The sequence below is a fragment of the Camelus dromedarius genome, chromosome 14 (genome assembly GCF_036321535.1).
Source record: "Camelus dromedarius isolate mCamDro1 chromosome 14, mCamDro1.pat, whole genome shotgun sequence".
NCBI lineage: Eukaryota > Metazoa > Chordata > Mammalia > Artiodactyla > Camelidae > Camelus > Camelus dromedarius.
In genome coordinates this window covers 53,836,368-53,970,971 of record NC_087449.1, presented here as the reverse complement: position 1 = coordinate 53,970,971, position 134,604 = coordinate 53,836,368, and the positions used below count along the sequence as shown (strand labels likewise).

Genomic DNA, 134,604 nt, shown 5'->3' with positions numbered 1-134,604 from the left:
AAAAATACATGTAATTGAGGTCCCAGACGTAAGAGGGAATGAGGTGGAAGCAATATTTGATGAAATAAATGGCTGAGAATTTTCCAAAACTGCTGACGGACATCAACCCACAGATTCATAAAACTCAGCAAACTTATTATGGAATAAAACCCAAACCAAACCAAAATGAAGAGAAAAAACATCACACCTAAGAACATCATGGTCAAATGGCTGAAAACCAAAGACAGAAAATCCTAAAGACAGCCAGAGAGAGATATCACATAACCTTTGAAGGAACAATGACTGACGTTCCAGCAGAAACTTTGGAAGCCAGAATCTTTAAAGTGCTGAAAAAGTTAACGAAGCTAAAAGGAGTAGACAAATACACCATCGTAAGGAGATTTTTAACATACCTTTCTCACTAACTGACAGAACAAGAAAAAGACTGCACATGCGCACACACACACACAGAGTAAGAAATAATTAACTAATCAGACTTAATTAACATTGGAACACTATATCCAACAACTGGAGAATGCACATTGCTTTCAAGTGTACACGGAGCTTTTAGCAAATAGTCCATATGCTGGCCCATGAGGCAAGCCTCAACAAATTTCAAAGGAATTAAATCATACAAAGTATGTTCTCTGACTGCAGTGGCATTGAACTAGAAATCAACGGTTGAGAGACAGTAAGAAAATCCCAGAATAAGGAACCAGTTACAGCAAGTGCAACAAGCCTACACCCTATGCTAAATGTAAACATTTTAATTTAACAAATACATTCAGTAGACCAGGAACTATTCTAAGCACTTTACAGATATTAATTCACTCTTCCTAACAATCCTGTGAGATCGAGACCATGATTCTCATTTATGGATGAGGAAATTGAGGCACAGGAAGGTTAAGAAACTTGCTCAAGGTCACACAGCTAGTAAGTAACAGAGCCCAGATTAGCGCCCAAGGAATGTAGCAATACGCAGAAATGCGGCTGCTTTTCTCATCAGGGTGGACTTGGCTCCCTGACCTGGGACAGCCAAGGTAGCTGGGTTGCCAGTTAAGCAGAGCTCAGCTGGAGGAAATCTATTTTTGTGTTTCTTTTCTGAGTCAGGGCTGTTGCAAGGAGCCAAAGGTAAAGGATCCAGGCCCAGACAATCCCCGCGTACCCCAGGGGACTTACCACCCCAGGGGTGTTACCACCTTCTGCGGAGGAGGCAGTGGCGGCGCTCTTGTCCCTGAAGCCCCGGCTGGCTTTCCTTGACCCCGATGGCCGCCGTTTAAAAATGACCGGCAGGGGGCGCAGGCTCCTCTCTTTTCGGCTCCGCGGCTGCAAACAGGGCCGTGCCAGCTGCAGGACCTCGTCCGTTTGGGGAGCCGGCAGCTCGGTTCAGCCGCGTGGAGGGCTTCCTTCCTCTTTATCAGATCTGTCAGGGCTGCTGCACTGTGAAGGCATCTCCGGCCTCTTGCCTCCTTCCTGTGTGGAACGGACGCTCCCCGCGCAGCCGCTCATCTACACCTCGGCGCCTCCCGCCCGCAGAGGCCGGGCCGGGTCCCGCTCGCAGCCTTCTTTGGGGGGTGGGACCCAGCTTTGAGGTCAAGTCGCCGGGGGCTTTGGCTTCCACCGGCCCCAGCGCCGCGCACGCCTGGTTCTCGCAGCCCTGTTGCACTTCTGCACGCGGTTAGTTCTCGCCGGCCGGCGAGGCGGCTAGAAGAAGCGCCTCGGAAGCAAAACTAACAGGTCTCGTGGCAGTTGGGACGAGGCGGGGGGGGGGGGGGGGGCGGGGAGAAGCTGCTGCGGTTGGTCCCAGGCTCCTGCCCCCTTCGCCTCTGCGACTGCCGTCCGTCCGCTGCCACCACGCCAGGTGCGGCGACGCGGCTGTCCCAGCTCCCGCAGGTGCACCACCACGCGGCGCCGCCGCCCAGCAAGAGCCGACGCCGTGAGCGAACTGAATGGTGACATTGTCTCTAAGAGGAGGGTCCCTGTGCCCCTGGAGGGACGAGTGGCCTCAAGCGAGGGAAGCTGCCTTTGGGGGGAAAAAAAAGGACAGCCAGTGACACATTTATGATGCCATTTCTTATTTTATAAGAAATCAATATACTTCAGTTTCTTCTAGTGTTCCCTCTTTCTCTAATTTCCTCAGGCACATAAGAATAAATGATTTTCACTGAATCCTATGTTCCAGTTACTGTACTGAGTTTATATACATATAGGTATAAATAAATTTAAATATATAAATGTTTTAAATATAAAACAAATAAATATAAATACGTCTATTTTAAATACATGCTTCAAGTCTTTTAATCTTGTCAACAATCTGTTGCGGCAGGGATGATTGTTAACCCCATCTTAAAGATAAGGAACTTTAAGCATAGAGAGGTTTCAATACTTTGTCCAAGCTCACATAGCCAGGAACCGACCGTCTGGCTCCAGAGCTTCACCCTCAGAGCACTGGGTTCTGGGCTGTCACCGCTCTGTATTGGGAGGGGCTCAAGCTGTGGACTCAGGAAGGCTGATTTCTCGGCCCAGCAGTGGAGCAGCCCGGAGCTCCCCAAGTGGACTTTTCTAGGGGAAGTTCAGGGGGTTCCTAGCTGCACTGGGCCCAGCTCCAGCCTCCAAAGCACACAGGCCAGCAAGGACAATGTGAGCAGAGCTTAAGGCTCTAATGCTATGGACCAAGTGCACCGACGCTTCATTTCTGTGTAAAAGGGAGGGTCTTGTTTGGTGAGAGGGGACTCTGGGAAGCCAGGAAGAGCGGAAGTGGCCTCTCCACCTCCTTGACTAGAGATAGACGTGCAACTCCCTGCTGTCTGCAGAGGTCACTGTAAGCCAGCAAAACCATCCTGCTGATGGATGACCAGGAGGTTTCCCAACCAAGGAAGGAGCAGAAGACAAGCCCAGGGCCCTCTCCAGTTCCTTCCTTCACTGGAAACACTGTCATTTCGACGATGTCATCTCATTCTCTGAAATAGTTTACTGTGAAGGAATTGTTCCTAATCTCTTCAGAGCCTCCAAGAATCCCATGGTCCTTGTCAGAAAAGGTTGCCTAATTTAATTTAATTATTTTTAAAATCGAAGGTAACGACAAAAAATGTAGATGAAGTGAAGTCGGCCCAACTCACTGGGCAACATTATTGATTTGATTATCAATGGAGATTTCTTTTTTTAAAGAAAAATCCTTCAGTGTTCTCAAGTTACCTTTCACCTTGGTATTCTAAACCAACTCTCATGATCAGATGCTTTGTAGAAATCATAGTGAGAGCAAACTAGAAATACTCCAGCACCTTTGGCTCATCCGTGAATAAACTAAGGGTGAGTGACTTGCCCAAGTCCCCACAGGTAGTTACTTGCAGGATGGAGACTCCTAGGACAGTGCTCTCAGGACTAGACAGGATTTGGCATAAACACGTGACGGCTTCCAGGTAGGGACAGTGTTGCCACTAGAACCCCATCTCAATTCCCTTGTCCTTGGCTTTCAGGGAGTTCCCTGACTTCATAAGGCATGGGCTTAACAAATAATTCTTGGCATCCAAAATCTTTATCTCATGTTAAAACACACTTAACTGTACAAGATGCTCTGTTCATTAAGAAATAACACTATGGTGCTCCTCCTGGTTGCAAGACACTGGCTGGATGTGAATAAATGGAGACATGTGATTTCTGCCTTCTGGGAACTTCCAGGATCACAAGGGAGAAAGACATAAACACAAATAACCAGGCAATAAAAGCAGAAGGTGAGAAATGATTCACCGGAGACTTAAAAGCACTATTCATTCATTCACTCACGAATATTTATTGAGCCTACCTTGTGCCAGATTCACAAAGGAAACAATCACTTTTCACTAGGACAATTGACAGTGTATCAAGGGGAATAATTTTTCTTGCAGATTTTTAACTCTTTAAGTGATTATCAAAGTAATTCTTCACATTGCAGAAACTTTGGAAAGTACAGAAACGGGTAAAGAAGCACATATACAAATTTCCCCCAAATTCACCACCCAGAGGCAATCCATGTGCGGTGTGTTTTCCAGCCTATTAACTAGAAATTTTTTTTTCTTTAAGAAGTTGAGAGCTTGCTTCCCATTCTCAAGTCTATTACATCACAAACATTTTCCCACGTCATCTGGAACTCTTGACTGTTGTAAGGCTCTTTACCCAATGCTTTCAGTCACATGGATGCCCAGTAATTGACTCATTTGCTCCCGACTGTAGGGCATTTAGGTTCTTTCCAGCTTTTCATTATTACACGTTCACACTGCAGCAAACATCTCTGTACGTACATCTTTGGCCCTATTTCAACTTTTAGGTTTTGGAGGAAATAATCAGAAATGTGAGTCAAAAGTACAAACAGCTTAAGAAGATTGATAAATAACACCAAATTATGTGCTGGAAAGTTTCTAAAGAAATGGTGAAAAAAAATGTGATCAAAAATAGGAACATTTTTCAGGCTTTCGATAAACATCACCCAGTGCCTTGCCAGAAATATCTCACAAATTTACACATACCCAGCACCTGTGCACAAATGCCTGCCCGCTGTGCTTCAGCCTGGCTGGAGCAGTGTCTTTGATAACTTAATGCATCTTATTGCTATTTGCACTTCTTTGGCCTTTAGAGAGAAGGGGCATTCTCCCCCCCAACCCAGTTATTCACTGGTCACTTATATTTGCTTTTTATTATGTCCTTTGCGCCTTGTATCCATGGGCATCTTGTGTGTGTATGTGCGTGTGTGTGTGTATGTGTGTGAGTGTGGGGGGTTTATTGATTTGTGTGGGTTCTTTATAAAGTAAGGGTTCTAACCATCTGCCTGTGGTATTTGCTGCAAACATTTCCCCCCAGCTATCTGTCTTTTAATTTTGCTTGAATTTTTTTAAACACACCAAATTTTTTTGTTTTTATGTTGCGTGGATCTGTCAAGCATTTCCTTTGCGGTTTCTTCCACGACTTCGAAGCTTAGGATGTAAAGATCAGTTGGTGAAGGGAATTCCCAGGTGAAGGATACAGTAAGGCCTTGGCCAGGAGGCCAGAGGTGACACAGTCTTGGGTGAGTGGGTTGGATTTGTCACTTGGGGCCAGATCGGGGATGCCTTTCAATGCTGTTCTTGGGCTTGCAGGTGAGGGACCCACTGACTGCTTTTGAGCTGGGAGATGGCATATAGGAAGAGCTTGCCCAGCAGAACCCATGTCTTCAGGACGACACCTGAATATTGGAATGTGTGACTTCTACTGGGAATAATGTGGAACCTATTCTGGAAAGCGATGATGAGAAATCCAAAGTTTTTAGTCCAGTGAAACTTGAGAATTCTCTCCCCTGTCTTCTGAGTCTGCAGCTGTTTTGGTGTTAGAGGGTGATACTTCTGCTCTGATTCTGTTACTATCAACGCTGGGAAGGCTCCTTCAGGCCCGCAAATTTCCTCACTTCACAGCAAATTGATACTTGTCGCCGACACCTCCTCCCTGCTGGGCATGGCTTCCCTCCAAGCCTGGCCCAGACCGCGAATCTTGAAAGCAAACCTCCACTTTTCTGCCTTAATGAAAACGGCAGTTTCAATAACCAATTCTGCTGGAGAAACCGCACTTGAACAATTTGTAAAATCTCTGGGAAGGACTTATTCTGGGTGGCCAGATTTTTGGTGACTAAAAGCTGACTCCTTAGAGGACTGTATTTTAGTTTCTGGTTAGACACTTTGTGAACATGTATTATACCTCTCAGCCCTTTATTTGTTCTCTTTGACAAGACAGTATAATACATTCCTAAATGAAATACTTAAAGATTTGTAAGTTACCCAGAATCCCTGCCTCCCAACACAAACATTTCATTTTTTCCCATCCTGTCTTCCATGTGTGCCTGCATTTTACAGGGCTGCAAATCATTGTACAGGCTCTCCTGAGGGTCTGCCCTTGGTGCAGACCAGAGCCTGATCGTAGGTCTCTGGATTTCAAAGACTGCCTATAAAATGATCATTTTAAGACATTTTGTATTGAAATACCAGCATGCATACAAACTAGGGCACAAATCGTAAAGGTACAGCTTGATGAATTTTTGCAAACAAAACATACCCATGATCTAAACTATACAAGAAACAGAATGTTATTAGCACCTCGAGGCCCCCTCCGGACTGGTCCCAGTCACCAACCTCCCCCTCCCAAAGGAACCACTATGTTCGTAGACGGACTTGAGTGCTCTGGACCTTCATATCAACAGATGCACAGAGAATGTCCTCTTTCGTATCTGTTTCCCTGTATTTAACATCATGTTTGTGAAATTCACCTGTATTGTGTGTGTAGCAGGAGTTCATTCACTTTTTACTTTCATTGCTGCGCGGTTTCCATCACGTGGGGCATTGGTTGTCTGTTGCTTGGGCACAACTTACTCCAAAACCTAGTGACTTAAAACGACATTTATTAGCTCTCATAGTTTCTATGGGTTAAGACTATCAGGGGCAGCTTAGCTGGGCAGTTCTGGCTCAGGGTCTGTCATGAGGTTGCCCTTGAAACTTCCAGTAGGGCTACAGTCATCTGAAGGCTGGACTGGGGCTTGAGAATGTCTGTTCCCAAGATGGCGCACTTGCATGGCTGTTGGCGGGAGGCTTCAGTGCCTCTCCAAAGCTTGCTTTTCTATATGACATTGTGGCTGGCCTCCCCCAGAATGAATAATCAAGAGACCAAGGCAGAAGCTGCAACATCTTTTAGGATTTCTCCTTGGAAGCCACATGTGGTCACTTCCACACGATCTTATTGGTCACCAAGTCAGCTCTATTCAGCATTGAGAGAGGACTTCACCAGGGTGTGACTACCAAGAGGTGAGGATCGTGGAGGGCCCTTGGAGGCTGGCTACCACATATGGATAAACCATCTATCTATTGAAAAGATCACTTCTTATCTCATCTCCGATTACTGTTGGATTATAAGTTATTTGCTACTGTAGTTAATGCTGACAGGAACATCTTTCTGCACATAGCTATCTGGTTTTCTGCTCAAGTAGTTCTTAGAAACTTGCATCCCTGGGAATGGAATTCCTGAGTCCAAAGATCTCAACCTGTTCGTGACTTTTGCTCCACTGGCCCCTATTACTTCCAAAAGGATTGTGCAGATTTTCGGTGCTGCTGCAGCCACATGGTGGACAGAGTCCACTGCAGCTGCGTCCACATTAGGCACTAACACCACCAGACAAGACATGGTACACGGAACATGAAATGACAGTCGGTCTTCAAGAAAATGGCAAACAAGAGACACCAGCTGCTGTTCCAGGCTACAGTCTAGCAAGGCCTGGCAGGGCATCTGTATCATGAGGAACTGGTGACTCTCCTCTAAGAAGCCCCGAATAGTAGGTATAAAGCATGCTTTAAAATCAAACCGGCTTTGAAATTGCATTTTCTGTCAATGGGGAGGCAACATGGTGAGTGGAAAGAACACATTGCTTTCACTCTCAGTGTCCCTGTCTGTAAAACGGGGCTCCTGGCACCAAACTCCCAGGGAGGTTGTGAGGATTAAAGGGATAACGGATGTGGTATTCCCAGCACCATGCTTGCCACACAGAGGGCACCCAGCAAATGCTGGTCCTCTCCCTCTCTCCCTGTCCTGTTTCCTCTCCTTGGTTTAACAAGGCTCACAGGTTTTACCCCCATTGGCTGAAATACTTCCTGTGATATGTCCTTGGTTTCTCCTGGAGGAAAAAAAAAAGTATAGTATTTCTTTTTCTAATTATAACAGTGATGTGCATTCACCGAATAAAAATTTGGAAACTGTGGGAAAGTACAAAGAAGGAAATTAAAAATTACCCGCAATTTCACGCCCCAGACCTGTCACTGCTAACATCTGGGTGTGTCTCCTTGGGGTGTTGGGCCACTTCTTCTCAGAATTCTAAGGTGTGGCTCTGGGCCAGTGTGACACCTCTGTCCAGGCCCCAGAGTTGCTGCGGATAGGGGTGAGCACTGGAGCCAACCAGTCCTAGCAGGGACAGGTCTTCCGGGCGGCCCCACTTTTGCTGCACGTGGGAAGCAGATAGGATTTCCAGACTCGTCCTTGCAGCCTGCAGGCAGCAAGACCAGGAACCCCTCGGGGGACAGGACTGTCTGCATTCTTCCCTTTCCCCACTGCAAGGAAAGCCCTGAACAAACTCACCCAGACTTGGGCATTTCCTGTCTCAGGGCCTCAGTTCCCTCATCTGTCAAATGGTCAGCTGGGCCTTAATCTGCAGCTCTAACACTGTGTGGACCAGAGGTGTCTTTGTAGCTTGTACACGTATGGACATCTTTATTTCTCTGGTGCCCTCATCTTCTCCTTCTTAGGAAAGGATGAGCCTCCCCTCAGACTCAGGTCGCTTTAGGACCTGGGCCATCTCGGCTGCTCTGGGGGGAGGGGGTCCTCCTCTTGGGAGGAGTCCCTCTGAGAGCTCTGTGGTGATTAAATGCAACGATGTGTGTACAGGCCTCTGAGGTGATATAAGAGAGTTCTATGGTACCACTGGTGGAAAGGGATGGCCCAGGTTCAAACCCCAGCTCTGCCACGAACTGGCTGTGTGCCTTTGGGAAAGTTACTGAACTGCTCTGTGCCGCACTCACCTCCAAATTGGGAAAGAGGAAGATAATAATGTGTGGATTAAACTGTATGTGGATTAAATGTGTTAATGCATGTAGCCTTTAGAACATTCTCGGCCCATAGTGAGTGCCACGTGAGGACTGGTGGTGTTACACTGTCCAGAAGGTAGTTAGTGCCCTGAGATGTGTGCTATTAGAACTGGAAGCAGTTTCCAAGAACGCGAATGTGATTGACGTGGAAGGTGAGTTTCTTCTTCACCTCCTCTCACACTCCAGAAGGAACCACTATGAACAGCTCAGTGGGCCACCTTCTAGATCTTCCTCTAGAAATAGATGAGGCGGGGAGGGGGACACGAGCGGCTCATTGTTGCTCCCCTGGGAAGGCCGAGTCAGGGATGGTGAGGGTCTGCCTTTCCCAGGGCACTGGGTTCTGAATGGCTCTACCATGTCACCCTGGGAGGACCACCCTCACAGCTCTGAGGGAGGCAGGGGCCTGCCCCAGCTGGTCCCTCCGGGAGGTGAAGACGCTGGTGCACACTGGGGAGAGGACCATGGGAACTCAGACGACCCTGGAGCCCCTTTCTCTCTGTTCCCTTTTAAAAAATTATTATTATTAAATATTTTTATTATGAAAAATTTCAAACATACAGAAACGATACAAGACTAGTCCAATGTGTATCAGTATATGTACCGTTAGATGCAATGGCTGGTGACCCTTGGCCGTGCTGGCTTTACCTACCTGTATTATCTCTGTCTCTCTATCTGTATCCCTTTATTTTGGCTGGAACATTGCAAAGTAAGTTGTTAACTTCATAGCATAGCCCTCCTAAATAATTCAACATTTGTCTCTTAAGAATATAGACATTCTCCTACATAACCCCAAATCTAAGAAAATTAACAAGCATTTCCTAAGATCATCTAATAATAAATTGATTTTCAAATTTCCCAAGTTGTCTTCCATATCTAGTTTTACAAACCAGGCCTCAGTGGATCACCGTTCTCTACTCTTCCTACCCCGGCCAGCACAGCAACCCCCACCAATGACAGTGGTGATGGCAGGTGGAGACACCAGAGTTCCCACAGCCTGCATCAGCTGTGGAGGTGGAGGCAGGGGGTGGGACTGGGACAGGCATTTTCCCGTCAGGGAACGACTGGGAGCCAGACACTGGCCACCATCTTCTCAGGGTGGCCGAGCTGGGGCTGGATGGTAGGCCTTGGCAAACACTGACCCTGGTCCTCTGACAGGCAGTGGCCAGGCCTCCGCAAAGCCCATTAGCACCCCTGTGGTGCTTTTGGGCAGATTAGAAAACGTGCCTCGGTGGGCACAGTTCACATGCCAGTGCGCCAGGCTTAGTGGAGTCACGTTGGATTCCAAGCCCCCATTCCAGTGACAGCACTTTGGGCAGTGCGCAGAGTAAGCAACCTCACGTGGCAGCCCTGACTGGGAGGGGCCTTTTGGTCAGCAAGGCGGGGCAGAGAGAGATTCCAGCTTGAAAGCAAGCAAGGTAGTGGTTAACAGCCAACTCCCTGCCACACAGCAACAGCAATGACAACAGTGGTGTTTAATGAGCGCTACTCTGTACTGAGCCCTGTACAGAATTCTCTCGTGTTTTCTTCGTGACCAAGTGGGAGAGCAGCCAGTATTATCCTCACTTGAGAGAACACAGGTTCAGAGGGTTTCCATTATTTGCTCAAGGCTGCATTGTTCTTAAGGGGTTGGATCAGGGCCCTGTCCTAGGTCTGTTGGCTCTTGGGATTGTGCCTTAAGAACTGTGCCTCACATGGTAATTGTGAGGGACCTGGGAGCCCAATTCAGGACCAGGCCATTAGAGGTTCTGTTTAGTAGGTCCGCAGTGGAGTCTGAGCAGTCAGATTTCAAAAGAGTCTCCACCCCACCCTGGGGACCCTGATGTGTCCCCCACCCCACAACCCCATTAGGAATCACTGGGTGGCAAGAACTCTGGAAATCCAAGGCCCCAGCCCTCTCTTGGTCACTGTCGGAGGCTGTTGGCTGACCTGTATGTCCCCAAGGCAGAAATCTCATCACCTGGAAGTGCACAGGGCATCAGGAGGCGCTGGGAAGTCTGTGACCAGGGCCACAAAGGGCTGTGGTCTTGTCACTCCCCTCCCTGGGGCATCAGACATGGGGCAGGATTGCAGAAAGGAGGTGAGGTTGGCTGTGACCCACAAAGGCACCCAGTCACCCTGGCTTCCTTGCCTACGGAGTGGTCCCTGATAGACTGGGGAACACGACTTGCCCTGGGCACTCCAGAAAGCGGGGTGATGTTGCTGGTTCCCCTCTCCCTGGCTATGACAACAGCTGGGGCCTGGGGAGCCCTGGTGGGGCTGCGGGGGCTGATGTCAGGGGTTCCAGAAGCCCCCAGCTCATATTCCCTAAAGGAGCAGGAGACCATGGACCGCAGGCAGATTCTGGGGTCTCCAGCCTTGATGTACCCCAACCCATGGAGCTGTTCATCAGACAATGGACACTTTACTGCTCGCCTGCCCAGAAGTTGGCTCACGGGGCTGCGGGTTCTGACGGACACTCCCTCCTGGCAGAACCCGTTGTTACTTTTGACAAATTCACCACAGAGCCTCCGCAGTTTGGATAGGTGCTTAGGAGGGCTCGGGTGTGGCCTTGAATAACTTCAGCTCTGCGCTCACCAGCCTAAGATTTGCCAGATGACCTGTTCTCCAGAACAAACACCTCGCTGTGGCCCACAGCATCAGAACCAGGTGTGGCTTCTCAGTTGCCAGGTAAGGTACTGCTTTGTATAACTGGGCCTAGAAGAAATTAGGCAGAGCTTAAAGGAGATCAGGCAGCAGACCAAAAACACACTTGGATTGTGACCTCTTCTGGTCTGTTTGTTTTGGAGGGAGAGGCAATTAGTAGAAATTCTTGGCTGTTGCCTGAGCTATGGAGACTCAGGGCAAGGAGGGGGTGGAGGGAACGTTCTTGGTAGGCCCAGAAGGGCAGGGTCCCTGAGCCATAAATCTGTGGGGAGATTTGGCCCCCAGATTCCCAGAGACTCAGTGGTGAGCCAGGTGTCACACGGTTTGAGGCAAAGTGTCTATGGACAACTGAGCAGACACCAGGCATCTTTCCAGGCCACCCCAGTTCCTGCTCCTGGTGACTGAGCCCATATCCCCCCAGACCCCCATCCAGACTCAGTGGTTGATGAACGGACCCTATCTTCAGGAGATCCAGTTTGTCCCTTCTCTCAACCACATCCAGTTTTCCTTTCTGACTGCCAGTCTGGGTGACCTGCAATGACGCAGGCCTCACACCAGCTTTGGCAATTGTGTGACGCCTATCCCTATAGCAGACCCCCGCTATGAAAGTGGTGTGTGTGTAAATGAGTGTGTGAGTGTGAGGGAGATACTGCGTCTTGGCAGCCCCAAGTCCTGTGCCCTGTGGGTGGAGCAGTGGGGACAAGGAAGTAGACCTTGGGTGTGGTGCAGGTGACCATGACCCTGGAGGGCCTAACAAAGGGACTCTGCTTGGGATGGTTTCCAGAGTCCTAACCTTGCAGGCATGTTTTCCCCCAGCCTTTCTTTTTTGGAGCAGATCTGGGGTGTGTGTGTGTGTGAGAGTGTGTGTGTGGGGGGCACACGTGCATTTGCATCCATCTTTACCCGATTTCCTGCGTCTCCCCGGACTCCGCCGTCCCCTAGACTTTCCGGAGTCGTCCTCGTTAGCGGCTGCGTGATTCATCGTGTGAGAGGATTTAATGCCGCTCGTAAAACACCGCCCCACGATGTTTTCTTTTCCCTCCTTTCTCTCTCTCGGCCCCTCCACTCGGCAGCGCGCGTTTCTCCCTTGCGTTTGGCCAGATCCATAAAATAAATACATCCACCGCGCAGGAGGAAATGACCTTGGGGTCCGGGGGCCTTCTTAATGGGGCCTGAGCGCTGCTGACAGCTCGCCGCTTCCCTGCTTTACCCACTCAGTGTCTGAGCTTTGCCGGGAGCCCGGTCATCACCCTTTTCTCACCCGGCTTTACCTGCTGAACCTCTGTTGTGACTTCCGACAGCTTTTTTTGTTTTTGTTTTTAAGTCACAGAAGAAATGTCTGTTTGTCTTTAAGATGTAAACAGATTAGACATGAAGGTCCTCTCCTCTTCTGGTCCCAGTCGCCCTCCCAAAGGCAAGAACACGGCCTGCGCCGTCTCCCCAGCAGCTGTAGATTTCTCATCCCCGGGCCGGAGTGGAAATTGCTCCAGGCCCGTGTTGGAGTCTCTACCCCAGCAGGAGGCTTGGCTATGACAGGCCCCCGGCAAAGGGTGAATGAATGAATGAAACTGTGCTGAGCAGTCTGTCCGGGAGTGGGTGGGTCATCCCAGAAGGCAGCTATGCAGCCATCCTGCTTTGGGATGTGGCCCCACCCCTTCCTCCTGTGTGAGCCTGGGCAGGTGCCATGTACTTTTTGGAACTCCAGTTTTTCCATCTGCAGAATGGGGATATTGCCTACCCAGCTCCCATCAGGACCTGCGAAAGTCAAGGTAGGAGGTGGGAGGGAAACACTTCCCTGAAAGACGAAGCATGAGGACGTCTCTGGGACAAAGGGCTGACAGGAAAACCAAGTTAGGGCTGAACCACAGAGGATGGTGATGCTCATTACTTTAACCTCCCCCCCGCCCCTTATCTCTCCAGATGAGGAAAAGGTCTGGAAATTACCCACCGAACCAGTAGTGGTTGCTGGGAGTGCTTTAGCTTTATTTGCAATGTTTTTAATAGTTTTGTAACAGGAACGTACTGAGGTTCCATTTTTGTATTGAAAATATTTTAGTATATCTGTATATGAATAAATAACATTAATAATAGCCTCCACTTATTGAACTCCGGCTCCATAGCAGGCAGTGAGGATTATTACGATGCCCATTTCACAGATGGGGAAATGAAGCCCAGATGGGCAGATGACCGGCCCAGGCTCCCGCGGCCTTGAAAGGCTGAGGCAGATTCTGACCTCAAGTACAGTTGCCTTCTGGAGGTGGGTTGTCAGTTCCCAAATGGACACTGATCACAGCAGCCACTGGGCAGCTGGCTCTGCAGGGCAGGATTCAGAGCAAACTCCTCGCATAACAGGGGGAAACAGCCCAAAGAATGTATTACCGGGGACGGAATTTATGACATCATGTTGAAGACCAAGGGGTTTGGCATCAAAAAGACGGGCTTGTGTCCCAGCTCTGCCACTTCCTGACTTTGTGACCTCAGCCAGGTCCCTTCTCCTCTCTGGGCCTCAGTTTGTGAATCTTTAGAAGGGGTGAGAGACCACCTACCTGCCAGGCTTGCGTGGACTGAGCATGTTGCGGACATGAGAACAACATGTAAACTGTAAAGTGCTGCTTATTTGTTCCTGAAATGAGCATTTATAACGCACCTGCTTTCATGCCAGGCGGGCCCTTCTCTAGGCTCAGGGACACAGCAGCAAACACGACAGAGGAGGTCCTGGTGCCCTGAGGTTACCTACGAAGGTTGGAGCCAGACAATCATCTGGGGAACCAGAGGGCTCAGGGGTGGTGATGAGGGTGAGGATAGAGGACTGGGGCGGCGAGATGGAGCCGCCTCAGAGGCTGGGCTCTGAGCCAGCCAGAGGCCTTCACCGGCCTCTCTGGGGAGGTGACCTCTGACAGGGGCCAAGAGGTAGGAGGTCAATGTGTGAAGCTCTTTAGGGGAAGTGTCACGGGCAGAGGGACAGCCCCGAGGAAGGAAAGAGCTGGTGTGATTGAGGGACCAGGGCGGTGAGAGCAGAGTGAGGGGCAGGGGCAGGGCTGGAGTCCCAAGGACTGCTGAGGACAGCAGATGGCTTTCCCGGGGCTGCCTGCGTGACTCCTTGCCCCACCCTGGCCAAGGGCCTATCAGGTGGGGCCTGTGTACAGGTCTCAGGAGGAGGGCGTGTGTCTGAGGACATTTGTCCTTTCCTTGAAACAGAGAGAGGCCTCACCACCGGATAGGGGAGAAAGCATGAGGGCCCTGGGGCAGGGCCCTAGGGCAGCGGGAGGAGGAGGCACCGCTCCAGAGCCCCTCACCCCTTGGAGCAGCTCCAATGGGAAGCCGGGAGGCAGGCAGGATTAAACGGCGGAAATGGGCCCTGGGGCAAATCAAGGGGAGCAAGGGGCAGGAGGAGCCCAAGGTCCCCAGATGCAGGGAGATGTGGGCAGGCCTAGAGGGGCGGTGAGATTGCAGGACTAGGGACCTGGAGTCTGTCCTACAGAAGCTCTGGAACACATCTCCAAGGCAGGTTTCCAGGGTCCCCGGCAGAGGCAGGAGTCTGGATTGGTAACCTGGATGTCCTATACCCTCTAAAAACCCTAGACATCTAATGTCCATTCACCAGTCATGATGATCCTTAGCTAGAAGGGTCTTTCCAGAAATACCATTTTCTCCCCAGTGCATATAGTTTGATTGAGGTGTCTGTGGGACGTCTCAGGGGGTGATTAGTGCCACCCACTGCCCCGTGGAGGTGGAGTCTGATAGTGTCCCTCCGGGTCTCCTCTTCCTCATCTGGGAGGCAGGAGAGCAGTAGCACCCCTTCTTGTGGCTTTGAGGGGTCTGAGGCGCTAGAGTGTACACAACCCCCTGTTCAGCACTTGGCCCCTAGTGAGAAGCCGGCAATGGGGGCTGTCCCAGTCCTGGGTCCTCAAGTCATAGGATCACAGACTCTTCTGATGGAAGGGACTCGTCAGGTCAGAGAATCCACCCCTCCATCCTCTGATTGATCACTTCTGTGGTGTCCTGCTGGGCAGTGACAGCCTCAGCTTGATCTCCTCTGATGACAGGAGATCAAGGCAGCACATTCTGTCTTAGGCAAATCTATTGGTATTTCCTCCTGATAAGGTGCCCAGCTTTATATCCTGGGGTCTCCTCCTATGGGTTCCAATCCTTTCTCTTGGGGCTACTTGGAGCACATTGCAAGTCCAATGGACACACAAGTTACATCTCTCTGGGTCTCCTCTCTGGTCCTTCCAGCCAGCCTCTGTGCAGATGCTCCAGGCCCCTCACTCTTCTTACCTCCCACCTCCCACACTTCTCATGTGTCCGGATCCTTCTTCCATGCAGGGCTGAGCATGAGATTCTGGGTGCAGGACTCAGAGAAGATACAGGGGCCTCCGGCATCCTCATTATATGGAGTGGGCTTATGGAAGGCCGTGACCTTTGCCAGCTCTCTCTCTCTCATTCTTCCTTTTCTCCAGGCATCCTAAAAGCACAGCCACGGCCATCTAAGGCATGGAGTTGGGGCTCCTAGTCTGCCCCCTTCCTTAGCCAGAGGAGGGTCAGACTGAGCCAGCAATGTGTCCGGAGACCAGAGGAGATCCCGACAAACCACAGAGATTTTTAACTGAGAATATGTTTTTTCTTTTTGATCTTTAAATTACAAAAATAAAACATGCTCACTGTAAAAATGTGAAACAAGTCAGAAATGTATAGAGTAAAAAGCAAAGCCCTTTTGCATCACTCCCCCTCCCCAAATCTTAACCTCTGTCGACAGATTGGTTTGGCTCCTTCAAGACATTTTTCTTTCCACATGGAGGTAAATCTTTCCTCCCAAAGGGAACACTACACCCAGTGAAAGTTCATTTGTCAGGGACAGGCTTCCATGTTGGCACATACAGTGCAATATTATTCTTTCTTATTTTTTAAAATGAAACATGAAAAACAATTTTATTAGCTGTTCTTAAAACAGTGCTGTGCCCGTGGCAGCCACGTAAATAGCATAAAAGTTTTACCATGAAACACCAGTCATGCCCCGTCCCACTGTCTACACCGACCCCTGCTCTGAGTTCTCTGGGCCCCTAACACACTGGGGAGGGCAGCTCACCCTGCCTTTGTTCTAATGGCTGCCCAGGGGCACAAAGTGTGAGCGTGCCATGCTCTCTGACCCACCTCCTAGTGACGTCACTTAGGTTATCTTTAGCTTTCCACTTTTAAACCAGGCTGCAGTGCGCCCCTTCCCTGACATCCTTAGGCACATGTAGGAAACCTTACGCTGGCGGGGCCACAGCAGTCAAGGTGCCAATAGACCCAAGAGCCTGATTCCTGGGAAGTGGGCCAAGGATAGGGCCATGCAGGCGGGGAAAGAGCACCGGGCCAGGAGCCAGGAGACTTGGGTTCTGAGAGAGTCACTTCCCCTCTCTGAGCCTCAGTTTCTTCACCCTCACACAGGGATGAAGCCCATAAAACCGCCGAGGGCTCTTCTCCAGGTCCTGTAATTCTTCCCTGACGTTCAGAATGACTCTCTCTGCTCTGTTGACCATGAAAGGCAATTGGACTTTTCTGGTGCTTTGGGGTGATTCTATTTCTACTCTAGGACCTGTCTGGGTGGGCCTGGCCTGTCACCCTGTCAGGGGGAAGTTGGCCCTGAGGTGGGAGGGGGGCCATGGACACCAGGGAAAGAGTTGCAGGCTTACAAAGGACCCCACAGATCAGCCTCTAATGATTTGTCAGGATGGGCTTGTCACGTGGCTCCCAGAAGGACTGGTGTCATTTCAGAATCAGCAAGAAACAGACACACCCTGGGTCTTTCAGAAAGGGACTCAAAACAGGGAATTGGCTACACAGGTTGTGTGTGGCAGAGCTGAGAGACCAAAGAAGGGATGATGAGTCAGCCCAGAGCTCAGCCACTGAGGGAACTGCCCGGGGTGGAGGACCACGGTGGGTGTCAGAGCCCGGGATCCCTGGCCACCTGGAAACTTGCTGGGTGGAGCACAGAGGAAATGGAAATGCAGCTGCTGCCGCTCACCCCACCTGAGGCAGACTTAAACGGGGGAAGAATATTCCAGCTGCTCCCTTCACGCCGCTCTCCTTGATCTCCCCCAGTGCTGGACGTGGCAGAACCCAGCCGGAAAGTGGCTGGCGAGGGAGCCTGGGCAACGCGGCCCGTAAGCATCAGCCCCCCACGACACAGACAGAATGTACTGGAGGCTGCAGGTCCAGGACTGGTCCATGATGATTTGTGCTTACATGCTCCAGGTGCTGGGGAGCTCACTGTCTAAGTCTAGAGGCAACAGCAATAGCCCATTTTGCTGCTTGCTGAGTATGAACATTGGCTCAGAATAAGGAAGAAATGTTTGTGACCCCAAACCTGAAGATGAGGGTTTATCTTTGGAGCATGAGCCCTTTGTGCAAGGTGGTTGCCTCATGCCTCCTGGCTTGGCTCATGCTTGCATATCCACCAGGGATGCCCTCCCTCCCCACCCAGCCTGGCTCAGCTGACTTTCATCCGACTGATGAGATTCAGCTCTTGCAGGAAACCTCCCAGCAGCCCCATAGAGGGTGACAGTACCCCCATCCAAAGCCCCTTGTGCCTCCTTCTCTATTTAGCACTAACTACATCCTATTAGACACGAATTTCCCTGTTTGTCCACCTGATTCATCAGGGCATGGAGCTTGACGGATTTGACTTGGCCTCCCCAGTGCTAACCTACTAAATGCTTTGCCGACATTATTTAATTCTCCCAATAACCTGGAATTAGGTATCATTATCCCCATTTCTCAGCTGGAGAATCTGAGGTTCAGAGGGGAGAGGTCCCAAGCCTACTCGGCTCTAGGGGGTTGGAGCTGGGATTTGAACCCACTTCTCTGGCTGTGAAGACTGTGTTCCGTAACGGGGCCGGCCCACATGGTCTCACCACAGTACAGCTGTGCAGCGGGGCGGAAATGCATAGGACGCCTCACTGGGAACATTTTCAGTTCAGCATTGGCTCCTCGTCCCCCACCCTCTGTCCAAGCCTCTACATTGGCCCCTTACAGACGAGGAGGCCTTTCCCATGGCCACTTCTCCATTCTGAAATGACCAAGAGTCCAGGCGGGGACGGCAGGTCTAACCACAGATTGACAGATGTTTCCATGTGTGGAAGTGGGATTGGAGCCTTGATGCGTGTTTTCACGGTTCCCTTTTCACTTTTTTCCCATGGGTGGTGTGTCTAGTCGTGGTCTTGATGCTCTGATGTGTTTCACGTCTATTGCACACAATCTTTAGACTGTTCTTAACAGTTCTTTTCATTAGCAGAGCACTTTCTGTTTTGCCTAGCACTTTTATACGCATCAGCTCAGTGGATCCTTCCAGCAAAACCTGGAGCTTGGGCCTATTTGATACATGGAAGCTCAGAGAAGCTAAGTAATGACAATGGCAATAATTTGCTGCCCTTATTAAGCCCTTATTAAGACCTTTTAAGCCTCACTACAAGCGTGATGCTCAACCACACTGCACACAGTATCTCCTTTAATCTCAGCAGCTGTAGGAGGTAGATGATATTATCATCCCTATTTTAGAAGTAGGGACACTGTAGCTCAGAGAGGATAACTGACTTGCCCAAGGACACACAGCAGGAAATCCAGAGCTTGAACCCATCTCGATTCCTGGTCCAGTGTTCTAACCAGCTCTTGAGAACAGCTATAAAACTGAAAAAAAATATTACTTTATTTCGACAAATCTACAACATCATGGAACACAGACACACCACTATTTTACATACCCTAGGAAATAAAGATGCTATCGGTTAAACTAAGACATGGTACTTTATCACTTAGAATTTTTCAAATTTCCTATTTAGTAAAAGAGCTCTTTAGATTTAGTTGCATGTCATATGTGTATGTGTGTATATATATATATCACTCTTGTGCACACATAAAAGGAAATTTATGTGAAATGAAAACAAATTTATATGAAAATAAACTTCTTCACATTCAAAACCTGACTCTGACTCAAGAGAGGCCGAGGCCCATGCTTTTTTACACATTGTCGTCTGTGCCGGCCAGCGTTAGTGACACAGACCCCTCTCTCCCTTTCTGTTTTATATATGTCTGTATATGTATAACTGAATCATTTTGCTGTACACCTGAAACTAACATTGTAAAAAATCAACTAGACTTCAATAAAGAGTAAAACAAAGAAATTTTATTGAACTAAAACTTACATATAATAAAGTGCACAAATCATAAGCCTTTCTGATGAGTTTTTTATCCATGTACGTATACATCTGTGCTCAGCGGTGGGCTGATTGTTAAATATCCAGGAATTTTGCAAACCAGTTTTAAACTGTCGCTTAGAATCAGCCATGGTGGAAATATTTACACTCTGGAAATTGGCAAATGTTACAGTTCAGGGCTTTTTTCCCCCTTGCCCTGAGAGATTGGTTTCCCAGCACCTCATTGAGAGTAACCACCACCAGGATCAGGAGAGAGACTTCCAGCACCCAGAGACCCCTTTGTCTCTCCCCGGCCCCTCTCCACCAAGGAACCTCTCTGAAGCAGCGTTTCTCACAAGAATCTGCAGACGGACCGAGAGCTAAGGCGCTGGGCCCTTGCACTGGCTTTACCTTTTGTGGCTCTTCCCACATTTGACTCCGCGGGAGGAATGCTGCTGAACACGTCTGCTTTACCACCTCCCCCACCAGTACCCACAGCCGGCTGGTTCCTAGAGGTTAGAAGAATACTCCTCTATTGTCTGCAGGGTTTTCTTCCAAGCCACAGAAACCCATACCCGAGTGACGCTTGGCTTGGGCAGGCGATGGTAACTCCATCCAGAGGGCCCCCGGCCAGCAGATTGGGAGACACATCCCAATTTCAGAGCTATTAAAATGTGAAAAAGAGCACCTCTTAGAATCGCAGGCGTAGAGTGCCTTAGTACTCTTTTGAACGTCTTCCGTTGCTGAAGCAGTTTCCTTTGAGAAGCAGCTTGTCTCGATGATGAAGCCCCATCAGGCAGATGTGCTCACTGGTCGCCCTGTCCCTAACCAGGTGGTGTCTGCCCACTTCTCCGGGGTCAGCCAGGTGTTGCTACCTCTGGCCCCAAAAGAGAGGGAAACCGTGGCTCTGAAACTAGGCCGCTCTGGACCATCTTTTCTGGGTGCAAAGGTGGGACTTGTGCTCCCCGAGAATAGCTCAAGGTGTCCTTTCTGGGGTCTCACCTCGGGCACAAACTCGTGATGACTGTTTCCGGGGCAGCATTGTCTGCCCAACCTGGCTGTGACCTTTTGCAACTGTGTTCTCTCACAGCCCAGCAGGCCTCTGACACGGAGCAAGCACCCTGGAGATATGTGAATGAATGGGCAAGGGAGATGGGGGTGGAGATGTGTCATTCTGCAGCCTGCCTGACTCTCTGCCCATGGGAGAGATGCTTCTCTGTGACACTGGCAGGAACTACTAGGATGGTATGTAAATCAGCTTCGCACAAGCTCCGAGGGGTTAATTGAGAGCATCATTATCTCCCTTTGGAGGCCTTGGGACCATTCTGGTCTTCTGTGACTTGGTTTAGGCTGCCGGCCAAGGCCTGGGTCTCTGGTGGGCCAGGCAGGGAGTGGCAGGGAGGACCTGCTCTAGGGCTGGGAGAGGGGGTGGCAGGAAGCAGCATCCAGGGTGAAGTGGATCCAGAGCAGTGGGTTTAGATAAGACCTCAAAATAGCAGGGAGATTGCAGTGAGTTTGCTGAAGATGGAGTGAGAGGGTTGGCGCGCTGGGAGTCTGGAACAGACCCAGTGTGTTTTTCAGGGACTGGGGCCCAGTTCAGAGGGAAGTTTGCTTGCTCCTGGCCAGTGAAGAGCCTTCAGCCTCAACCAGAATATCTGAGCTCAAGTCCCAGCTCTGCCACCCCCAGCCACCTCCATTCCTCATGATGCCAGGTGGTCACTGTCTTCTCTGGGTCTCAGTTTCACCTCCTGGAAAACCAAGATAATAACCCTGACTCACAAACCTCTCAGTTATGGTTGTGGGAATAGTTACAATGTGCTTATGTGACAGTGAGTCTTTGCTCTGGGACCAGACCCAGAGTACTTTCCATGAATTAATTCAGTGGTTCTCAAAGTGTGGTCCAGGGACCAGCAGCAGCAGCAGCACTTTGGAACTTGTTAGAAATGTAAATTCTTGGGCTCCTGCTGAATCTGAAACCCCCAGAATGTGGCCAGCAGTCTTCATTTTAACAGCCTCTCTAGGAGACTCTGTTGCAAACTAAAAGCTGAGAATCAAGGCATTAGCTCATCAGTCATCATCGATCCTGTGAAGTAGGTACTTTTACCATGAAGAGTAAAAGCCTCAGTTAAGCCGATGGTCCTCGATTTTTCTAGACTGAAAAACAGCTTTTTTTTTTTTAAAAAAAGTTGTGATTCATATACCATACAATTAACCCTTTTACAAAGTGTACAATTCAGTGGTTTTTAGTATATTCACAAGGTCATGCCACCATCACTATTCATTCCAGAGTATTTTCATTGCACCCCAAAGAAATGATGTACCTTTTAGCAGTCACTCCCCATTCCCCTCCCCTCCTCTTGGCAACCACTAGTCTATTCTGTTTCTGTAGATTTTCTGCTCTGGAAGTTTCACACAAACGGGATCATTTACCATGTGGTCTTTCGCTTCCCTGAGCATGATGTTTTCAAGCTTGTTCCATGTTGTACTTCTTTCCTTTTTATGGCCAAATAATGCTAATAGTCCTCCCTTTTGTGGCTACGTCATATTTTGTGTATCCGTTCGTCCACTGATGGACGCTTGGATTGTTTCCATTTTTTGTTAATTTCGTTGTACACTGAATGTACAATTCAGTGGCATTGAGTTCATTTACAATGCTGAGCAACCATACCCTCTATCTAGTTCCAAAACATTTCATCACCCCCAAGGGACACCCTGTACCCACTGGGCAGTCACTCCTCTCCCCTAAGCCCTGGCCACCACCCATCTGCTTTCTGTCTCAATGGATTTACTATCCTGGATATTTCATATAAATGGAATCATATAATATGTGATCTCCTGTGTCTGGACTTAGCATCAAGTTTTCTAGTTTCATCCATGATGTAGTGTGTATCAGTACTTCATTCCTTTTCATGGCTGAATAATAGTTTATTATATGGATGTACCACAGTTTGTTTACGCATTCATCCACTGATGGACATTTGGGCTGTTTCCACTTTTTGGCTAATGTGAATAGTGTTAACTATGAATATTCATGTACAAGTACTTTGTTTGTTTGTTTGTTTATTATTTAAATTTTTTTGGGGGGGAGAGGTAATTAGGTTTACTTATTTTTAGAGGCGTTACTAGGGATTGAACCCAGGACCTTGTTTGTGCTGAGCACGTGCTCTACCACTTGAGCTATATACCCTCTCCCTACAAGTACTTGTTTGAATACCTATGTTCAGTTCTTTTGGGTATATATCTAGGAGCAGAATTGCCAGGTCATATGCTAACTACATGTATTACTTTTTGAGGAAGGGTCAAACTGTTTTACAAAGTGGTTGCACCATTTTACATCCCCACCAGCAATGTATGAGGGGGTCTAATTTCTTCACATCCTTGTCAACACTTGATATTTTCTTTCTTTTTAAAAAAAATTTTAGCCATTCTAGTGGGTGTGAAGTGGAACCTCACTGTGGTTTTGATTTAGATTTCCTTAATGATTACTGATGTTGAGAGCATCTCTTCATATGCTGGCTGGCCACTTGGATATCTTCTTTGAAGAAGGTCTATTTAAGTCCTCCGCCCATTTTTGAATCAGTTTGTCTTTTTGGTGTTGAGTCTCAGGAGTTTTCTATATATTCTGGATAGCAATCCCTTATAGGATATGTGATTTGCAAATATTTTCTCCCATTCTGTGGGTTGCCTTTTTACTCTCTTGATAGTGTCTTTTGATGCACATGTTTAAAAATTTTGATGCAGTCTGATTTATCTATTTTTTCCTTTGTTATTCGTGCTTAGGTAACTAAGAATTCACTGCTAAATTCAAGATCGTGATGATTTAACCACTACATTTTTTTCTGAGAGTTTTATAGCTTTAGTGCTTTCATTAGGTCTTTGGTCCATTTTGGGTTGGTTTCTATATAGGATATGAGGTAGGGGTCCAATTTCATTCTTTTGCACATGGATAGCCAGTTGGTCCATTACCATTTACTGAAGAGACTAGAAAGAGGCAGTATTTTAAAGAAAAAAATGTTAAGTAAAATACTACTGTAGCTGATATGTGCCAGAAATGGCAAAAAGTGGGAAGGCGGTACTTGAGTGAGTGAAGTTCGGCAATGCTGTTTCTACTGATTTTCGCTCCTTGAAGATTTCCTCCGGCCTGGGGAGATGCTCTGTTTGGTAAAAAATGCCAGGACTGAGGCGACATGGCCGCAGGTCTCCCACCCAGAGGGACAGCTTGCCGAGATCTCAGCCAGGCTTCTCCGCCTCTGTTCTTCCTAGAACTGCATTCATGGACGAGGGTCTCCAGGAGCAAAGAAGAGTGACCCCATCGGTTGCTCACCTGGTGCCCATCCGCTCCCTCCTCTTCCCCTAACTGGGCCTTGGTCCAGAGCCAGGCCCAGCACCTCTCCCATATGGCCAAATGTGGTTCCAAAAACAACCTCGGGAACATTTAGATGTGTTTTCCAGACCAGGCGAATGGTGCTGCTGTCCACAGCCCAGACTGAGGTTTCTGCTGGGTGGAGGAGGCATCACTCCAGTGTCCATTTTCTTCTTCACATGACCTTCTCCCTGTGTCTCTGTCTCAGTGTCTTTTCTCCTCTTATAAGGACACCAGTCACATTGGATTAAAAGCCCACCCTACTCATGATGATGTTAGGACCTCATCTTAACTAATTACATCTGCACTGATCCTATTTCTAAAGAAGATCACATTCTGAAGTTCCAGGAGGGGCATGCATTTTGGAGGGGACACTGTGCAACCCTGTGCACCAGGCAATACTGAGGGCATAGCTGCGAAGGCGGCTGTCGCTGACCTTCCCCTTCCGGGAGCCCCACTGCACACCTTTGTTTCTAAGAGCCTGCACCTGCGGCTTTCCTCAGAGGCCTCCCCTTGAGCTACTAAAACTACTTTGCTTGCTTGCGCACACAGACACACACAGACACACAGACACACAGACACACACAGAGCTGGAAGTGCCTGGGCATGTATGTCCCTGGTGGGCCTTAGCATAATAATGACTGACCAGTCCTTATGCAGGATGTGAAAGTCCAGCTCACTTGCCTCCAGCTGGGAGCAAACTCTGAGGTGGCACTGACTCTCCAGAGCCCCCCACAGGTCAGGCCCAAGCTGACCAGTTCACTTTCCATGTCCAATTTCCCCTACCCTGTTTGCGGATTGTCCTGGGTACACTTTCTTCAGAAATTCACATTCACATGAATCCTCTTCTCAAAGTCTGCTCTGGGCAGCCCAGCATCTGCTGTGGCCAGGATTGAGGTGGGAACCCCGCCCAGGGGAACCACGAAGGGACCCACTTTACAGGGTCCCAAGGTTCAGTGACTCATGGCTGGTGGTGCTTGGTGAATGGAAACACCCTCTGGGAACACTGAGGTGTCTCCCGCACATCCTGCTCAGACGGGTCTTCCCAACCACACCATCTGAGATCTTCGAATCTTGTCCTTTCAGGCTGCTGGCCAACCAGCCTGGGAGTTTGTGCCAACATGTAGCACTTCTTCCTCCATATGAAGGGGATGACCAAAGCTACCACTCACAGTCCCGTGTGCCGACCCATGACCCAGACCAGAGTCCTTTACTCCTCTGACAGTTGACCATAGGGAACTTTGACTGTGAGGCCACAGGAGTGTGTGGAGGGACAGGTATAGATGCAACAGAAGTAAGTGACACAGGGGTCTGGTCCACCTCTTCATAGAATCTGCTCGGATCTTCGCGACCTGCCCAGTCCCAGTTCCAAATACATCACTTCCATTCTCCGATGGATTGCTGCTGTGGCCTCTTAATGCTACAACTTGGTGGATTTGATAATTTCCAGCTCACAATGGAAGTGCAGATGGTGTAGTTACTCGGTGTTTCATGGTCAAGAATTCAGTCTCTATTAGGATTCAGTAAAATGCCAGAATTTTTTTTTTTAAAGAGTGGTTCTCTAATGCAGAAAACCCTAGGAATCTGCACACATGTTCTTCTACTGAAGTTTGTGGGAGACTCTGCCCAGTATCTTTATCTAGCACTGTGGAATCTTCTTGGTCAAGCAGCTTAAATAACAGGGCAGTTTGCACTGCAGCTTGAACCTCTGTGGAGTTATCTCTTCCTTTGTCTCAAGAATGATAACTTTTTATAGCAAATGTTGGTGAAGATGTAAAGAAATTGGAACACTTGTGCACTGTTGGTGGGAATGTAAAATGGTACAGCCACTGTGAAAAACAGTATGGTGGGCCAAAGCAACCTTGAGAAAGAAGAACAGAGCTGGAGACCTCAGACTATATTACAAAGCTACAGTAATTAAAACAGCATGGTACTGGTACCAAAATACACACATAGATCAATGGAACAGAATAGAGAGCCCAGAAATAAACCCATGCATTTATGGTGTAACTAATCTATGACAAAGAAGGCAAGAATATACAATGGGTAAAAGACAGTGTCTCCAATAAGTGGTGCTGGGGAAACTGGGCAGCTTCATGTAAAAGGATGAAATAGAACATTTTCTCACATCATATACAAAAATAAACTCAAAATGAATTAAACGTAAGAGTGGAAATTATAAAACTCCTGGAAGAAAACATAGGCAGAACACTCTTTGACATAAATTGTAGCAATATTTTTTTGGATGCGTCTCCTAAGGCAAAGGAAACAAAAGCAGAAATAAACAAATGGGACCTGATTAAACTTAAAAGCTTTTGGACAGCAAAGAAAACCATTAGCAAAATGAAACTATAACCTACTGAATGGAAGAAGATGTTTGCAAATGAAATGACTGACAAGGGGTTAAAATCCAAAATCTATAAACAGCTCATACAATTCAATAACAATAAGAGAAACTCAAACAATCTGATTTAAAAATGGGCAGAAGACCTGAATAGATATTTTCCCAAAGACAATAAACACATGGCCAATAGGAACATGAAAAGATGCTCAACGTCACTAATTATTGGGGAAAAGCAAATCAAAATCACAATGAAATATTACCACACAGCTGTCAGAATGGCTATAATCAAAAAGACCACAAATAACAAATATTGGCAAGGATGTAGAGAAAAGTGAACCCTTGGACACTGTTGATGGGAATGTAAGTTGGTGCTGTGGAAAACAGTATGGAGGTTCCTCAAAAACTAAAAATAGAACTACTTTATGATCCAGCAATTCCACTCCTGGGTGTGTATCTGAAGAAAATGAAAACACTAATTCAAAAAGATATATGCACCCCAACATCCATAACAGCATTATTTACAATCGCCAAGATATGGAAGCAACCCAAGTGCCCGTCAACAGATGAATGGCTAAAGAAGATGTGGTATATATATATATATATATACACATACACACACACACAAGGAAATAATACTCAGCCATAAAAAAGAATGAAAAATTTGCCATTTACAACCACATGGATGGATCTGGAGGGTATTATGCTTAGCGAAATAAGTCAGCTACAAGGATATACTGTACAGCATAGGGAATATAGTCAATATTTTATAATAACTTTAAATGGAATATAATCTATTAAAATTTTGAATTACTATGTTGTACACCTGCGACTAATATAATGTAAATCAACTAAAAAATCCCCCAACCCACCCCCCCAGTATGGCGGCTTCTCAAATAATTAAAAATAGAATTACTATATGATCCAGCAATTCCACTGCTGGGTATATACTCAAAAGAAAAGAAAGTGGAGTTTTGAAGAGATATTTTACACCCATGTTTATAGCAGCATTAGTCACAATAGCTAAAACATGGAAGCATCCCAAGTATCCATGGATGGATGAATGTATAAGGAAAATGTGGTATATCATACAATGGAATGATATTCAACCTTAAAAAAGGAGGATATCCTGTCATATGCTGCAACATGGATGAGGCTTGAGGACATGATGCAAAGTGAAATCAGCCAGTCACAAAAAGACACGCTGTATGATTCCACTTATATGAGACACTTAGAGTAGTCTAGATCACAGGGACAGAAAATAGAATGGTGATTGCCAGGGGCTTGGGGGTTATTGTTTAATGGATATAGAGTTTCCATTTTGCAGGGTGGAAAAGAGTTACGGGGATGGATGGTGGTGATGGTTATGCAACAATGTGAATGCATTTAATACCACTGAACTATATACTTAAAACGGTAAAGATGGTATACTTTATGTTGTATGTGTTTTCACACACACACACACACACACACACACACACACACACACACACACAAAGCTGATAGCTTTCTGGTCACCTAATAAATAGATCAGAGCAGTATTCCCAAGTGTGGAATACGCTGCTTCAAAATTCAGAGGCCAAAGAGGGAGGCTTAAAACAATAGGAATTTATTCTCTCCAAGTCCTGGAGGTCTCAGGTCTGAAATCAAGGTGTTGGCAGGGCTATGCTCCCTCTGAGGGCTCTAGGGGACAATCCATTCTCTGCCTCCTCCAGCCTCTGGTCACTCCAGACATTCCTGGGCCGGCGGCTTCTCTACTCCAATCTCTGCGTCTGTGGTCACATTGTTTCCTCTTCTCTGTGTGTCACTTATAAGGACATTTGTCATTGGATTTAGGACCTGCTCAGATACCTAAAGATTATATTCTCTTCTTGAGATCCTTAATTACATCTGTAAAGACCCATTTGCCAAATCAGGTAATAGTCACAGGTTTCCGGGATAAGGACACTGACATATCTTTTGATGGGAGAACTTGTTTTGCCCTCTGCATAGTAAAAGGTGCAAAGTGTCACAACTTGTCTCTTCTTGGAGGTGAGGGGTTGGTATGCCTCAGCTCCCTGGCTCCTTAATGTCTTCATCAACATGAAGACATCAACAAACACCTTGGCATCTTCAGGGGGTTTATCTTTCACCCTCTGGCACGTGATTCTTGCCAATTCCTGCCCTCCAGGTGTACAGCAGCAGGGAACTGGGGCACTGGCCCAAGGAAGTGGATGTGGGTAATGTTCCAGCAGCGTCCACTGCAAAGTCCTGGATCATTTTATCATTCCGGACACCACCCTGGGCCAGCATGTCAATATCATGCGAGTGTTGGCTGCCAGCATCTTATATCTGCCCCTTTCTCTGGAGAATTGCTCTCTGCCCTATAGTAGGGATCTTACCAGTGAGGTAACTTCCCTCTCTTACTCCCCTGGCTGACTGGACACATGGGAGTACAAAAGGCTGGCTGCCTGGGGGGCAACTCAGTGGTGCAATTCATGCTCTAGAGGCCTCGTGAGCTCAGAAGGAGGCCAGTCTCCAGCCCAAAAGCATCACAGATTTGCTTTCTTCCCCTGCTCCGTCCTACTGCCGCTGTTCCACTTCTGAAAGCCCATCCCACAAAAATCCCTATCTCTGGATCTGCTTCTGGGGAATCTGAGCTGAGACCATCCCTGAAAGTGCCAGTATGATGGAGAGGGGGCGGGGCCTGGAAAGTGATCTGCTGTCCCTACCAGGTAAAGGCAAACTGCTTTGGCTCCTCTCTGCTGTCAGACATCGTGAGAGAGTCGGCCAGATCAATGGGTGTCAATTTCAGACACCGCTGACCCGCCCCAGTGAAGGTACCACATGCAGCACGAGATTCAGTGGCACCTGACTAAGCACCTGGAGGTCTGCACTCACCTCTGCAGAGAGCCCTTCCCTGACCCCCTTGTCTCATCTCGCCTTCCAACCCCCAATCTTCCTCCATCATATTCTCCCATTTTATTTTCTATAGCCCTTATTCTTTTCTGAAATCACATCATGTATTTGTTTGTTTATGGTCTTTCTCTCCAATGAGGCTGAGGGATGGGGATTTTGACTTATTCTGCCTCCCAAGCCCCCAACACTGCAGTAGGTGCTTAACTGAAATGTGTCAAATGAACAACAAAAAATAGAGCAGGCCCGTGTTCTTTCACTTGAAGTCGACAGAAGGGAAGCAATAGGGTTTTCTGTGAAGATTCTAAACTGTAGGCCATTTCTGGGGTCACGGGGGTGGGAGGAAGCAGGTCAAGGTGGGCTGCCTTCCAGGAGGTGAAAATCCCCTCTGCCCGTCAAGCCCCTCACTGGCCAGTCTTCTTGTTGGGTCTGGCGCAGACCTCAATGAAACATAACATTTTTAATAAAACCTCAGAGTCAATAAAGCCAAATGGTCTCGGGTGCCTCTCCTGCAGTCCCCAGCTGTTGACTTTAGAAGTCAAGAGGTTGGGGTGTTGCCCAATTCCTGCGTAGTTCGGGGAGATATAAGTTAGAAGGGCCTAGCCCATTTTATATGAAAAAAACAAAACAAAACAAAACTCACTGGTCCTGGAAAGATTCCACCGCCAGCCAGAATCAAAGGTCCATTCAGAGCCACAGAACTACTCACATTGGCCGCTAATGAAAACCAAATTTCTTGTCCCCCTGAGCGTTTCCAGGGGCTGCAACGGGAAGGGGCTTCTGTGGGGCTCTTGGCCACCCCTCCTGCCACTGAGAAGGCCCCACCATGTTAAAATACTTTTTATGATAATATGGGCAGCGTATTTTTCTAATTTCAGGCGTCAGTGATTTAGAACTGAGTTGTTTTCATGGAAAAAGAACTAGCACTTGTTAGAGGTGGGGAAGACTGCCACCTCGGCTGATAGTCCCACTGTGTGTCTGTCCAGGGTAGGGGGGCCCTGCCACCAAGAGGCTGGCCCCCCTGTCCACCCCCACTGGGGGAGGCCTCATTCACAGGGCGTCCTCTTGAATGTTCAGGACGAGGACAGGCTGGGGGGTGCCTGAGGGTCCAGAGATGGTGATTTCTGTCTTTCAATTTCATGTTTTGTGAAATCTTAGACTCAAAACTCAGAAAGGTGGATGCATCACTCTCAGATGCGGGGAAAGGGCCGTAAGTCCTATATCCTTCCTGCTTCTGGGTTTTTGAAAAAGATATTTTCTCATGTCTTTTCCCTTTCTTTTTCCCCTTGATGGTCAGTCCTTATGGCAAGGATGAGTCATGGCGCACAGACTCAGGTGTGCAAGAAATAACACCTTTTTCCTAAAGTCAGCTTAATTCTTACCTTGAGCCCCCAATACCTTTAGCTGATGAGAAATGTAAACTCAACTTTTTCAGGTATTGCTCTGCCCTTGTTAGAATTGGGAGGGAATTCCTTCCTTGTTTCTCAGTTTTCTCATCTGTAAAAGGGGGATAATGATGATATGTACCTCCAGGAGCTGAGTTAAAATGGCAAAACATTTGTAATAGTGCTTGGCATGCAGTGTTAGCTATTATTATTATTCCAAAGATAAACACACAGAGAAGGCACCAAACCTAGCATAGGGTTATCAGGGGAGGCTACCTGGAAGAGGTGACACCTCAGCTAATGTCAAATGAGTTGATCTAAGCATGATTTTTGAACTCCTTTGCTTGGATATTTATCAAGGTCTAGAAGTTCAATATACTGTCCCACTAACAAATATGTTCACTTTAGAAAACTTGAAAAACACCAAAAAATATAAAGAAGAAAACAGACAATAGCTATAACCATATCCTTCCAGTGATCTCATCCTGGATTCCTTTTATTTCTATTTTTTAATTACCTTAAATGATATGTTGTATATACAGTGTGTACCTGGCTAGAAAAAAATTATTCTTAGAAAAGCATTTATATATTTATAGAAAGTAAAAATCTACATAAAGACCTGAAAATATTAACAAAGGTTATCTTTGGAGAGGCAAGATTATAGGTAATTTTTCTTGTGCTCTTTTTGCTAATCTGTATTATCTCCTTTTTCCCCCATGACTATATATTACTTAGTGTAATTTTAAAATGTGATTTTATATTTGTGAGTCTGTTTCTGTTTTGCATATACATTCATTTATATCATTTTTTAGATTCTACAAACAAGTGATATCATACAGTAGTTACCTTTCACTGGCTTATTTCACTAAGCATAATATTCTCTAACAAACTGGGGGTTACCAAAGGGGAGAGTAAAGGGGAAGGGACAGATTAGGAGTATGGGATTAACCCATACAAACGACTATACAAACAGATACCAACTACTCTACACTGTTGGTGGGAATGTAGTTTGATGCAGCCACTATGGAAGACATTATGGAGGTTTCTCAAAAAACTAAAAATAGATTTACCATATGATCCAGCAATCCCACTCCTGGGCATATATCCAGAGGGAACTCTGATTCAAAAAGATACATGCTCCCCAATATTCATAGCAGCACTATTTACAGTAGCCAGGACACAGAAACAACCTAAATGTCCATCAACAGATGAATGGATAAAGAAGATGTCATATATATATATATATATATATAAAATATATATTTATATATATATATTTATATATATATATATAATTTATATATATATATATAAAAAATATATGTATATAATGGAATGCTACTCAGCCATAAAAAAGAATAAAGTAATGCTATTTTCAGCAACATGGATGGACCTGGAGACTGTCATTCTAAGTAAGCCAGAAACAGAAAGAAAAATACCATATGATATCACTTTATATGTGAAATCTAAAAAAAAAGAGACACAAATGAATTTATTTACAAAACAGAAATAGACTCACAGACATAGAAAACAAACATGGTTACCAGGGGGGAAAGGGGATGGGAAGGGATAAATTGGGAGTTCGAGATTTGCAGATACACACTACTATATATAAAACAGATAAACAACAAGTTCATACTGTATAGCACAGGGAACTATATTCAATATCTTGCAGTAACCTATAATGAAAATGAAAAAGAATATGAAAAGGAATATTTGTATGTATATGTATGACTGAAACATTATGCAGTAAACCAGAAATTGACACAATACTGTAAACTGACTATACTTCAACTAAAAAAAAAACCCTCTAAAAAAAAATAGACAAAGAACAAGGATATATTATACAGCACAGGGAATTATAGCCATTCTCTTACAATAACTTTTAATGGAATATAATCTGCAAAAATACTGAATTACTATGCTGTACATCTAAAACTAATATGACATTGTAAATCAACTATACTTCAATTTAAAAAATGTGATTTTAAAATTTAATACATGTAACTTGGGAACCTCAGACCCAAGGTCTTATAACATTACATCTTTGGGCCACAGGAGAGTAGGGTGGCAAGACCAGACTCTGAGCCCTGGACCCTTTAGCCTGAGAGGATGCTTGTGGCCTTGGGGGTGATGAAGGGGTTGTCATGAGCCAGGACATAAGGCTTCACTAAAACCTGGGGGGAAAAGGATCGGGGTGAGGGCAGGGTTGTTATTATTGTACAGCTGGCAATAACGAAAACTATCATCAAGAATTTGTCCACAGAGGCTCCATCAAATGCCACAAACCTGAGAAACTCAGAGACACTTGAACCTGAAGTTTGGGTCACAGGGTCTTTCCTGTGACTTCTGTGCTAAAGACGCCTTAGGGAACACTTAGTTCCTCCTCTGACCATTTTGTACAGGCTTTGCCCTCCTTTGCCCGGGCTATTGCAGTAGCCTGTGAGCTGGTCTCTACACCCCTACGAAGTCCGCACTCCATGTCACCATGGTGATCCCCTGACAAACACGCATCTGAATTTGCCCCCAACTACCCAGTGCCTGTGGGACCAAATCCAAGCCCTCAGCTTGACCTTCAACCCCCAGACCCCCTGGTCTCCTGTATTTCCTCACCATGCCTCTACCTTCCCCACTGTCCTCTCCAGTTCATACACAACCCTGTCCTCCAGGCCTCTGCGCATGCAGTTCCTTCTACCCAGAGGCCCTCCTGCTGCTTCTCTGCTGGTAAATTTCCACTCATCTTCCCATCTTGTCTCAACCACACCATGTATCCCATGGGTTATCCCACTTGTCTTCCTGTCTGTCCGTCCTGCGAGCTCCTCGGGGGCACGGCTGTGTCTTAGGGCTTTTTTCTTGCTGTCTGGCACGTGGGGGTGGTGTGGGGCTTGGGTCTCTGGTCAGTGAGTGAATGAACTCTGGCCAAGGCCTTGCAGGCTTCAGGCCCAAAGAGTGGAGTTGGGTGTGTGGCCCAAACAGCTGCCATCCATTAGGACACCAGCAAGGCCACAACTGTTTACAGCAGCCGGTGTGGGCACAAAGGAAGGGTGGCTCCAGAAAGCTGGCTCTCGGGGCTGCTCCACTCCCCTTCGCTTGAGGGCTTCCTCTGGGCCGGGCTCAGGGCAGGCTCCCTCTGTGGGTGAATATAAATATATAAAACAAACAGCAAGCGTTTAGCTGCAAAACTAAAAATAGGAAGCCTGGAATCCGGCTCCCCAGGCTCCTCTAGCTGCTGGACCACACAGGTGTGGATGCGGATGTTGGGGGGATGCAGCCCCTCACCCCTTCCCAGCTCCCCGGCCCTCATGGGGAGGAGTGGGGGGCACCCTGCGTTTCCGCAAGGAACAGTTCATTCTTTCACTCGGGCTCCCCCCGCCCCCATCCGTTTGACAGCTCATTTCATTTACGACCCCAAAATGAACCAACCCACTGAGGTGAATTCCCTGCTCACCTGGCCAAGCTGGGTGTCTGGTGCGGCCAAGCGCTGCCCCCTGGGCCAGGCTGGGGGGCCCGGCAGGCTGTGTTTATGGGGTGCAGTCTGGGGCAGGGGAGGAGTGAGTGAGGCAGGTCTGGGTGTCGGCTCCGCTCAGGGTCAGCTCCTCAGTTTTCCCCTTACATCATTATCTGGGGCCTATAAAACCCTGCCAGGACGTCCATCTCTCAGAATAAAAGCCAAAGCCATCCCCGTGGCCAGAAGCCCAGCAGTCTCATGTCCGTCTGGGGCCACATCACCCCTCAGGAGGTGCCAAGCACAGCCCAGTGCCCAGGAGACCGCCCCTGGGAGTCCCAAGGCCTGTACCACATCTCCCAGCCTCTGCCAGGCCAGATGCAGGCCACAGGCCGTGGGGCCAGGGCGCGGCTGGTGAAACTATAAGCACTTACCAAGTCCGACCAGCTCCTTGAGCCTCAGAATGGGATTCTGGAGTCCAAGGGTCCCCAGACGCTGGACAACAGGGGCAGAATGTGGGGGACCTGGGCCAGGGCTCCAGCAGGTTGGGGTTGCTGGGCTGGGGTATCAACCTTTCCTTCCAGCTGAGTAAACCCCTGTCCCAAAGCAGGGCCTTTAGGGATCCTGGGACCTGCGAGTCTACCACATACCTGGCACACAGTAGGTGTTTGTGTAATATCTGAATAAAAAAGGAGGCTCAGTGAGGGGCAGGGACCTCCAACAGCCACAGAGCTAAAGAAGGAAATAAAACTCTTTTTCCACATCAAGAAATCTTCCAGGCCCTTCCCGGATGAACCTCCTGAGGTTAGGAAGTTCTGTCTAATGTCTAACTTGAATTCTGGCCACAACAGAGGCAGTGCCTCCTCCCCCTTCTCTGGAGGGAAATGTCTGCTCTCCCCACCTGCTGCCACCTGCAGGCTGATAGGGTTACTGCAGCACTTCCCAGGACAGCCCTGAAAGTCAGGCCAGTCCTGGATTTCTCTGGGCCTCCGTTTCCCTTTGGGAAACTGAGTGCACTGGTCTGTGCCTGCTGGAGTGAAGGTGATGGAGCTTTGAGGCAGGGGCTCTGGAGGCCACAGCTCCTCTTCCATCAGCTATGACACCAAAGTGTGTCCCCCTTATAACCTCCATCACTCCCTAGAAAGTGACCCCAGATGAACACATGCATGGAAGCAGAGTGTTGGCTTGTAGATGCTGCTTCAGGAGCAGCACTGCTGATCCCAGGGAGTCACCACCCAGAGCTCACCCATATTGCAATTCGGCAGCTCTGGCTGGGATCTTGCTCGGAGAAGACTCTGCTGGGCCTGGGGCAGAAGGGGTGCTGGATGGTGGAGGGTGATCAGGGTTTAGGCTGGGGAAAGGGGGACTTCCTGTTGAGTGTTGGGTTTCAAGCAGACCAACCAAACTGAACAGGGCAAAGACTTGGGATTAGCTTTTGAAGTATTTTCACTCAAGAATAAGGTCTGTTTTATGAAAATTCCCCTCCACAAGCCCCACTTGGACAGGCATGGTGGGCCAGGCCTCCTTGCTGGTAGGGTGGGGAGGGAGGCTGCCAAGCTAGGTCCTCACACCATCACACTCACCACCCCATCGTCAGCCACAAACAACTCTGGGGAGATGTGGAGCCAGATGACACCCCATCTTTGCACCTTAGTTGCCTCATCTGCAAAGCCGGGGAGCTGCCATAGCTGCCTGCTTAGCAGTTTTGATCGCTGCTAACTTATCAGAATCCCAGGAAGCAGTTCGCAGAGGGGGTTCTCACCAAGACTGCTTTATTCACCTGCCTCCGCCCCCTCCCCAACTCAGAGCCTGGGGGACAAGCTCTGCTTGATCTGTTTATTTGTGAAAAGTCACGGGTCCCTTATGAGGGGAAGAGGGATGGTCGAGTCTTGAGGACCTGTCTGACGACCCTTAGGGTTTTAGCCACACTAGGAGGAGGCCTCACCAGCTGCACTTGCCTAGGGTGGCCTTGACGGCCATTCCTGATAGAGCTGGGTGCAAGGAGGCCAGGGCACTGGGGATCTCCAAGGCAGTGAGGTTAGTCCTGTTCCTGCCCCCAGGCCCCGCCTCACTCCTCCTTGGCCACGGTGAGAGGGCTCCATCCTCTCCCAGCCGCCATGCACACAGCCCTAGAAGTCTGGCATTGGATCCTTCAGCACATCTCAGACTTATATTATTGTAACAAATCACTCAAAATTCCATTTTACAGTTAAATAGTACAGAAGACAGACAGTTTACTGTACAAGTAAGTTGTGCATTAAAAACAAACACATTAAGCAAATTATAGTGCAAAGCAGTTTTCACCCCTCTCCACCCTCTTTCCAGCTCTGGGACAGTTTTACAGAAGATATGAGCGTAGCAGGTATGGACACCTCAGCATGACAATATGTCACAAAACATCTGAACTCACCACCAACAAGCTTATAGTAACATGGTACCCAAACTTCTTCACTTCTTTGTGCTTTCTAAATCAGTGTGTTTGCCTAGTACAACTTTAAAGCAGCCTTGTAAATAAGGACCCATTTTTACCAGCCTGAGCCATTGGAACCCACTACGGGCCTTAAAAAACAGACTCAGCATGGCTGCCATCACTTTCAGTCAGGGAGTGGGAGGTGGGGGGGTCAATTTATTTCCTGTGCCTGCCCCCATCAGGGCTCGGACATCAGGAAGGGGTAGTAACCTGGGGAGGGGCTAAAAGTGCTGCGCACTGGGAACCCAAGGGTGCCTCCCATGCGGGCCTGGGGCCAGTCTACAACCACAGAGAACAGGGGTGAAGACACGAGGGCAATGGTCTTGCAGCTGCTTCCTGAGAAGGGGTGGAGAGCCCCCCTGGCTGAAGGGAGTCAGAAGACACCCCCAGCGGCTATTTTGAAGAGATGGAGACTGCCTTTTCCAGTGTGGGTAGGACAAGAGAAACTGGAGCAGGAGGGGTTTGAATAAGACCACCTGAAGGGCTTCCTGTCAGTGCGTCTCCTGTGTGCTTATCTGGCTGTTGCCACGGCCTGGGGTGATACGGCAGACCAAGGGCCATCACAGAGACAACCACTGAGGAGCATTTTGCAGGGGAGACCTGGCGAGCCCCTTACAGCTCTTGTGTTCTGCCACGACGCAGCCGCCACACTCCGCCTCTCACCTCCACCGGAACACCCACACACCCTCTCGGACAAGTGCCCGAGAGTGACGGACGTGAGACTTCAGCATCTCACCAGGGTTTCCCTCTTTCCGCACCAGGGCTGGCCTTCAGTGGAAGTTGGTGGGATGCTGTTGAAGGAATGTGGCCTCCTGAGGAGGTACTAGGACCCTAACAATTCCACACTTTCAGAGCGGGGAGGGTATAGCTTACTACCATGGGGTAAGGTCCCTATAAGAGACTTTGTGTCTGAAAATGGTTGACAAGCTTTTTTTTCTTTCCCTAAAATCATCTTTAAAAACTGTTTTTTTGCTCAAAACTGCTTTGGGAGCAGTCTGGTTACAGACGGAGAGCTGTACATTAGAGGCTGGGAGGCTGGGGGTTGCGGGTGTGCCCAGCTTGGCTGGACCTAGGTGGGACAGGGATGCTGACATCTGACTCCATGACCCCTCACCCCAAAGCTTTCTGCTGGGACCTATCTGGTCCCTGTGCTCTCTCCAAAAATGGCAATTGTGAGACCAGCCTAGAGGGAAGGGACCCTTCCCTGCCTCTACGGAGAACAGCGGATGAATGCCTTGGGCTGGTAAAGTGCATGGAGGACCCGTCTGCAGATGTTTTCCCTGGTTTTAGGGACTTGCTGCCACAGGCTAGTCTGCTCTGGGGACTGGGATCCATAGCCAGCTGGGAAGGGGTCAGGGCCTCTTAGCTGCTGGGAGTTGTGAGGGAGCAGAGTGAGGGGTGGGCTTTGGAGTGTTCTCACTCCACCTCTGCCAGCAATTTCCTGGGTCCTCCAGATGGGTTCCTTCCCCACCCATACAATGAGGGACCCCCTCTCAGGGCTGGGGGACTTTCCAGTTTTAACTCAACTTGCGTAAACGTGGAGGGAGGGCTGGGCCCATGGGGTGTGGGGTAACTCAGGAAGGTGAGGTGGGGAGGTATTTCCAGCACCCCGCAGATAAGAGGCCAAACCGTATGGGCAAATGCCACCTCTTTTTGAAACAGAGATGGTCTCTGTCCCAGGAGGCTTGGGCCCCATGACAGCAGCGAGCGTAGCTGGGGACAGCCAAGGCATTCTGGGGGAGCTGGCAGGAGAAAGATACTGTGCCCACAGGAACGTGGGATGAGATGAGTAGGATCTGGGCTGGGGGCGGTGTCCTAGGGGAGGTCCCTAGCCCTCTGTACAAAGACATGGCTGAACTAGATGCTCTCAGAGCCAGCCACCAGCTCGGGGCTCCAAGGACTGTGGACTCTGGGCCTATGACTGCCCTGAGCCTAGGAGCTGGACCAGCCACTTGTCCAGAAGGTTCTTGGGGTCCCGGCTGCCGGCAGAAGCAGTCCACTTTGACCTGGGTGGTCAGTAGGGCCGCCACACGGCCTCGTCCATGCGGCCGGGTGTGCTCAGGGCGGTGGGCGAGTTGCTGTGGCTGCCATCAGCCTCCACGCCGTCGCTCTGGCCGCCGAGGCTGGGGTTCATGAGGTTGCCGGCGGCGACAGAGGCAGCGCTGCTGGTGCAGGAGGCCAGCATGCGGGTGGGCGAGCGGTCGCCCCCGCTGCTGCTGCCGGCCACCATGGAGAACTGGTAGGAGCCGGAGGACGCGCCGTAGTAGAGGTGGTAGGGGGACGGGTTGGCCTGGAAGGGCCCGCTCTGGTTCTGCGGGGCTCCCGGGTAGGGCGGCGGGAGGTAAGTGTGGTGGAAGCGGCTGGTGGCCGGCATGCTGGCCACGCTGAGGCTGCTGATGCTCGTGCCCGAGGGCGTGGCGCTGTAGGGGAAGGCGGCTGACATGGCCCCCGGGTAATGCATCCTGGGATCGGGGAAGCGGCTCTCCGTGAGAGCTGGCAGCGCTGAGAAGGAGCGGTCGAACTGGCGGGGGTCGGAGAAAGGGTTCAGGTCCGAGGTGCCTGGGGACAGCAAGGAGGATGGTCAGTCGCAGCCCAACATCACCCTGGGGATCCTTCTTTAAAAATGACCTCAGGTTCTGGTTCACAGGCCTGTTGGGGGGATCCTTGGCTCTAGTTCTGGTTCTGTCCGATAGCCCCGAGTCACTTGGGGGCTGGAGCCTGCCTGACTCAGAACACTGCCCCACCTGGGAAACAGGTGAGAGCAGGTGACTGGGCCGCAGGTGGCCAAGGGGGTCGCTGGTGCAGGCAGAGAAGGAGGAGGGCTGTTCTTTCTCCTCCTGGAATCCTCTTCACATCCTACCAGAGCAGAGGCCTGTTGAGGGGGTGAAGGTGGGCCCCCAGCTGGGCTGTTGGTGTGTGGGGAGCTGAGGACAGGCCAGGACACGGCGCCCTGCAGCCTGGCCCGTCAGCTCTGGCCTCCCTCCCTCCCCGTTAAGAGCTAGCACAACTGTGGGTATGAAGAGGGTCTCCAACATTCCTGTGAGATTGGGAGTTAGGCCCTGCTTTTGCAGATAAGGAAACAGAGGCAGAGAAAGATCCATTCTCCTGAGGTTGCACAGAAAGCACTGGAACTCGTCATGAGGCCTCTGCTTTCTGCTCTCTGCTGGGCCTGCACCTCTCCAGCCCAGGTGGGGCTCAGTTAGGTTACATGAGCTTCTGCTGGTAGTGGGGGGTCTGGGTCCACAGCAGCTCTGTCTGCCACTCCCACCCCTCACTTCACCCTGGACCTGTGTCTCCAGGGCTGCCCTGCAGGCTGAAGCTGACTAGTGGCCAGACAAGGATCAGATGCCACACTCACCTGCCCCTGCAGCAAAGTGAGATGGCAGCCAGAGGGGCTTGGTGGCCTGAACCTTGCCCTTGTCACAGAGAGACCCAGTGTCCAGCCCAGGCTCCGCCCTGGCTCTCACAGGAGTTTGGCTCCCCAAGGGCTCCAAGACAAAGGTACACCAGTCTCTGCCCCATACTTCTGTAATCACAGACCCCTGAAACCTCAACATTCAAAGGGGCTTCAAGATTGAGTCTAAACTCCTTAACAGGAAAACTGAGACTCAGCGAGGGTGAGGCACTTGCCTAAGGGTCACGCAGCACATTGGAAGTGGCATAGAATCTTGGGGTTCTCAGTCCTGAGCTCTGATATGTGCCTGAGAGGTAGCTGTCTCATCTTTGAAGCAGCACAGAATGGAAGTTAACTGTGTGGTCTTTGAGGTTAGAAACTTATCTCGGTCCTGACACTTACTAGATGTGTGTCCTTGGGCAAGTCACTTAACCTCTCTGTACATCAGTTGTCCCACATGAAAAATGGAGACGATAACAGTCCCTAGGATTAAATTAGTTAATACACGTAAGGTGCTTCCACTGGGCAGAGTAGGGGCCTGATGAGGGTTTGTGTTGTTCTGGGCACACAGGAGACCTGGCCCATTCAGGGCCCTGCGAAGGTGCACCCCTGACACTCGGTGTTCCTTGTACCAGGCCAAGAGGGTGACTCTGAGCAGCAGCGGTAGGTGGATGAGTCCCCAGCAGCAGTCCCAAGATGAAGTCTGTCTGTCCCCATGCCCTCTACCCACCAAAGACTAAAGGCTGGAGAGGACTCAGGAGGAGGCCAGCCTCCGTCCCTGGCCAGCTCCAGGTGGGCACAGCCTGCCGTCACTGATGTGTGGCTGAGGCTAGAGCTGTGGGTGCCTTCAGGCCTTGCTTCCCAGATCTGCCTGAGGTGCTGTATGACCTCAGATGACACTTGTAACTTCTCTGGCCTTTGGGGTCTTCCTGATTCAGCTGGGGGCGGGGATGGTTCCTCAGCGGCAGGCTCTGGTCCTGTATGTGGATCAGAATGGAATGATGCTCCCAGGCTCAAGGTGGAGAGATGTGGGGACAAGGGTCTGGGTGACTGGGGCCTTCTGGCACATCTGGAACCCTTCCTAACAGACCCCTTGGTTGGTCAGTGTTGCTTGGAAGCCTATGGCTTCAGGGGAGCCTGGCTCATGCGCTCACTTCCAAACCCCAGGGGAGAAGCCTTGTCGGCAGCGCCTGGCCCCCCAAGCACAGCAGAGTAGGGGGCTGACACCTGCTCTGAGCCCAGCAAAGTGAGTGCTGCTCGGCTGACAGGAACCCATTTTCAAAACAAAGGAAACCTAAACAGGGACCCCAGGATGCGATAGGGGGGCCTGGTGTGGGGGGGCTGCAGTCCCGGAAACAGAAAGCCAGGCCAGGTGGGCCTGTGTGTGTGGCCCTTGGGGGTCACATGGGCTGCAGGCAGACCAGCCTGATCTGCTGCTGTCCCATCCTGCCTCCTCCCAGGGTAAGGGGAGTGTCTGCCCTCAGCACCCTCTCAGCTCCTGCCCCCATCCCTACCCCCTCCAGCCCAGTAGCCCCAGGAAACCAGAGCTGGCCAGGCCGCTGTCGAGCAGCCAATCCCAACACTGGAAGGAAATGTTTATTTTCTTCTCCAAATTGCCCCAGCTGCTGTGTGGTGGCTGAATGAGCCCTTTGAGCTGTGAGAAGCCCCCATTGTGGGCGGCCGCAGCTGGGGGGCTGGGGACTGGGGTACAGACGGGTTGGGGCCTCAGCACTGCTTGCCAGTGACCAAAGCTGGGGGGTCAAAGCTATTAACAGGAACCCAGAGAAGTGGTGGTGGAGCATCCTGAGGGGGGCCCCCAAGATGGAGTCTGAAAGCAGAGGCTTGTCCCACCAGGAGGGAGGGCCAGTGAGAGTGACTCCCCAAGCCTGACCCTCCTAATACCCCTCTGTGATTGATATTCCTTCTTCCCACTTTACAGATGAGAAAACTGAGGCTCAGAGGGATGAAGCAAGTTGCCTAAGATCATACAGTCAGTATGTGGTAGAGCTCAAATTCCTAGCTAGGTCTACCTGACTGCTGCCTCCTTGGTCTTGGTGGTCAAAAGCCCTTCCTCTCACTCCAAAGGGGACAGGCCTGAGGACGAGGGACATGGCTTGTGTGAAGGACCCCGTAGGCTGCCTGCACTCTAGTGCTGTGGGTGGTTAGGGAGCACCCTGCCTCAGGATACAGCAGAAGGGGATGGACTGCGTCAGCCACTGCCCAACACAGGCCCAACCTCCTTTCCTCCCAGTCCGGGGGAGACAAGGGCTCTGCCCGCTGCTGGGCCAGGTCCGGCCCTAGTGGGCTGGACAGAGGGTGGGCAGGCCTGCCTCAGGCCCCATCAGGTGCTGATTCCCAAGTTCTGTCCACACAGCTGGGAAGAGTGGTGGGCTCTTCTTTCACGGGAGCTGCTGGACAGGAAAGGACACCACTGTTTGCCCTCACCTGTTGGAGTCCAGAGCTCCCTGGCTGGGTCCCAGCTCCACTCATGGCAGGCAAAGGCCTGGAGTATCAGGCTGCTGTGCCTGGACAAATGCTGGCCTGTGGGGCACTGGAGCACAGACAGCTTTCGGCAGGGGTGGGCATGAGCCCCGAGCACCAGCCGCAGCCTCCTGAGGTCGGACCCTCCCTGCAGCCCCTGGGCTCGAGAGCTGCTGAGTGTCTCAAACTCCATGGCCCATGGCTCAGGGCGGCTGGACCTGGGGCCTCTCCTCTCCTTGGGGGCTCAGCAGGGCCAAGGCCCAGCTTCCCAGGCCAGAAGGGAGGTACCTTCTCTTCACACCAGGAGGCTGCACCAAGTCCCCTCATCGTGGCATCGTACCTGGCACACATGGCAAGGGCTGGTGGCTCCCAGTAGGGGCTCCCTTGCCTTTGCTCTCAGAAGTGCAGGAAGTTCCTGGGGGCAGGTGCTGTGGACACTTTGAACCTGGTTGTTGATGGGCTGTGTGACCCAAGTGTGGCTCTTAACTTCTTAAGCCTCAATTCACTCATCTGCCATATGGGTTCTAACCAGGGCCTCAAGGACACCCACAGTGCATGACAGCAGCCAGCCCTCCCACCTCCGTCCAGTCCTGGTGACGAGCGCTCTCTGCCGTCGCCTGGCCTGAGGGCCAGCTCTGCACTCAGCCTCCTTAACCCCAGCGCCCTGGCCAAGAGAACCTGGAGGGCCAATATTCATCATCCAGCCATCTGCTGAGCACCTGCCATGTGCCTGGCGCCTGCACACCTGCACAACTGGGTGGCCTGCCCAAGATCAGGTTCAGTTGTGCCCACTGCGTTCATCCAGTCATGAGGGTAGACTCCACCTTGGGCTTCAGCCCAGAGGTCTCCCTCCTTTCATGTTTGGGAAGAGTCTCTAGGCTGCATGGGGCCCTTTCTCAGGGGATGCTGTGTGTCTCTCCAAGCCTGCAACATCACTTTACAGTTTACTCAAAAGTCTGTTTGAGTGTGGTAATGTCATCCTGGGTCCAGGCAGAGGCATCCACCACCACCCCACTTTCAGACAAGAAAGCTGGGGCTTGGGGGCCATGGTGTCCTCATCAGACAAGCGTCTATCTCAGGCTCCTTGGGCAAGTCCTGCCCAATTTTGACGGGTGCACTGTTCCCTGAGGTAACAGGGAGAGCCTGGACTCTGTCTAACCATTCATGCTGGTCCCTGGGGCCAGGCCCCGCAATGACACATGGTGGGTGACAATAAACGTTTGCCGAGTGAATGAAGGAAGGGCCGAGCCCAGGACCAGGCACAGAGCAGGCCCCCAGAGCAGATGTGTAGGAAAGAATGGGCACCATGTGCCTCCTTATTAAACCAGGGCAGAGCAGTGAATGACCTCTGATGAGCTACTGGTCTGGAGCAGAAGGACCACATCCAGGTCCAGGTCCCCATCCACCTTCCCCACTGCAGTCCCGCTGTGCCGTACCTTGGATGGGGGTCTGGGCCTGGCTGCTGAAGTGGCTTGTGGTGCTGAGTGAGCCGCGGGGGCTGGGCGTGCTTGGCGTCACCCGCATGCGCAGACGCTCCAGGTCCCCGAAGCGGTCGGGGAACGCCTTGGTCTGGTCCTCCAGCTTCTGCCGATGGCCTGCAGAGCATGGGAGCCCATGAGCAGCTGGTTCCTGAGAGTCTCAGGGGGACAGAAATGCCTTGTTCTGCTGGGAAGTTCTCCGTGAGGTCCAACCTTACGTCTCTGCAGGGTAGGTCACCACCAACCTCTTTTCTGAACAGAGAATGGTCAGTATGTGCCACCCTGGCGCTGCCATGATCTCACTCTGACCTGTGAGCAGGAATACTCACTTATTCCATAGGTGACCCTCAGAGAGGGGCTCCAGGCCACAGAGCCTGGAGTTGTGGGGGTCAAGATTTGAATGTGCAGTTTCAAATCAAAACCTGTGACCTGAACCTCTACGATACACTTTTTGGCAGGAGAATCTGAGGCAGTAGGCATGAGAAAGGGGCTCAAGCAGGCCCCTGTGGGAGTCAGGGAGAGGACGCAGGGCTGCTGCTACCATCTGCCTCCCAGCGCCGCTCCCGCCACACACCTGCGAGGGTAATGGGGACGGCCCCGGAATGGGAATGTGGGCTCCTCCAGCCTGGAGCTGCCCTGGGACCCAGAACATGTCTTCTCTTCTCTGGGCCTCAGACAGGAGGGGAAACTCAGCAGGATGCTGGGAAGTGGTGTGGGGCACTATGTGAGGGGCTGGACTCCCATCTCTGTCCAGAAGCTGGGTACAGGGGACCAGTGTACCTGGCTTGAGACATCACACCTGGAGAAACTGCCAGCCTTTCCCATTATCCTCTGCCATGGCCCACACCAGATGGACCCCAGCCTCGCCTCCAAGACCTCAGAGGTGCTGGCAGGGTCAAGGTGGCCAGGCCCTGCCTTCAAGCAGCCAGCCAAGGCCACCCTCAAGGCTTCTCAAATGACATTAAGCTTGCAGGGACACACACACACACACACACACACACTTTTTCAATTACTCCTTTTAGATTTCACAAGCAACATGTGAATATCTACAAAAATAAAAGCATTACAGGTAAGGCTAATGGCTCCCCTGACCCACTCTCAATCCCTGCCTAGAAATACCCATGTGATCAATTTGGAGGTCTCTCTTTCTAGCTCCCCCCACCCCTTTTTTTGTCTTTTCATACATGTAAAACAGAGCAAGCTTCTCATGGAACTTTCTGGAATGGTCTCAGCCTGGTTGTATCATTCTGTAATTTGCTCCTTGAGTAGCACACCCTGGGGGGCCACCTCAGTTTGCTTATCTGTAAGATGGGGAGAGTAACCCAGCCCCACAGAAACAACAGAGTTCCTGGGAAACCCTGGGAGCCCACCTGGGACACAGTGAGGATCACTAGAGGGAGGAGGGTGGTGTGGCACTGCTAAGCCCGTGGGTGTCCCTTGCTCCTGCTTGTCACATCCACTGGAGGCCGCTGTCCACTCAGCTGTTCCTCTCAGATGGACACTTAGGCTGTTTTACCTCCATTATTCCCTCGCATGAGACATTCCCAAGAAAGTTTCTGATCACAAACCTTCTTGTGTCGGGGGATTTCTCCAGGGCAGACATTTGAATAGACTGCTCACTGCGAGGGATGAACAGCCTTCCACTGATCAGCCTGTTGGCGAAGGCTGGCCCATTCTGCTCCACCCCATCCTTGAGGGAGGAGGCCAGGCAGGCAGGCTGGCCCAGTCCTCTTTTTACAGACAACAGAACTACGACTCAGAGTGGTGAGAAGTCTTGCCTGAGATCACACAGTGAGAAGGGGGAAGGATCTCCAAGATCTAGGATCCCTGGAAACAAAGCGTTAGGGAGGGGCTAGGGGAGATGGAAAGGCTTGCCTGAGTCCTGGGGTCTGCAGTGACATGTGAAAGTTTCTAGATTGAGGGCGAGAGAAGAGAGAAGTAGGTGGGAGGTAAAATAAAACACACCGTGCTTCCTGAGGCTTGGAAGATGTCATCCTGGGGGCCTGGAAAAGTGTGAGATGACTCTTCACTGCTGATGGGAATGAGGGGACAGAGCTGGAGGCTTCAGAATGGGCCTGATTTCTGATTTTTAAAATGGGGATGCAAGGGATTCGGGTACCCGCAGACCCCCAGGCTCGTTGCACATCCTAGCCACAAGCTCAAATAGGCCTCTGAGAGCCCTAAGAGATGCAACAGGTTGCCCTGGGAGCCACAGTGGGCTCAGCAAGTCACCAAGGACCAGGGAACCCACTTTCTCTGAGGAGGCCCCAGGCCCGAGCCCATGGGACACTTGGCAGCCAAAATGAGACCACCTGGCCCCCAGCCAGGCCCCCCCCTCAACCCTGCTGCTCTCTCCCAGGATCCTTGGCAACAGGGAAACTGGACTGAGGTAGCTCTGGCTGGAGCTGGGGCTGCAAACTCAGATGACTATGGGGACCGGGCAAGTCACATAAATGAAGCATGTGGGATGGGTGGGGACTGGGGCAGGCTGGAGAGGGTATGCCTTGCAGAAGGGGCAGTTGCCATCCAGTCCAGCTGACTGGCGCCCTGCTTGGGGTGGGCCCAGTGTTGCCAGAGCTTCTAATTTACCAGAAGCCAAAAACCAGCTTGTATGTGAAATCTCCCAGATTTTACATGTTGGCAATTAATTCAAATACTGAACACAACAACAACAACAACAACAACAACAACAACAACAAACCCACCCGCTTTATAGGACGTGTCCTGCCCAGGGGCTGCAAGTTTGCAATCTCCAAGTCTGAGATATCATTTTCTGGTTGGTTGTCTAACCTTAGCTACTGAGGACTGGGTGATGGATACCCCTCAGGAGGCAGGCTCTGGGGGAGTGCTGCAGGGTTAGGCCCCAGTCCTGACAGGCCTTGGAGGAAACTGCCCTTGTTGCTGAGGCCACTGAAAATGGCAGGGCAATGTGGATGAGCTGGGGCACGAATGAATTCAGAACAATCTCAACAGGCAGGAAGCCGGCTGGATAGCTCTGGAGACCGCAGACTGACCTGACAGCAGCTTGGGTGCAGAGGATCTGGGTGTCTTAGTCAACCACAAGCCTGACGTGAGCCAATGGGGCTACACAAAAGCTGGTGCAAAACCTCAGGCCTTGCTATCATCACCACTGGTGAATAAAGTCCCGTTTCTGAGTTACACTGTGTACAAAGTGTTTACAGATACTCCTGTGGCCCAGCGGAAGGAGGGCGGGGTTCACAGCTGGCCTGGGTTCGAGGATGGGCTTTGCCGCTTGCAGCCTAGTGGCCTCACTCAAGTCACACCCCTTTGCCCCACCCCAAGCCACAGTGTCCACATCATGGTGCCCTCACAGGTCATGGTGCTGGCCAAACAAGGTCTCTGGACTCTCCTCACCCGCACAGGTCACTGTCATCTGCAAGGTCACTTCTACACTAGCTGGTGCCAAGGGAGGCAGGATTATACCCCCACATAGAGACCAGGGCACTGAGGCCAGGATGGTAAGTCCAGTCTGGGACACACAGCCAGGACAGCAGAGCCAGCATCGGCACCCAGGCCCCGACTCTGAGTCCACTGCTTTTTCTCCTGACACTCTCCTTTTGGCCCCATTTTACAGATGGGGCCACTGAGGCTTCAAGATGAGTCCTGTGCTAAGCGGCTGCCCTGAGATACAAAGGAGGTAATGTGGCCCCAGAGCACACACTCCCACCATGGGCTATTCTGCCTCCATGTAGGGCAGACTTTCTGGAGGGGGGAGTTTTAACAGCACTTTGGGACTCGCTTCCCTGTTGCTGTGGAACGCTGGAGCCACGGCCAGGGAGGGGCCAAGGGGGGCCAAGGCGGCGACACGGGGCCAGGGCGCCAGAGAGTCTCAGAGCCACGGGGTCGGCCTTCACACTGGGAGCAGAACGGAACTTCCTGTGCCCGAGGAAAGAAGATGGGCCTTCAGAAAAGATCTCTTTCATTCGGCTGCCCACAGTGAGAGCTGGGTGGGGAGCCCTGGCCTGGCTCACTTGGTCAACAGGGGCCCAGCCCTTTCATGCCATGCCTCAGTTTCCCCTCTGCACAACCTGCTCACTGAGGCCCTTTGAGCTTTGAAAGTCCCTGACTTGACTGCAAGAATCAGCCACTGGCCAGACAAGGGCCCCCAGAAGGAAGGGAGGCAGGGTGGAAGGGAGGCAGGGCTGCTTGCGCCGGGGCCCTCCCGTCACCTCCTCCTGCTGCTGCTGGTCCCAAGGATTCTCTGCCTCCCATATTTCAGAGCTGCAGCTCAGGCATGGCCCCAGTCAGGAATGCCTTCCTGCCTTTGGGGCTCATCCTGGGAGCCCCTCCTCCAGGAAGCCCCCTTCCCCCAGAACCTCTGCAGGTTAAGAGCAGTACTAGCAGGAACGGAAATAAAACAGCAGCTGACTTTTACCGAATACTTCCTCCACTCCAGTGTCTAAGCAGCTGACATGCTCTGCCTTCTTTCACCTGCATTATCCCCATGAGGGAGGTCTACCACTGTCCCCAGTTCACAGGTGAGAAAACTGAGGCTCAGTGATGGTCAGCGACATGCTTGAAGTCCCACACAGAAAGCACCTGGCCACGGTGTCTTCCTGGAGCCATCCTGCAGGAAAAGAGCCTGGGTTTGGAAAATTGGGCTCCAAACAAAGGATGTTAGGACCCAGCCCAGGCTCAGGGCCCAAAGCTGCTCCCTGCAGGTGCAGGAGGGTGGGCCTGGGAAGAAGATGAGAGGGTCTCAGTGGACTCCACCAGCAGCCCTGCCCTGCTCTGAAGCTCAGTGCTAAGAGTTTAACCCTCTAATCACAACCTGTTCTAACCCACCAAGTCCCTCTCCTCCTCTGGACTTCAGTTTCTACACCTGGCAAGTGGGTATCACATTGTCTAACCCCTGAGGTGAGGATGACCTGGAGGACAGGCCCCAAGCGTTTCAAAGCAGAGTGCTTTGTGGGGAGGATGGAGACTGCCTCAGGAAGGCCCTACCTTGGCCCTCTGGACCTGGCTTGGGCTGCCCATCAAGCCTCCAGCAGCTGAGCTCAACTTACTGACAGCTCCAATGTCACCTTGATTAGTGCTCTGAACCTCATTTATGACCCTCCAGGGCCCACTGGCAAAGGCCTGTCCCTACAGCTCTTACCCACTGGTGATGTGGGCAGGTCACTCTCTCCTTCTGGGCCTCGGTTGTCCCATCTGTGAAATGGGGATCACACCCTAAATCTGGAGGTTGTGAACAGATTGCAAGAATTAAACAGCCCGCCTGGACCTGACCCTCAAAGAAGGCGTACTGGGTTCACAACTCCTCCTCAATTCACTTAGACCGTGGGTTGCCCAAAGTTGTAAGTGTGTGAGAAGGATCAGAGTGGGGTCCATCCAGGTGGGTGATTCACCCAGGGTCACACCAGCAGGAGCTTGAGGACAAGGGCTGGATTCTGGGCGGGGCTACCTTACCACCATTCCCAGGGCATCACCAGCTAGGCCAGTCCTGGGTCTGCACACTTGCCAGGCACCTGGTGCTTTGAGGGGAAACCCAGAGGCCATCAAGGCCATCTCCCTGCCTTCACGCTGGCCCAACACAAGCCCCTGTGATGAGAGTGGCAACCACTTGAGCAGGCATCCACGACATGCTGAGCACTGTGCCAGGTGGGACACATATATCGTTTCCAAGGGCCATGACCCTCTGAGGGGCCACTACCATCACATTCATTTTACAGATGGAAAAGTGGAGGCACATGATAAAGGTCAAACCTAGAATGGTCAGCATATTGCATGGAGTTTGCTTGCTAAGGTCTTGGCTTCTCAAGACCTCCAAGAGAGGAGAGCTGGGTTCCTTGGCAGTGAGGTCCGACTGGCAAGAGGCCAGCTCAGGGTCCTGCTGCAGCTGGGTGGGAGGGGGCAGGAGGCCAACGAGGGCAGGGAGCAGGGAGAGCAACACTGGGCAGGGCCACAGGAGCAGCTTGGCCTGTGGGGAACAATGTGGGCCCCACTGTGGGGCCCCTCACCCATCTGAGGCCGCTCGGCCACCTCCTTGGTTGTTGGGCCTGGCCCTGGTGCAGCCACAACCCAGACACAGCAGCCACTGTCTGCCCAGCCCTGGGGTGGGGCACCCAGGCCCAAGGCCCGCTCTGCGGCCTGTCAGGAGATTTACACCCGACTCTTAACAGCCGCGTGGAATCGCAAGCTGGTACCAGGCCCGGGGTGGTCTGCCATGAATCGGCCCCCTGTGAGCAGACGGAAGCTGCTTGGTGGCTGGGCAGAGAACCGGGCTGGCAGGAGGGCCAGCAGGCAGGGAGGCAACTAGCCCCTTCCCAGGGCCACAGCTGGGGCTTCCAGCAGCCTGGGGTTGATTCGGGGAACCCGGGAGGTCTGAGGCTAACCCCTTCCCTCTTGCTAGGAGCACTCCCCCGGGGAAGAGGGGACCTAGGAGCCAGGTGTGGGGAGCAGTTGTCTCAACCTGGTCATCCCTCCAATCCCCACACCTGGAGCTGAGGACGGAACTGCAGCAACTTTAGGATGGCTGGATGGCCGGATGGCCACAATTTAGCTGCCAGCTTAGGGTCACTTTTCCTGCCCCCAGTAGCCACAGTGGCTGCTCACCTCCCTCAGGCCTCTGTTCAAATGTCACCTCTTCAGGAGGCCTCCCTTGTTCCCCCTCCTCCTGTGAGTCCCATCCCCTCGCTCTCCTCCCCTCCCCTAGCTTCAGTATTCTTCATAGGACTTCTCATAGCCTGAAATTAAACTAGCTAATCATTTGTTTACCTCGCTTATCCATTCAACAAATATTTCCTGAGCACCTACTAAGTGCTCACATCTGTGTTCCAGGGTCTACACCAGTGCCTGGCAAAGCAGAGGACAGAACCCCTGCCCTGCGGAGCATATACAGTAGTCAGGGAAGATGAAAAATAAATGAAATGAATGAGTGAATGAATAAATGAAAGTGATAAATAAAATTAAAGCTGGGAAGTAAAAGGGGGGTTGGGGGATGCCTGTGTGTGTGATCTGAAACAATGTGTCAGGGAAGGGCTCACTGAGAAGCATGAGCAAAGACTCCAAGGTGGGAAGGAGTGAGCCATAAATCTGGGGGTGTCTGGGAGAAAGTGTCTCAGGTTGGAGGGAATAGCAGTGCAAAGGCCCTGAGGCAGAAATGTGGCTGCCCAGTTCAAAGACTGGCTAGGAGGCCAGGGTGGCCAGAGTTGGGTAAGCAAGGAGGAGGAGGGTGTCTGAGAGGAAGGCAGAGGGCTAACGGGCACAGACAAGATTGGGCCTTGTGGGCCACGGTGACAACAGCACAGTTTACCATCTCTCCCCACCCCTGCTGTCACCCCTAGAGAGCCAAGAGGGCCACAGCCCGTTTGTTGGGTTTTGTGTGGTGTACCCAGCTTCCAGAACAGTGCCTGACACATGGTAGGTACCCAGGAAAATACTTGTTGAAATCATCTCATGTACATTTTGGGGAAGAAAAAGCCCCCAGGCAAGATGCCAGAGCCACCCCTCTGCCTCTGGCAGCCCTGAAGAACCTGCGTCCTGCCCTTCCAGGTACTGCGCCCTGGGAGACGGGGTGAGCGGTTCCCAAACTGGGTTCCACACCAGGATCGCCGGGTGCTGCACCACCTCCTGCCCGTGTCCTGGATCCTGCTCCACCTGCTTCTTAACCAGCCCCTGGTGACTAGGAGGGACATCAGCACTGAGAACCTCAGAAACCGAGGAGGCCACACAGGCAGGAAGCCACCAAGCCAGCCTTCAAACCCAGCCGGCCACCTGGCTGCAGACCGGGCACGCTCTGCAGGGCAGCGGAGGGGAACGACCTGGCCACAGAACCCACAGCCGGGCCTCGGGGACCTGCAGGCGCCCACTCCTTGGCTCCCAGGGCCAGCCTCTACCTCCAACGCTCCGCACAGGAGGCTCAGCCTTCATGTGGGGTCGGGGGTCACAGAGCAGGAGAAAAGAACAGAAGGGAAACACTATTAATAACCCACTTCCAGCGGGACAGGCAGCTAGAAACTCACTTAATGCTCACCTTCCAGAGCAGAGGCTAGTATCACGCCCATCTTACAGATGAGCACACTGAGGTGGCAAGGTCCCTCCAAGTGGCCCTTGCTTCCCTGAACCCCAGGCTGGAGCCCCTGGGGTGCACCAAAGCTCACCCTTGGGCAAGTGACTTGCCTCCTGGCCCGTCTCCTCCAGGGGTTGTTGAGGATCAATGAGGAGACTCTGCATAGGGCCTGGCCCACAGGGAGCGCTCAGTGACCAGCAGTGGCTGAGCTGGCCTCTTATCACTCATAGGCGGGAAGTCCAGAAAGGAGGAGGATTTGCCCATGGTCACAGAGTGAAGGCCAGGTTGGGGCTGGAACCCAGGTGTTGGTGAGACCTGACCTGAGGGCCAGAGTGGGCGGGGCCAGAGCAAGCAGGTGCTTAGGTGGGAGACCAGGAGAAGCATCCCCTCCTACATCTGCTATTTTCTATAAATGAGCTACTGCTAAGATTTTGTTTCAACAAATCACTTTAAAACCACTGATCTGTCTCAGGTCATGCAGCGGGGCTGGCCTCTGACTCTGGCTCGTCTCTGGGCCTGACTTCTTCCCCTTCCCCCAAGAAGGGGCTGTCTCAGGTCTGGGGACCTCAGGGGAGAAGAGCTGGTAAGGGCATGACTGGGGGCTCCCAAGGGCAGGGCTTCTCCACCCTCATCCAAGCAGTCTCAGTAGGGGAGGGTGGGCAGCTCTGGGCTGGGCAGGGCTGAATCCTGAGGGATTCCAAGCATCACCTGGCCCCTGGGAGCCTGACCACCTGCTCTAAGACTCAGCTTGCATGCCTCTACACACCGTGTGCTCCCTGCTTTGTGGAGTGGCTCCTAAGTGCTCATCATCACATTGAGCCTGTGGCTCCTGTTCATACTGAATCTACTCCTAGAGGCTTAGAGAAAGATATCACCTCCTTCAACAGAGATGTGATACCTCTATTATAATGACCTGGGTTTCTCAGCAGCCACCCTGATGCTGATAAAAAGAGGTTCACCATTGACTAATGGTGGTGGTGGTGGGAGTGCAGGGTGGTGGCCAGCTACTAGGGATGACAGAACACCACAGATCCAGTGACTCACAAGGACCCTCCCTCTGCTACAGCCAGATGCTAGCCACATGCCATCACTGATTTCCAGGCCTGTGGGCTGCGTGGTATCATCCCACTTCCTGAAGGAGGGAGCTGAGGCCCAGAGAGGTCAGGGACTTGCCCAAGGTCCCCCAGCCAGGCCAGCTGGCTCAGATTCTGCTCTCTGTACCATGGGCCGATGGCTCACAGGGGCTTCCCAGCCATCACCACCTTGAGACTCTTGGGGTCACTGACCTGGTTCACAGATGACAAAACTGAGGCCAAAAAGGAGGCATGACTTGTCCAGAGCCACAAAGCCCAAGGCCAGGGGCACAGATCCATCCATATCCAATCCCATCAGGAAGGAAGCAGCAGGAATTTGGCCAGGGCAGGTGCCAGCTGGGAGGTGGATAACTGTGGGCCTGATGACGACGCTCAGGAGCTCAGGGCAGGCTGGAGGAGGTGGCCCTGAGAAGCCAGGAGGGAAATTCTTCCAGGGCTGCTGGGCTCAGCTCTGAGCCTTTCCCAAGTGGCCAGGTGCTGGAGCTGGCTCAGGAATTGGACAGATGGGGAGGCAGGCCTGCCTGATACCCAAGAAGGGAGGGCGGCCCAGGGCCAGGTGTGGGGCCCCCACTGGTGATGCCCTGGCACAGCTACACACCTGTTCTCAGCCTCCTGGGCACTGAGGACAGACCAGGAGCTTGTCCTCCTGCCTCAGGCCCACTCAGCTCCGGAATTAGAATGGATTGGAATGGAAGGCTGTCTCCTGGAAGACTGGGCGCCTCCCTGCACCTAAGACAGTGTGAGGCCCTGGTCAGCTTCTCAATGTCCCAGAGCCTGGATTCTCTCCTCCCTGAAACTGAGGTGACTCTTTAGTTCAGGATCCCAGGAGACAATAAATGTTTACTAAACTGTAAAGGGCCACAGTTACAAATAGAAGGACCAGGCAGCTCTTAATACACCAGGCTGAGCATGCTGTGAGTAGGGCCAGTCCAGATAAGAGCTCTGGTTGAAGCTCAAGAAGCAGCCAGTCCAGTGATGACCAGCTGGTTCTTTGTTTCATTCATTCATTCATTCATTCAGGGAACACAGGCCTCTGGCCCACTCTGTGGAAGCAGCCCCTCCAGTTTCCTCAATCTGAATCTGCAAATCCCCGGTCATTCAGTGGGCAGAAGCAATGAAACACAAACTCTCTCTGATGCTAAAATGCACAGATCAGGGCTCTCGGGACAGAACAGGCGCTCAATAAACATTTGCAGAATCAAACTTGCATTGCTAATCTTGAGATGTGGGTCCTGGGTCAGCGTCTGGGCTCTGGGCGGCTTGAGTAAGTCACACACTGAGATTCAAAGAACATTTCCAAGGAGGGGATCTGGCCTCACAGCCAGAGCAGCTCCTGCTTTTGATGACTGCCTCCCTCCGCCACTGGCAGACGAACGTGGGGTGGAGTAGAACAAACCTGGACTCTACCCCCAAACACACACACAATCACACACGCATGATCATACACACACACACACACACACACACACCCCTCTTCTGAAGTCTTTTCCATCTTTTTCCTCTCCTTAAAGGATGCAAATCCATAGTTTCCCAGCCCCTGGCCCCCAGTGGGCAGTCATCTCTGGGGAGCGGGGAGGGGGTCATGTTGATTCTCTCATCTCCCCTTCCCAGCCTCCTTCCTGGCTTCCTACAGCCCAGGGGTAAGCACAGAGAGCTTCAGGTTTTGCTGCCAGGCACTCAGTATTGGGGCGGGGGGGGGCAGTTGTTGAGCAGAGGACCACAATCCCGCACAAGAGTGCTCCTGGGACCCAGTGCCCTCTGTTTGACCTCGGCTGCTGCCCTACCCCCCCTGCCTCCCCCACAGCCCTCCTCCTTCCCCAACCCCTGGGGGCTCAGTGGCTCTGACACTTACGTCTGGGCTCCCGGGGTCCATCCACGGTCACCTTGATGGCTCGGTGGTAGGTGGCCACTTGGGTGGGGTTGGTGAACACAGTGATGGTCAGTGTGAAACTCTTCCCTGGCGAGAGTGGGAAATAAAGGCAGGAGGTTGGCACCTGGAGCCATTCATAACATCCTGAAGCCCTAGCCTTTGAGAAGGAGCAAGTCTCTCTCCTTTGAACCTGGGCAGAAGATAGGGCTCTGGCTGAAATTCAAGCTGCTGGGGCTGGCATTCAAGGCTCCAGGAGGTCTGGCCCCAACTTTATCCCTTTCCTCAAGAGCTTATCACCCCAAGCTCTGGCCATCTTGGCTTATTTCCTCCCTGCTTCTTGGCCTTTGTGCTGATCCTTCTATCCAGAGATCCTCACGATATAGGGATGGGGGGCTAGGATGGGTACACACTGTTTTTTTATGGAAGTAATTCGTGATCTTTATAGAAAATTTTAAGAACACAGAAAATATAAAATAGAAGAAAAAAATCACCCATAGTTACACTAGCCAGAAAAAAATACTATTAACATTTGAGTGTTCTCTATTGCAACCTTTTTCAGGTGACTGTGTTTTTACACAGTTGCAATGATAGTAAAATAAAATTTCCGTACCCTCTTTCTTGTTCATTTAACATCATATCATAAGCACTTATGTCATTAAAAATTCTTCATAAATTTCATTTTTAATGGTGGCAAAATATTTCAACTCACGGAAGCCTCATCTTTTATTTATCCATCTCCTTACTCTCGGGTATTTACGACGCTGCTAATTTCTTATTGGCGTGTGCGGCGGGGGCTGAAAAAGGACTGATTTGGGAGCTGCAGACATTTCATTTGTAGACAAAACTGTTATTTCCAGAATGCTGTTCTATTTTTAGATAAACATTTGGCTCCAAAGTCTCCATTCAAAATTCCTGAGAGGGGAAAAAACTTTTAAAATAATAATTTTTTTTTTACCATTTAAAATAAAATGAAAATGACCTTCTGTTTATAAAAATCTTTGTCTACATCTCTGCTTATTTCCTTAGACTAGATTCCAAGAAGCAGTGAGTGATTTCATTGCATCAGAGGGTTGAGACAGACGTGGGGGCACTGATCTCTCCAGACAGAATCATCACGATGCGTGTGGAGTCCCACCGGGGCTGGCAGCACCACCGTAACCCCGCCTGTCACGGGTGGGGTGGGGTGGGGAGAGCTCTTCAACGCTCCCGACTTCATTGCCTTTGTTCTACTACTGGCGAGATTGAAACTTTTAATATGTTTATCACCCGGCCTAATCCAACACAAATTATTGCTTCTTGGTCCTTTATACTTTTCTATGAAGGTTTCAGTGCCTTAAAAAAAAATCACTCGATTCTATCAAGCTTAACACTTTCCTTGTCCTGTTTGTGGCGATGGGTTTCCTAGTTCACTGGCCGTTATATTTCGCTTTCTGACACTGAGCTGTTTTGCATTTTCAGTTCCACCTCTCGTTAGTGATTTCTCCCGCCGTTTTGATGTGTAGGGAGGTTTCCCCACAAGTATCTAAAGGTTACCTTCCATAAGCACTGTCCTCTCTACCTTCGACATTAAATTCTTTGATTCTTCTGGGGTTTACTGGTTGATGTGGTATGAGGTAAGGGTTTTTTCTCAAAGGGTAACCCAATTTTACCAGCAGCTTTACTGAAGTAAGAGCCCGGTCTCTTGCCCTATCCTGTTATCAAAAAAGCCTCCAGACTGAATGAGATTGGGAGGGTCTAGGGGGAGCTTCACTCATTCCCAAGTCAAACCTGGTTCCCCCTGCTCTTCCTCTGAGCATTCCTATCTCTGAACCCCAGTTATAGGTCTGGGGACTCCCTGAGGGCAGGGGCCGAGGGTTCCTGGACCTGCGTCCCCTGAGGCTGGTCCAGGGCAGGCACAGAGGGCGGCTGCCCGAGTGGCTCGGGCTGCTGACCCGGCTGTCCCAGTCCTCCCAACAACTCTCACAGGCAAGTAGGCTTGTTTCCAAATTCCTACTTCACAGGTGGGAGAGGAAAGTTTCGTGGGGTGGAGGGACCAACAGTTTATGGTTCTCTATGCAAGGCTGGGTACTTGCTGGTCCAGAGAGCAAGTGAACACTCCAGCCCGAGAAACAGGAGACCCCAGAACAAAAGTAAACCAGCCAGGCTGCTGGGGCCACACCAAGGAACCAAAGGACTTCTGAGACTTCGGGGAAGGTGGTGGGTAGGGGGATGCAGGGGGTTTAAGTTGAGGTGTGACTCGATCTGGGAAAGAGTGGGGCCTCTCTGAGAATTTTTGGGAGCTGCCATCTGGAGGCAGGGATGGAAATGCAAATCGCACCTGACCTGGAGTCCTTGGCCAGAGAAACCAATCTGGCCCCTCAGTCTCAGACCACAGGGGCACTTTCCATGGTTTCTGGAAACGGAAAGTACAGAAGGTCTCAGGAAATGCCAGGCAGGTGGCTTCTGGCTCCTGGCCCACTCACTCCCAGGGACCCTCCCTCCCTCCTACTGGTTTCCTCCTGGACCCTCCCCACAACCAGTCAGGCACTCTCAGGGGTCCCTGGGCCTCTGACCTTCCCATCACCTCCTTGGTTCCTCAGGGCGCCTAGCGGATGGGTAATTTCGGTGGACAGCCCAGAGTCAGATGGGCCCCATTCCCCAAGGAAGTGCTTTGTTTCTCACCTCGCTTCCTTCAGGTCACCACTGAAAAGTCACCATCCTAGTGAGGCCCTCCCTGATCACTTTATCTAGAGGACAACTTTCGTTGTCATTTTTAAAAGGAGCATTTAAACTTGGCATCCCTTTTAGAATCGAGTCAGTCCAAGAACTGGGATAGAAAAAAAAAAAAAAGGCAATGGTATTGCCCCTAACCTCTAGCCAAAATTTAACATCTCTCTCCAGTGAACGTAGGCAACAAACCACAGAGGCATTACAGCAGTCCCTGTGACCTTGTCACCAGAAGACGTCACAGATATTTACGTATCACATTACAGACGTTGCATATTTCTTTAAATATCTTTGATGTTCGTCGCAACTTCAAAATTACGGTCGTCATCAAGCCCTTTGCTAGATCTTGTTATTTAACACCCTAACAAGGCAGTATATTTACCACAATTTTTAAAAAGTCTTGCTAACTACGTTTTAATATAATCGATGTTCATTGTCATCCTTGTATTTCATTTCATTCTTTAAAAACACCATTCTGAGACTGTCAAAGGGGTCTGTGGGGTGATAAAAGGTTAAGACTCACTCTGAAGCATCACAGACCTTCCCACTCCCACTTGATCTGCTACAATTTCCTCCTAATGCTTCTTACTTCTAATAATCCATCTATTTACTTATCTTACTGTCTCCCTCCACTAGACTATAAACTCCCCAGGGGCCAGAATTTTTGTCTTGTTCATTGCTGTGTCCCCAGCCCCTAAGAGAGCACCTGGCATATAGCAAGTGCTCAATAAATGTTTGTTAAATGAATTAAGGGCAGAAATTACTGCTCCCATTTTACAGATAAGAAAACTGAGACTCACAGGGGGCAATGAGTTGACTAGGTTACATAGTATCCAGGCAGGGGCCAGAAAGGTTAGGATGTCCTGGAGCTGGTCCCCCACACAGACCCTAAGCACCTACTCCTGGGAAGTGAGAAGCCCCCACCCCACCAGGCAGCAAACCACAGGCCAGCCCTGAGGTCACCAGCCCACCTCAACAGCTTCCTCCCAGTTTCCAGGCCTGACACCACCCCTCACAGGTACCCACAGAGAGGAGGGTGGGAGGAGGGAGGAAGGGAGGGGCTGGGGCCTGGAAGCATGAGGTGGAGGGAGGGGTAGGTGTCAGGTGCCACAGGAGGCAGGGGCCCCATGAACCAGGCGTAGGGGAAAGATGTCACCCTGAGTGCCCATCACCTCTCTCTCTACCAGCGGCCAACCAGCTCATCCACCCATCTCTCCCCTCTCTTAGAGCAGACATCTGAGAAGACAAAGGAGGTGGACAGCTTTGTGCAAGAACCTGGGGCAAACTTGCAATCAGCCAGGAGTCTATGAATTGCAAATCAAGGTGCTCCCACTGCCAGCCCTGGTGGCAGAGGGGGATGTCTTGTCCTGGAAGTAGCTGCGTGTGGGGGCTGTGAGCCGCCCCAGGCATTCCTGCAGGTCTGGCAGTAAGGCCTTGAGCAAGTCCCAGTCCCTCTCGGCCTGGGTTCCTTGTGACAAGCCCCAACCACTGGGACTTGGTGGATAGCAGGAGAGGGCATCTCTGGAGACTTCTGGGTTTTTTCAATATAGGCTAAGAAGCAATCTACCCTTCTCCCACCAGCGGTCCCCTAAGCCCACATGCACACATCTCATCCCAAATCTCTCTCCACACATTACAGTTTCTTTCTAACCGGTTAGTGACAGTTCAGGAAGCCACACTCCTGACTTTTCATCTTCACTTGGGCCCACGGCCCCTCCTAGAGGGCATTTTGGGGATTTGTGGTACATGGTTCTCAAGAAGTGGGATGTGGGGGGCAGGAAGGGGATGCAAGTGTCTAGCACCGCACAGGGCAATGAACTATTCATTCTTCCTGTGTGTGAAAAACTTGCTTATAAGGAATCTTTGAGCCATGAACCTAACTCCATTTTACATAAAACAAGACAAAAGTTTTTGTGCACTTTTAACATCTACTGAATTTTCAAGGAAGGAAGACAGTTTTTTTGTTTTTGTTTTTAATTTCGCTCAGAATTTTGCCAAGAATTGCTCACAATTTCAGAAAATCATGTCACTGACGGCAGCGCCGCGTTCAGACTTTAAGTCATGCACCCCTGGCCTGCTGTGGGGGTCACGGGGCTAGGGCTGGGGTGCAAGCATCCATCCACCTCACAGCGTCCATCTGTCATCTCACTCCAACGTTTACATATTCAAACAGAGATATTACTATAAGTTACTTTTCCTTTTTCTTTCCATTATAGCTATGGAATTATACAGGTTTTGAAGATGCATGTAGATGGGTAGATTACGTTATCTACACATTTCAACTGTACGATGGTAGAGTGCAAGTTGCAAAAAATTTGTTGTAAGACAGGGCGCTGTGTTGGGCAGGGCAGGGACCCGGGCCCTAATCACTGCAGGAGAATAACTTGGTTTCTTTCCCTTTCTTGCCTCAGTTTATACCTCCAGGCTTATCGTGAGAGCTCCGTGGGGGTATTGTGTGTATGTCTTGCATAGAAAGCTCTCAGAATTAAGACAGGATTGAGAAATAAAAAGCAAGTTTCCATCTGGCTTCTTAGTCTTGGCAGAAGTCAGAGAGCCACGGAAAGGCTCTGAGTCCCAAACTCCAGTCTATCCGGACTCCTAGAGCAGCCCAAACTGTCTGTGTCAGTCAAGGATTTGTCCTCAGAGGGAATTTCCCCACGGCCAGGATGGGCACGGCTGATGCACAGCTGCATGCCACAGGACCCCCGCGCCCTCCTCCCTCACTGCCAGCCGCCTCCACTTCTCCCAGTCAACAATTCACACCTTCTGGGTTTCCCCCACCCCCGCCCAAACCGCACGATAATCAGAGAATCAGTGACTGTCACCACTCAAAGGGACTTCAAAGATCTCCTCCAGTCCCAGGCATTTGAAGTAACAAAATCTCTAACATGTATCCAGCTCTCAGTATGTGCCAGCTGATATACTGTACCAGCTTCCTTAATCCTCACAAAATCCCACCAGGTAGGTACCATTATCATCCCCATTTTACAGCTGAGGAAACCGAGGCACAGAGAGGTTAAGCCATTTGCCCAATGTCATCCAGCAAGTCACTGGCAGAGCTGGGACTGAAATCCAGGTAGGCTGGTTGTACAGCCCAGGCTGTTTAATATTATGAGCCTCTGAGGTCTGAAAATCTGGTCAATTTCCACAGGCATTGGAACTCCCACTCAGGCTTCTTCTGTCTCCCAGGACCACTGAGTCAGGTGAAAGAAAGGCTGGGAGGATGGTTTACAACCTCAGTCTCCTGCATCTCCCAAAGCCACGATCCCAGCCTCAGCCATGCCCGCCCCAAGAGCACACTGTTGCTAAACAATGCTTTGGAAACCTATCTCCCTCTCAGAGGGCCTCGTAGGGTGGGCGCAAGTCTGTGAGCATAAATACCACCAAGAAATCAGTGGCAGAATGACCAGACAAGGTCTCAGTAACGCAGAGAATCATTTCTTCTCTTTCTATAGTCCACCTCCCAGGAGGGGGAGTAGGGTGCCCCATTCCTGATGCTCTGCTTGGCTCTCAGGACTGACCTCCCCTTATGCTGCAGCTATAGTTGGCCTCCCTCGCCACTGCCACCTGGGGCAGCGGCCCAGCCACCACCCAGCCGTGCAGCTGCATCTGAAAGAGCCACCACCGACCAGTGGCAAGTGACTGTCTACCCAGGGCTGGGGCTGGGATTAAGTTGCAAAAGGCTTGAGAGATTGGGGATGACAAAAGGAGCTTGGAGACTAATTAGGAGCAGCAATGAAAGCTTAATTCATAAAAGCAAACATTTTCCATCCATCAACCTGCAACCAGTTAAGGGCAACGTTTGAAAGAAATCTGTGCGTGGGGAAGGGAGCCAACAGGAACAGGAAATGTTTGAAAGAATGTAAACTATTTCAGTTTCATAAAAAGTAACAAGTAAACAGTTATTACATGCAAATAATGCCCTGGTTTTAATTAATGCTGAAAAGTCAAAATATGTTTGACATTTGTATGTATACATTGAACGGCTAGAGAGAAAAAAATGGTGCCCAGATGCCCGTCTCCGAGCAGGACTGGCGGCTCAGAGGGAACTAAAACCTTAAGAAGGTCTTGTTTATTGGTGATGAAAAGTACAATTCTGCCTCAGCCTCTGTCGAGACTGGAAGTAGGGGGAACCTAGCTGACTTTCTTAACAAGCTGGAGGGGCAGGCTGGAGCTTGGGAAGGGCACTCCCCACTTTACAGCCAGCTGGTCTTAAAGGGCCAGCGAGCCCTCAAGTCTCCATTTCGCCTGGGGAAGGGTTTCTAGGACTTCTCCACCCAGAAGTGATGATGGGTTTCAGGTCCCAGCAGCCTCCCACTCAACATCCCCTGGCAGCGGCCATAGTGGCGTCTGGTCCTGCCTTCCTTCAGACTGCCCAACGAAGATCAGACAGGCAGAGAGGCACACCAGCCTTGATTCTAGGGTGGGAGACGGCAGCCTTCAAGCTATGCTTTCCAACACTCAGCATCCTGCACTGTATTTGTTTCTTTTCTAAACCACCTTAAGGCTCAAAGGACTGGCGAAACTGTGGCTTCGGGGAGACCACAGCTGGGGAGAGGCAGCCTCAAAGCGTGGGAGAGACACCACCCCCATGGGGAGAGTGGCTGGGGTGCTTGGGCCCCAAAGACCAAGGATTTGTCTAAACCAGCCTGTAAGCATCCTGCCAAAAAAGAATGATGAGGCCCCATTTTGAGCTTCTTAATCCACGATTTTCTCCCAGCACCTTTTGTGAGACCAGGGCACAATCGGGAAAGAGAGGAAGGCTTGGAAGCCCCAGAAACTGGGAGAAAATTGTGTCTTTTCTGGCAAGAGACCCTAACTTTCCCCACATCTTCAAAAGAGTCTGTAACACCCTAAGGGACTCTACACCACTGTTTTAGACATAGCTGGGCCTGAAGACCTGTTTCTGGGGCTGCCGCTGGGACCCCAAGGCCTGGCTCTCAGCTGCCTTCCCCCCACCTTTGCTGTTGCCAAAGGTGGGCTGGCACAGGGACTCCTTTCCTCCGCTTACCTCGCCCACTGCGGCCCACGAAGCGAAGGTCGTTGAACCTGGCCACCTGGTTCTTCATGACAGCCGAGGCATTGCGTAGCTCAGCGGAATAGTTCTCATCGTTGCCCGCCATCACTGTCACCACTGTTCCATCTGGCACGTCCCCCAGCGCCACCACCTGAGGGCATGGGGGGAGGGGGACAGCTTAGGGAGGGAGGGGAGGCCAGGGAAAGAAGGGGAAGGGCTGGGCCCGCACCTCCCCTCACTCCCAAGCGCACTGCGGATTTTTCAAAAGCCAGGTGGAGAAGAGGCTTAAAGACAATAGAGACCTGCCCCCCTCCCAATACGACAAAAACCAGAAGACAAAATCTCTACCTTCCACATCCAAATTAACAGGTTAAGCCACGTCCTGAAAACGGTATCCTTTCAATAAAATTAAATACAATCGAACGCGGTGAAAGAGCCCAGGCACTACGTTGTGGGGTGCAGTTCCTCTCTTCCCTTTGGCTTAAGCAAAAGAGGAATCAACATGCTCCTAGCAACCAAGTCACTAAGTAAAAATAATATCAACAACAATAATAGTGGGACTGCTCCCCACATTCAATTCATGTGAGAGGCCTTTGGGGTATGAAATTTGGCCCTGAAATGCGGCCCAGGCCCAGTTTATCTGCCTCTGCAGAGCCTGAATTCGTTATGCAGGAAAAATGCAAAATGCAAAACAAACTGGTGTTTGGAGAGGGCTTGTACAGAAAACCCCTTTAAAGTGAGAGAGGGGCTTTTGATAGCAGGAGGATGCACCTGCTGGGAATTGCAGGATGAAGGTGGAGATCCCCCCTTACTACAGTCTCCCCCAAGGAGCGAGGAGAGGCAGATGCCTTCTGAAAAGGAATCAGACTGCAAATGCAGTCACAGCCATTTAAACGTGGCCACCGCGTGCAGGGACTAGGCATCCAGATGGTAAAAATTTCAAGGAGAAAATGTTTGGGGTCTGATTAAAAAGGCCAGATTTCCTGTCAACATCCTGTCTTCTTTTAATTTCAAAGATTCCTTTTAAGCTCCAAGTGACAGTAAAACCTCCAATCTGAGGATTAAAGTCACACGGGCCTCCCCCTCCCCCTCCTCCCCGGGAGATTTTCCCCACTGGTATTTTAAGATGTCACCCGGGAGACCTCAAAGAGCCACTCATCCTTTTTTCCAATTTGGAGTCGTCTTAATGGGACCAAGGACGGCCTCAGCTGCCAGGAGCCGCTGTTTCCAGCCACCTCAGGCACCCGCCGCCCCCAGCGGCTGGCCCTTCCTGCCTTGCCCTTTCTCACGGCAGCTGTGAGAGGTTTAGGGGAAAACCAAGGCGTTTTCGTTTCATCTCGCTGCCCCCTTAAAAAAATGAAAATGAAACAGTCGCCTACTCCCCAGTAAAGAGAAAAAGCTCCTCTGAATGACTGGGGGCTGCCAGGGGTGGGAGCGCCCCCAATCTCTGCTTGACATTCGGGATCCTGGCCGCAACCGTTTAGGGTTCAGTGCCCCCATCTTGGCCTTAGAGTAAAATTTCAGAAGCCAGAGGTTGACAGTGTGAGTAGGAAGTGTTTCTGAAGCGGTGCAGGAGGAAGGGTGCTGGCAATGGAGGGTAGGCCCCCTTCACCCTCCGCACCAACCTCCACTGTCCTCGCCCTGGTCCCGGGGCTCCTCTACCCTGCTGCTGCAGGGCTGTGTCCGAGGGATCCGGGTTGGAGAAGAGCGAAGCCCTATCTGCCCGTTTCCGCATCAGCATCTCCCCGCAGGGCTCCCGAAGGGTGGAGAGGGCAAATGTCCTAAAAGTCATCCGTGTCGGGTGCATCCAAGAGGGAACACCGAAGTCCGGCAGAGCGCGCAAAGAGAACGAAAGCGCCCTTGGCCCGGCTGCTGGGCTCTCGCCGCGGGGTGGCGGGCACGTCTCCTCCCCTCCCTTCCTGGGGCCCTAGCTCCTGCAGCTGAGACGCCCGGAGGCGCAGGGTCGGTGTCACTCACCTTGAAGGCGACGGGCAGCGTCTTGTTGCACCGCCAGTGCGAGGGCAGCACGGAGCAGAGGAAGTTGGGGCTGTCGGTGCGCACAAGTTCACCCGCGTGGTCCGCCAGCACGTCCACCATCGAGCGCACCTCGGGCCGGGAGCGCCCGCCGGGCCCCACGGCCGCCTGCGCGCTCAGCGCGCCGCTGTTCTCGCCCATCTTGCCGCCGCCGCCGCCGCCGCCGCCGCAGGGGAAGGCCGTGGAGGGAGGTGTGAAGCGGCGGCTGGTGCTCGGGTCTACAGGAATACGCATAACAGCGGCCGTCAGGGCGCCGGGCAGGCGGCGGCGGCGCGGCTCCCCCGGGGGCGGCCGGCGCGGGCGCCTCCTCGGCCGCCGCTGCCGCGAGAAGCGGGAAAGCAGAAGCAGCCGGGCCGGGGCCTCAGGGCGCAGGGGGCGGCGCCCGGGGACGCCCCGCCGGGGCCCGCCCGCTGCGAAGCCTCGCTGCCCCGACGGCCTCGCGCAGCCGGCCCGCTAGTCCCGCATCCTGGGCGCGCGGCCCGCGTGCGGCCACCCTTTGCTTTGGTCTCGGGTGCCTCAGCCGCGGCGGGGCCCGCGCGGGCTGTGGCGCAGCCACCGCCTCCCGCCCCCGCAGCCCGCTCGCGGCCGCCCCACCGACTCGGCGGCCGCAGCCCCAGAACAAATCCTCGAGAATCAAGTGGCGGCGCCGCAGCCGCCCGCGCGGGGTTAGTACCCGGGGGCCCGCGAGGGCGGGGCTGGCCCGAGCGACGCGTCGCTCAGCCAATCGGAGCCCCCATCGCGGGCACCTCGGCAGCGCTCGCGGGGGAGGAACGGGGACCGCCGAAGGCCGCCCAACAGGGAGGGGCGGAAGGCTCCGCCCTGCCAAGGACGCCCGCGGTCAGGGGGCCCCCAGCGCGACAGCCCGAGGCTCCTCGAGAGTTCTGGGGAGCCGGAGCCCGGGCTAAGAATTTGTTTAAAACATCCAGGCCCTACATGAGGCTCATTTGCCGCCGTCTCCTGACGCCGGGGCTACAGCTCCCCTTTGTCGCCTTTCCCCGCCGCCCTCAGCCAGGCCTCCCCAGCCCCAGCTGCTTTCGGGTTGTGAAACCTGCACCCTCAGCTGGGGGCCGCCGGGGCCTCAAGGCCCGTAACATCGAGCGGGGAATTGCCCCAAAGAGGCTTCTCAGCGCCCCTACTCTCCCCACAAATTATCTTGACTCAAGAGCCTACATCGCACACGAGATTGCGCGTGAGCCAGCGGCCTCTGCAGCTCCCAGCCCAGCACGACTTTCGTCCGGGCTTCGGTGGCCCCAGTGCCAATCCGGCAACAGAGGGAAGGGTGTCTCCCACGCGCCAGTATCGGCTTGGGGGCGAGCAACCCTATTCTTCTCCGCTTTCTCCTCAAAACAACTTCCAGGATCGCGCAGGCCTCGCTGACTCGGTCTTCGTTGTGGCGGCCTATGGCTGTTTCAAAAACACGATGGGGCTTGGAAAACACGAGTGTTTCCCCCCGATTTTCCCCTACCTCTGCGCACATGTAACCACGCTTCTGCGTCGTGGAAGAGGACGCGAGTCCTTAGGGGAGAAGAAAATTGTGCAGAGAACGCGGGAATTGCCTCAAAATAAGGGCCCCGGGTTCCAAAGGAGGGAAATTTTCATGCACCATGTGGATGCAAACTGGCCCCCGTGGGTCCACGCCCATGTCTTCCCAGACAGTGCGCTCTGGCCGCGCCGCCGGGACGCAGTCAGCTCTGCCGAGGCACTGTCTGCTCTCCCGCCCTGGGTCCAAACACTCCCCGACGGCAAATAGGCAAACAGCCCCTTCGTCACCTGCCTCCTAGGCCGGGCGAGCGGGCCTAGGAAGAGGCTACATCGGGGAGGGAAACTGGAAAGATCAAGCCCCCATTTACTCTGGATTATCGCCCCAGATGCGCTCCCTGGAGTCAGGGGAACGAATGCGTGCTGAGTCTCCCTGCGGTTTTGGAGATCGGGTTGGATATTCGTTGTTCCTGCCGCTCGACAGGTGCAAAACGACGGGTTCCAAGACTCAGGAGCAAAGAAGCATAGGATCCGATGGTGGCTGCGAGATCCCGCCCTGGATCTGACCCCGGCCCAGCGCGCGCCATTTCGTCGTTGCCAAACGAAATCAAGCGTCGCGTGCACTCCAGGGCGGACGGGCTCTGGCTCAACCTCGACCACCTGGAGAGCTGGTCCCTACCTCTGTAGGAGCCCCACGTCAGTCCCTCAGGCCATTCAGAGAGCGGGGACAGTTAGAGTTCCTTCCTGGACCTTTTTAGAGAGCCTACACGTCGGAGTTGCTGATCACCGGGGCCCGGGGCCGCGCGATCTCGGGAGTGCTGACACTAGCGGCAGAACTAGAAGAAAGTGGGGAGCCCAGGCCTTGGAGCATCCGACCTCTGGGAGTTTCCCGCCGAAAGGCCCACCTCGTCGTAGCCAGGTAGGGCCCGGGGCCAGGGAGGGCGGGCGACGCCGTGTGCCCTGATGTGGCTTTGGGACCAGGACCCGCTGCGTCTGGGGTTTGTAAATTCGATTTGTCGAGTGGTTTTGGTTTGCGTCCGTGCCCTTACTTGTCTCTCCTCGTGATTTTTCCCTCTCATCCTAAGGCAGGTTTACAAACGGGTTTCCTGAAAATAGGGCTCCTGTGGGTCTTGGCACAGGACTTGACCCGGCTCCAGCCCTAGGAAAGGCGTTCACTGCCGGTGGGCGCCAGAACCAGGGGACCTGGGTTGTTGACGCTTAGGTCCCCAGCGAGGGGGTCGCCCGGGCCGCCGGGGCGGGAGCAGTTCCGAGATCCACCGCTAGTTGACGCCTGCACTCTGCCAGCCGCAGAGCTGCCCCGCCAGGCTCCGCGCACAGATGTGCGCCAGCTGCGGTCCCGTGTTCAGGCGTCGCGGGCCGCCTCCTACAAACTGCCCTTTCTGGACAGACCTCCCGTCCGATTCCTCACCATCTGTGCGGCCATGTCGCGGACAAACCAATGGCTTTGTGGTAAACCGAAGGCTGCCTTTCCCATCCACCATAGACGGCCGCTCTCTGCCTTCGCATCTTGGACACCGAAGGGATCCTGCGCCCTCAGACCCGCAGACCGTTGTCCCTGGCAGAAATGAACAGTCCTTTCCTGTCCCGCTCCGGGGAACCGGAGTTTTGGAGGACACACAGATGAACCGACCAGCTCGTTCCCAGTTTCAACCTAAGGCCAACCTACTTTGTCCCCATCCAGACTGGTAGAACTAGAGGCTGGCGCTCTCTCTCTGTCACTGTCTCTCTCCCACTCCCCCTCTCCCTCTCCCTCCCTCTCTCTCTCTCCCTCCATTTTTGAAAGTTACAGTTGAAAAGCTCCCACTGCCCCATTACCCTACCTGGGACAGCAGATACCCTCTCCTTTCCCCAGCGTGTGTGGACAACCATCTTCTCTCCTTCTTACCCATACCAGTGGACAAACACTCAGCTCTCTCATTTAAGAACATGCCAGATTGTCTGCAGCAAGGAGAGGAAGCCAGGGGGTCTGGACCTACCTTTGCCCAGAACTGGGTAAACAGGGACACAACCTGGAGCCTGCAGAGCCTGGCTTCTGGGGGCCGCTCCTCCCGCCAGTGTTCTCCACCCCTGGAAGGGGATCCATGGGGTCAATATGACCCTGTGTGGGGTGCCCTCCTCCTGCTGCTGGAGGGTGTCTAGGAGTGCACTTCTAGTGTGTTCCTGGTAGCAAGGTGCCCACACGTGTCTCCCCTCCTGCTAGAGAGCTTCAGAGGTCATGTCTGATTTCTAGGGAGTCCTGGTGCCTGGGGAGGAGGCAGAATTCCCCAGGTGTGCCAGACAGTGGACAACGTATATGCTCTGGAAAACCTTCTAAGAGAGCTATTGGTTGTGGAAGGAGCTTGAGTCTGCAGTTCCACTGCCTGAGTTCTTCTAATACATGCCGTGATCTCGGGAAAATTGCTTAAAACCTCTCTGAGCCTCATCCATTTCATCTGTGAAGTGGGGGTAATAATAGTGACCTCTTCATAAAATAGTTTATAAAGTGTTTAGCACAGGCCTGGCACATAGGTGGTGCTCCATCCATGCGAGCCAGCACTGTTGTTATACTGAAAAAACAAGTCCTGATCACCCCTTCTCCAGGGCCTTTGGCAAGTCCCTTCCCCTCTCTGGGCCTCACATTTCCCATCTGTGAAATACCAATTCTCACATTCAAAGCTTGTGAGGACTCGGAGCCCCGTCCACGGCCATGCTGTCCTCCTTGGTTCGCCTGGGGGCTGCTTGGGGGAGCTAAGGACTGTCTGTCATCTGTCTCCAGGCGGACGCCGCTTGCAGGAGGGCTTTTCAGCAACGGTCACAGGGCTGCCCGTGCCTTCATCTTGAGGACTTACCTTCCCTTGGGCTCTCAGACCCTCTCTCTGGAAACCCACCAGCCCCACCCCTACCTCCCCACAGGCAGACACCTTCCTAAGTAGAAACTAGCCTCAGACAACACTGTCAGCCACCTCCCTTGGCTCCAGGAGGTGTCTGTTCCCTTTATCCCAAGTCTCAGGGGAGCCCCAGTCCAGTGAATAGCACGGAGGACAGTCCATCCAGAAGCTAACAATTTCTCCCAGTCTGGCCTCCACATATCCACTCCAGAGGGACCCAGGTGAAACCTATCTCTTGCCTAGTGCCCTGGAACCCAAGGTGGGACATTCTTGTCCCTCCCTGAGCCTCAATTTCCTCTTTTGTGAGTGGAGATCATTCTAATTACTCCATTTCACAATCCAGAGGATTAAAGACTCCACCTAGGAGAGGGAGGGGCATTGTGTTTCACCGTATCAAAAATACCATCAATTGTTCCCCGTGAAAGGAAAAGAAAGAAATGCTGCTAATAAAAGTAGGACTTCCGTCTTGATTTCATATATATGTATATATATAAATTTTATGATATATTACATATAATAGATATTATATTACATCTTAAAATATACATATATAATTAGTGAGACAGGGTCATGAAAAACAGTAATATGGTTGAGGGGTTGCTGCCTTTGAGGTTGGGGGCTTTCACCTCAGAGAATCCAGCTCTGAAGCCATCCCTCCTGGGCAGCCTCTGGGGAAGGCTTCTGCAGTTGTGAAGGAGGAGGAGGACAAGTGGCTTCTCAAATTACAGGTTTTTTTTTTTTTTCCTTTTTTAGAAAGGGCCAGACTCTAGGGGAGGGAGAGGGAGCTGGGGTGAGCATGGTGGTTAGGACACACTATAGGCTTTGCCGTTGACTGGCTGTGTAACTTCGCCCAGGGTCTGCACCTCTCTGAGCCTATGGTCCCCTGGGCACTAAAGTGGGGAGAACAGTAATAGCCACGTTGGCTGCCGCGTTACCATGTCCGGGCACTGTGTTTGGGCTTTTTTTTTTCTTTTTTTTAACATTTTTATTGATTTATAATCATTTTACAATGCTGTGTCAAATTCCAGTGTAGAGCACAATTTTTCAGTTATACATTAACTTATATATATTCATTGTCACATTTTTTTCTCTGTGAGCTACCATAAGATCTTGTGTATATTTCCCTGTGCTATACAGTATAATCTTGCTTATCTATTCTACAATTTTGAAATCCTGTCTATCCCTTCCCACCTTCCGCCCCCTTGGCAACCACAATGTGTTTGGGCTTTAAGTTCGTTTTTTAATCCTCATATGTATGTGATAGCTGTTAGGTCCATTTAAATGAAGAGGAAGGCTGCCCAAGGTTTTCTGGGCTAAGGAGGACCAGGGCCAGGTTAAAAGCTCCATCTGACTCAAAATTTGGGGAGGAGGCACCCCAAATGGTTATGCACGTTCCTTCACCTGCCCCCCACTGGTTAAATGAAGAAATGGGAAGAGCCCAGTGTAAGGCTACTGAAAGCGCTCAATATGGTTAGCTGTTATGACGAGGGTGGAGCTAGAGGCAATAAAATCTGTTAAACAGCTGTGGACTTGGAAATCAGCAGACCCTTCAAACTCCAGAAAGGGGCTGCAGGGGTTGTCTGCACCCACCACCCGCTCTCCTTCCACCTCGGAACCCACCTGCAAAGACACAGCTATAGTCCCCAATTTACAAATGGGAATACTGAGGTCCAGAATGGGGAGAGACTTGACCTCAGTCATCAAGGAAGAAGCAAGACTTGGAAGGAGCTCAAGCAAGACCAGGGGGCAGCAAAGTGCAGCCCCCCCCCCCCCCGAATGTGGGGGCGGGGGTGGGGGTGGCTGCTACTGCCCTGCTACAACCTGCAGGCGGAGCCCCTAGCCAGGATCAGCACGATGTCCTATGGGCACCCCCTCCTGGCCAGATGCGACCCTGAACACCCATCGCTCCAGGGGGAATGCCGTGTGTCCCTGCAGGCCTTGCTTCCACTGGTGCTCTAGGCGTGGGACTGGCTCCCCAAGGTACCCTAGATGATTTTCACTGTGGCCTCGGGTGGGAGACTGGGGGCACTGGCTCTTTCCTGTCCCTGCAGCTGTGGAGCCCCCCACTCCTACTGCCACCTCCCCCGTGAGAGGGCACCTAGCTTCAGGAATTGAGAGGGAGGAAGGAGGGCAGGAGGTGGTCTCAGCACAAACTTGGCCAGGGTACAGGAAGTGGGCCCCCTCAGTAGCCAGGGAAGTGGATTTTGGCTTCTGGTCAACCACTGGGTCTTGTCTTCCTACCACTCTCCCTGCCCCTCACTTCACTCATCTATAAAACAAGGAAATAATTCTAGCAGAGCCCTTTGGTCAATGACTAATAATTATCCTAAGTTATTGGACTCCTGCTGTGTGCTGGGAGTGCTACCCCAATTATTGCTAACCCTCATGGTGCTTCTGCAGGGTAGAGATTTTTGTTCTCTCCACTTTACAGAAGGGGACATTGAGGCTCAGAGAGTGAAAAGCTTTTCCCCTCTGGGCCTCTGAACCTGAGAGGTTCAAGTAAAAATTTCTCGGGGACCCTTCTTTCACCATGACTCCTTGATCCAGGCTCTGACTCTGTCCTGCTGGCTGGTCACAGCGCCTCCATCCACAGCAGTGCATGGGTGCAGAGCCATCAAATCAGAGGACTCTTCTGTTGGGGGCAAGGGAGAGTGGGGAGAGTGATGAGAGAGACCTGGGTAGCTTGGAGCCCAAGAGGGCTTCTGGGAAGGGCATGGCCTTTCCCCAGCCCCAGGATGGGACTTCAGCTCTGGCAGTCAAGGAAAAAAGGGGCCCTTCTGGGTGGCTGCCGCCTCTTGCGTCCCCTATAGTGGAGGAAAGACAGGAGGATTTCCAGGTTCAAAGTGCCTCCAAACCTTAATCAGGTGGCAAGAATAGGAGTCCAAGAAACTGGTATTCCAAATTCAATTTTTGGAATAAGATCAGAACCACAGCATTAGCATTCTGAGCTGTATTAATGATTACTCACAACAGTTAAGTTCATCTGTATCTCACAATACTTTTATGCAGGAAGTTATCACCCTCATTTTACAGGTGAGAAAACTGAAGACAGAGAGGTTAAGTAACTTGCCCAAGAACACACAGCTGGGAAACTGTGGAGCTCGAATTCCAACCAGGCAGCCTGGCCCCAGAGCCCACGTTCCTGACTACCACACTCTGTTCTCGTGGACCAGAATCAGATGCTTGAAGTTATAGTCATGGAATAGAATTAGAATCCTGGCATGAGAATTGTGGGCAGGATTCAGAATTTTATAATGTCAGACTCCACAGGGCTCTGAGATATCATATCCAAATCTCCCATTTATCACATGACAGAACCAAGGCCTATGGAGGGGAAGGGTCTAACTCAAGGTCACAGCCTAGGCCAAAGGCAGAGTCTGGAATCCCGCCTTCCACTATCCCCCTTGCCACTGACTCTGGTTCAGGGTGCCTTCCACTCCATAGCAGGCCCTCCTTGCCCCGCCCCCCCAACCCACCCACCCAGTGGCTCCCGGACCCAGACAGTCCCATTAGGGATTTTTCCACCTCCCCAAAAAGGTCCTAATGACTGTCAGTCCTTGTGAAGCCTTAATTAATCTCAGAGGCCCATGGCTCTGAGGAGACCGGGGGCTTTGGCCTTACGCAGATGAAGATTACGGCTCCATTTCATGTGGTGGTGGAGGAACGCCTCAGACATTCCTGCCAGCAATAAAAGCCACATGGCTTTCCAGCGTCGCCCTTGGAAAAGAAAAAAAGCGCAGCCCGTTGCGGAAAGAAATCAACTATGTGCTGTATGCATGGCATGAGATAAAAACGGGGCAGAGCGAGGTGGAGAACAGTTGGTCTTTTATGCGGCCTCCGATGGCCACCAAGAGTGGCAGGGCCCAGCCGTCGTGATCCCAGCTGCAGCCTGGAGACGGGGCGGCCCTCACTCAGCACAGTGGTGGAAGCCTCTGCTCCTCAACCTGAACTGAGTTTGAGCGGCCCCGCATGTCTCACAGGCAAGCCAGCTTCCTGGGTCTGTGATCTGGGCAGTCACACAGAGCCTCGCTCTCAGAAGGGCCTTGCGCACAGTTTAATGCTCTGCCGTCACTGCCTTGAGATTCTTCATACTTTTTTGAACAAGGGGGCTGCATTTTCATTTCACACTGGGTCCCTCAAATGATGTAACCTGTCACCCCATCAGCCAGTTGCCACATTTCTCCTGGCCCCTTCCAGGTGCCCAGGCCTCAGAAGAATGATTTTTTTAGCACCTACTTTGCCTTTATTGTCTGAGATGAACTTCAAAACAACCTTGTAAATTGGGCCAATGTGGAAGCTGAGGCTCAGAGAGGCTTCCATGCAGCGAGGAAGCCTAGATTTGGAGTCAGGTCCCTCTGACTCCAAAGCAAGTGAGTGTCTTAACCACTCCCCATTCTGTCATATTTCATCATCACCAGTCCCAGTCGGGATGGTGACACATGCGATCAGGCTTTTTTATTCCCAAATAACAGAAAGGATAACTGAGGCCAGACAAGGGAAAGTGTTCATGGTCACACCCAGGCAGTGGGGGTGGGGAACTCAGTCCTTGGCTATGCAACAGTGAACCTGGGCCTGGACCATAGAGCTGGGGTGGGGTGAGGGTGTCCCAGTTTTATAGTTGTTTATTCCACTTGTAAATTTATTATCTCTTCTATGTGGGTCATTGCCTTGAGTCTGGCCTGGGATGTAGTGGGAGTCCTGACCCCCTCAGCTCTCTGTTCTAAAACATCTGGAAGTCCTTCTTGGTGACACCGTCCAGTCTCTCATGCTCCAGTTTTCCTCTGCTACCTTCATTGGTTGGGGAAGCAGTTGTGCCTTGAATCTTGATAAACTCAGAGGAATCCCAGTCTTCCATGAATGGTAGAAAGTTGGGGCTGAATGGAGGTTAAAGTTGTTCATGACCTATGATATGGTTGCTGGCTCCAGGGGAACTATCCCCTTATTCCTTGCTAGGTGACCCCAGACAAGTCACTTCCCTCTCTGGGCCTCAAACACCTCACCAGGGAGAGAAATACATTGGACCACACTTGATCCCCAGGAGGACTGTCCATCTTCAATGTTCTAGAATTCCATGTTAATCTATGACAGTTCTGGGGGGAAACTGAGGCCCAGGCAGGGTCAGGGCGTGACTTATCACCTCCCTGAGCTTCAGCCACCTCACCTGTAACAATGGGGGCAATTATTGTTGCTCAAGCAGGTTGTGAATGGGGTTTCTGGTGTGCAGTGGGAGCTCAGAAACAGCAACTGTCACAGCCCGACCACCCCTGGAGAGCAGGTCAGCTTGAGCCCCCTCTGTTAGGGCCTATGTGACACCCCCAGGGACCTCAGCATGGAGAAGAGTACTGAAGCCATGTCATTTGATGAACTGTTAAAGCAACTGGGGACTTCGTCATGGAGAAGAGTGGGTCTGGGGGCTGAGAGCTCTACTTTCAGATCTATGGAGAGCTCCTGGGTGGTAGGGGACCATGTGAATGCTGGGGATAGAACTAGGGCCAGTGGGTATTGAGCTCCACAAGAGGAGAAGGAGCATTGAGCACCAGCCAGAGACAGAATGAGAAATTCCTCTGGAGGTAGAGAGCTCCCTGTCATGGGAGGTATTCAAGTTGAGACCAGGATATTGTAGAGGGAATTCAAGTGTTGGATGGGGATAGAGGCTGGACCAGATGCCAGATGCCAAGATACTCCTTCCGCCCATGTCAACTTTAGTAGTTCAATAGCTCATATCCTCTATTGCTGCCTTTCAGTTTACTTTAAAGTTTTGCTCTTAAAAATGGAAGATGACATTGAAAGCAAAAAGCATGCAGACAAGCAAGATGATGGTTAATACAAAAATCAGAAGAGTGGTTCCCCCACCCTGCCATTGCAGGGGAAGGGAGAAGGAGGGATGTGGTTGGGGAGGGGACGCTGGTGGGAGCCCTAAGGTCCACTTAGTGGGGTTTTTTAAAAATGGGGTGGTGGGTATATGGATGTCTGTTTTATTATTATTATTTAAACAATATTTATATACATCCCTGTTACTATACTTCACAATAAAATGTTTTAGAAGAAAAGCAAAAGATAAAAAATAGAAAAAGTCCTCCCTCCCCCAAACCTCTGAAAAAAGAATGGACAAAAATGCTTAAATTTGCATAGAGTTGCAAAACTGCATCAAAGTTGGGGAGTGTTTATTCTTGGCCAAATCACTGTTTCAACCAAGTTGTCCTGTCTACCAGCTCACTCTCAGCTGAATCATCTGGTGGCCCTTGAAGCTATCCTCACCATGGCAACCCCCCATGTGGAGTGTTCCTGGGTACCCAGCCCTGCTGAACATGCTCCCTACCAGGCTCCTTAAGTCTTACCCACTGCCTTCCAGGTACCTGTCATTGGGCTCCTTTACAGGCAAGGGACTGAAGTTCATTGAGTAAGTCTCCTGAGCCCAGCTAGGAAGGGGCAGAGCTGGGATTTGAACCAAGATCTATTGATGCTAAAATTGTGCCCTGCTGAATGCAGCAGCCTTACCCCAGGGGCCAGGCCTCTCTTTATAATAACTAATGCTATCCACACTTTGCATGTATTATTTCATCTAGCCTTACAGCCTCCTTATGTGTTAGGTATCCTTATTATCACTTCCATTGTAACACTAGGAAAACTGAGTCACAGAAAGGTTAATTACTTGCCCCTGTTCACACCCCGGGCAAGTGTCAGGGCTGAGCTTTGAACCTAGGCAGCCTATGCTGCCCTGCCTGGCCCATGGGGAGCAGAGACACTGTGGAAGCAAGACCGTGCTGTGGCTGAGGGTCTGCAGACGACCCCCAGGGACGACCAAAGGCCAGCAGGGGTTGATGGCTGGGGTTGGAGGATGTACCAGGGAGATCTGCTCCCAGAGTAACACCCGCCCAATGCAATGAGTTGTCCCCCTTCATGGCCCTCTGGGAGGTGCTGAGGATGTGGGCAGAGCTGAGTAGAGGCTAGAGCAAGCTCATAAATCCCCACCTGGCATGTCTGGGCCACAGGCTCAGACACTGGGCATTCTTTGTCATTTGCTGTTGGTATGAGTTTGTCACTGGCAAGAATGCGGCGTTCACTACCTGTGCATCTCTGGGTCCCCGAGTGAGCTTCTGGAAGGGGATCATGGAATTGATCAGACCCTGGGCAGGGGCTGGGCCCTCTTACTGCCCTATCTCTGAACCTCAGTCAAGTCAGGGGTGGGCCTGATGGTCTGAAAGTCCTTGGCTCCCAGATGCCTGGCCCCATCCCAGGAGCACAAGGGAAAATGTTCCCAGTCCTATCCTTGGGGAGCCCTGCACTTGATGGGGGAATTGCTGGGATGGAAAGGAAAAGGAGAAATAAGCAAGGTTGGAGGAGGTGCTAGATTCATTCAGTCAACAAACATTTTTTGAGCACCTATTATGTGTCAGGGGTTATTTTAGGTGCTGGAGATACAGCAATGGACAAGATAGCTTTGATTCCAGCAGGGAAGGCAGGAGATAAACAAAGAGGCAAATAAATAAACAGGTCATAGAGAGTGGGTGGTCGCTAATTCCTTAGACGGAGGCATCAATGAAGGTCTCTCAGAGGAGGTGACATCTGAGCAGAGACCTGAGCGTTGAGAAGGACCCAGGTAGAGGAAGGGAGAGGGGAGCTGGTAGGAGGTTCCCTGCACGGCTGCAACCGGCTCCTCCCACCTGCTTTCTCCCCTCTCCTCTGCTCTGGGTGTGCCCACGATTTCTGAAACTTTTTCTCTGTTTTCTCGCTTTTTGCTTCTCCCACCATAGGCCTGAGAACCAGATGGGGTGAAATTAAGTAGCCTGACCTATAGCTGAGGAAACTGAGGCAAGAAGTGGGAGGGGCTTGTCCAGCACTACTTCGTGCCAGGAGGCCAGGACCAGACCCGGCATCGCCGCGGGTCCTCGGGCTGGCGCACCGTCCAGCACGTTCTTCAACCCCCAAGCCCAGGCAGGCGGCAGCCAACGTGGAGTCAGGCCCTGGGCACCGCTCCTCAGGGGTCACGGGGCTGGAAACGTGGGCTGCTGGGCAGGGCCCGGGAGGGGCAGCGCTGGGGGCCGGGCCGGGGTCCGGAGCGGAAGGCGCCCGGCCCTGATTGGAACAAGGTGGCGGCACCGGGAGCCCAGCCCGGCTGCATTGATCTTGCCCGGTGTTCCAGCCACCGGGCGGGGCTAGCGCCGGGCAGGCTGCCGGTTTTCCCAGGTGTGGGGACACCCTGGGGAAATGGCCTTTCATGTGGTTGTGGGGTAGGCATGCCACCCAGCACGTGGGGGAGGCCGGGGCGTCGGGAGCACGCTGGCAGTGTTGGGGTGGGCGGAGACTTGGAATCCCACCGTCAGCCAGCGTCAGGCTCCTGGGGGGGCCAGGCTCTGGTCTCCCAGAATGTCAGAATCTTTGTCATTGGGACTCACATTTCATGAGCACTCACTGTGTGCCAGGCACGGGCTGGGCACTTTATAGGGTTTAATTCCTTTCATCCTTACCTGGCCCCAGGAGGCTGGGGTCTATGATCACCCCCACTTAAGTGGTTATAGGCCAGGAAACTGAGGCTCAGCAGGGTTAAGCAACCTGCCTAAAGTCACACAGTTGAGACTCACAGCTGTTCGATGTTGGGAAGAACTTGAAGATCCTTGAGTCCAACTCCTTGAATCCCTTTTCCTTCTCATCTTCCAATACTTCTGAGGGGAGTTTGGCCTTTGATGTGAGGGGTGTCAGCTTAGCAGGACAGGATGGTACTGGGGGCAGGGCTGGGGGAAATTGAGGGACAGGAGTGGGAAGGAGTATCACTGATTCTCCTCTTCCTATCAGGCTTATGGGCTTCTGCACAACCATGCCCCCGCTTCCATCTCTCTGACCTCATCTGTTTCCACTCTCCCCGTCCCTCATCCTGGCCCTCAAACACACAATCATACCCCTACCGCAGTGCCTGTGTACATGCTGTTCCCTCTGCCTGGAAAGCCTTTACATTCAGTCTGCATGGCTCAACTCCCCACCTCAGTTAGGTCTCTTGACACCCCAGTGAGAGACCTTCTCTGAGCCCCAGTGGTAGGCAGAATAATGACCCCCAAAGATGCCCACATCCCAACCCCTGAAACCAAATGTGTCACCTCACATGGTAAAAGGGACTTTGCAGATATGATGAAGGTTAAGGACTTTGAGATGGGGAGATTAGCCTGGATGATCTGGTTGGGCCCGGTACATCACAAGGGTCCTTATAAGTGGAAGAGAGAGGCACAGAAGAAGACAGGAGATGTGATATGGAAAACTGATTGGAGAACCACAGGGTGGCAGCATGAGGAGGACTTGGCCTGATGTTGCTGGCTGTGAAGACAGAGAAAGGGGCCACTAACCAAGGAAAGCGAATGGCCTATAGAAGCTGGACAAGATGAGGAAATGGATTCTCCCGTAGCCTTCAGAAAGAAACACAGCTCTACCAACACCTTGATCTTAGTGAGACTCACATAGGACTTCTGGCCCCTAGATCTGTAAGACAGTACATGAGTGTTGTTTTAAGCCACTGCATTTGTGGTAATTTGTTACAGCAGCATCAGGTTACTAATACCCCCTTCTTCCCTGGTTTATACTTCTGCGGCACATTTGTTGTTGCCTAATAAATTACACCTTCAAGTATGAATTGTCTCTTTTCCTCCCAGAATGCCAACTCCAGGTATTTTTCATTTGGTTTCACTTTCCCAGTTAGAGTTGCCAGATTTAGCAAATAAAAATACAGAACACTCAGTTAAATTGAATTTCAGATAAACAACAAACACATTTTTAGTATACAGTTGTCCCAATGATTGCAATTATTCATTATTTATCTGAAGTTCAAATAATTTGAGTGTCCTGTATTTTGTATGGCAACTCTACTCCCAGTGCCTAAAAACGTGCTTGGGTTCCAACTAGGATCTCAGTAAATATCTGTTGAATGAGTGAAATAAATAAATGAGTGAATGAACATTAAATTCTAGCTAAAAATCCTTTTGGCTTCCAGAATGCCTACAGGATCAAGTATAAATAACAGCAAATAATAAAAGCAAACAACTCCACAGCCCTTCCTACAGATGAGGTGCTGTTCTGAGTCCACTACAATTGTCAATTTACTCAGTTCTTGCAGTAACCCAATGAGGTCATTAGCCCATTTCCCAGGTGAGGAAACTGAGGCCCAGAAGGCATGGTAACTTGCTCAGTCACACAGCCATGGAGTGGCAGAGCCAGACAGTTCAGGACACTTGAAGAACCTGGCTCAGCTTTATTTTCTGGTATAATTCCCCACACACAGTGGATCCTTTCCCTCGAATGGTTCATGGTGCCTCTGTGAGGGGTGGCTTCCTCCTTTTCCTGAGTGCAGAACTCCCATTCATACATCAAAGCCCTGTCCTGATCCTGCTTCACTGTGAGGCTGTCTCTGATGCTCCCATCAGAGGAGATGGACTTGGCCCCTCTCTCTTCACTACTCCGTGGCCCCTGTCTGAATGCACCGTGAAGACTTGCTGTTGTGTCCTTGGCTCCCCTAGACTGTGCCCTCCCTGAGTACAGAACTGAGTCGCTTTCAGCTCTTTGTCTGTGGAACTTAAGCTGAGCCTGGCTCTAGGGGGCTTTCCAGAAGCGTTTAAGGGCAAAGGAATGAATGAGTGAGCAGTGAATGAATGGGTGAGTGAATGAGTGAACATCTTTCTCATTCTGGGACTCAGTTTTAGAATCTGTGAAAGGGGAAGGTCAGTCTCTAATCCTTACCCACTCCCATCTCTTGAAACAAAACACATTTTTTCCTGATTATAAGAATAATACACATTCATTAAAGAAAAATTGGAAAGTAATAAAATTATGAAGAGGAAAATTAAAACCACTCATAATTCTGCCACCCAGAACAATTGTTAATATTTTGTCTTTTAGCCTTCTGGTATTCTTACTGTATATATAGATTTAATTTCTTCCCTCCCTCCCCTCTCCCTCCCTTCCATCATTCTTTTCTAATGGTGGGAACATAGAGTACATGTTTAGAACCTGCTTTTGAAACTCACTCACTAATATGTAGTGTGCATTGCCCTGTGTGATTAATCCTCTCCCTGACAACAGGTGACGTGACTGCACTGACCGAGCATGGTGGGGCTAAGAGTGTGAAGAGCCCCCCACCTCTGGCTGGACCACCATGGTGTTCCCTCGTGGTCAGCTCTTTGGGGTGTTTTTGGATTTCAGTTATGGAGACACTGCCGGGAACACCTTAGCCACGTCCCTGATTTTTCCCTTAGGACAAGTTCCAGGACTGGGAGCCCAGTGTGGACACTGTTGAGCTCTCGACACTGCCTGCCCACTGGTCTCCAGTCCCACTCTTACCATCAGCCTCAGCCTTCTGGGCTTGGAAGAAAACCAGGGGGATTATTTGACTTCCTCCGAAGAAAAGCCCCATCTATATCCAAGGCCTTACTCGTTCCATCCAGGCTGAAAATACCCATTTATTTAGCTATTTGTCCACATTACGGTCTAAGGCTCATTGTTTCCATCTCAGACACTTGGTTCCAACCAAAACAGCCTCAGAGATGACCACGATCACAACCTGATCCTGCTTCACTGTGGACCTGTGCATCTCAGTGTGTCCTCACAATCACCCTGGGAGGTAGGGATGGCTGTGTCCCATCTTATAGATGAGAACACTGAAGGTCTGAGAACTAAGTGCCTTGGCTGAGGTCACAGGGCAGGGAATCAGGGCATCTGGGGTCCACCCCAGTTTGTCCTGACTCGGTATAAAGCTGACTCTTCTGTACCTGTGTAGACCACTGTTTTCTGCCCTAGGGAGCTGGGAGCCTTGTAATCTGGGGAAGCAGAGACCTTTTCCCACTGCCCTGCTGCCTGCTACTTGATAGCGTACAGTTCCAGCATCCCCAGGAAGCAAGCACAGAGCTTTAGCTTAAAAGCCGGGCGACCAGATCCTGCCCCCGTCCTGACGCGTGTGTGCCCTGAGAGCACTGTGCCTCGCCCTCTCCATCTATAAAATGAGAGAGCAGGGATTCAGACAATGGTCTCCTGGGCTTGTGGCTGCCCTGAGCACAGCCGTGGTAATACTTAGCGCTGAGTCAAAGGGAGAGAGAACTCTGTCAGACAGGCCACGTCATCACAGGCAGCCAAGCCTGGTCCTTGGGGGGTTGGAGTGGGCAAGTCTCAGTCCCAGGCTGGGCTGGGAGGACCTGGTAGCCCCAGATGGAGCCTCCCCCAACCAGCTCTGGCAGATGGGAGGCTATTTTTTAACCCACCCCACAGGAAGAAGAGGCCAGAAATGAGTTCAGGGGGTTAACCCAGGTCCCTGGGGGCCCCTCCTATTTGCATCCTCTTTCCCCCACCAGCCAGGGAGCTGAATGGACTTCATCTGGAGCTGCCCGGAACCTTCCAGAGCTCCCAGCCAATCGGACTGTTGGAGCTGGAAGGTCCCCAAGTAGTTCCTATGTGATGGGCGGGGAAACCGAAGCCCAGAGAGGTTGGACCACGCCTGCCTTCCTCACCGCCCTCCCTCCTGTGTGCCTCCACCTCCTCTGCCTTCTCCTTCCGGGGGTGACCCAGGGCAGGTCTCTCCCATCTTGGCCTCAGTTTCCCCACTTGTCAGATGATGGGTCCGCTCCGGGCCATCTCTGAAGCGTCTCCCAGCTGGAAAACCTCCTTCTGAACTGGGTTTCCAGTGAGGCCTTACTGGGTTTCCAGTGAGGCCTTACTCATCTAGAAGCAGGTGTCTGGGGACCCTCAGGAAGAGGAAGAACTTCTTGGCCAGAGAAGCGGGGACCAGCCTGGGTAGGGGCAAAGCCGCTTCCCCTGTGGCCTCCCTCAGACCACACCACCAGGTGTCCCTTGGTCCCCACAGGCAGGGGTTCCTGAAAAGTCGAGTGTCTGTCACAGTGGGTGCGGCCTCTGACGTGTGTTTGCCTCTATGAGTGTATGTGTGTTCACACCCACATGGTGGGGGTGCGTCGAGCGTGGGGTTCGGGCCTGGGGGCCTCAGGTGGAGGCAGGACCAGACGTTGGTTGCTGTGCTGGGGCAGCTTGTGACAGAGGCCCCACTACACCCTCAGATCCTACCCAGAACCGCTTGGTTGGGGCTGGTCTAACCTGAAGGTGGGATGCACATGGGGAAGGGGTGCACGTGAGGGAGGGGTGCAGGGAGGGCAGGGGTGCATGCTGGGGAGGGCATGGGAGGCTGTCAGGGCCTTTGGGAGCTGGGACCCCAGTGAAGGCTTGAGGGGAGCTGACTCTGACTTGCCTCCTTTTTATTGTCTGCTTAAAACAATACTGTTAATAAACAACATTAATTGAGTCCCTCACATAACACACCCTGCCCCTGGGATACAAGTAATATACACACAATGAAAAAAACCTGGAAAATATAGAAAAACACTTAAAAAAATGTTGAGGCCTGAAATCTTAGTGCCAGAGTGAATACTGTGAGCATCGTTGAGGAGGAAGGGCTCTGTGGAACTTCTTAACACACAGTCATCTTATTTCTCAGGTCCTGAGCATTTCACAGAGGGCACACTTTAAATATTGCCTTAGGTAATTCTCTGTACTGTATTCTCCCCCTTGTGCAGGTGAGGAAACTGAGTGAAAGGGAGGGTAAATATTTCCCTCAGGGAGTAAGCGGCAGAGCTAAGATTTGAACCCAGGTCTGGCTAGTGTGAAACTGCAGATTCTTCCAGGGCCCAAGGCTCCGCTCCCCTGGGAGAACTGTTCGATTATTCATTCCTCCGGTGGTATTTGCTGAGCACCTCCTAGGAATCAGATCTAGCTCAGCACTGGGGACTTGGCCCTGAACAAGACAGACAAGGCCCTAATTGGAGCCCCCAGATGGCCACAAACAGCCCTAACCCTGACCACACCTTGATCCCTGTCCAGGTTGTCACTGACTGAGCTGTGGTCCTGCCTCCTCTGATCAGCAGGGGCCTCTATGAGCTTTTCGTTGGCCATGATGTGCCCAAAATCCAAGATCAGGTGCCTCCTCATCTGTCCATTGTCCCCTTGGGCGGGGAGGCCATCAGAAGCCCACCCACAACCCCAGGCCCACCACTCTGTGCCAAGCCTCCTTGGGGCAGGGGGCTGGGTGTAGGCCTGGGGCCTGCCCCATTAGAGGGGCAGAGAAGCCCAGCTCCTCTCTTGCCTTGGCCAAAGGGTGAGCCTCCATGCAGACCATGGGGCCACCCAGGAGTCTGAGCTGGAGCACACCCACTCAGCAGCTCCAGGTAGCCTTGCTGAGTTCAGGGCAGCCACTGATGAGGGGACTTCCATGTCCCCAAGCCTTTGAACGGGGTCTTTTCTTCCTGACAAGGCCCGGGATACCCCAGGAGACTTTAGGAGCTATCTCTCCCTCCTCTCACGTAGGAAAAAGCACCCCCGGTCTGATCTGGGCTCCCTCTCAACCTGCGCTGTATCTTTGGGGCCCCTTCAATGTTCCCCTCAGTCCTCAGGCAGGGCCAGTTACTTCATTTGTGGCACCCGGTGCAAAATGAAAATACAAGGCCCCTATTCAAAAAGCAGAAAAAAAGTCTTTTGCTTTCTTCCAGGCACTTCCTTGGACATGGAGATACTTGTAGGGTGAGTGCAACCCTCACAGACACCCAGGTCCCCACCCGAAAACTTACGTCTGAGTCATGTGCACCTGTCCTCCCCACTCATGCCCAGGGCCCACTCCCCGTGGTGAAGCAGGACAGAGCCCAAGCTCCAAGGCCCTGCACATGCTCCACTGTCCCATCGGACTTGGACTTCGCTTATAAAGCACCGGTCCAAAGATAAAGTTCTTAAGAATGGCAAAAGGCAACCGCAGAGCATTAAACCCAAGTGCAGGGGTCCCTTCCAAGCTTGGAGCCCTGCACCACCCCATGGGTTACAGCCTGTGAAGATGGACCTTTCTGAGGGAGGGACCCAGCTCAGACAGGAGGGCCAGTCACCCAACTTCCACCCCAGCAACAAAGCCCTTGACATGCAGGGGTGCAGAGGGAGCATGGGGTGTGTAGTTGAGCATGTGTACTCAAGAGCTGCCTTTTGTGCACTGGGCTGCGCCCATGGGGGACTCCGTGGTGGTGGTGAGCAGAGCTTGGGTTCGAACCCCACCTCCATAACCTATACACTGTGTGAACTTAGGCAAGTGGCTTTACTTCTCTGGGCCTCACTTTATTCCTCTGCAAAATAGGGAGAAAAACACCGAGTTTGTGGGGTTGTGAGAGTTAGTGCTGGTTCTATGAAGTGTCGAGCCCCGTACTGGCACACAGTCAATTTCAGAGATGACTCAGGGCAGAGGAGCATACCTGTGGCAAGCCAGGGGGTCCATGAACAGGGGCAAAGGCACGTCTGTGTGCCCCTCACCCCGCACAGGGGACCCAAGAGGAGAATTCCAGAGGACTTCTGCAGGATGCCCAGGCAGTAGGCTTTGGGCAGGTACTGGATTAAACGGAACCTGCACTAGATGGGAGGGACCCCTAAGAGAGCTAGGAGGCTCAGGGAGAGGATCCCAGAGGGAGAGGCCCCCACCAAAGTGCTTCTATGAGAAGGATGGCAGGGGCCCTGCCAAATGAGAAGGGAGCCCTTTGCTTGTGCCATGTGTGGACTTGGGCCAGCCACAGGATTTTGGCCTGGCTCCTTGAGTACTTTCTCAGCTCAACTTTGGCTCAGCTTCCCCTCTACCTCTCCCCCTGTTCCCATTGCTCCATGCCTCAGTTTCCCGAACTATGCACTGGTGAAGGAGAGGACCACCTTCTAATTAGACTGTGCACTGTGTTTTACAAACCGCCCCCTTCTTGGTCCTCAAATGATTACTGGCCCACTTCTTAGATGAGGAAACTAAAGCCCAGAAAAGGCAATAACTCAACTCAGCAAAAAAGTGACAGAGCTGATTCTGATTGGCCAGGCTTGTGGAAGTGCCCCCAGCTCTTCCCAGGAAGGAGGCCAGTGGAAACCAAGGGATGTTCCTTGATCTGGGAAAATTTTGATTAACTCTCAGCCACTGTGCTGTGGTGAGGTGCAAGGCCCTGGATGCAGGTCTCAATCTCATCGAGCGGCTGGATGATCTTGGGCAGGTGGTTTAACCTCTCTGGGCTTCTGTTTTCTCATCGATGAAACAGGCTTAATAATAGCATTTATTTTGTAGGCTAATGAGGATTAAATGAGTAAAGCTATGTGAAGCACTTAGTGCCTGGCATGTGGTAAGAGCTATGTAAGTGTTTACTGCTAATATGACTATTTAAGAGGTGATTCATGTATAACTGAAAAATTGTGCTCTACACTGAAATTTGACACAACATTGTAAACTGACTATAATTCAATAAAAAAGGTTAAAAAAATTAAAAATTAAAAAATCAGGTCCTATTGAAAAAAAGAGTTGAGTTATCATAATTGATATTTTCTAGACAAGAATGCATTTATTAGCTTCAATTTTGCACTTTTCCTTTTGTATTTAGGACTCAGCAAATTTTCCTTTCAAGTCTCACACAATTTCTTAAGTCCTTGGAAAGATAACTCTCTTCTCCCACGGCACTTGTAGCCACGGTGGATTTGACAGCTCTCTCCAAAGCAGCTTTTCCCAATGCGGGCTCTCAGCACATCAGCCCCTTGGAGAACCCAGTGTTCGTTAGCATATCAAAAGCTCTGAAAAGTCCTGCAACAAAACCCTCTAATGAACATTGTTTGATACACTCATTCTCAATCTTATCTGGTCACAGAGTCCCCTGCCTTTCTGCTCAACACCTGATGACATCTGCTGAACACACGCTGGGAGATGTCCTCCTCATTTCCTGGTTTCTAGGAATGGGCAGACAGGAGTGAGAGCTGTGAGCAGATACCTCACAGAGATGAGAGTTTCCACCTCTACAGAAAACACCTCCAGTAACTCGCTTCCACAGCTCAGCTGGTCCCCTCCATTCTCATAGCCATTGTCTGATTTCAGTCCCCACAGCATCCCGGGGAGGTCAGTAGCATCAATATCCCCATCTTACAGATGAGGAAATTGAGGTTCACAGAGGTTCAGTGGCCACACAGCCAGTAAGAGGCAGATACGGGAGGCAAACCCACAGCTTCTGATTCTAAACCCCAGTCTTTCTCCTGAACATTGATAGCAAAAATAAAAATAGATCTCATTCTGCCCAGATCAGTCTTCCTTGGTGACATGCTTTTAAAAATCTAAAGTTTTGTTTTCCCTATAGCATTGAATACATTACTTAAAATCTTTCATAGCTTTCTTCTGCTTACAAAAGCAATCTGTGACTATTGTGTATAAGATTTTTCAAACATTTTGATTTGGAAAATGAAAAACTCCATACTCTCACCTCAAGAGATAACCTGGGCTCACAGTCGGGCATACACTCTTCTAGAGCTGGATGGTCCAACAAGGTAGCCATTAGCCACATGTGGCTATTTAAATTAAAATAATTAAAATAAAATATTACAAATTCAGTCCCTCAGTCGCACTAGTTGTGGACCTGGCAGGTGCATTTTAAGTGCTCAATATTCACATGCAGTGAGAGGCTACAGTATCAGGCAGTGCAGACAACATTTTCATCATCAGAGTCCGACTGGACTGCATTGCTCTAGACTTTTCCACGACATATCCTGACATAGATGCATAACGATGATTAACATTGTCAGTGAGGTTACTGGGTATGTCATAAGTCTCTGTGCGGCCTCACCCATAGAGGGAAGAGACCTTCTAGAGGAAAAAACCAGACTCAGGGAAAAAAGTCTAGCAGGAAATACACTAAATGATAGCAGTTTTCTCTGGGTCTTGAGATTACAGAATTTATTTTTAAATTTCCTAGGTCCTTCAGGTGAGCTACAACCTAAAACACAGGTGGGGTGGGGATGCTGGGCGGATTCATGTTTTCCTTCATGTTCTTGCTGGTTCTAAAAGCTTCAAAGTATGTTCCCACCCAAGACTTCATTTATTATTACTATTTTTTAAACTGTGGGCTCATGAAGAATGGAGGCCTGCACAAGTCAAAGGAATGAAGCCCAGAAGAATGAAAGGCAGACAGAAGTTTATTTTCAGGCCCAGGGCCCCTCCAGCCTTGGGCTGTTCTAGGCAGGGCCGACTTCACTGGCGCGAAGGCCACACAGTCACAAAGGTCCCTTGCTTAGAAGAGCTGAACATTGGGTTTCATGTTCTACGGTTGCCTTCCTGAAATTCGTAATGACTTTTGAACAAGGGGCTGTGCATTTTCCTTTTGCACTGTGCCCTGCAAATTGTGTTGACAGCACTCGTCCTGGGATTCTCCCTGGGTCTTGTTTTGACGGCTCTGAACCGTCAACTTGTCCTCATCAGACCACAGACATGCCGATCCATGGCGCACTCTACGTGCCTGAGAACAAGTTTGCTTTGGTTGCTCCGATGTGTGTCTAGAGAGTGATAAAAATAGGGCTCGCGGGCGCGTGCGGGAGGGCCCCTGTGGTCTCTGTTCACACACTTATATGAGCTCAAGGCGCACGTCTACATTGGCCTATTTCAGAGAGCGGCCCAGTGCATCACAGGATGCTCTGCCCTATATCACTGCCCAGCTCGATCCTGCCTGGACCCCTACTGCCTTGAGGCCATGCCCAAACTCTAGGCCCGGCCCACCTGCTTTCCAGCCTCTTCTCCCTCAACATCGCCATAAGACCCACAAGCCCTTCCATCTCTAAGAAGTCTTCCCTACATGGTCCTTCTTCCCTACCTTTGCCCATGCCATTAATTCTGCCTGGACCACCAATGTTCCTTCCTGCCCAAATCTACCTATCTCAGATTCTACCCCTTTTAGGAAGCCTTCTGGAAGTTTTTGAGAAGAGTCTGAAGGTACTCTGGTTGCACAGGGGAGAGTATGAGTCATCTGGACTGGAGGAATCAGGGAAGGCCCCATGGAGGTGGTGAGCCTGGACCTTAAGAGATGTCTGCCAGGTAGAAAGAAGAGTTTTGTTGGGCTGGCTTTGATATCAGACAGATTCTGCCATGAATTTGGGCTTCGCCAGTTACAAGCTATATGACCTTGGTTACTTTCCTCAGCTGAACCTCAGTTTTCCCAACTGTAAAATGGGGATAATATCGATAACACCTACTACATGGATTAGAGATGAATTAATTAACTGAAATGAGATACGTTCACAAAGGAACTACCACAGTGCCTGACACACAGAAGGTCATCCACAAATGTGGTTCCCTTCTCCCTTCCTCAGTGTCTTCCTCCTCTGAAATATTAGTTTTGGCACATCACCCATCACTCTGCATCTGTTTGTTTATTCATGTCTGCAGTGGAGGTGGTGATGTCCAGGACACAGAGCTGTGATGGGTGCAGTAATGGGTGCATTTACATAAGTTCTAGAAGGCTGAGATTCTACATCAATAGAAAGGGCATAAGCCTCTCAGCTAACCTCTCTCCCTGGGGCATTTTCCTGACGCCAGTTCTTCCCACACATCACTAGGATTTCGGCTCCAGGAGGGCAGGCACCTCTGTTTTGTTCGTTCCTGAATCCTCAGTACCCAGAACAGTGTTTGGCCTGCAGCTGATGCTCAGTAAACGTCCATTGAATGATCAGCAGCACCAGCTGGCCCACATCACATCCCAAATCCTGGGCACTGGGAATGGGAGAACCCAGGGAAACCCTCCCTGTGCAGGGAAACTGTCTTCAGATTGGGACCACAATGCAGGCCACAGGCATTTCCCAAGCACCTGCTATATTCACGGCTCTGCCCAGCCCAGGCAGACCCTTGCTCCACAGCCAGAGAGGGAGGGCTGCGGAGGAGGGTGACAGACACGGCAACTTGGGAAGAGGCAGAAAGATGAAGGGTGGCCATTGGCGCCTTGGCTGGGTGGGAGCAGACCAGCCCCATGCTGCAGCCCCGGCTGACGGGAGGCCCAGCTCACCTGCTCCTGGGAGAGTGGGCCTGCCTCTTCCTCTCTCTTGTTTTTTTTTTTTTTTAAAGAGTGCTCCCGCTAATCTACGAGTAATACATGTTCAGTGTTTAAAAGTTTGGAAAACCTACAATCACCAAGAGAACTAGAAATAAAGGCTCCCCACCATCATTGCATCATGTAGCAGCAACTGCAACATTTTCATTTTCCTCCCAGTCTTTTCTCTAAGGTGGTCTCGTTCCCACAGATGCCCCTCCAGCCCCTGGGAAGGGATGTGACTGCTCTGTAGGGGAGAACCAGGCTCACACCACGAGCCCCCACCACCCCGAACATGGGGCTCCTTACCCCAACCATCCTGGCCCTGAGGTGTCACCCAGTGACACAAGGGAGCCCAGAGATGCGGGCAGGCCTTCAGCAGGGCTTCCTCCATGCGTGGGGGGCGAGGGCAGATGTCAGGTTCACTGAGGAAGGACGGAAGGCGGAAGGGAAGCCCTCAGGGTGGGGGCACTTCTTGAGTGTTGGTCTTTAGCCACTGGGCACTCGGGTGAGTTGCGGCTGGGGCAGGGCGTGACCAAAATGAATCTCTCCTCTCCTCCCCCTCCCCTTTCCTTTCACCTCCTTTCATTTGAGTGCCCCAAGTTTTCCTTCCTGTAACACCTTCTGCTTGCTCGAACCCCAGTCGCTAGTCTCCTCTTAACAAAGATGAGCAGACAGTGGACTCACTGACACTGAAGTGTGCATGACAAGAGGGACACTTGTTCTGAAAAATCCCAGCTGGACAACACTTGACCCCCAAGGGGCAGAGTGCTGCAACGGAATTTCAGGCTCCGTGTCATACAATGAAGGATGTTCTGGGGGGCTGACTTCAGTCACCCCTACGAATCATAAGTTATAGGCATCTGCCCTGTCCGCCCACACGTAAGTCTGAACCTTTTGCCAAAAACACTTTTCCCAGACGCAAAAGAAAACCCCAAAGAGGAACCTAAACCTTCACAAGGCTGTGCCGATTGGACGTGAGAGCTTGGGCTCCCATCAGCAAGCACTTCAAAGAATGAGCCAGACAGCAAAGGGGGAAGTGAAGGGAGAAGCTGGAACCCTCTCGGGGGTCAGTGTTGGTCCTTTCACCCTCCCTCTCCTCCATCCACTCAGCAAGAAGCGCCGAACCTCACCTGCTCCCAGGAGCACCATTCTGGACAGGAGGGGGGTTGGGGTGGGTGAGGGTGGGGGCAGGGCACTCCTGAGGCCTGGAGGGGAGAAGGGGGGACCTGGGAAGGCTCCCCAGAAGAGGCGGCCATTAGGCTGGGCCTTGAGAGGAGAGAGGTGGGTTTATTACCTGCCCCATCCTGTTCAGAGTCAGACTTTTGTCCAGGAGGAGCGAGAACATGAAATAGTAATAATTTCCAGCATTTATGGAGGCCTTGCCTCTGCACCAAGCCTTGTATTAAGCACATAATACACATGATCTCAGCCAACAAATCTTGAAGCAGCTACTGTGTTTTCTCCCCCATTTTATGGATGAGAAAACTGAGCTCAGAGAGGTGAGGCACTTTATCTGAGGCCACACGGTGAGGAAGTGGCAGGGCCTGGCTGCAGCCTGGGCTCATAACTGCATTTCATGTTGCCTCTTTCCCAGAGAGCACCCTCTTCTCCATCCCCAATTCTGGGAGCCATTGACAAGGAGTCTGGAAGTCCCTTTACAGTCTCTGCTACGCATACCTCTGCAACACAAGGGGGTCAGTGTTGGAGATGGAGCAGTGGGGTGAGATGTGTGAACATCTGCCAAGTGGCAAGAGGCAGAGCCGAGGGGCTGGAGGAGGTGGTTGTGCTGAGTGAGCGCTCACTACAGACCATGCGTGGCTCGCGGGGCTTCAGGGCAGGGCCACGTTGTCTCTTGCAACCACTGAAGCTCCGTCTTACACAGGAGGAAACAGACTCAAAGAGGTGAACTAACATGTTAGGTCCCCCGGCTACTGAACAGCTTAAACCTGGTCTGACTCCTAAACCATGCACGAGGGTGATGGCTGGTCCCCGGGTAGCTGAGAGAAGTCAGTGTTCCTGCTGCGAAATTCAGCCTCACACAAGACCACACACCTCTTTGGACCTCAGTTTCCCCATCTATAAAACAAGGCAGAGGCACTCTCTACCGGCCAGCTCCAACATTGTCCTGAATTCACTCACTGTTCCTGCTCCTTGTGGTGTCCCATGGCAGGACCAGGTCTCTCTCTGGCCCGTTTTCCTAACCCTGCTGTGTCCTGGGGCCTCCTGCAGGAGGTGCTGGTTCAAGGCAGGTGCTAGTGGGCCCGGGTTCCAAACCACCTGAGAGGTAAAGCCCTCCTTTCCTCCCTTCCTCCTCCCTTTCACTTCCTCCATGGAAGGCAGGCTGCTCAGCGCTAAGGTGGGAATGAGTGGCTGAGTCCCACGGCTGCCCGGGTTCTGGAAGATCCAGGCGGCCAGGGCTCCCTGGTGGCTGCAGGTGGTCCTGGGGAAGACTCCTGGCAGAGAGTGAGTATGAGTGCAGTCTTGAAGTTTGGGTGAGACTCCCCAGCTGCCAGTGGGGCACACTCTGCGTGGGGGATTTGAGGAAGGGTCTGTAGACAAGGCATCCCCAGGAGATGGGAGTCAGGGCTTGTGTTACAGCTGCCCCCCTGAACCCTGAGCCCAGGCCTCTGTCTCCCCACCCATGGAGGAGTCTAGACTGGCTCAGAGGTGAGGCTGGGGTCAGGGCATGCTGCTGCCTCCCTGCCCTCTGGAAGAGCCTTCTGGAAGTTCGGGTTTTTAGGCCCTGTTGCTCAGGGGCATCCGACTCCTGGCCGCCCCCCTCCTGGACACTCCCCCACCCCCTCAGGTGGCCTAGCAAGCTCAGCTTTGATGCAGCCACCTCAAGGCTGAGGTGTCAATGGGCTCTCTATGTGACCAGTGGGGCTGCTGGGGGCCGCCGGCCGCCGTAGTGGGCGCGGGTGAGGCCTGGACACACAGTCCCACTGTGTGGGGCCAGCTCATGCCCGCCCAGACCCTGTGGCTGAGGGGGACTCCCAGGAATGCCCTTCCAGCCCCGGGGGCACTTTGGACAGGCAGGGTGGTCTGAGGAGACGGGTGTGTGCAGGGCGGCCTCAGGAGCCGCCGTCAAAGGGGCCCCGCAGAGGTGGCGCCAGGCAAGCGCCATGGTGGGTGTGGGACGGCTGGTGGTCAGTCCCTTCATCTCCTGGGGTTGTGGGGGAGGGGAGGCCATCAAGGGTGTCCTGCTCAGGGTGACCCACCATCCTGGGGTGCCTGGGACTCGGGAGAGTCCCCGATGTTCGGCCACTGCCCAGAGCTGAGCAAAGAACGCAGTGAGTGACCTCTCTGGTCAGGGCAGCTCCCTCCCTGTCCAGTGAGCTCTGAGTCAGACCATCCCAGCGAGACCTGCCCAGGGCCATCTGGTTCACCCTCTGCCTCCACACAGACGTGCCTCTTGCCTGAGAGGCCGTTTCCCATTTCTCCCAGGTGTCCTCAGGGGAGCAGCTACCGGCAACTACCCCCCCTCCACGGCTGAGAGAGCTCCGGCCAGACGGTCCTGTCCTGGTCCCCCTCTGGCAGCTCACCCTGCACCGTGCCCTCCAGCCCTCCCAGGAGGCGCCCTGCGTTGTCTCATCCTTTCTTGCCTCCACACGTTGGCCCATGTCCTTTCCCCATGTGTCACCTCCTCACCCTGCAAGACCCAGCACCAGCATCACTTTTCCAGGGAACTGTCCTTTCAACCCCCCAGGTGATCTTCCAGCCCCTGGTTCCCTGATGAACTTTTATCATACCTCAGTGCAATTTTTGGTTGACTCATCTCTTTCTACACCAGACCGTGACCTCTTTGAGGGTAGAGACCCTGACCTAGTCACCCTTGTACCTGAGCTCCAGGCTTATGGTAATTTTTAAAAATGAGCACATTTATTGAGCACTTACTCTGTGCCCGGCACCCTGCTCACTTAATTCCCTCCAAAGCCCCGTGAGGTTAGTGTAATCATCATTCCCATTTTACAGATGGGGGAGCAGAGGTACAGAGAGGTAAAGGAACTTGCTCCGGGCTACACAGTTAGTGAAAGGCAGAGTCAGGACCTGAGCCCAGACAGTCTGATGCCAGAGCCCCAGCTGGAGCCTCAGAACTCTGCTCCTTGATAAGCTTTTGTGGAATTACTGAATAAAGAAAAACCTCTCTCTCCCGGGGGCCTCCTGATTCCTGCCTGTGGCAATTTAGGCCCATTTCCTCTGGTTCCCTCCCTCCTCAGTGTCCTGGGGAGAGTGATTTTCCTGTGGGGGTGCTGTGAGGGGGACCTGCTGCAAGCGGGACGTCCTGGGGGATACAGAGAAGGACCTAATGCAGCAGGTCCAGAATAAAGGTGCCGGCCCTCGGTGGAGCTGTGGACGGGCCCTCGGGCATCCTCAAGGCCATCACCCATATTTGTGGGGAAACCAAGGCCTAGAGACAGGAAGGGACTTGCCCATAGTCACGCAGTGTGTCATTAGGCCTCAGCTTCCCCGTTTGCCAGAGAGGACTCATATCCCTTCTCCTGCCTGGGAGAATCCCAAGAGAGGAGAGGAGGGGAGGTGGAGAATTGCTCAGGGCCCGGGGCACCCCAGTATCTCCCTTCGCCTTCTCACACCTCCATCTCAGTGCCTGGAATTCTGCCATCAGTCTGCCAGCTCTTTGGATTAAACATTATCCTCTTTTTGCTCCTCCCCACCCTCTACTTTACGTGAAAATCAAATGTCTCTCCACCCTCTTCCCAAACCTCTTTGTCCTAGGGAACTGAGAGGCATTCTGGAATCTGGAATCCAACTTAAAAAGCTCTCTAGGGGCAGTCATGTCTTGAGACCCGTGAACTTGGTGGGGAAACACATGACATCTTTCCTTTCACTGATCTCTAACAAATTTCCACAGTGATTTTGTCACCAAAGGAAATCACAAATACTTTTCAGTCCCACCAGGGCCATCACAGTTTCTCTTAAAATACTGTGCCTGCTCATCACAGCTGCGTGACTCCGTAACTGTCTCTGCTGTGATTATCTTTTCACTCTGTTACTGCAAAGGCACGTGGTCACGATGTCACAAAATTGCTTTTTTATAGTTTGATAGCTCTCTTTCCATAGATTTAGGTTTTTTCATAGTACTTTGTATTTTGTTTTATGCATTTGAAAATGCAATTCTTGGCTTCTTGAAACTCCAGAAAGGTCCGTGGCTCAGAGCAGGTTAAGGACCCTGCATGGGCAGCAGGTAGCTGAGCCCTGCAGGACCCAGGGGTCAGATCTCTTTGGGGGAGAATTGGCAGCTGAGTCCTGTGAGCCCCAGAGACAGAATTTGGGAGACAGATGCCCTGAAGGGAGCAGAACATGGGGAATAGAAGTGGGCTGGAGAGACGGGGCCAGACAGTGCGGACAGAACATGGAACTGCAGGGAAAGCCTCAGACCCCAGACCAGGAGGCCTCCCCATACCCCAGCGTACAAGGCACATCTGCACCCCTGTCCTCCAGGAAGCAGCTGGCTCTGCCCAGCAGCCTCCTGTTTCTGTGCACATCCTGGGCCCAAAGCCACCAGCTCTCCTTTCCCTCCCCTCCCTGCCACCTTCCACCATTTCTCAGGCCCCGTGGACTCAGAAACCCATCCTAGGTGGGTGGCCCATTAGTCCGGTCTCCCGAAATTCCTTTGTTTTGAACTCGACATTTCTCCTTCTTGCTCGTGGAAGGAGAAATACAGATTACAGAGACCCAGCAAATGGTTTTTATAAACTCTTATTTTCTTGCCACAGAACTGCCTTTAATTAGCTCCGAGGACTACAAAGGAAACAGCGTTATAATAAGAGCAGCTTGAAGGAAGGAGCCCACGGCTCTTGGATCCCAGACCTGGGGCTGCTGCTGGTTACCAGCCACAGTCAGGTCTGATGGGAGTGTCCCTGCCACGGGGACAGCAGGCCCCCCTCCCCAACTCAGTCCCCATCTGCAGCCACATAGCCAGCCTCAGCTTCTCTCCCGGGAGGAGGAAAAGGTCCAGATGTCAGATAAGCCCTTGCAGAAACCTTTGGACAATAAGCACCCAAGTGTGCCTCAGTCCCTGCCCAGAGCCGGCTCTGAGTCACTCTTTTAGCCAGCAGTGGGACAGGCGGATGGGCAGAAGGGCAGATGGACAGTCAGACCGACGTCTGTGTCTCGGCTGACCACCTCAGCTGAGAAAAGGCAACAACAGCCGTCCAAACCCTGGTGTTCTGGATGCCACTCTCTCCCCCTGTTCTGGAGGAGAACTCATCCCCGTGTCTAACCCAGAGACACTACCCTCATACAGAGTCCACTCCCAGTCTCAGGTAATCAGAATGTCACAGCCAGAGGGACTGCCATCTGAGGCACAGAGAAGTTAAGTAACTTATCTATGGCCACTCAGCATGGTAGCCACTGAGCTGGGACTCAGACTCAGGGCCTCTTGACCCCCAATTTTGGGTGCCGCAGCCCCACCTGGGCTCCCTCTGGCAGGGAGGAAGGCATCAGGGGGTTGTCTGAGGCCCAGGCACAGCACCTTACAGGCCAGACAGAGGCAGAAAAAGTCTCCCCTTGAGTTCCAGGCTCAATCAGAGGCTCCAAGTGGGGTGTCCTGGAAACTTATCCTTTTTGAGGGACACAACCCAGACCTCTGGGTCCCTCTAGGCCATGAATACAGGCAGAAGCCCCCCAGAAGCACTTATTTCTCCCCTGTGACTAAGTCCACGAACCTTCCCGAGGCCCACCCCACCAAGCTGATCCAGTTTCAGGGCAACCCAGAGCTGTGCAAGTTCCCAGCAAAAGCCTGCAGCCTCCTCCTCCTTCTGCTTCTCTCACCCCAGGGGTTACTCGGGAGATGCAAGGTGGGAGAAGGTCTCTGGATTCCAAGGTGTCGCTTTACCCCCTGCCTGCTCCACAGCTCTGGCCAGAAGCCAGCCAGGTGTCTGGTGTCTGAGTGTCTGAGCTCAGGTGGAAGGTCTGAGCTCTCCAGGTGGGCCAGGGGCTAGGGCTGCAGAGCCCCATGGGTGAGGCAGGAAGCCTTGGGACACCCCTGTGTCCTCCCCACCCCATGACCCTCCAAGGTCTGGCCTCTGAGGTCTTGAGGTCTCGTGGTAGCCATTGCCCCCACCACCAACAGTCCCCACCAGGTGGGGAGCAAAGTCCCACAAAGATGTTCTACTCCAGGAGACCACGGTGGCTACCAAGCCCTCTTCCCACCTTGGGCTTTCAGAAGCCAGCGGATTAAAGTAGACAGCCCAGGCGCTTGAAGGCTGCCAGGGCAGGCAGCGGAGGGACACAGTCCGGGGCTTGGCCACAGCTCCCCACCCGAAAGGGCGATCGTTACTCACCGCGAATGAAGGTCGGAGAGTAGGTCGGGAAGGAATCGAAGATGCTGTTGGATGCCATGCCCCGCTCGGAGGAAGGCGAGGTTCCAGCCCTTCAGGGGCTTGGGTTGGGATGGACTTGGTTGGCCGCTGTTTTATTTTTTCCTAGCTACTTTCGAAAATAAAAGGGTGGTGGTGGTGGTGTTGCTTTTTGTGTTTTGTTTTGTTTTGTTTCGTCTCTTTTCCCCCCCTACTGCTGTGAAAAAGAAAAAGGAAAGAACGCAAGCGTGTGTGTATGTGTGTGTGTGTGTGTGTGTGTGTGTGAGCGAGAGAGAAAAAAAATCCCCAAGGAAAGTAAGTTTCTGTTTGTACCCAAGAATTTGGATTCCCGGTCCCACAGGAATGTCTTGCCACAAATTTTCAACAGAAGCGTATGCAGAGTGTATCATTAGATGGCGGGAAGGGGCCTTCAGCAGCCAAGGCAGGAGTCGCAGGGCAGTGAGAGCAAAGCCAGCCCAGCATCAAGCACCACGGAATGAATGAATGAGGCTCACCCCCTGCAGAGCCCAGCTCAGTGGGTGCGAGGGCGGCCCGGGGGTGGGAGGACCGGGAGCCAACCAGCTCCGGCGCAGGGCCCCGGAGGCAGCCGAGGGCCTGGCCTTGTGGTTCTGTGGTTGAGGGACCAGGCCTTCACAGTGTCAACCCAACCTCAGCTCACAGGATGCAAGAAGCCAGCTCGCGGCCTTGGCCCATTGGCTGGGTGGTGGTCACCTGGGTCGTGATGTCACAGCCTCTTAGAAGATCTTGTGGTTGCCTCTCTCTCTTTTTAGAAAAAAAAAAAAAAGAAAGAAAGAAAGAAAGAGAGAGAGAGAAAAAAAGGGATGGCTTTTATTTGTTGGGCTAGCCTCAGCACGCGGCCCAGAAGCAGAACCGAAAGTGGTAGGAGAGGGAGCGGCTGGGCCGGTGGTTTGGATCCTGTGGGAGACTCCTTTTTAATCAAGTCCAGTATCGGCCCGGGCAGCCCGGAGCCCCGCAGGGCCTGCACTGGGTGCTGGGACCCCAGATCGCCTCCAAGCCCCCCGCCCCAGGCTGCGTGCAGCTGACACCCTGCTATTGTCCACCACCCCTGCAGCTGGGAAAGGCGTCCACATGTGTGGCTGGGTGGCACTGCAGGGCAATTTTATGGGAGCTGGGATTAGGTACAAAGGGAAACACGTGAAGGGGCGTCACCAGCACTCACGCTGAGGCCTGTCTGCCGAGAAAGGCTTTCCTCAGGAAAGCGGGTGCATGGCCTTGCCAGGGGCCCTATGCAGAGCTCAGGTCTGAGGCCCACGCTTGTCACTCGAGGCCCTTTGCTCATTTTGCCCACCTGTGCACCCCTTTGGGGTTCTCTGTTCCAGCCTCACGTGCCTGGGCTTTCCTGCCTCCCCGCCTTTGCTCTCGGTGTCCTCCCCTGGCTCCTTTGGGCCCGTTGTCAGCCCTCTTTTTGAATCCTTCAATTCCCAGACAGATGCAAAAGCAGAAAAGACATGGAAGATGGTTCAACTCTCCACTTCCGTGTTCCAGAAGCCAGGTTAGGGGAGAGGGGTGACTTTACCATTTCCTTTGCAATTTCTACTCTCCCATTTCATGGGCCAGACCACTGAGACCCTGAATATTGACATCAGCTTGTGCAAGGCCACACAGCATTGTGAGTGGAATTAGAATGTCAACCTCTGGCTCACATCCTGGGCCTCAGCCCTGACACTGCAGGGCCCTGCAGTGCCCTCTAAGCTAAATCCCAAGGCTTTCGAGAGCCTCTTGGCCTCTCTTAGGGAGCCCAAGCTTGGGGCCAGGCCCTAGCCCCAGCCTTGGACTCAGGGTGGCCTCTATAGGCTAACATGGAGCAGAAGGGTCATCCAGGAGGGAGAGGGGCTTATCCAAGTTCCCACAGAGACTTGCTTCTGCCCACAGCCTCACTGGATCATTAGGAGGACACCCTTGGAAATTTGCTGTCTGTGCCTCATCTGGATCCTCATGAAGGCTCACTCTTCCATTCCTAAATGGTGAATTGGTGGTAGTGGTGGTGGTGGTAGGGGTTTAATTCATCCAGGGAAGAAGCAGGTTTATGGTGAAAGCCACAGGGCTTTGGAGTCAGATTCAAGTTCAGGCACAGCTCTGTTGAATCCGAGCTGCAAGACCATGGACCAAATCACTTCCCTTCTCTGGGCCTCAGTTTCCTTCCCTGTAAAATGGGGATAACACATTCCTCAGAGGGACAGGCAACTGGGTGAGAGCACCATGAAGTTCTGTTTCCTTGCCTGAGTCTCGGTGATGCAATTGGGATTCCGTTATGAGTAAGCGCAGGAAAAGAACCATCACAGTCACAGAGGAGGACAGTCTGTCCCCATTGTAAATGCATCAGCTGGCCCAGCCTGGGCAGGTTCGCAGGGGTCAGCAGCACAGGCAGAGCCTGCCAAGGGGCCTTGGCTCCCTGGTTAAATTTGGAGCATTTTGGAGTCAGCCATGTTGTGAAATAGGTCAGAGATGGACACAACTAGGAAGACCCCTCCTTTAACAGAAGTGGAAACTGAGGTCCCCTGAGGGGTGGAGACTCAGCCGAGCTCCCCCATGAGTCAGTGGAACCCGGGCCTTCTGTTTCCCAGCCCAGGAGCTGTTTCCATTGTGCCGACCCCACCACCTCCAGTTTCTAACATACCACCGTACACACTTCGCTGTTTTTTTCCACACACAAGAGTGGGCCCCCCATTACACCTATAATTTGGTCACTCTGAGGGACTCCCCCAGCCTGGGAAGCTGAGCTCAGGCCCAGGCAGGGGGCCCAGGAGGGGGCCCAGGAGGGGTTGCTGAGCCCAGAGGCACCTCTGTGCAGCAGGTGGCTTAATGCCTTCCTGGGACCATGTGGCAAATGCTTACTGAGTGACAGATTTGGTCCTTCCCTCAAGAGGCTTAGCATCTCTGTGTGCCCCTTCAGAAGCATGGGCCAGACTCTGAATGAACCCCTGGAATGGAGGCTGCCCAGGGAAGCAGAAAGAACCTTCCTGAAGCTTGACTTTGGTCCTTATGAGCTGCGAGATGGTGGGCAAGAGGCTTTTTTAGTTCTGAGTCCACTTCCTAGCCTGTAAGATGGGACCAACTACCTTACTCACTTCTCAAAATGGCAAGTAAATGGGGAGTAAATGGGCAACAACTGTGAGTGTGTCTGGCACGTTGTAGGTGCCCAGTTCCTAGGACTCTTTTCCTGCCACTTCTGACCATGCACTCTCTCAACATGTGGTGGGCAGTCCTCCTGTTCTCCAATGGGAAAAAAAAAATCCAACACCATAGAAACCTCTGAACCATTTAGATGAGGTTAATACAAAAATTTGGTTGAATAATAGAAGCATTAAAAAAATAGTAATGTTCCTTAACTATTTATTTTACCCTTAAACTTACACCAAATGCACCAATGGCCTCCCTCTTGTTCTTCTGTCTTAAACCAACCTAGAAGGCATCTCCTACAATTTCCAGGATTGTGCTCTTTCAAGTGGAATGTGGATGTAAAGATGCTTATGAAGCAGTTAGCATCCGATAGCATCCAGATCTTACTCTTTTGCCCAATCTTATACAATGTTCCACCCATACCTAATCCATTTTTTAGCAACTTGCCTACACCGAATCTTTCCAAGGTATTCAGCCTAGTTTTCATAGAAACAGACACCCTGTGTTGCATCATATCATTGATAACATCACATCGCCACTAGTGAGGGTCCCAGTCTGGAAAACAGAAGCCACTTTGAGTGCTGGAAACTGAGGGTCTGACGTTAGTGCCGGGTTATCAGAAACCCAGGTGATGGAAGAGCTGAGAAGCCAAAGAGAGGTGGTGGGGAGCCCCAAGACCAGCCAGGGCAGGAAGCCACTGCCATCTTTTGGCAAGAGGGACACAAGGAGAAGTGGTGTCGTGAGGGTCCCCAGTGGAAGCAGGAGCATTTGCTGGAGCCACAGAGTCCTCTGGAACAAAGAATAAAGGAACTTCTCTCTTCCTTTCATCCAATCATCCTCTCTCAGTGCCTCCAATGAGTCGAATGGAGCTGGAGCCAGCCAACTTCGTGGAATCAGACCTCTGCATTATAGAGCCAAACAAGGGAGGGAGTAGATGGATCTGAGGACCAAGTGGCCCAGGACTAGCGTGGTACCCAATGAAGTTCTGTAACCACAGAAACCCTACTGGAATAAACGCCCCATCAGATGTTTGGCAAGTTGACAGCTCAGTGGGCTGGTGGGACCAGAAGGTGTGGATCCCAGTGAGGGATATGCTAGCCAAGGGCATCGACTGGCTTATGATACCAAAAGTACCAGTGACCCCATGAGCCATTTACATGGGGGTCCGTTAGGAAAATACCCACTGTGAATGGTGGTAAAATCCGTCTTCTTAACCTGTGTGCAGAGCTGATACTTTCATTGCAACCTTGGGTGACAGTGATTGGAGAATTATGAGCATTGGCTGCTGGGCCCATCTATGAACTTTACAGTTTACAGAGATGGCACATTCCTGAACCCACTGGACCCGCCCAACAACCTGCTGGATAGATGTGGCTCTCTTCTCTTTTCTGATGAGGAAAAGACGAATCCCAGGGATTAATCCCCAATTTTAGCCTCCAGGAGTCAGTACAGCCAGCTTGGACCCAACAGGTAGCAGATTTGAGGTGGACACTTGTCTTAGAGTTCAAATTCTGGCTTTCTACCAGCCAGTCACAGTGCTGGGTCTGAGGAAGGTGCTGGAATGATATTTGAGATCTGCTGCAGGCTGCCCAGGGCCTCCACCTTCAGGGATTAGCACAGAGACTTCAAGATGAGATGCCCCCTCCCCCCATCCCCCGCCACCCAGGTCCAGCCCCTGCTCTACTGGGAGCTCAGGGCAGGGGGTGAGGCTTGCAAGCACGCAGCCCCTCCTAGGGGCCGGGATACCCAGGCCAAGCTAAAGATTGTTGACTAAGAACCTACCACGTGGGATGCACATACCGAGAGCTTTACGCACAAAGTCTCCAATGGTGGGCTCTCAAGACAGCCAACCATGCTCAGCGGACTTCTGCCATTTTCAGAGGGCAGTCAGAGAGTTGAGGAGACCTGCTCAAGGTCACCCAGTTTGCAGGTGGAGGAAGCAGGATCAAACCCAACCTGCCCTCCGCCTGCTTTCTGGGCTTCTCCCCTCCCCACCCCCAACCTCTCTCTTTCCTGTTGTTTGTTTCGAAAAACTGCTCATGGTGCCCCCTTCAAAACCAAACCCCTCCCTCTCCTCCACCTTCCTGTCTCAGCCCCCTTCTCCAGGCCCTCCCTTTGCTGGACGCTTCGCTGCCATCCCCTATAGCTGCCATAGGCTTAGTGGCATTGAAGACAATCTTGTAATGATCTTTACTCTCAGTGTCTGCTTCACCAGGGACCCCAGTAATTCCATTTTCAGCCTTTCCTCTTAGGGGAAATTCCACCATTAGTGCACATTTGGGTTTGGATACATTTTAGCCATAGCCCTCTGTCAAAAAGAAGAGGGTGGAGAAGTAACAGAGCCCCTGAACGGGGTTAGCAAACTTGGGAGAGGAGCACAGGCTGGGTTCTACCCAGCTCCCCCAGAATAGGCAAGCTGCCTCTCTCTCTGGCCAGACTTTTCCCTGTGCTTGAAATAATGAGCCACCTGCACTCACCTGCCCTGTCGCCATCCCACTGCCACCTGCACACAAACACACCAGGCAGACAGAGCAGAGGTTGTTGTCTCCATTTTACAGCCAGGGAAACTGAGGCTCGAAGAAGGGGGGGCCTCACAGGCAGTCACAGGTGTGATAAGATGCTTTCTACTGCAGGTGTACTGTCACCACGTCCAGCCATCCCCAGGACACCCCCTTGACCTCCCTTTTCTCTCCCCCTAGGGAGGTTGAGTGCTGGGGCCTTGGAGTCAGGAAAGCGGGTTCAGGTCACAACTTTGGCAGTTCCTGGCCATGCAATGTCAGCTGGTCCTATGTGAACCTCACCTCCCTCACCTGTAAGATGGGGAAAATCAAAAGCCTTCTCCCAGGGTGTGCAGGTGAGGAGGGAACCCCTGGGAAGAGCACAGGTGGGCACCTGGCCAGGGTAAGCTCTTCTTCTGTTACTGTTTTCTGTCTACCAGCCTGAGAGCCCTGGGCAGGCAGGTGGCAGTGTGTGGGGGGTGAGGGTGCTGTGCTTGCAGGGGAGGAGGGCACGTGTGGAGCTGGGTGGTGGTGGCAGAGAGGGGCATGTGGCTGACTGGCAACTTCCCCAGTGTCCTTGGTGCCCCCAAAAGATTCCTGCCACCCAGTCCCACCGAGGCTCTGCTTCCAGCAGCCCTGACTCTCTTGGGTTCTGGAAGCCGACCCCAGTCGACGGCCACCTGAATGAACCTGGGTCCCAGTCTGCAGGACAGGGCTGGAGAGGTCACCCCGGCCGAAGGTGTCCTTCCTGAGACACTGGTCAGCTCTCACAGGAGACTTCTCCTGTGGTCCTTTGAGACCTGGAAAGCCTCGCCCATAACCTGCTTCCTCCTCAGAGTCCCAGGCCCCTCAGAGGAAGAAAGAAAACCCCAAACTGCAGCCCCTTTTGGCTCATAAAACGATTTTTCTTTGGGTTTTTCAGTGGAATAGTCTATTTTTAGCATCAAAGAGCTCTGCCAGGGGCTTAGACCTGCTGAGGGACCAGCTTTGTGTGACCACAAACCCTGCCGGAGGTGGGCATTCCTCAGCGGGGGGGGGGGGGGCAGCAAGGAAGGGCTCCCCCATCATCACCCCGTCCCCCCGCCCCCGGTGCCACACCACTCCAGACCTGGCCCAGGGCTCCTTCCTTTCCTGTTCAGGGAGCGCTTGTTTAGGGCCGGGCCTGCCCCCACCTCATACCTCACTTCTTTCAGTGTGTTCTCCCCACAAACTTAACAATAATCATAAACTAGCCCTTCCTGCATGCCAGCTACTCCTCCAAGGACTTAGTAAATTAACTCACTTAGTTCTCACAATAATCAGATCATTTAACATATAAGGAGACTGAGTCTCAGAGAGGTTAAGTGACTTACCCAAGTTCAGCTCAGAAGGCATGGAGTCAGGATTTGAACCCAGACAGTCTATTTTATCATTAGTTGGTCTCACGTTACAGCTGAGGAAACAGAGTCTCAGAGAAACGGATGAAGGGGTTCAAAATCACCTGGATAGCAAACGGGGAGTCCAGGCTTCTCGGCAGTGTTGCTGATCCTGGGCCCCTGGCTTCAACACTCACCCCCACCTCTGGGCTTCCAGGGCGTGGCACCTAGGGCCTCAATTAATTCTCCCAACAAATGGGGTGTGTGTGTGTGGGAGGGAGGGGTACAATTATTCTCCTTAATGCCCATTTTCCTGCGGAGGAAATTGAGGCTTCAAGGAGGAAAGGGACCTGCCTGAGTCTGCAGCTCTAGGAAGCAGTGGAGTTGGGATTTGAACCTCCTCTGCTGAAATTCCTGAAGCCTTTGCTAGAAGCTGCCATCTCTATCCCCACCTCCCACCCCACCCCCCAATCCCTGCTGCTTTCCTTGAGGGGCCTGGGCCCCTAGAGGAGCCTGGATAGGGTTGTAATTTAAAAAAAAATGATTTGATCTTAATGCCCAACACCCCATCTCTCTCCCTTTCTCTCTCTGTCTTTCAATCACAATGACCCCGTTTGCAGGGGTGTGCCGGCCAGCAAATTTGCTGACCCAGCAAAAGGAAGGGGGGGTGTCATTATGTGGTTGGGAAATGGTGGGGCATTTCATATGCCACCGATCTAGCATCCCAGGAATTTCTGCAGCCCTCAAGGAAATTAAAGAATTAGCTACCATCCAGGGCTGTGGCTTCCTCCTCACTGTGTGTGTGCATTTTCTTGACTTTAAATAGGACGCTTTGAGCATCTGCACATAAGTGGCAGCATTGTAGGAAGAGGGGCTTTCAGGGGTAAGGAGAATGTCCTGGCCAGTAAGGCTACGGGCCAAGGCTGACAGCTGAGGGAACCAAGGCTCAGAGAGGGGCAGGAACTTGCCCTTGGCCACACAGCTAAGACCAAGTTCTATACCACCTCACTTGTGTCCTGATGCTCTTTCCATGATGCCAGTTTTGCAAATAACTTGATGTGTGAAGTCAGACAAGTTCTTTTTCCCTCTCTGGGTCATTTTTCCTTATCTGTTAAAAGAAGGGTGAGATCATTGTCTTTGGCTGAATTCCTCCAAAAACAGACCTTGAATCTAAGGAATAAGTGTCAGCAGTCTTTGGGAGGTCATCCCATGAAGCAGGGGTGAGGGAGTGGGGGGAGTGGCACAGGGAAGGTAAGGCAGCCCATACAGGGTGCAAGGGTGACAGCTTGCTGCTCTGACACCTGCAGCTCTACCCTCCTGGGAACCCTCAGAGGAACTAGGAGGAGTCCGCACAGAACTGCTTCCCAGGAACCAGGGAGCTGGCGTGTGTATCCACCAACTTCCAGCTCTCAATACTGATGGTTGTTCTAAGAATCGTGATTCTCCAGCAGTTCTTGCTGCTCTGCTAGGCGAGGCTCACTCTAGACCAGAAAACATCCTCAGGCCAGCCTGTCCTTTAGGGGAACTGTCTGTGCGAGGCAGGTGTGTGATTTCTAGGGCGTCTCTCCACTCTGCAGGTAAGGATTCATTATTTCATATGCACCCTCATCAGTATCCTCTCTCAACCCGTCTGAGCTGCCGTGACATCAGGGAAGTGATGCATTGGCACAGTCGGTGGGGTACCAATCACTCCCTCACCACCTGTCTCAGGGCCTGAGCTTCTCCTATCCACACTTCGTCATGTTGGTCATTGGTTCTTAAATGATGCCTGTGAGTTAGTGGCTTAGGGTGCCCTCGAGGAGGGAGGTGCCAAGGATTAGGCTGAATGAGGGGAGAGGGACTCTGTCCTTCATCACTTTGGCTAAAGAAGTCTGCTTTGCTTGTCTTTTCATTTTTATTTTAACTGTTATGCATGGTCATGGTTTATAAATAGTCCTCTAAGGCACTCCTTCCCACTCCTCAGAGAAAACCACTTTCAACTCCTTTAACTGTTTCTTTTCATATTTTCTCTATTTCTCTAAATAGAATTCTTACCAAGTCCAGTGTGATTTTTCAGTTTTAGGCATTATCTACTGACGTTCCACTGTGGAAGAGGATTTGGTTCCTTCCACTCCACCTTCTCCTTAACATGTACCATTTCTATCCTCCCAGGATAGTAGTTATTTTGGTTAGATGTAACTGTTAGTATTTCCCTTGTAAAGGTTAGTATTTCAACTGGGTAAAGGCTTTCACAGCTGGGTCATAGAGTGTGCTCTGATTACATTTCCTTGCTTGCATGGCTTTTTGTTTTCCCTGGAGTTGTTATTTGTTTAGCTGTTCACTTGCATAATTTTCTGTGTGCTTACCACAAATTTATCCCCAAACTCTCCACTAATTGTCCAAATCCCCTATTAGGAAATTCAATAACATCTCTTCATTTATCTTTTTGGAGTCCTCTCTTCCGGAATCTCCTAACCTGCTCCAGTCCAGACTGGGTTGCTCTCTAGGTCTGCTACTCAGCTTTCAGCTTGGGATCCTTCTACACTGTTATTCTGGGGTTCTCTTAGCCCCCTCACACTGGAGGCCCTGTTTTCTGGGTCTTTTCTCTTTCTTGATTTACTCCCCTGTTTTGATGGAGCACATCTTGCAGTAGTTTCCCAAGGGTACATGGGAGGTGGATTTATTTGTGAGCTTGTAACATTTGATGACATCTTTAGTCATACTTCATGGGTAGTCTGCCTGGGCATAAAGATCATGGTTAAAATAATTTTCCCTCTTCAAAGGTATTTCTCTGTTGTCTTCTTGTTTCTTGTGCTGTTATTGATAAGTCTAAAGGCATTTTAATTCTTAATCTCTGAAAATAGCCTATTTTTTTTCACTCTGAAATCTTTGAAGATATTCTTTGTCCCAGGTGTCCTAAAATTCCACAACGATATGCCTCTGTGTGGTTCTATTTTCACCCATTGTTCTGGACATTCCATTAATCCTATGACCTGAACACTTAACGGTGATCAATCCTGGGTAGTTTTCATGAATTATTTCTTTGATCGTTTTTTCCTCTTCCTTTTTCACTGTTCTCTCTTTCTGTTTAGCCTTCTAAAGTTCTAAATAATTTAAGATTGTAACAGATTCCGAAATTCTTATCCTCTCTTATTTTCTGTTCCTTTGTGTTGTGTTTTTATAGTCTTTGGGGGGAAGATATCGTCATCTGTTTTTTTTCATGTCTCTATTAATTTTCTCATTTTTGTTATAATCATTTGAATTTGTACTTTTTGGTTTTCTAATTATTACATTTCATACCTATTCTTATTGCATTGATGCATTATCTTCTCTTACCCCTCTGAAGATATTAATGATAGAATTTTTTAAAAAAGATTTCATCTCCCTGTGTAGTGTGTTTCTTTTGTGTTACTTTTTCCCCCTCAATTTATTTTTTCCTGTCTTTCTTTTCTTCATATGGCTGATAATCCTTGCTGTCTATTTAATAGTGGGGTACCAAACTCTAATTGGAGGTTCGGTGTAATTGTGTGGGACCGCCTGACTCTGGACCTCATTGAGGGGTCTGGCCAGGTGATTTCCTTGGTCACTGTCTTTAGATCTTTCTCCTTGGTCTGCTCAGATTCCCTGGGGTAGACTCTCCTAGTGTGCTTAGGGGGTATTGGAATTGCTGCCAGCATTCTGGAGCAAGAGGTTATAAATGCGTATATGTAACATTAGCTTGAGCCTTCGTTTTTCGTGCTGTAGCCTCTGCCTTTTACATGGCTGGTCCTCTCCTGTTCAGAGACTCTGTTTTTTTTCTCTCTGTCCAAAAAATAAATCCCAAATATTCTACTGAGACAGGCGAGAGTCTGGGGGTCTAACTGCTTCATACTGACTTTCAAAGATTCCTCCTGTTCTCAGTCCCTTCCTCACTCGCATTTCTGGATGCATCTTCTGTGCCTAATCCCCGAGTCTTCGGTGGTTTTTGTGTAAGAGGCTGAGCTGCCTTCTGCTCTCCTCCGGCGTGTCTGTGGGGATTCAGGTCACTCAGGTCTGCCAAGTCAGTGGCTTCTCACACAGATGCTTTCCAGGTTCCCACACTTTGCTGCTGTTATCTCTTCTCCTGTTCTCTTTGACCTTGCAGGCTTAGCCCAGACCAAAAAACACACAGCACCAACCACCAAGCCAACAACAACACTTTATAGGTAAGAGGCAGAGGTAAATGCATGCCTCCAATCCACTCCTTTCTGTTTTCTAGATCGTGGGGAAGATTTTATTTGAAATAAGGATTCCAGATGTATCTTGTGTGTGTTGAGTAAGACTCAATTTTAAAAGGTGTCGGGGGAGGGTATGGCTCAGTGGTAGAGCTCATGCTTACCTGCACAAGGTCCTAGGTTCAATCCTCAGTACCTCCATTAAAAATAAATAAATAAAAGGTGTGAATTCTCCCCCAAATTAACTTACAAATTATATTAGCAATTCCAATAAAACACCAACAAGATTTTTAAATAAAACCTGACAAACAATTTCTTTTTAAATTAAAAAAATTTTTTTAATTGAAGTATAGTTGATTTACAATGTTGTATTAGTTTTTGTAATACAAAACTTTTGTAATAAGTTGTACAGCACAGTGATTCAATTACACATATGTATTCTTTTTCATTATATGTTATTGTAAGATATTGACTATAGTTCCCTGTGCTGTACACTAGGTCCTTGTTGTTTATTTTATATATAGTAGTTTGTATCTGCTAGTCATAAACTCCTAGTTTATCACTTCCCCACCCCCTTTCCCCTTTGGTAACCATAAGTTTGTTTTCTATCATCTGTGACTCTGTTTCTGTTTTGTAAATAAGTTCACTTGTATAATTTTTTAGATTCCTCGTATAAGTGTATCATATTTGTCTTTCTCTGTCTGACTTACTTCATTTAGTATGATAATCTCTAGGTCCATCCATGTTGCTGCAAATGGCATTATTTCATTCTTTTTTATGGCTGAGTAGAATTCCATTGTATATACATATATATACCATAACTTTTTCATCCAGTCATCTGTCGATGGACATTTAGGTTGCTTCCATGTCTTGGCTATTGTAAATAGTGCTGCTATGAACACTGGGGTGCATGTATCTTTTTAAATTAGAATCTTCTCCTATATATGCCCAGGAGTGGGATTTCTGGGTCATAGGGTCAGTTTATTTTCAGTTTTTTAAGAAATCTCCACACTGTTTTCCTTGGTGGCTGCACCAATTTACATTCCATCATCCTTCCATTTTCTACAGGAAAACCCTGTTCTATCCCTCCACCTGATCCTCCCAGCTCCAACTTCCAGGCCAGGTGTGGTGTCTCCAGCCCTGCAGTCTGCTTCACATCTCCATGACTTTGCCCCAGCTGTAGTCTCTTCTGAGTGGCCTCCTGCTCCCTGTCCTTGCTTCCTGTTCATGGAGAACTCACTCCTCCATGAAACTGCTCCAAACCCAGGTTCCTTGCCTTCTCTATATTTCTAGCTGCTGTTATTCCTATGTCTGCCCAGCCCCCCACCATCGGTGAGTTTTCAGAAACAGGAAGTGTGTCTGGAGATCCCAGAATAAGCACTCATGAATGTTTGTTGAATGAATATATGATCGAATGACTAAATAAGGGATGGAAGGAATGCTCCCACTTTTCCGAAATACTGAAGAAGTGGGAGCTTGGGCAGTTGGGCTCAGAAATGATCTTATCCCTGGGGTGGAAGGTGCCCTCCAGGTTTCTGGAGGGGCTGAGAGGAAGTTGCCCTCCCCCATTTCCAGCTCCCACCCGCCCCTGCCGCTCCTGCCAGGATGTTTGATTTCCCCCTTTCGAGGAAACAGATCAAAGAGCCTGAAGTTGCCTTGTTGTGGGGGTGAAAAGAGGGGGAGCTGCCTGGGGGGTCCAGCTCTGTTCTCTGTGTGGCCTGCACTTCGCCTTGTACACATTACCCCTCGTCTTCACCCTCACCTGCTGACCAAGGCATCACCCTCTGTCCCCATTTAACGGGTGGGAAACTGAGGCTCAGGCCAGGCAAGTCACCCACCCTGTGTGCTGGGAGCTGCTCCACAAACTGAGTGCAATAGAGCTGAGCTCTGCCCCTGGGGCCTCCCTTGAGGCCTGGCCACCTGCCCCTCCACCCCCAGCTGAACCCCTCCTCCTGCTCCCCTCCTTATAATGACAAAAACAACACACATTCAATGCTGAATAGTTGAAAAGACAAAAGGAAAACAAATTTAACAATTACCCCATGCCTCTTACTTAGAATTAAACACTGTCAGTATTTTGGTGTGTATCTTTTTTTTGAGTCAGTGTTTATCTTTTTCTCTCTCCTTTTTTCTTTCTTTTCCCAAAGTGTCATCACCACACCTGAATTCTAATGAATCTTTTCCCATGTGGATAGATACTGTTCTGCAAGGGATGTTCTTTCACCAGTACACAAGCTGCAGGAGTCTGGGGACCCCTGAAAACTACACACAAGGTCATGTAAAATGTGTAGTTTTCGGTGAGAGGGTCCCTAGCTTTCATAAAATTCCTGAAGGAGCCTGGGGCCCAAATAAAGGTTAAGAACCCTCTTCTGCCTGCCCGCTGGCCCAGGTCACAGATGGGGGCTGTGACTGGGAAAGGCTGACCATTTGGGTGCACAGAGGGGGAACACTGCCCCTCACCGTGGGCTCTGTGGTGCCGGAGGTGCCTCTGCAGTAAGGAGCTGGATTCCACGGGTGTTTGGGGGGAGAGATCCGGGGCCCACATGCATCTGGGGTTTGCGAAAGCACAGATTCCCAGGCCTGCAGCCTGCCTCCACCCACTCCCATGTGACAACCCTCCATGCGCTTCGAAATATTTGAAAAGTGCCCTCTGGTTTCCGAGGTGCCTTTAGCTTTGGAGAGCTCAGGAGGTGTATCCAGCCTTCTGGTGTGTGGCTCCCCAGGGCAGTGAGCTGAAATGGAAGGAGGCAGGGTTGTTTTCTTCCACTCACGGGTGTTTCTTGAGTACCTCCTATGTGCCAGGCATGAATCTCAGTTCTAAGATTCACAGTGAACAAGATAAGGTCTCTATCCTCCTGGAGCTGGGTCCTCAGTGGGGAGACCTGGGTCTCCCGGATGATGGAGAACAGCAAACAGGTAAGTGTGCACCGTACTGGGTGGAGTCCATGTTATGGGGAAAATGAAGCAGGAACAGCAATGGAGAGGGAGGGAGGGAGGGGCTGGCTTAGGTAGGTGGCCAGGGAGACCTCTCAGCAGGTGACATGCGAGCAGAGACCCTGAGGAAATGAGGAGGTGAGTTGCATGCATTTGGCACAGGGAAGTGGACTCCTGGCTGCAGGAGCCACAAGAATGAGGCTGTGCAGAGTAACAGTAAGAAAGCGCTCCAGCTCCCCACCTTCCCACTGCAGAAGGCCAGCTCTGGCATGCCAAGGGTTAACCCAGCCCGCCCTCAGTCGCAGCCATTGGTGGTCAGGGGGCAGAGCTTGAGATGGCTCTGGACCTAGGGCTGCCAGATTTGGCAAATAAAAATACAAGAGGCAAAATATTGCATGGGATATACTAAAAACATTATTCATTGTTTATCTGAGATTCAAACTGAACTGGGAATCCTGCATTTTATCTGGCAGTCCTGTCTGGGCCTGGACCATGGACAGGTGGGCCTCAAAGTAGCAAAGGCGATCTGAAAGGGACAGCTCGTGTGCCTTGCAACCGGGTTTGCACTTAGCCGTGGGCAGGCAATGGGGAGCCATGCAGGGTACCAAGCAGGAGAGGGGAGGCTGATTGGCATTTGGGAAGCTATTTGGGTGGGAAAAGGAGTTTGAGTGGAGAGGTGATGGGGAGACTGGAGGCAGGGAGATGTCCAGACTTCGGTGAGGTCTGGGAGTGGGTGCCAAGGTCTGAAACAGGACCGTGACTGGAAGTGACAGGAAGGGGATGAGAAGGGTTCAAGAGGCATTCAGGGAGCTGGCTAGAATGAGCTGAGAATGACCTTGGGTCTGTGGCCCGGGGGCTGGGTGGAAGGTGGCGAGGAAGACACGCTGGAGCCTGTTAGATGGGGGGTGTGGGACTGTGCCTTTAGGAACGTCGGGGCGGAGCCTACAAGGTCCAGCATTATGAGGGGTCCAGGCTGGTCCTGCCATGTCTAAGCAGGCCTCCTGGAGGAGGTGTCCAGCAGGCAGGTGGATGTGCAGCTCTGGAGCCCCAAAGAGAAGACTGAGGAGTTTGGGCATCGCCTCCCCACACATGGTCATGGAGTGATGGGTGTGAAGAGATCCTGACTGAGGGCAGGAAGCTGGAAGGCAGGAGCCTGAGGGAGGGGGAGGGGAGGGCGAGCTCAGAAGGGTGACTGGGAAGGTAGGGGGGTGTCCCGGCGAGGTTTTAGAAAGAAGGCGCATCAATGCTGCCAAGAGAACCTTAGATGTGACCATCAGATTTGGTGACCAGGATGTTGCTGGTGATTAATCAGGTGCGATTTCAGGTGAGTAGGGTGGGACGGGGCAGGAGAGAACAGCAGAAGCCAGACATTATTCATTGATTCGCTCATCCATTCATCAATTCATTCATATTTCAGACTTGGGGCAAAGAGGAAAATGGCCTTCCTGGAGCCACGGGCTGGAAGAGCTGAAGGGGTGTGGCTAGGGGACTAGGGACAGGGCACGGAGAGGGTGATGGCCCAGAGGAGCAGAAGGTTCAATGGGAGATGAGGGGGGAACTGTCTAGGGCAGCATCTGGAAGCAGCCTTGACAGTGGGGAGAGAACGCAGGGGCTGCCTCTCCTGGAGGGCTCAGGGAGGTGGTGTACTCTGGAAGGAGCCAGGCTGGGGGCAGGTGGGAGGTGAAAAGAAACTCCCTGAAGGGAATCATGGCCTGAGGGGACCCAAAAGGCCCCGTGGCAGGTTTGATGTGATGGGGAATTGAGATAGAGAAACACAAGTGACCAATGTGGGAGCTCTGGACCAAAGAAGGCAGAGACTGGCCTCAGAAGTCCCAGGGCTCCAACTTGCCCCTTCCCCTGCCTGATTCTTCCTGCCCCAAATCTTTAGAATCCCTAAGGTTTCCATCCTCTCCACATCTGAATCTGCTCCCAGAAAACAACAGAAATGCCTTCCCTCTGAGGCCTAGACCACTGAGCCAGCTTCCCAGCTCCCCCTCCCCTGCATTCTACTGGGTGGATAAAGCAGGCATTAGGCCAAGGGGGAGGCAGCTGAGATGGTGGGACTTCAGGCAGTGGGGCGCAGGAGAGCAAGATCGTCCCAGCACTGCAGAGCCAGCTACCACACCGGCATTAGGGGCCTGGCCCCAGTGTTACTCTGGGGCTTGCCATTCCAGGTGGCCTGATAATGACAGCCCAGGACCACCTCCTGCCCCCCCCCCCCAGCTGCCACTGAGGCTACAGTAGCATTTCCAAAGCAGAGCAGCCAGAGGCAAGAGAGAAATCAAGACTCTTCCCTTGCCTGCTCTGTCAGCTCTGCACATTAAGGCACATCAGATAAGCCTCTTGTCTTGTATGTGGTCGAGGTGTCAGACGGGCCGGCTGCTGTCTGCTTCCCTCTGTGGTTCTAACTGCTCTGCTGGGCCTCCGGGAAGCCTGGGGAGGGTGTGGACAGAGGCCACTCACTCATGGAACCTGGGCTGGGGTGGAATCCTCCGCTCTGTTGCAGCCCCGTGGGATGCAAAATGCCTAGTCTACAACCTCCCGTGGCTCCCTCGGATCTGCAGCAGCGCCTCTACACTCCTCAGCCCTGAGTTTGAGGCCTTCCAGGTAACCTTCTTGCTGCTTTTAATCACGCATCTTGCACTAGCCAGGATGGGGTATGCTTTGCACTTTTCAAAAAAAAAAAAAAAATCCAGATAACTGTTCACAGGGATTTCTCCTGGTGGAAGTCCCTCCCTTCCTTCTGCCACCGTCTAAACCCTGCTTCTCCTTCATGACCCAGCTTCAATGCCCCTCCTCCAGGAAGTTCCCAGCTGCCACCCTCATTCTTTTATTCTTCAGTGCTTTCTGTAGCCAAGATGTCAGCTTCTGCTTCTGTTGTCACCTTAGTGCCTGGCGCAGTGTGCTATGTGGTGTGGGCATCAGTGAATGCATTCATTGGATTTTCTAACTTGATCAGGTTTAGCTCACTTATATTAAGCACCTACTATGCACAGGCCTTAAATTTCATAAACTTGGCCTCCTTAAATTTATATAATGATGCAGTGATGCAAGTACTTCTGCCTCCCTTTCCATGTCAGGAAACTGAGGCTCAGAGAGGCTAAGGAACACCCTGTAGTCACACAGTCAGAAAGTCTCAGAGTTGGGATTGCACCAAGGCCTTCCTGAGTTCACAGTTCGGGTCTTTCTACTCCATGCTTTGTCCTTCCAGCTGGAACACCCTGTGGTTCTTTCATTAGATGGGATTTTGGAGGAAGCAGAGAGGAGTGGTCTGCTGTTTTCACACTGACTTTTATTTCAACCTACTTTTTCTTCTTTATTATTTTTTTTTCTTACAATGAAAGAAATTTGTGTTCAGGCCTGACTCTTAAATTCAGTGCTTTTTCCATACTCCATTGCTTCTGTTCCAGATGGAATTTCTGAGCCAGAAAGAGACAAAAAGTTCACCGGGTCCATTCCCCTACCTCTAATCAGGACTCTTTTAGTTATTAAAAGTGACAGAAACCCAACTGTGATGGTTAGTATTATGTGTTGGCGTGGCTAGGTGCTAACACCCAGATATCTGGTCAAACACCAGCCCAGATGTTGCTGGAAAGGTATTCTTTTAGATGAGATTAACATTGAAATCAATAACCTTTGAATAAAGCAGACTGCCCTCTGTAATGCAGGTGGGCCTCATCCAATCAGTTGAGGGCCTTAAGAGCTAAAAGACTGACCTCCCTGGAGGAAGAGGGACTTCTGCTGGCAGAAGGGCCTTCATACTCAAGCTGCAACATCAACACTTCCATGGGTCTCCAGCTGCTGGTCTCTCTGCAGATTGTGGACCTGCCAGCCTCCTCAATGCAGTGGGCCAATTCCTTAAACTCAGTCGCTCTCTCTCTGTTCTGCTTTCCTCTGTGTTGGCTTCATTCTGGAGCAGGCTTTCCTCATCAGGTTCAAAGAAAGCTGCCTGAATTTCTCACTGACTATCTGAGCTTAGCAAACCATAGAAAGGGAGGGAGGGCTGCTTTTTAAATAAGTCCAGTGAAAATTCTAGGGTTGACACTCATGGGCCTGCTCAGGCCATGTGACCGTTCCTGAGCCAACTGTAGAGACTCCGACGGGCCAGGTGGCCAGGTAGCCCTCCTTTCTGTGGTCTGATGATGATTCCTACGTATTTGTTTGCTCCCTGCCTTGAGGCACATCCAGGGAACAGCATCACCCTGAACTGGGAATCACGATTTGAAGAAAAAACACACTAATGTGATGAAGCCTAGAGGGACATTTGAAGAGCACGGAGAGTGGGTGGAGCCAAGCTTTAAACATTCCCCTGGGGAGCAGTTTAGCTGAAACTGAAATCTCCAGGGAACTGGCTCATGATGCCTCCCTACCCACCATGGAACTCAGGAGTCTTTAGCTCTGCCTCTGCCCAGTGCTTGAACCAGATCTACAGCATTTGCAAGTGGTTGTATACCTCCAGGGACAGGGAGCTCATTACCTGTTAAGGCAGCCTATATCATTTTGGGCTAGGTCTGGTTGGGTGAAACGTCTCCTTTATGGTGAGCTGAAGTCGGCCTCTGCACCTCCACTCAGCAGTCCCAGGGGTGCCCTCCCCACCACTTCTCACCCCCTTGTCCCTTCCTGCCTCAGCCCAGCACTATGCTAATCCCTTATACACATCACGGCCTCCAGGCCTCTAAGTTAGCTCTATCAGCTCTTCTCCGGATGCTGAGCTGTGACGTTATGCATGTTAGCTCATGCCCTTGTCTCTGAGATGGGCACTCTCACTGTGAGCCTTGAGATGTGAAGGGTTTTCTTAAGGTCACCCAACTATACAGGGCAGAGTAGGAGGCCTGCTCTGACTCCAAAGCCCAGGTTCTTTGCCACCAGGCTACCCTGCCTTCAATGATTCCTTAAAGGACATGGTTTTGAGAATGCCTTGCTTTCCTTGAAACTTCCTTCTGATCGTAGTCCAGTAGATAAAAGCTTCTCAAAGTGGCATGGCCTGCGCTGAGCTGTTCTGGTAAAGACTCTTATGGTTCTATATTATGGAAATCTCTCTCAAACTGGTTTAATTATTGACTTATACAACTGAAAATTCCAAGGGGCTATGGCTTCAGGCATGGCTGGATCCAGAAGCTCAAACAACATTATCTGGAGTCAGGCTCTCTTATTCTACTTCTGCACCTCTCCACAATGCTATCCTCTGTCTTGGCCTGAAAATCAGGCAGGCTTTTCCCCTTAGTGGCCTTCAGCAACCAAAATTTTACATTTTATCAGTTTAGCAATCCCAGAGGAAAGAGCTCCCCTTTCCATAGTTCTAGGCAAAGTCCCAGGACTGAGTCTCACTGGCCTGGTTTGGATCATGTGCTCTCCCTTAAGCCAAAGGCTAGATGCAGGATCCAGTGCTCTGGCTGACCAGCCCTGGGTCACATGCTCATCTCCGGAGCTGAGGAATGGTGTCATTTCCACCCAAACCATGTGGACTGAAATTATGTGTGTCTGGGAGTGGGGAAGTGGTGAGGGGAGTTCCTCAAAGGAGAATACAGGTGCTGTTTAGAGAAGAAGTGAGAAAGGAGGGCAGCAGGCACAGACACGATGGCCACTCATGAACCAAACCTTCCCTGTTGCTCGAGGAGGTATGAGCCTTAAAGGGGAGAAGGTGACTCTCACCTCCTTTCTCTGGGTGCCCTACCTTCAGTCATGTGACCAAGAATCCCAGCGTCGATTTTAGCAGCCATGTCACCCAGTCAATGCATCTCCAAGTACAAAGTTCCTGCCTCACAGACATGTATCTTTCTGACATTCCGTCTTGTGACACTCGAATGAAACTCCCTGAAGGCTGGGGTCTTTGCCTGACTTCTTCTCCAGCACTTAGAACAGGGCCTGGTTCATATAGACACTCAATGAATGTTTGCTGAATGAATCAGATCAGCCTGAGGCACCAGCCAGCTGAGATACCTTAACTAGCCCCCAATCCAGCCACTTTGGTGGCTGTAAGCTTGGTCCCTCCCTGGTGGGTCACACATCACAGTTGAATATTAGCAACAACCATGTGGTTGAGCACAGGCCACACATGTCATGCTCATCATTTCATTTAATCTTCTATCCCCTCAAGAGCCCTAGGAGGCAGATATTACTTTCTTATTTGTCTGATGCCAAGCACAGGGGTTCAGAGGGGTCATGCAGCTTACCCAAGATCACACAGCCAGACCTTGCAGAGCTGCTATTCAAACTCACACAGAGGGACAAGGCTGAAGCCCTAACCCAAAAAGCTTCTAGGAATAATCACGTCAAACACACCCAACATTCATTATGTGCCAAGCATCACACTAAGTGTTTTACATGTATAATCTCATTTCATTTAGTCTTTATAGCAACTCTGCACAGTGGGTGCTACTGCATCCCATTTAACTGATGAGGAAGCTGAGGCTCCATGAAGTTAAGTGACATGCCCAAGGTCATACACTAGTGAGTAGCTGAGCTGAGAGTTGAAGCCATGATTCTGGTTTCTTCATGGCCACCCAGTGCCACCCTCCCCAGCAGTACTTACCCCTGGCTGACCCTGATTGGATGCTACATCAGGCACTGTTCTAGGCACTGAGGATACAGCCAAACAGAATGGACAAAGGTCCCTGCCCTTACGGACAACACTCTAGTAGGGGAGTCAGAGAGAGATAATAAATCACAAAGCACACACAAAAAATGAAATACATCAGATGGCAAAGAGCATTAAAAAGGAAACACTATGCAAAATAAGAGGATGGAAGTTTACACGGGTGTCAGGAAAGAGGCCTCTGATGAGGGAATATTTGAGCAGAGGCCTGAATGAAATGAATGAGTAAGCTGTGCTGTTATCTGAAGGAAGAGCATTCCAGGAAGAGGAACAGCACGTGCAAAGGCCCTGAGGAGGGAGCAGGCTTGGTGTGCTCCAGTAATAGTGAAGAGACCAGTGTGACTCAAGCAGATGAATTAAGGGGAGGGTGGGAGAGGAGGAGTTGGAAAGTAACACAGACCAGACCAGTAGGGCCTGAAGCCCATTGTGAGGATCTTATCTTCTCTTTTCAGGGTGTTGGGGGTCATTGGGGGGATTTTGAGCAGAGGAGTAGCCTGATTGGACTTGTGATCACGTGATACAGAACCACAAGGAGGGAGGGAGGAGAATGGGTAGTTCCTCACAGAAAAATCCAGATATTGTTTTCAAAGGAAGGGAAGGCAGATGATCGGGGCGCCCAAAGCACAGATGTCTACTGCAGCTGCCTACGTCTGCAGAGAATGGCTGGCGTGTAGGAGTGGCCACCTGGAAGGCAGTGCTGATGTAAGGGGGCGCCGCCTCCCTCCCCTCTTCCTCTCTTTATTCTGCCAGTCCTTGGAAACAATCCTGCTGGATGACGCAAAAAGTTCCTGTCTCTTTCTAGCTCTCCAACCACTCAGCCTCCTCGCTGCTTCTGAACACACTCCCCCCAGTTCAGCCTCTGGGCCTTTGCTCATGCCCTGTCCTCTTCCTGGAATGTCCTCCTTACCTTCTCCACATGTTGCAATCCTACCAGCCTGCAGAGGGGACCATACTTCATTCAAATGGGCTGCCTGTGGGTCTGTCTCCCCAACTTGTCTGCGAGCTCCAGGAGGGTAGGGGGGTGTGTTGTTTCCCTGCATCCTCATCACCTCAATTAGGCAGGTGGACAGGAAATGCTGGCTGAATAATAAACGATGAATAAATAAATTGTAATTGAATGATTAAAGGAAGGGGTGAGGAATGGAGGGAGAGAGGAAGGAAGGAAAGAAGGAAGGAAGGAAGGATAACCCAGTTCAGAAGTGACCTTCCTTGGGAGCCTCTCCTGATTTCCATGTTTCAAAGCCACATGGCATTTATTTCTCAGCATCAGTCATCTCAGGATGTGCTACCTCATCTCTCCTTCCGCTGATTCCAGGAAATATGTCAATCTCCATCTTTTCCTCTTGCTTCCCCATCTCCTGCCCACGCCTTCCCTGGCTTGTGGTGCACACCAAGGGCTTAATAACGACCGAATTAAAATGACAAAAGGCGTGATAAATGTACCAGTGTCCTCCCCTATCAGGAAGATGAGTATTTTTCTACTGAAAGAGGGTAAGGCTTCAATCCATCTTTCTCTAGCAGGGGAACCTCAGACATAAAGGGGAAGTAAAGAGGGTGAAGGAAAGCAGGGTTCCAAGTTCTCCACGGGAAGAAGGGATACAGGCTGGGTTCCTGCTCTGCGCAGGTGCTTTACACAGACTCAGGGTTTATTTTCCCAGCAGCCCTGGGAGTTGGGCATTAGTCTTCTAATTGCACAGGGAGAGAAACTGAGGATCAGAGAGTTAGAAGACCACAGTCACACGGCTGTGAAGAATTAGCTGGAAGTGGACACCAGGCCAAAATAAAAAAGAAGGCCTTGATTGCAGTGTTGGCCAACGTCTATGGTGTAAATACTCCCACCCACCAAGGACGATTTCAAGTTACCAAAACAGGTCTGCCAAATTCCCAACTATTTCACAATTTCCTCCTGCAAGCTCACAACAGTCAGCACCTCCAGGGCACCACGGAAGGTCTATCTGACCCCCAGGTGTGGTCCCTTCCCTGTGCCCTGGATGGGTGGCAGTGGGAGGACAGGCTAGCGGAGCTGAGATGGGGAGAGGGAGGGCCTGGAGGCGGGGGAAGGGACATCCTGAGTCTCACATTTCCCCTGCCGGGCTCCCCTTCGCCTACTCTGCCTCCCTCTGTCATCTGCTGGCACCTCCTGATGCTTTCCTGTTTGGGGGCTCCCTCCCAGAAGCCCGCTCTGCTCCACCTCTCTTCCTTTCTGATTCTTGGTCCTTCTGACACATTGTCCCTCCCATTTCTATCTGCAGGTTTCTCTCTCTCTCCTTTTCTTGAACTCTCCCTCCCTCTCAGGAAACATTTCAAAGTCTGCTTAAAAAACAACACAGCGACTAACTTTACAGGTTTTTTTCCCCTCTTCTTGAGAACAGGACGTGAGAAGACCAGGTTGAATTTCCTGTGTGAAAAGATGTGTGGGGTTTCTGAGCAAAACAAGGGTCAGACTGTGGTCCTGGAGGAGCTGATGCCAAGGTCACTGGGAATCAAGCCTCAGACAGAGCAGTTCATGGGATGCCCAGGCCACTCCCACCTTTTCTGGAGACAGACTTTCCGGACATGTGCTGAGAGAGGTCTGGGACAGGCACAGAACATTCCACCGCACACCGCTGTTGTGCCCTATTTATCCAGGCCCTCACCACAGGGCAAGAAGGGGCCCCTGCCAGTCCAGGCCCCGCTTCAGCTCTTCCTGGTGTGGGTGTGACCCGGGGCATGTCATTCCGCCTCTCCCAACCTCAGTGTCCTCATCTGTAAAATGGGGATGATGAGGCCAACTTTGGGGTTTTGTCAGGGAGAGACTAAATATGGGTAATACACCCAGCAGAATGCCTGGCAAGCAGGCGGTGCTGAGGTAACGTTATTTATCTGTCCAGTGGGGAGGAAGCAGAAGGGAGGTGTTCTACACAAACGCTAACTGAAATCTCTACACTGATACATGGCAAAACCATGATTAATTGACATTCTCTTGAAACTTACAATAATTGGCTGTGGGGCCTTAGGTAAGGCTATTTAACCTACTCGTGCCTCAGATTCCTAATCTGTCCAGTGGAATTTATGATAGGACCTACCACACGGGAGTATTACATGGGTTAAATGAGTTAATGCATGGAAGGTGCTTAAAGCAATGCCTGATATACAGTAAGTGCTTAATTAGTCTCGGTTGTTATTACTATTGTTAATTTACACACCCCTAACAGCCGTTTGACACGAGAACATTGTGACATTTCTCAGTTAAATTTAAGGAGGCCTCTGATTGGGACAACCCCATACGTTTTCCTCCCGGGCATCATCATTCTGAGGCTCCTTAAGGTCTCAGTGTTGTCCCAGTGTCCTCACTTGCTATGTGGAGTTACAAGCATCCTGATAGGCTAAGTGTGCGCACCCTGTGGGCAGTGTTTGGAAATGATGGCGGTGGCTCAGATTCCAAGTGCTGCGGACACGAGAATGATTCCCTCTGGTCCAGCTCCTGGCGTTCTGGTGGCCTCGCCTTCATCTCCAGGGACACACCTAACCCAGGCCCGGCCACCCAGGGCTTCTCTGATTGGCTTGTGGTTGGGCATGTGACCCAAGATGGACCAATGAGAGCCTGACCCTCAGTCCAGGCAGAGGCATCCCAGCTAGTGCAATGGGGCTGCTTGTCGTGTGCCCCGCACTGTTCCAAGCAAATTTGTGCAGGCTTTCGTTGACCTTCTTCAGCATTTTTTCTATTCATTTTAAAGATGGAAACAGGAGGCAAAGAGCCTGATTTTTGGTCCTAGTTCTGCCACTGACTCACTCTGTAATCTTAGGGGAGGTCCTCTCATTTATTTACTCAACAGTTACTGAAGTGGCAAGTGCCAGAGGAATAATAAAACTGCAAACATTTCGTGAGCCCTCACTGTGCTCCCAGTGCTACTCCAACTGCTTTACAGTTGAGAGAAATGCTATTATTCCCTTTCTACAGGTAGGAAAACAAATGTTCATAGAGCCAATAAATGGTAGAGCTGTGACTTGAGCCCCAGTGTCTGATTCATGGTCCATGGCCTTAAACTACTAACCGTACCACCTCTGCTGAGCTGGGGGGAGTCTGTCCCTGTCTTCGTGGAGGGAGAGTGGTGGCTCTTGGACCCTCTCTTCAGTCTCCTGGTTGGTTCAAGGAGGCAGAATGGGCTGTGTCCCAGATCTGGGAATCCCAACTCAGACCTCACTCACCTGTGACCCTGGGGTCTTGACTCCTCTTTGAGCCTCACTTTTTCTCTATCAACGAGAGGTGTTCTCAAAGAAGATGCTCTTCCCACCTTCTGGGAATAGCTGGGCTCTTAGCACCCCTCCGCCTCCCATCCCTGCCCCATGCAGTCCGTTCCTCCCATCCCTAAAGCCTGGCCCCTCCTCTGGGGACTCACTCTTACAAGCAGTGGGCTGTGTATCTCCTGGCCTCCCTGCCCTAATGGGGGGATACAGACAGCTGGGGCATGAGGGATTCAAAGGTCTCTGGTTGGTCTAGATCCACTGCCCACCAGCCATGCAAGCTTGTCTGGCCTGGCAAGCCCTGGGCTGCTTCTATTGATCGATACTGTCAGCACGGGGAAAGCGGCTGTTTTTGTCCAAATCTGAAATCGATGGGAGTCAGCCTAGCAGATGGGGGCGGAGGGTTTGGAGCCAGGAAATAGTTCTCCTTGAGTTTCGGAAACACTCTGCTTGGAAGGTCAGCTGGCATGGCAGGACTGTAGAGCATAATGGGAAGCCCCAGCCTGTGGGGAGGAAGAAACCTGGGCCAGGGGGCACCTTCCAGGCTCAAGGATAACCTTGGTGCTTTTTGGTGCTTCAACTCATTGCTGTTCCCCAATAGCTCTGAACTTTGAACGTGGCAAGTAGCCTGGTGCTATGGGTTTGACAGCTTTGGGCTGGAGTCATCAGTCTGGTTCTAGCCCTTGCTCTGACCATTGACCTGCTGTGTAGCTTTTGACAAGTTTCTGTCCCCCTCTGGGCCTCAGTTTTCCAGGGGTCAAAGGAGGAAATGAGACCAATGATCAGTAAGGACAGTCCAGCTCTGCCTTCACTGATGGTGGTGACAACATGCCCTCCTGTCTGGGTGCGTTGTACTATCCAGGGAGGGCTCATGGGGTGGGCGTGATCCTTGTAAGTGCATAACTGGCCCATTTCACACCCTGGCCCTTGCCATCCCAGAGTGTCGATTAATGTTCCCTTTCCACACACTCCTACCTTTCCTGGCAGGTTCTCTTCAAAAGTTCTCGTGATACTCACCTCCACCTCCTGCCCTATCCCCCATCCCTGGAGCCCGTCCCTGTCTTCCAAGGAGGCTGTAGTTCCCCATGGGGTCAGGGACTGGGCCCTGGGTCTTTGGTTCCCTTTGGGGTGGGGCTTGCCCCCAGGAAGGGGACCTCAGAAACTGGGCCTGCAGACAGAGTCCTTATGATGGCTTCCAGAGCTGGGCTCCAGTATTTGCTGGGCAAGGAACACTGGGCTGATGGGCTAAGCCCTAGACACACCCTGGTTTCTGGCCCTCAACTGCAAAAGGGATACACTGAGCTGGGACAGCTTTGAGGCCCCTCCAGGCTGATGTTCCCACATGTGAGCTTGCGATCTCTGTTCTCTCCCCATCTTCTTGGCTCTCCTCCCATTGCTCCTCTTTCCCCTCTCCTGCCACTCCTCTCTTCCTGCATCCCACCTGCAGCCTCCTCATGGCCTCCTGACCCAGCCTAGCCCTTCTCTCCTCTGTTCCACTCTATCCTTGAAGGTGAACCTTCAAAAGAACATGTCTAATCGGACCCTACCCTGCTCAACAACCTCCCTGGCTACTTGTTGCCCAATACGTAGGGGTCCGATCCTCCTAGCCCTTTGGTTCTCATCGCCCTCACCCACCATGCCCCCGGCTCTCCAGCCGTAACACACTGCTCCTGCTTGTCAAGTAGGGCCAGGGCTTCCGCACCTCTGGGTCTTTGCTCTCGCCCTTTCGTCTGCCTGTAATGCCTTCCCTCCCGTTTCCTTCTATCAGAACTCACCCATTCTTCAAGAGCTGCACATAGGTGGTGTCAGCCATGGTTCTTGGTGTTCAGCATGCCCATGGCCCTGGTTACAGCCTCGCCCACCCTGTAGGCCTGGGTCAGATTTGAAATGGCCCCCGCAACATGGGATCCCTCCATAGTATGAAGGCTGCTGTCTCCTCCTAAATTCTGGGAGACTGTGAGGGCCCTAGGACAGGACCTAGGTTTTCTCATCCCTGTCCGCAGGGGCTTGTTTAATACCAAAGAAAAATAGCTCCTTAATAACAACAGGTTGGGTGGAACTGGGCTGGGGTGCCCTTTGGAGGGAGAGCACGGGTGGTCTGTTCGGACCTGGATTGGGTTAAACAGGAATGAGCTGGACTGGGAGGAGGATTTATTCTAAACCAGGTGGATTTAAATTGAGTTAGATGGGCTGGTTCCCCAGGCTGGGTTAGGCTAGGTTATCTGGGCTCAAATGGATTAAACTGAGTTCATTGAGCTGGGCTAGTTAGGAGAGTGGGACTGGTTTAGCTGGACTCGACAGGTGTGGGGGAAATGGCGTGTTTAGTTGAGTTGTGTTGGATTACTTGGATTCAGAGAGCTGGGTTGGCTTGAGTTGGGTAAATTGAATTGGTTTGGGTTAATTGAGCTGGCCTGTTAGGTTGGCTTTGTTTGGGTTAGTTCATTTGGGCAGATTTAGTTGGATTTGGCTGGTTAGTTGGATTCAGCTAGGTTAGCCATGTTAAGCTGCTGAATTGAGTCATTTGGGGCAGCTAGAACAGAAGACCATAGACTGGGTGGCTTAAATAACAAACATTCATTTCTTATAGATCTGAGGCTAGAAACCCAAGGTCAGGGTGCCAGCATGGTTAGGTTCTTGGTGAAGGACCTCTTCCTGGTTTACAAATGGCCATTTTCTCTTTATATCCTCACAAGGTAGAGAGAGAGCTCTGCTCCTTCATCCCCTTTTAAGGGCACTAATGCCATCATGAGGGCTCCACCTTCATGACCTAATTACCCCCTGAAGGCCCCACCTCCAAATACCACCACATCGGGGATTTAGGCATCAACATCGAATCTACGGGAGACACAAACATTCAGTCCACGGCAAGTGGGGTTGGTTGACTTGGGATGGGTCAGTTGAGTTGGGCTAACTAGTTGAGTGAGCTGGATTATGTGAGTGGGGCAAGGCTACTTGAGTTGGTCTGGTTAACTGAATTAGGCTTGGTTACATGGGTTGAGTTCATTACTTAGGCTGGGTTAGCCAGTTGGGTGATTGGTTTGGGTTGGCAAGTGGGCAAGGTTAGTTGGGTGGAGCTGGTGGGATGGGGTCGGTCACTTGGGTTTAGTCTAGAACTGGGCTAGCTTAGACAAGTTGGGTTGGTTGGCTTGTCTGGCTTGGGATAGGCTGGCTTGGTGGGCTGGGTTATGGGCTGGCCTGTTCTGGCCTTGGTTCCACTGGCTGGGGTATAGCCACAGTGCTCTGAGTTCTGCTCAGTCTCCCAGTCTGAGCCAGTGCGGGTGGGGGGTGGTGGGCGCCTTGGCCACAAATAGCTGTGGGGAACACAAACAGTTTGGTCTTCAAAGACCTCAGTGGTGGCGGCTGTAACTTTCCACACGGCCCCAATGAGCACGCCTCTAGGCCTCATGTTCAGGCCCAGCTGCTGCTTCCTCTGTGAGCAAACCGCAATGTAGGGGGCGGGAGAGGTGGGGGAGCATGGGGGCTCCGAGCCCCTCCTGTCAAGCGTCCCCCAGCTTAGACGCCAGGTGCTCTCTGCCAGGGAGACAGAGACTGACCCTGGGGCAGGAGCATTCCCTCCCTGCAGGGGCCCTCACGGCAATGGGCCAGGCCTGGCAGGGGAGGTGAGACCAAGAAGGACCACAGGGAGACAGGAGCAAAGGTGGGATGATGGTTAAACTACAGGCCTGGGGGAGCTCAGGGGTGCTGGGGACTTTGGTTCCCACACAGCTGTGGTAGGAGTTGGGCTGGTGTGCATTCATTCATTCAAAAAACTATTTCTTGAGCATTCACGAAGTGCACAGACCTGGCAGGCAGGAAGGAGTCAAAGGAAGGAGGGATGGTGACCGCTTCAAAGACAGACTGAGGCTTCCCAAAGGGCTGGGTGACCTGCCCACCCCTGTTTTCTCACTCCCTCTGCTCAGGCCCCTCCATTCTCCTTTGAAGGCACCCACTGTGATCATCTCAGAGCCCTCCTATGCCCAGATGAGATGTGCCTGTGGGCAGGCTGATGCGTGACGGTGGCCAAGCCCAGACAGCAGAGCCCGGCACTTACTGCCCAGTAACCGCCCCCCATCCACCTCCCTGCCTCTGGCCTTGCACTGTACCCCACCTTCCCACCCATGTGGACCTGACCCTCCTCTGGTCTCTGGGAAGGCAGGGCATCTAAACCCAAGGGACCTCAGAGGTTGTCAAATCCAAACATGAGGAAATTGGGGCCCAGAGTTGGGGAGTGCCTTGCCTGGAACACGCAGCTCTTCAGAGGCAGACCAAGGGCCCCCGTCCAGATGTCCTGACTCCCCACGCCAGGAGCAGCTACATGGCTCAGAGGAAAGGCCATGTGTTTGTGATTCAAGCGGCCCTAGGCTTGCTGTTTACCGCTGTGTGGCCTTGGAGAATTGTCTTCATCTCTCAGCCTCAGGTTCCTCTAGCCTGATGGTGTTCAGCCCTGGGGGACTTTGGCCCTCAGGGGAACATTGGAAACGTCTAGAGACATTTTTGGTTGTCACAACTTGGCGGAGGAGGGGATCACAACTAGTGGGCAGGGGCCAGGGATGCTTATAAACATCCTCTGGAGCACAGGACAGCCCCTCACAACAGCATTGAGCTGGTCCCAAGTGTCAGCGGTGAGCTGGTCCCAAGTGTCAGCAGTGAGCTGGTCCCAGGTGTCAGCAGCACTGACGTTGAGCAGCCTTGTTCTATGGTGACCAACTGTCCCAGTTTGCCTGGGACTGAGGGGTTTCCCGGGACGTGGGACTTCCTGTGCTCAAACCGGGTCAGTCCAGGGCCATCAGAATGGTTGGTCACGCTAGCTTCCTCCTCTGGAAAACAGACCATCATTGCCTCCCCTACAGCTCTGTTGTGAAGCTGGGGTGAGATTCTGTACATTGAGGTCTAGTGCAGCACCAGACCCTGGTTGGTGCTCAGGAACCAAACGGGTATCCTTCCTCCTGTGGGTCTTTGCACCAGTATTTCTGTCCTCTGTGCTGGCCCATCGTCCCAAAGCTCCCAGACCCAGCTCATTCAGGAAGCCTTCTCTGCCAGGTCCACGCATAGAGGACCCTCCCTCCTCCTCAGGCTTCCCGTCACCCCACTGTCTATCCATCAGGTGCTTCTAGTAATTGTCAGGTGTTCTGAGGGTTAAGGATCTTTCCACTTCCCAGGTAGTTCAACTCATTGCCCTGGAATGAACTGACTCCGCCTGCTCATGCCCTAACTAGGCTGAGAGCTCCCCCAGGGCAGGGCCGTGTTGGGTGTGTGTCTGCTCCCCACGTCCCGCTCAGGGCCTGGCATGGAGGGGACAAGAGCAAATGTCCACTGGAGACATTCTACCAGATGCCAGGCTCCATCGTCTGCAAGTCCTGGAGATGCGTCTCTCTCCCTGTCACCCCACTCTTCCATCATGCCCAGCATGGGGCTGTGACACAGCAGAGGCCCAACTCAGACCTGGGTTCCCTCAGCCTTGAGAAATGTCAGGATTGAGGTAATAATACGGCAAGAGGTTCTCATACACCAAGAGAAAGAGCTGATCACAGAACGGTATGTGGGCGTGCACTCCTCTTGGTATATTACATTCATGTGAAGGACATGTTTTCTTGATGTAAAAATGCACTTTGGCTCTTGAGGGCAGAGGTGACATTGGCAGGGCCTGGCCACTTCTCTGCTATGTAAACTTGGGGAAGTTTTTTAACTTCTCTGGGCCTCAGTTTCAATATCTGTAAAGTGGGTTATAGGAGTGCCTTCCTCCCTGGCGAGTCGGGAGGCTCCAATGAGGGATGCAAAGGGCCCACACACAGTCAGTGCCCAGTGCCACAGACCACTCTGTTATTACAACTCTGAGGACACGCGCAGGAGCCATGAGTTCCCCTCCCATTCTTTTTCCATCCTGCCCCTCATCTCTCCCACCAACGCCCTCACCCCAGGTGCTCCAACAACAGAGAGGGGCTCCCATGTCCCAGCGGAGCACTCGTGGTCCCTGGAACAGGATTGTCCTCCAGCACCTTGAAGGGGCCACACAGGAGCTGTGTAGCCTCTGCCCTGGTTCCCTCTCCACGCGCTCCGCACACCCCGCCCCCCGACGGCCACTCCCTGCCATGCCCACCAGGAGACAAGGTGCGCCTCTCTGCACAGGCTCGGACTGGGCAGGGTGAGCTTATTTACTCTTTGCTCATGCTGGTTTCTCTGTCCCTGAGGTGAAGGCCTGCTGGTTGACTGTGCTTCCTGCCCAGGGTTTTCCCTGCCCAGTGCTGGGTCGACATGTCTTCCAGCCGCCCATCTTGGACCCCCTCCACCCTTGCCACAAGCTCTCCCTCTATGTCCCCTCCCTGGCCACCGGAAATCAGACTCAGGAGGCTTCAGGGCCCCTCAGGTTCTTCCTTAGCAGGAAGTTGGCACCCACGGGCAGCTGGCTCAGCCCAGGTCACTCTTTGGTCCCAGTCAGGATGGCCGCAGACAACACACCGGTCAGCTTTATAGACCAGAGCGGAGCCACTGCCCTGCCACATCCAACCAGGCAACTAGCTCTACAGAGAGATGCCTTCTGCTTCTCTGCTTCTGCCCATTGTTGGAGAAGGGCATCCTGAACTTGGCTTGGTGGCCGGGACCCAACTTAAACTCCCTGACTTTTGGCTTGATGACTCAGGAAGAAACAGAGCCACACCCCACTCTGTGGTGAACTGTCCTCCCAAACATGATTTTTTTTTTCCAAATTTTAGTCATTCCGGTAACAACTTCAAGACATTTCTTACTCTATATTCATATCGCGCATAATATTTGGTAATTTCATAGTTATTTCATATATTTTTTGGGGGGAAAGTCTCTAGTGAATCAAGAACCTATGATTCCACAGATAAGATTTCTCAGGCTAAGGCTAGATCTATTTCAGTAAAAACAATGAATTGATGCACCATCTATAAAGCAGTCTTGGAGCGCAATTAGGGTGGTTGTCCCAGTGAGGATCCCTGAGCCCATCTCACTCTCTCCCTTTTCTTTTTAATTGAAGTATAGTCATTTTACAAGTTTGCATCAATTTCTGGTGTACAGCATAATGTTTCATACATGTACATACATACATTCCTTTTCATTATAGGTCACTACTGTTGAATATAGTTCCCTGTGCTATACAGTATAAACTTGTTAATCTATTTTATATATGGTAGTTAGTATCTGCAAATCTCCAACTCCCAGTTCATCCCTTCCCATCCCATTCCCCACTGGTAACCATAAGTTTGTTTTCTATGTCTGTCAGTCTGTTTCTGTTTTGTAAATAAGTTCATTTGTGTCTTTTTAAAGATTCCACATATAAGTGATATATGGTATTTTTCTTTCTCTTTCTAGCATACTTCACTTAGAATGACGATCTCCAGGTCCATCCATGTTGCTGTAAATGGCATTATTTCATTATTTTTTATTCCTGAGTAGTATTCCACTATATATATATATATATATATCACAACTTATATATATATACCACAACTTCTTTATCCAGTCATCTGTCGATGGACATTTAGGTTGTTTCCATGTCGTGGCTATTATAAATAGTGCTGCTGTGAACATTAGGGTGCACATGTCTTTTCAAATTAGAGTTTTCTCCAGATACATGCCCAGGAGTGGGATTGCTAATTATATGGTAAGTCTATTTTTAATTTTTTAAGGAACCTCCATGCTGTCCTCCATAGTGGCTGCACCAATTTACATTCCCACCAACAGTGTAGGTTTCTCCACACCCTCTCCAGCATTTATTATTTGTAGACTTTTGAATGATGGCCATTCTGACTGGTGTGAGGTGATACCTCATTGTAGTTTTGATTTGCATTTCTCTAATACTTAGTGATATTGAGCATCTTTTCATGTGCCTGTTGGCCATCTGGATGTCTTCTTTGGACAGGTGCCTATTTAGGTCTTCTGCCCATATTTTTTATTGGGTTGCTTGTTTTTTTTGATATTAAGCTATATGAGCTGTTTGTATATTTTGGAAATTAGTTCCTTGTTGGTCACATCAGACCCCTGAGATGACACAGCCCGGCTCCTTCTGAGCCACCTCCAGCAACAGGAACACCAAAAGCTGTTAATGTCATGAGAATTGATTGGGAACCAAATTCCATTCTGCCCAGCTGCTATGAGTACCCAGAGGAGTTGCAAAGTCCAGCTTGGCTTGGCTTAGGACTAATAATAATACCTCCGAGTATTAGCACAGCACTTTAGAGTTTGCACAACCCATTCTCAAATCCTAGGCTCACTGTGAGCAGCCTAAGGCCAGGTGACCAAAAAGGACGGGGCTGAGATTGATGATCAAAGTCACAATGTTATTACTGGAGAGGCCCAAAGACTATCTGTTCTCATGCGTCTCAGAAGCTGATGTCTGAGGTGTTTTTAGGAAGCTGTTGACGGGGCACTGACTCAGGAGTGAGCTTGGAGTGCCTTTTCTATTCTCGTTCCTGCCTCTGATTCCCACAGTTAGATTCTGGAGGGTCTGTAACACTCTTGTTCTTGCTAGCCTCCCATCTCGACAGACAGCCTCAGAGTCAGAGGCTTTAGCAGACATGGCATCCAGCTAGAGTTTCATAATATTTGTGGCAGGCAGCTTTCTAAGGTGACCCCCAAGACTCTCATCCCCTGGGGTACATGCCGTGTATAATTCTGTCTCCATGAGCATTAGCAGAACCTGTGAATATGAGTTAATCAAAGGAAGATTACCTTGGGTGGGCCTGGCCTAATCAGAGGAGACTTTCAAAGACAGTGAAGGTGGAGTGCTAAGAGGTGAGTCCTGTGGCTTAGGAGACAGCAAACAGCCGCTTGTGAACTGCATATGGGAGGCCACATGGCAAGGAAGTATGAATCACCTCTAGGAGCCGAGGGCTGTCCTTGGCTGATATTTAGCAAGAAAGCAGACAGTCCCATAGCTACGGTGAACTGAATTCTAGGAGCCTGGGCCCTAACAGGATTTTAGTTCTGCCAACACCTTGAGCAGAGGTCCAGTTAACTTGTGCCTGGACTTCTGAGTTACGGGAATTGTGAGATAATAAATTTCCATTGAGTTAAGCTGACATATTTGTTAAACAGCAGTAGGAAAGTAATACAATGTTTTTGCTTTCCTTGTATTTATTATATTTGATGTCAGTTTTCTATCTGTGGAGATGTCAGATTTTCTTAAATTAGAAAAATTAAATTAATTCAATGTAAAAATCAGTGTGGCAGATTAAAAAGTGGCACAAATTCTTTGACACTTGTATCATCAAGAGGTGGGCTTTATATCCCCTCCCTTTGAATCTGGGTGGGCCTGTGTCTGCTTCCATCGATAGAGTATCATGAAAGTGACGTGATATGACTTTAGGGTTAGGTCATAAAAGGCCACACAGCTTCTGCCTGGTTTTCTTGGGACATGGTTGCTTGAGAAGCCAGCTTTCATGGAAGACATCTGACTACCCTGAGGGCCACCACGCTGGAGTGGCCACTGTGTAGGTGTTCCGGTAGCCAGCACAGCTGAGCTCCCAGTCAATGGCCAGCATCGGTGGCCAGCTGGGGGCGGGGGCAGGGGGAGCCAGCTTGGATGTCCAGCCTGGTCGAGCCCTCAGATGAATGTAGCCCCAGCCGGCATCTGACTGCAACTGCATCAGAGACACCAAACAAGAGATGCCCTGCCAAGCACTTCCTAACCACAGCACAGCATCATGAGTGAAATTAAATTATTGTTTTAAGCTGTTGTGTTTGAGGGTAATTTGTTATGCAGCAGGAGCAACTGGAACAATTAGCGACACATTCATGTGGCTCAAAAATCAAAAAGTACAAGATTGTCAGGGATCAGCTGTGGATGAGGCCTGTCCAGAGGCTGAGGCTTTGATGAGATGCCACACAACCTCTCCACCATCTTCTCCACCCACAGTCTCACCAGCGATGGACATTTGCTGAGTACCCAGCAAAGGCATGCTGTCAGTGGGGCATTTATAGACCTTACCATTATTTAATAGCTAATGACTTAAACTTCAGCACTTAACAGCTACCAGATACCATTCTAACTATATGAGAGCATTTAAATCTCCTCAAAGCCCATGTATGCTATTACTATTACCTCCCTTTTCAGAGAGGGAATTGAGGCTCAGAGAGGGGAGGGCACTTGCAGGAAGGTGTCAGGTGGACGGCTGGAACCCAGACTTTCAAAGTCCAGATCCCGAATCCACCACCGTGCCCTGCCTTCCCGAGGAATAGCGAGGCCAAGCTGGCAGAGAGGACACCACAGGTGGAGGAAACTGCAGGAGAAAGGCTTGGAGGCTGGAATCTGCTTTCTGGAGACTGGGGAAGGCAAAGAGGAGGAGTGGGAGGTCAAGTGGGGCTTGAATGCCCAGTCAGACGTCTGCATGCGGCTGTGATGTTCATGGAGATGCCCAAATCTTCAAGGTCCGTTCTCCTCTCCCCACCCCCCTCCCCCCACATTTCCCTCTCCTGGAACCTCCCTTTCTTTATAGAAATGTATTTTTTCAATGTAAATGAGTGTATATATATGTATATATATATTAAACACTTAAAAAAAAAAAACCAATGTAAATGTCTTTAATCAAAGCTGCACTCCCCCCACCCCCACCCCCACCCCTACAAAGGAGGTATTTCAGTTTGCTAAATGTATAGAGAAGCGGTTGCTGTCTTCTGGTTTCCAGTTCATGATCACCTTGGCCCAGGAAGGCCTTTGTGACAGTTGGGCTCGTGAGACCAGACCCCTGGCAGCCTGAGACACGTGGCCCAAGGGGAGGAATTTCAAGCCTTGGGGCCAAGAGACCAGGCCCTCAGGGCAGGACATAGTGGGGTCCTTTCTCCACCCCAATGAGACAGTCCCAGGCCCCCCTCTTTCCTGGGACGGATGAATGAGGCTTGTCTGATAGAGCTGGAGGGGTCTTTGATTTCCTGTGCAGGTGAGGCCCAGGGAGGGGAAGGGACTTGTCCAAGGTCACACCAGGGCTCTTTCTCTGCACTGGGCTCATTTATGTTTAGGGATAAAGGATCGTCAGGGATCCAGAGTGTCCCTGTGTCTCCCCCTCCACACCACCAGAAGGATTACATGTGGGGAGAGAGAGCCCAAGGGCTGGGGAGATAACGGTGGGGTTTCAGGCAAGGGCCTCCAGGTTTTCTTCGTTTAGGGGTCATATCACCAGGCTGTGGCTCAGATCAGGTCAGCTTTAAACGGGGTCCACCTGATGCCTCTGAGGGAGAATGGGTGTATGGGAGGCAGGGAGGAAAGGGAGGCTGATCTGGCCTGGGGAAGCCATGAGTGAGCTGACATGGGGGAGCCTGATGTCCAGAGGGAAGTCTGAGGCTCCAGAGGAGCACTAGACAGGGAGTCAGAGGCCCAGGGTTTAGTGCGAGGAGGCCACGGCCTTCCACTGTGAGCTTAGACATTCATTTCATTTACTCAGTGAGTATTTGCTGAGGATCTTTGTGCCTGGCCCTGTGCTAGGAAAGGGGAGAGGAAAAAAACATAGCTGACTTGGTCAGTTACAGGAGCTCACTGCTCAGCAGAGAAGGAAACACATGGGAATACTGTTAAAATATAAAGTTTGACCAGGAGGGAAAACAGACAGGGAGGGCTGTGGGGGTTGGGGTGGGAGAGAAAGCTGAACAGGTGAGGTGTGGGAAGGGCATCCCGGGCACGGGCACAGCAGGGACAAAGGTCCGGTGGTGGGGAAAACAGAGTCCGTTGTGTGTGATCCTGCTCAGCGGGAACACAGCCCCAGGGAAGGAAATAACATTCGGAAAGTGTGCTTGGAAGCAAGTCAGAGTAGGTCTTGAATGACCAGCCAAAGATGTGGGATTTTATTCTTTAGGCAGCAGGAGCCATTGCAGGTTTTGAGCAAGGACATAGTGATTAGCATGTGAAGCAGGAAGAGTCAACTTTTAGAAGTGTAATAGTGCCCCTTTATTTCTTTGGAGCTTGGCTTCTTTATCAGTAGATTGAAGGAACTGGATTAGTTAGAGATGGCAAATACCTGGGACACGTATCATTACCTCCACGTCTCCATCCCAAACAGGCATCAATAGTCGATCCCTGCACTTTCTCTCACTGAGCTCATTTCAGCTCATATCACCCCAGCCAGTCTCTACAATCACATGGAATTGGCCTGAAGGATGGTGCTGGTTGACCATTTCTCAACAGGATGATGATGGTGATGCTAATTGCAGTGAAGACAGTGGCACTTTTCACCTTATAGAAGAGCTTTTGTTCTATCTTGCCTTCTGATGGTGAGTTGTCACCACTCAGAGCACTATTCCTGGATGCAGAGAGACAGAGAGTCTTGCACAAGACTACTCTACTTTCTGCAGAAGGCTCTCCCAGGCTTACATCCCAGCACCAAGGGCTTGGCCCCACTTCCCAGCTAAATCCCACTGTCCTCCCAGCCCAGAGGAAGGAGGCTGATTTAGGGGGCATGTCCAGCCTTGCCACTGTCCCCAGAGTTGCCAGAGGCTCTCTCCCAGCCCTGGCCGCAGCCCTGGTGGTCCTAGACGCAGAGTGTGAGGAGCTTCTGGAATTGCTGGCACAGGACAGACACCCAGTTAGTTAGAAAAACATGTGGCTTACTCTTCCCTCTCCAGCCCCCTCTAGCATCCACCACCTTCTAATTCAATTTCCCTTGAAAAACAATGGTTTCAATGAAGGGGGAAACAAGATTTTCCGAAACTTCGTAAAGCTTTGCAAAATAATTACCCCCTAAACTGGCAGATTCCCTCCCCCTTCCTCCTTGAATAAACGCCTCTAGGACAATTTTGCAGACCTCAAATCCCAGCTGGATTTGCCCCTCATCTCCTCCAGGAGTTGCTCACCACAGATCGGATCCTGGGCATCAACTGAGCATGGGCCCAAAGAGGCCTTTGCCCTCCCTCCTGGTTGCCCACCACCCCTTTTAGTGATGACTGGCCTGGGAGGAGAGGAGGGAGGAGAGGGTCTGGCTGTCCCCCAAGCCTGGCTAAGGCAGAGGCCAAACCCCTGGTGGAAGCTCCCTGAGCTGGCCCCACCATCCTGGTGCCTTGGCTGTTTCCGCAGAAGGGAACTGAGCCCCAGACAGAGGAAGGAGTCTGCCTGAGATCTCAGTACAATGCAGCAGATGACAGGGCCAACATTAGACCTTGGACCCCAGATTCTTCATCCCAGCTGCATCGCTTGGAAGCTTTGTGGGGGCCTCTGCTGTTGGGCTGGATGCCTGGGAGGCCTCCTGGGAATGTAGCCTCTCTGTTGGTCACCGTCCACCCCGGGTCACTGCCAGCCCATTGGGCAAATCGTGGATTCTCCTTCCTGCTCCCCTTCCCCAAGGGAGTTTTCCAAGGGGCCTGGGGTGGCCAGCTGCAGTGTCTGTCTCTGCCGGTCACTGGTGGGACTGTGGACCACCCCTATATCAGACACGCTGGCACGCATCCAGCCAACCTCATCCTAACTGCCAGGCAGCGTCCAACTACCAGGGCCAGAAGCTTCTCTTTGTGCACCCTTTCCACTTGCATGCCTTCTGTTTACTCCTGATGCCCTCACCTAGTGATCCCCAGATGACCCTGAGCTGTGGGCACCAGCTCCCGTCCCAAGTCCTCCCCTCAGTGTCCCCCTTCAGGGGCCCCACCCACATGCTGCCTGAGGTGTCATGCTTTTCATGCTCCCTCCAAGATGGTCCCCTCTGGTCCTTCTCAGACAGGGTGATGCTCCCTGCCAGAGAATCTCA

The 134,604-nt window shown here is 51.4% G+C and overlaps 1 protein-coding gene across 2 annotated transcripts; it reads right to left on the bottom strand.

The window, feature by feature from the left end:
• Nucleotides 1–35,992: 35,992 nt before the first annotated feature.
• Nucleotides 35,993–96,424, bottom strand: RUNX3 (RUNX family transcription factor 3). 2 transcript variants are annotated; one of them, XM_031464385.2, is made up of 6 exons: nt 95,965–96,424; nt 64,369–64,643; nt 62,386–62,542; nt 54,651–54,755; nt 43,631–43,823; nt 35,993–38,878 (listed from the first exon to the last, which is right to left on the bottom strand). In XM_031464385.2, exons 1-6 carry the CDS (start codon nt 96,020–96,022, stop codon nt 38,410–38,412), a joined length of 1,257 nt encoding a protein of 418 aa, XP_031320245.2. In that variant the 5' UTR covers nt 96,023–96,424; the 3' UTR covers nt 35,993–38,409. The 2 variants fall into 2 exon arrangements, with proteins under 2 accessions (XP_031320245.2, XP_010988095.3); XM_010989793.3 differs by having other exon boundaries at nt 43,631–43,789; nt 95,965–96,417.
• Between the last annotated feature and the right edge of the window lie 38,180 nt (nt 96,425–134,604).

What these genes read in the sequence shown, in the direction of transcription:
- RUNX3 (XM_010989793.3), bottom strand. Translation starts at nt 96,022, where the DNA reads ATGGCATCCAACAGCATCTTCGATTCCTTCCCGACCTACTCTCCGACC. An exon ending in CTCTCCGACCTTCATTCGCG is followed by an intron (nt 64,644 to 95,964) that starts GTGAGTAACGAT and finishes GTATTCCTGTAG; the next exon opens with ACCCGAGCACCAGCCGCCGC. An exon ending in GGCCCAGACCCCCATCCAAG is followed by an intron (nt 38,879 to 43,630) that starts GTACGGCACAGC and finishes TGCTGTCCCCAG; the next exon opens with GCACCTCGGACCTGAACCCT.